Source organism: Diceros bicornis, chromosome 1, assembly GCF_020826845.1.
Source record: "Diceros bicornis minor isolate mBicDic1 chromosome 1, mDicBic1.mat.cur, whole genome shotgun sequence".
NCBI classification, from domain to species: Eukaryota; Metazoa; Chordata; class Mammalia; order Perissodactyla; family Rhinocerotidae; genus Diceros; species Diceros bicornis.
Window position 1 is genome coordinate 52128126 of NC_080740.1, and position 125956 is coordinate 52254081.

Consider the following 125956-nt stretch of genomic DNA (forward strand, 5'->3'; position numbering starts at 1 on the left):
GAATTCTTTGCAGGTCACAAAAGGGTTACAATTTGCTATAGACTTTTGTTATCCATTTTATCTAAGAAGAGGTTTGAACAAGGACTTTACATGGTGCTTAAAGAAGTACCTCTTTTTGACTTGGAGAACTGAACACATGCATTTATCTCTACTCCCTCCCACTAACATTAGAACAAGTGAATGTCAAATATACCCACATAATGGCAAATAATAGGTGAGGAGAGCACAGCACATGAGTGTGAACAAAGTTTTGGAAGCTGGAAATTGGAAGAGTGAGCAGAGCTAATTAAAAAGGAAACTTAAACCTGCTGGGGGTTGGGATGTCAATGAGAAGTTAGCTGAGTCATACCACAGAACCCTGGGAGAGCTCAGGAAATGAAAATGCCACGTACCCTGGAAGGCAGCAGTGCCAGCTATGACTGTGAGTATTGGCTGAGTCTGTAGATAGAACAATTGGACCCCAATGTATATTCCCCCATCCCAAGCAGCTAGGCAACCACTCTCCTCCAACCCAGCAGGAGACCGGGGGTTGATTCTGTGAAGAGTTGAATCAAAGAGGCTCCAGACAAGTGAACTCCAGGCGTGGTGGAAGTTGGGGGAAGAGGTGCTATATTGGGATAAAAAGGAATTAGGTGAAAGCTCATAGCCCCTTGCATTGCTGGGCTCTAAGACCACCAGCAGCTAAGTGTATATCTTTGCTCCATCTTCCTCCCACCAGAAGACTGCATAACTCTTTGGTGGAAAAACCAATAGAAACTGATAGGAGCCTCAAATCAAAGAGTCCATTAACTAACCATCCCACGCTCTCATGAAGAGCTTCCAACAGCTTTCTAGGGCCTTATAAGTGGAGAATAAAAGACATTTGAGAAAAGCCTCCAACATGAAAGGCAAAGACCAAAACAGAGAAACAAAATTTTTAAGAAATAATGGAAGAAAACAGAACAAATTATAATTAAGAAGCACCTCAGGGAATGGGATAAGTTTTTATCCTTTTATTTCACCATAGGACATAAGTTTCTTCTCTTACTAGAAGGTTACCATCCTACAACCTCAGAGCGATAGGCCAAATAACAGAGAGAAGCCACAAAAATAAATTCCAAGTCTTTTCACTTCTCTGCATCCCTGTCTCCACTGCCATAATCCAAGCCAGCATCATCTTTCACCTGGATCATGACGATAGCCCCCCAAATCCAAAAAGTCTCCCTGCTTCAGACTAGTCTCTGCCAAACAACTCTACAAAGAACACTTAGAATGATTTAAAAAAAAAGAGTCCAACAATTTCAGGCCCCTGATTAAATTTTGTCAATGGCTTCCTATCAAACTTGGCATAAAAATCCAATCCTCTTGCACTGGCCAACAAGGTCTTATATCATTTCATCTGTCTGCTTCTTCAACTTCATCTCCTCCCACTCCACTTCCCATTCTACCCATTCTTCTCCTTTCCCACCTGCCAGTCACACCCAGTTCTTTCTGCTCTTAGAACACAATTTTGCTCTTACCTCAGCTTGTCCTGCCTAGAGATTCCTGTATATGGCTGCTCAAGTTGTTTAACTGTTTATTGTCTCTCCCCATTGTTACATAAGCTCCATGAGAGCAAGTACCATGTCTATCTCATGTACCACTATCACACCAGCATCTAGAAGAGTACCTGGCAAGTAGTATGTGCCCAATAAATATTTATTGAATAAATAAAATTATAATTTAAAGAGCTCAAAGTTTCAAGGGTAAAGGTGAAGTGGTATAAGATGAAAAAATGTTGAACCATTCAGCAAATTCCATCAGGAGATATCAAAACTTTATTGATGTTAGGATCAACATTTCCCTTGACCCAAGTAGGTTTCAGTGTGAAAAATTCTAATCTATTGTCTCAGTGTCAATATCCTAGTTGTGATAGTATGCTATAGTTTTGCAAGATGTTATCACTGAGGGAACTGGATAAAGGATACACAAGATCTATTATTTCTTACAATTGCATGTGAATCTACAATTATCTTAAAATTAAAAGTTTAATTAAAAAAATTCTAATCTAGGGGCCGGCCCGGTGGCGCAGTGGTTAAGTGCTCACACTTCCCTGCGGTGGTCCGGAGTTCACAGGTTCGGATCCCAGGCGTGCACTGACGTACCGCTTGTCAGGCCATTCTGTGGCGGTGTCCCGTATAAAGTAGAGGAAGATGGGCACAGATGTTAGCTCAGGGCTAATCTTCCTCACAAAAAAAAAATAAAAAATTCTAATCTAGAGGTAAGAATTTAGTATTCATTCAGCTTGCTTATGATGTACCACCCCCAAAATGTATCCCTCCACAGAATGTTCTGTGATGGTGAACGTTCACTGATGGAACTTAGGGTAATAAAGGAAGTCTCCATTTCTGGTAGATGATATATTTTTCCTGGAGCTGAGAACATCCGACTCTGTTCTTAACCACACATAGCACCTGGCCCATAGTCAGTGTTCAATAAATATTTATTCAATGAGCTAAGTATTTCTGAGAAAGCCAAAATGGCATCCAGGCACAGGCTGTGAATTCATAACACTGCCCATCATGGCATTCCAATGTGGAAAGACACCAGCACCAAGACACGTCTATAAATGGCTTTGAATCATTCACAAAGCACTTATTCTTAAGCAATAAGATGCCCCAAATGTACAGTTGACCCTTATCCACATATCTCTAATCACTCAATTCTTCCACACAAATTGCATTACATGTAAGGTAGGATGAAGAAATACTCTCAGACCATCTATAGAATCTTGTGGGTTTTTTTTTTTAATTTTTTAACATTTTTTTTTAACTTTATTTTTCCCCCCAAAGCCCCAGTAGATAGTTGTATGTCATAGTTCCACATCCTTCTAGTTGCTGTATTTGGGACTTGGCCTCAGCATGGCGGGAGAAGCGGTGCATCGATGGGCGCCCGGGATCCGAACCCCGGGCCGCCAGCAGCGGAGCGCGCGCACTTAACTGCTAAGCCACGGGGCCGGCCCAGAATCTTGTTCTTTAAATGGACAGTGAAATAGTCCTGGTCTTACTAACAAATCAAAGCCCTTTCCAAAAATTGACTAGTCAATCTGGTTTGGGAAGGACGGCTGCATCAGGAAGTAATTAACCACATGAAGAGTACCTACTTGACTTGTCAATTCTGGTAAAGGATGAAGTGTCTGCATCTCCTGGTTGTGTTTATTTTTCCTTCTATTTAAAGAACAGTTAACGGATAAAACAGCATACTTTTCTATTGTATCAATCCATTCAGCCAATCTATATACTTAAGAAATGCTTTTGGGACTGACATCCTCTAAAAAAATATTTTAAACATTTTACTTTCACTTGATTTATCATTTTATAAAAGTTACAATCCCTTCAAAGTTACAAATTAAAATTGACTATTTGATATAAACCAAGTTCTTCTGAGCCTTTTTCTTCGATCACTTATATAACCGTGAATACTTCCTCCTTTACCCCACGAAAGAGCAACTTTATTTTTCCCACAAGCTGTCTAAACTGAGCTCTAAACCAAGTCGAGCAGCTGCTGCCCTTGAAGCTGATTAGTAAAACACAAAGTATTCAACGTAACACGGGAGTTGATTTAAACCTATAAAGAGCAGGAAACTCAGAGGTGAAGGTAAAACCAGCTCCTGACATGCCCCATTGTTCCCTAGCACACTAAGGCACTCATCACATTAGGTGACCTCATATCTCATCTGGACTAAATACCAAAGCTGAATGCATCTATTTAAGGCAGAGGTAGCCTCATCCTTGAATTTCCAGATTTAAATCACTGTTATCCTTTCTCATTTATTTTCTAAAGTGGCAGCTTTTATCTATAAGAGTAACTGAAGAAACACAGGCCTCGTATGGAGGAGGCAGCTGGGAGACTAGTAGATCCTCCTCAATTGTGTAGAAGAGAATCTTTGAAGTTTAAGTTTAGCAGATGTATCAACCCTGAATATTAACACTGTCCTATGAAAGAAACTAGCTTTACAAATAAAGCCTAAAAAAAGTAAGCCAAGCTTATAGTTCTTCAAGCTATCATTACTCAGCTGTAGCATCAAAACACTATGCAAAAGTTTGTCAGTCAATTTTAGAACTTACCTGTAAGAAGGAACTATTTTCTGCTCCTAGTTTTGGCATTGACCCTAATACCTAACTTCCATTGGAACTACCCCTTCATCTTCTTTCCAAAACCTTCAGATTGCACACCACATTCCATACTCAGCCACAGAACTAGGCCATGAAAAAAAAAACCAAACGAACAACAAAGCAAATTCTCGTTCCAGCAAAAAAAAAAAAAGTCAGTTTAGGGTAATTGGGGAATCCTTTCATTTGATATATATTCCATGTGGTCCATTTGTAAACAGCCATATATAAGGGAGATTTACCTTCAAACAAGTTCAATTGTATATTGCCACCATTACTCTAATGCCCTTTCCATTCTAGATATTTTTTACCTCCAGGAATGACAAAAGATACAGAACTCTTGAAACATGATTTCTCTTAGACTTGCAGCCTCATTTACAAAAGAATAGTGACTCCTTCAAGTTACACAACAACAAGATGGCAAAGTTATTTGGAAACTAGGCCACCTAAAACTTCTCCCTTTGTTTCAGTCCCATTTTTCCGAAAAATGTTTGAGAGGAAACAACCATGAGCAGATAACTGAGCATTCATGTCAGATGTGCAGGTTTGTAATGTGCATGTAAGATAGCACCAGGAAACAATCTCAAAATGAAATTAAGAAAACAATTCCATCCACAATAGCATCAAAAAGAAATAAATTTAACAATAAAAAGCATAAAACATACTCGAAAACTACAAAACATTGTGAAAAGAAATGAAAGATCTAAATAAATGCAAAAACATCCCATGTTCATGGATTGGAAGACTTAACACTGTTCAGATGACAATACTCCCCAAACTTATCTACAGATTCAACACAATCCCTATCAAAATCCCAGCCGGCTTCTTTAGACATTAAGCACTAACAAAAGATCATTTAAAGAATGAAAATTACTTCTTGCATCTAGGAGTTACTTTTGGCTTGTAGATTAGGGTTTTAGAAACTGAAGCAGAAATCACTGCATCAGCCCTAACTCTGTCTCCCTAAGGATCTCTCAAGGTAGATGTATTGAAAATCCACATAAAAGCCCTCATATCCCAACAAGGCCTGCTCTGTAATATAACCTCGCCACTGCCAGCTTGGTTTAATGGGAACAGTCCTAAATCCACTTGGAAAAAAAGTCTGTGGGAGTGGAGTGATGGGAGCTAATTGAGGGAAATCGACAAAAACAAATAAAAGAAAAACAAAGAAAAAAAAGTTCCTTGACTTCCTTCCATAGGGTCAGAGTTTTAAACATACAAAGGAGAAAATGCATTTTAAAAATCTTAAACATTGCATTTTCTTGGAAAAATCTGCAGGCAATTTCCTTTAAATAAATGGGACAAATGTTATATTGTTTGATGCGAATCAATTGATGTATACAAGCCATCTAACAAGCAGAGTTAGTATACTGTATACCAGTCACACTACCACAACAGAAATGCATTCTGTTGCAAACTCTCTAATCCTAGTGAATCTCACTTCATCAGAATTGAGGTCAAGAAGTTAGCCTCTCTTTCACTCTGGAAGAGATCAAAAGTTGAGCCAAGACTAGCTTTTAGACACACTTCCTCTCTCACCCAAATGACCATTTAAAAGTAATCTTTATTTAATAAAAAAAAAAAAAAACACACACACAGGGGAAATTTATACCACTGACAAGAATTTATTCTTCCATTAAATAAGACTACAGCACTCTGAATTGTCTACTTAGAGCTGCAATTCCATCCAAGATTCATACTAATGAAATTTTTATTTTCTTACATCACAAACAAGACTCCTACGAAAAGTAAAAAAAAAATCGCTCAGGGAAAAAAATTTAAAGCTTTCCAAAATAACTATGTTACATTTACACTGGAAATAAAAAAGGCAGATGTTACTGCTTTACGCTGATAGATGCCATAGAATGTGCTAATCTACACAGGCTCCTCCTTATACAACACACATTGCATTATATTTAGAGATGTGACACATGAAGCTTTCTCCTGAAGGCACAGATAGGCGAAGGGCACTTACTTGGCCAAAGAGGCTCAAGGAAAATATGTTAACGACAGGTGCACTTAGTGGCTATCATATCTTCATATTCTCTATAAGTGATTGAGCCATCGGGCTCAATGGTCAAGACACTCAAAGGGCTGTATTTGGCAGGTACACATGATGGTCTTGGCACTGAAGAGTCAAGCTTCTCATGGATGATGTTCTGCACCATGGTGTGAACTGGAGAGCCATACCGATGCCCAACTGCTCTGGGACAGTCCCCTTTACAGTACCGAGGGTTGTATCTTTGCGGGGCCACAATCCAGTTGTCCCACTTCAGCTGACTAAAACTAAGTCTAAAGTCATGGAGCTCACACTCATTTTGGGGAAAAATAAACTGTCTGAAGTACTCAGTCAGATTGAAAGAAGCTGGAACCAGAGTCTTCTTCAATTCAGAGCTGCCAGTTTCCTGACTTCTCCGGTGACGGGAAGATCTTACACCCTCAGCAGCCTCTTCTCCCATGGGACAGGCAGACAGATCTCTCTTCTGGTCACGACCCTGTGAAGGTCTCCTTTTATAGTGGAGGGAAAGCCACCTGTGATAAGCCTGAGCACTTGTGTCGTTCAGATATAAAAGCAGTGAGGGGAACAGCAGAAGAGTCATGTTAAGTGGACTGTCCTGTGCTGAAGGATGCTGCAGCTGGTCTTTCCCGCATGTAAAGTTTACAGACATGTGAATATTTCTCTTGTTGGAGGCCACTAGAGGCTGAAGGAGAGTGGTCACATCCATTTCAATCCATTTATATTTCTTTCTAAATTCAAACTGTGAGTTAAAGGTAAGTGAGTATGCAGCTCTAGGGAGAGTCTTGCTAGAAAACTCTGGCTCTTTTATCACCAAGTTGCACACACATTTAACAGCAGAGGGAAAAGAAACTGAGTTGTTGAACGTGTATAGCAAGACCGACTTGACCAAATGTTCAACAGCAGTAACACAATCCAGGTTAAACAGCAGGTCCACTGATGGAACGGTTCCTGAGAAGAAAAAACAACCCACCAGTAGTGCTTGATTACAAATTGAACATAATAGGAAGTCAAATCAAGACATTAGTACTTTGTAATGTGCTTTCTCCCTTCTCTTTTCCCACTTCCTCAAGCCTCAAAAGGGGGGCGGGGTGGGGCAGTTACACAGAAAATGCAGGTAATTGGTACCATAACTAATTCCCAGCAACTACAACTGGATATTTTATCACCGGAAAGTCAGAACAGCTTTTGTGGTGAATTAAAACAGGGAATCATTACATTCTCAAGTTCAGAGTCTTAATAATTTGCTCTAAACACAGAAGAAGCTAATAAGGAAAGTAGTATTTACCCTTGGAAAGTCTCTAGAGGGAAAACTATAATAAAAATATTAACATGCTTATTAAGAAGATATTCTAAGCCCTAATGGACAAAGTCAATAAAGAAAACTTAATTGTCTAAGTTAATCTGAAACACCTGAGGTTGATGACAAATAGAGGCTCTAAAACCACTGTAATAAAATAGGACGTCAAGCAAGGAGGAAGGGTTTTAAACAGCTGCAACTGACCTGTTGAGTTAGAACGATTTTAAGTCATGAGCTGGTGAATATAGATTTTTTTTTTTTTTTAAAGCACTGCTCCTTTCTCTCTCACACACAAGAGACCAAGGTGCCGAGTCAAATGGTTAATACAGTTCGTGTAAGGACCTACTGTTCCAATGGGACCTAAGCTTTCCTCTCACAGAAAGCAACACACAAAGGGAAAACATCCTGTGTTAACAAAGCATACCAGTAGCTATGAAACACTTCAGGCACGTTTCCAGGCCAGCACTGGTACAATGGGAAGAACACGCAACTGGAAGTCAAAATACCCGGTTTCTAGTCTTGCTTCTGTGACCTGGGACAAGATGCTAACCTTCTCCAGTAGCATTTTCCTGGGCCTTTAGGGCCACTAAGTCTTTTCTAGCTCTAAAATCCTATCGCATTAGCCCACCTTAACCCACAGGGCATTAGGAAGAAAGTAAGATCAAGTACCAGATTTGTTTGAATTTGGATACCGAGTACCACACAAAATGCAATTCAAGGAGCAAGGCCCAGCACGTTTCTGCAATTGAAAAGCAGAAGAGTCGATCATCTTCCCTCCACCCATTAACCAATCTGCTCCTACACACCTGTCACCTGGTCCCCAGGAGCCTGCCTGTGCTGGGCACAGGGGGTGAAGAGCCGGACAGTGTTGTAGAGGTGGCTTCTGTTGGATTTAGGGATCCCCTCCTTGGTAGCATATGCCTTATAGAGCCTCTTCATGTAGCGCAAAGCTCTGGAGTCTGGCTGTAGCCTAGGAGCCCCACCTTGCCCATCATACAGAGCCTTGAAGAGAGGGGGAAGGAGGCCAGATCTGTTTCCCCCATCTAGAGGCTGCAGCAAGGACCAAGGCCCAGCCTCAGATTCCAACTCAACACTAGCTGCAATCGGAGCTTCTTCCCTAGAAGCCTGAGTACCAAGGCTAACAGGAAAACACAGCCAAGCAGAGCAGCAAAACCAAAGGAAGAACTTGCTGGGAAGCGCCATGGCTTGGAAGCATTAGCAAGGAACACATTTCCCCATGCCAGTCTTCTTCCTAAAAGCCAGGAATAGCCTACGTTGGTCTCTTAAATAAAATTTAGGTGTGTGGGTGGGCTAGGGTCACTTCTGTAATCAGACTTCAAGGATGCCTAGCTGAAGATAATTTTTATCAGCTGTATATCAAACAGCTGATAACACCCTATTTACCCAATTTGTCCTCATTAGATATGGATTTATTTGGTTATTTAGATTTCCTCTCCCTTCTTCTTGGCATTTATTTAAAACTTCTTATCGTTATACTAATGGACTAGCTATGTAGCTGAAAGGCTAAGAGAAATTGAAAAATGATCTTAAAACAAATCCATTTTCTGAGAGAGATTAGGATTCTTAAAATATTCCTTACGTGCTTGCTGAAACTTCCAAGGCACGTGGAAAAGCCAACTAATTATTCATGATGATTCACAGATCTGTTGGTATGCAATTGATGGTATTGGGTTTCCTCTTCCTCTCCATCCTCACCACCTCTCCCACTTCCAGGTGCTTAGAATAATTATTTACTGCATTGTTGATTTGGAGGGTGAGAGAAAGTCACAGCTGGCATTGAAATTCCAGACAGCAGAGAATTGGTACTTTGCCTAGTTCACCCAGGTTGCTTAGTATAGGATATGTACTTGCAACACTGCAGTATGTTCAAAAAAGGAGGACATCACCTTTAACCTTGACTCATGTTTAAACATAGTATCTTGACTTTAAAACAAAAACTGTAAAAAGAGACAAGGGCATTACATAATGATCAAGGGAACAATCCAACAAGAGGATATAACACTTGTAAATATCTATGCACCCAATGTAGGTGCACCTAAATATATAATGCAATTATTAACAGACATAAAAACAGAAATAGACAGTAACACAATAATAGTAGGGGACTTGAACACTCCACTTACACCAACGGATAGATCATCCAAACAGAAGATCAATAAGGAAACATTGGCCTTAAACGACACACTAGAACAGATGGACCTAGTAGATATATACAGAGCATTCCATCCAAAAACCGAAGAATACACGTGCTTTTCAAATGCACATGGAACATTCTCCAGGATTGATCACATATTAGGCCACAAAACAAGTCTCCATAAATTTAAGAAGATTGAAATAATACCAAGCATCTTTTCTGACCACAACAGTATGAAACTAGAAATCAACTACAGGAAGAAAATCAGAAAAGCCACAAATACGTGGAGATTAAACAAAATGCTACTGAACAACGACTGGGTTAAGGAAGAAATCAAAGAAGAAATCAAAAAATACCTGGAGACAAATGAAAATGAAAATACGACATGCCAGAACTTATGGGATACAGCAAAAGCGGTTCTAAGAGGGAAGTTTATAGCAATACAGGCCTATGTCAACAAACAAGAAAAGTCTCAAATAAACAATCTAACAATACACCTAAAGGAATTGGAAAAAGAAGAACAAACAAAGCCCAAAATCAGTAGAAGAAGGGAAATAATAAAAATCAGAGCAGAAATAACTGAAATAGAGACCAAAAAAACAATAGAAAAAATTAATAAAACCAAGAGCTGGTTCTTTGAAAAGATCAACAAAATTGACAAACCTTTAGCTAGACTCACCAAGAAAAAAAGAGAGAAGGCACAAATAAGTAAAATCAGAAATGAAAGAGAAGAGGTTACAACAGACACCTCAGAAATACAAAAGATTATAAGAGAATACTATGAAAAGCTGTATGCCAATCAATTCGACAATCTGGAAGAAATGGATAAATTCTTAGAACCATACAACCTTCCAAAACTGGATCAAGAAGAAGTAGAGAATTTGAATAGACCAATCACCAGTAAGGAGATCGAAACAGTAATCACAAACCTCCCCAAAAATAAAAGTCCAGGACCAGACGGCTTCCCTGGTGAATTCTACCAAACATTCAAAGAAGACTTAATACCTATCCTTCTCAAACTCTTCCAAAAAATTGAGGAGGTGGGGAAGCTCCCTAACTCATTCTATGAAGCTGACATTACCCTGATACCAAAACCAGACAAGGACAACACAAAAAAAGAAAACTACAGGCCAATATCACTGATGAACATCGATGCAAAAATCCTCAACAAAATACTAGCAAATCGCATACAACAATACGTTAAAAAGATTATACACCATGATCAAGTGGGATTTATTCCAGGTATGCAGGGATGGTTTAACATTCGCAAATCAATCAACGTAATACACCACATTAATAAAATGAAGAATAAAAATCACATGATCATCTCAATAGACGCAGAGAAAGCATTTGACAAGATACAGCACCCATTTATGATAAAAACTCTGAATAAAATGGGTATAGAAGGAAAGTACCTCAACATAATAAAGACCATATATGAGAAACCCACAGCTAATATCATCCTCAATGGTGAAAAACTGAAAGCTATCCCTCTAAGAACAGGAACCAGACAAGGATGCCCACTGTCACCACTCCTATTTAACATAGTACTGGAAGTCCTAGCCAGAGCAATCAGGCAAGAGAAAGAAATAAAAGGGATCCAAATTGGAAAGGAAGAAGTGAAACTGTCACTATTTGCAGATGACATGATTTTATATATAGAAAACCCTAAAGAATCCACCAGAAAACTTTTAGAAGTAATAAACGAATATGGTAAAGTTGCAGGATACAAAATCAACATACAAAAATCAGTTGCATTTCTGTACACTAACAAGAAGTAGCAGAAAGAGAAATTAAGAATACCATCCCATTTACAATTGCAACAAAAAGAATAAAATACCTAGGAATAAACTTAACTAAAGAGGTGAAAGATCTGTACACCGAAAACTATAAAACATTTCTGAAAGAAATTGAAGAAGACACAAAGAAATGGAAAGATATTCTGTGCTCTTGGATTGGAAGAATTAACATAGTTAAGATGTCCATACTTCCTAAAGCCGTCTATAGATTCAATGCAATCCCTATCAAAGTTCCAACAACATTTTTCACAGAAATAGAACAAAGAATCCTAAAATTTATATGGAACAACAAAAGACCCTGAATAGCTAAAGGAATCCTGAGAAAAAAGAACAAAGCTGGAGGTATCACACTCCCTGATTTCAAAATATACTACAAAGCTATAGTAACCTAAACAGCATGGTACTGGCACAAAAACAGACACACAGATCAATGGAATAGAATCGAAAGCCCAGAAATAAACCCACACATCTATGGACAGCTAATCTTTGACAAAGGAGCCAAGAACATACAATGGGGAAAAGAAAGTCTCTTCAACAAATGGTGTTGGGAAAACTGGATAGCCATATGCAAAAAAATGAAAGTAGACCCTTACCTTACACCATACACAAGAATTAACTCCAAATGGATTAAAGACTTGAATGTAAGACCTGAAACTATGAAACTTCTAGAAGAAAACATAGGCAGTACACTCTTCAACATCGGTCTTAGCAACATATTTTCAAGCACTATGTCTGACGGGGCAAGAGAAACAATAGAAAAAATAAACAAATGGGACTACATCAAACTAAAATCTTCTGTACAGCAAAGGAAACCATCAACAAAACGAAAAGACAACCTAACAATTGGGAGAAAATATTTGCAAACCATACATCTGATAAGGGATTAATCTCCAAAATATATAAAGAACTCATGCATCTCAACAACAAAAAAACTAACAACCCAATTAAAAAATGGGCAAAAGACCTGAACAGACATTTCTCCAAAGAAGATATACAGATGGCCAACAGACACATGAAAAGATGTTCAAAATCACTATCAGGGAAATGCAAATCAAAACTACAATGAGATACCACCTCACACCCGTCAGAATGGCTATAATTAACAAGACAGGAAACAGCATGTGTTGGAGAGGATGTGGAGAGAAGGGAACTCTCATACACTGCTGGTGGGAGTGCAAACTGGTGCACCCACTATGGAAAACAGTATGTAAATTCCTCAAAAAATCAAGGATAGAACTACCATATGATCCAGCTATTCCACTGTTGGGTATTTATCCAAAGAACTTGAAAACACCAATTTGTAAAGGTACATGCACCCCTGTGTTCATTGCAGCGTTATTCACAATAGCCAAGACTTGGAAGCAACCTAAGTGCCCATCAAGGGACGAATGGATAAAGAAGATGTGGTATATATACACAATGGAATACTACTCAGCCATAAGAAACGATGAAATCCAGGCATTTGTGACAACATGGATGGACATTGAGGGTATAATGCAAAGTGAAATAAGTCAGAGGGAGAAGGTCAAATACCGTATGATTTCCTTCATTAAGTAGTAGATAATAACAACAATAAACAAACACATAGAGACAGAGATTGGATTGGTGGTTACCAGAGGGGAAGGGGGGAGGGAGGAGGGTGAAAGGGATAATTCGGTACATGTGTGTGGTGATGGGTTGTAATTAGTATTTTGGTGGTGAACATGATGTAATCTATGCAGAAATAGAAGTATAATGATGTACATCTGAAATTTTTACAATGTTATAAACCAATGTTTCTGCAATAAACAAAAATTTTAAAAAATAATAATAATAAATAAAAAATAAACATAGTATCTTGCTATCTTTACTTTGGTCTGGACATTCATCTACACATATTTTGTTTGACAGGTTTAGAGATGTTTGCAGGTACTAGAAGATGAAGTTTTATTATTTTTTTTATTAATCACTCACATGGTGGCAGAATTTGTTAGAGTATTTTTGTTCTTACCTGTTAAGTATTCACGTTTTTGCCTTGGAGCTGAGACCAGGCTAGAGATTGTTTCAGAAAAATGAGACAGAGGTGCACCATGAATAGTGGAAATGAAGGGATAGCCAGTGCCACCCCTAAGGAGGCTATTTCCTGGAAGAAAGTCAACCCACACGCATGGGACAAGATACAGAGAGCAAAAACTGAGGTATGTTTGCAGATTTTAAGCTCTTTGCCTGCCAAGCCTGCCTGGCCCGTGGCTAGTAAGCAGGATTATAAAACACACCCAAACTGCTGAATGAGACCTTAGTCCTGGATTATATATGGCCAGCAAGTCCATGAACAAAACATTCATAGACACTCTGCATCAAGTGGAAAAGTCAGTCAGCTGTACAGGACAGCAGCATCCTTAGGTGGAAAGCGCTTTCCGAAAACTCGGTAACGCCTCCCACACGACGTTCCTCGCCTCTCTCCCGGGAAGTGGAGTGGAGGATGGGGGGGCATCATGACATACCACCCCCAGGCCGAACCATCTCGGGGGAAGCTGGCTGCTGTGGAGGGAGCCTCTTCTTTCCCTCCAAGCACCACTAACAGCCATTTATCAATTGTCCTTGTTTGAGGACGCTTGTGGTTGAATTCGAGGAAACGCTTTTATTCCATCTCGGGCACGTCTACACCCTGCCCGGGATTGCAAGGCGGCCGTTGCCGTGGGAAGCCCCAGATCGGCGTCCCTGATTCTGCACCGGGCTCGCTGACGGTCTAAAGATAACCGAGCCCCGTTTCTGCTACTGGACAAGCCCGGACGAAACGTCGCGTTCGCGGCCGTCGGGCAGCCCCTCCTCAGGCCCGGAGACCTGCAGGCCCCAAGCGCCCGGCCAGCGCGACCCTCGAGGTCGGCCGGCCCCTTTCTCTTCACCTCTTTGTCCCCTCGACACCGGCCGCTACCTGCTGCTCCACGGAACGACAGAGAGAGCTGAAGAGTGTGAGGTCCTCGGGGGGCGCCCCGGACCCCAAAACCCGCTCAGCCCCCCCTCCGCCTCCCCGAGGCCCCACCCCCGGCCGAGGCCCGCCCACCCTCAGGGTCACCGGCCTGGGCACTTCTCTCCAGAACGGGGGGCAACGGCACCTTCCCCTGGAGACAGCAGGAAAATGGTATTCCCCGGAAGTGACCTCACGGGCCGCAGAGCGGCTTCCGACCCTGCCGGAAGTGGCGGCCCAAGGCTGGTGGATCCCGGGGCTTTGGAGGGCGAGGTGACCCCGGCGCGGGAGCGGGCCCGTTCGCGCGGTCTTGGTGGCCCCTGGGAGGGTGGGGGCGCCGCCTGGGCTGAGGAGCAAGAGGAGCGCCGGGAGGGCCTGGGGGGTTGGGGCGGCGTCCCGGGACTGAGCCGAGCGCTGACAACCCTTGGTCCTCCAGGCGCCACCGCCACCATGGGCCTCGAGTTCGGGAATCTGATACGGATGCGGCATGTGATCACCTACAGCTTGTCGCCCTTCGAGCAGCGCGCTTTCCCGCACTACTTCAGCAAGGGCATCCCCAACATGCTGCGCCGCACGCGGGCGTGCATCCTTCGCGTCGCGCCGCGTGAGTGCCCTGGCCGGGCGGGGGTCGGGGCTCCCCTCCACAGTAGGAACTGCGAGGCCCCTCAGTGAGCGCTCGCTGTCGGACAGGCACTCTGCAGCTTGCCGTAGCCCCTTTTTCTCATAGAATATTCCTGAAGACCCTTGATCTAGTCATATAATCCTCCCCATGTTAGAGATGAGGAAACGGAGTCACTGGGAACTTAAATAACTGCCCCAAGGTCAGTTGTGTGATTCCAGCGTCTCTCTCTGAGGTGATCTCTACCCACTTCTTTCTTGGCGATGAACTCTTTTGTGTTCAGTACAACAGATAGTGATGATAGTTGCATAACATTGTGAATTTGCTAAAAACTACAGAAGAGTATACCTCAGAATGGTTAAGTGGTGCTGTTTATGTTATGTGAATTTTATCTCCATTATCGCATTAAAATATTTTAAGATGTGCCACAGGGGAGAGATAGGGAAGGTTTGGTGACAAATTTTGTTGGTAGACCCCTTTCTTTTGGTCACTTGTAAAATGGGTGTGTAATGTAACCTTGATCATCTGATTTAAAAGTGGTTTCTTGAAAACTGGAGGCAGGAGGGCAGAATCTGCTGTGAGTCAGAAAAGAGGACTGGGACCCCTGTGTTTTATATGTGCTCAGTGCTTACTCTCACTTTTGATTTTTAAAGCATTTGTAGCGTTTTATCTTGTCTACACATGGGGGACCGAGGAGTTTGAGAAATCTAAGAGAAAGAATCCAGCTGCCTACGAAAATGACAAATGAACAGCTCATCTGGATAATGGTTCCCTGTCTCTGAAAGACCTTTCTTTGGGACTGGAGTCTGTATTGTAGTGTCTTGAAGATACAATAAACTTCTTATGGGCTGCAGTCTTATGATTTTGATTTTTGTGAGCAGAGTCCTTGGTGTGACTGCTAATTTTCAAGTTCATCAACTCCCCTCTCCAGCATGAGTCCTGAACAGTTTGGGCTAGTCTGGGAGTTTGGTGCAGGATCGGGGCTCACCCCTTGGTCTATAATCTGCAGGAAAGTAGCTGCATCTACTCCTGCAGCTGACCAGTTGTGGGTGGCATGGACTGTGGGGAGTGTTGGTTCCGGGCCCCCTGCTCCTAAAACAGTAGTCTAGTAACTATATTGTAGTTACTATATGTCAGGTACTCTTCTTAGCCCTTTACAGAACAAATAAGCTCTTTTAAACTTTACCTTTTAAGTATCATTATTACATTCATTTTGCAGATGAGGATACATGCACAGAGAGGGTAAGTTATTTGCCCAAAATTATACAGCTAGTGAATGATGGAGTCTGGCACTAAAGTTTATGTTCTTAAAGCTATGCTATAGTGCCTTTCCTCCTAAGGCAGGCCTTCCTTAGCCTGAGGGGAAGTCAACTATAAGAGGAGAGGGTGAGGTGACCTCTTGGCCTCTAGAGCTGGGGTCAACAAACTTGCTGTGTTTGTACCAGGTTGCTAACAGTGGTTTTTAACCATATATGGCCCACAGAGCCTACAATGTTTACTCTCTGGCTCTTTATGGAAAAAGTTTACCCCTGTTCTAGAGAACTTTGAATTATCTTTTTAGTAGAAAAGGTAACCCTTTTCCCTTCACCAGGAGATGGTAGGGGTAGGTGTTGGCAGTTTTAAGCTTCTGGTTCCTTGCTCCATTACTAGAAACTTCCTCTCTTCTAAGGACACTTCCTGCTGATCCAGAGCAGCAACTCACAGTGTAGCTCAGCTTCTGGCCCAGGCTATATCTTTCTTTCTTCTAATGATTGATGTTGCCTTTTAGGAACCAAAATTAAAATAACTTCAAGACAGGAAAAAAAATCAGCAAGATAAATTGCACTGATTGTGAGGCAGGATAAGGAGGAACAGCTCAGTTGGGCAGACTTGGGCCCATAGCCTTTAACTGTTGCTTCTTTAGTGTGTGATGCAGGCAAGAAACCTGCATTCCTGAGCTTTGAACTTCTCACCCGTAAAATAGATATGTTATTACAAAGCAGTTGCAGTGACAGTGAAATGAGTGATATGTAAGAGTCTGGCAGGGTGGTGCAGGCTTAACAAAGGACAGTTATATGATGAAAACCCTTGCCTCACCAAAGATGGTCCAATTTTCCTGTTTGGCTCTTTGTCCAAGTTTATTCCTGGGACTTGCTGCCTGATCTGCAACATGTTTGGTCACAGACTCCTTTGAGAATCTGATGAAAGCTGTAGACCTGAAGAAGGTGTAAATGCCATCCTTCATTTTGTGTAGTTTCAACAGGTTCACAAGCCAGGGGAGGACCACTACCTTGACAGGCCATTAATCTGTCTTTCTCCCTCTGATTTTAGCTCCAAGTTCCTAGGGGAGATGGCCACCCTCTCCTATCTTTTTGGCTTCATTTTACCCTTATGCTATTTCTTCCTGGTTCTTTGACTCCTTTGGAGATACCAGCTCAAAATCAAACCTACCCTTTCTCAGCCCAGACCAGGGACTGAGACTTGGTCTGAATCCTTTTTATCCCAGGAGTGCCCTACTGAGAAGACCCTGCTGTTAAGTCCTTCATGTGCTGAGCTTCTGCTTTTGGATAAAATTGTTAAAAGCTGCTTTTAAGCCTGTCTCACCAGAGAGCTTCCCTCTGTAAGCTTGGGGTCATGGACCTCTGTGTAGCAGGGCACTGAGGCAGCAGCGGGCATGGAATGTGGTGAGTTGTAATAGCTCAGTGCTCTTGTAAGTGATAGGGATCTGGGGTCATTTTAGGGATTATTCTATCTGTAGAAATCCAAAAAGAATATAAAGTCTCAAGGAAGAGGGACCGCTGCTGTAGGCCTCAATGCCTATAACCCATCCACCTGGAGCCGCCAGCCCTGGGTGTCGCTCCTTCACCTGCTGCCAGGGCGTAGCCACTCGTTCATTTAGCCCCTTGTCTCACCAGCAGTGCTCCTGCCCCCACAAGGGCTTTTATCTCTGGGCTGCAGAATGTGGCAAAGGGAACTCTCTTCAGTCTGTCAATGCAGTCCCCGAGATGCAGGCCTACCTAGTGCAGGCCCAGAAGTCTGAGCCAGTTCCAGCCAGCAAAAGAGCAAATGAATGCACTTTGACCCTTTATTGAAGTTTTACCGGGAAAAGTTTTTTCCATTTCAGAGTCTTTCATTTTTTATTAGGCACCTCCTGCTCAGGGACAGCAAAAAAGTTTCCAATTACTGCCAAGCCCTAATGATTGCCTCTCCACCTGGAATGTGTTTCAAACAGCTGCTCGTGCAGCTATACCCTCTTCCTCCCATTTCAGCCTAAGCACTTACCTCAGAAGCAGAAAATCCCTGGGAGCTGTATTCAGAGTTACCAATCTATAAGCTATCAAAGGTGCTTCAGCCTCATTTTCTTCTTGTAAATTAATCACCTGAACCCCTAAATGTCAGTGCCTGAGAGGTCTAGTCCCATCTCATTGGCAGAACAAAAGACTAACGTTCAAAGAGGGGAAGGGCTGGCCTGTGGTCAGTTACCCTACCTAGACCCTTGGCTCCTGCCTTCCAGCCAAGCACTCTTTCTCCTTATGGCTGAAGTTCTTAAAGGCTGCTTAGACCTTTCTGCTGGAGGAAGGAACATGTAGTTTTGTGTTTATTCATTCAGCAAAATACTTGATTGCAGAGAGCCCATGAAATTATTTAATTTCAGGAATAGGCCTTCACAACTAAAGTAGTGTGGGATGGCTGTGGACAACCGCCGTCACTTCAGCTTAATGCTATCCGGATGCCGCTTGCTTTTAAGTTTGATTTTTGCTCCATCTTTAATTAATTAATTAATTTGGGTTTAATTGGTGAGGAAGAGTGGCCCTGAGCTAACATCCGTTGCCAATCTGCCAGTCTTCCTCTCTGCTGGAGGAAGATTGCCCCTGAGCTAACACCTGTGCCAGTCTTCCTCTATTTTTGTACGTGGGATGCCACCACAGCATGGCTTGTGCGGTGTGTAGGTCCTCACCCAGGATCCAAAACCACAAACTCCGGGCTGCTGAAGCAGAGCACATGAACTTAACCACTATGCCACTGGGCCGGCCCCTCCATATTTAATTTAAATAAAACAACTACAGAGTTTGTGTAGATATATGTTGAAATACTTTCCCTAAAAGTGGTTCCTTCCACAGGTAGTAACTAATGGGTTTTTTCTTTTGGGAGGAGAGCTGGCATATGAGATAGAGGCTTGAGCCACAAATGCTTCTGTAGTGTTGTCATACTCATCATGATTAATGGTTCTTTTTTCCCCTATGCACAGGGGGCCAGGGGCCTCAGGCCCTTCGCTCGGCTGTGGTATTGGCATTATAAATTAACACAAAAGTCTAGATTGGGATTAGGAAAAAGTACCCTTCTTTGGAACAAGCAGTTTCCAAATCGCATTTGGCACATCACTCCAGGCTGGCTAAGGAGAGGGTGGCACCAAGTCCAGAGACCCAACTGGCTCTAGGACATCACGTTGTTCAGTCTTTTGCTTATCTAATCGGATTTGTGTTCTTACCCAATGTTCACTAGGTCACCACATAGCCTCTTCCCCACCTCACAAAAGTTCCTAGTTAAGCCCCCACCTGGGGTCATTCAGTATCCAAGCTCGGGTAAAGGGAAGGAGCAGCTAACTAGTCTCAAACTTGCAGGACTGGGTTTGGCATAGGTCTGCTTCTCAATGTTCCTCGAGTGCAAACAGTGCTATCTCCCTCCAGGCCTGGCTCCATGGTCCTGAGAGGACTGGAACCAGGACAGACAGATCTGTAGAGTCACACTCTGCCCAATCCCAACTCTGAGGTCCACCATACCACCCTCTTCTCCCTTGGTAAGAGGACTGGCAACCTTCCTGTTCCACCTTCAGCTGTGCTGCATCTCCTCCACTTTTCCTTGGGCAATAGGCAGGCTCTTACCAAATAGCCAACCTCTGAAGATGAGAAAGGCCTTGGGAAGGGGTATCAGCCACATTTTCAGGGAGACACCAGGCAGAAAAGGAATCTCGCTGCATTTGTCTTAATGGCTTATCCTTCCAGGTCATAGGAAGATCTAAAGTCTTATAAATCTCCTTACTCAGAATTCACACCCTTCCCCAAGGTTATTACAATGCCCATGTCATTTAATGAGTACTCATAACTACTCGTGGTTTAGGTACATGCCATTTCTTGGTCTAGAAACCTGCAGCAGTTCCTACTTAAGCTGATGGATATTTTGAGCTTTGAAGATGTCTCAGCTGTATGCCTACTTCCCTGAGGCTGCTAGAAGGATACGTGCTGTAGAAGACCCCACTCAGCTACTGGGAGGAAAGCCCATAGTTCAAGGCTTGTAATGTGATTTGTCGCCACCACCACTCTCTTCCACTGATTCAGGAGACCCTGCTACCTCTTCATTCACGCTTTTAAAAACAAAACAAAGAATCAACCTATACTTGTTCATTCAATTCACCCATAGTTCAATTAAGTCCCACATCAGTCCTGATTGCCCTTCCCCTAGGAGAGGACTTTGAACTCTTCACAGCTAGGTCTCCATTCTTCTAGGGAGATGACCTGGAGCAGATAATTAGAGTGACAGTCCATCTATACAAATGGGGTGTCTGGGACACTGTAGACCATGTTTGCTAAAACATCTTCCCACAGCAGGGAGATAAAGGCCTTATCCTATTTCCTGTAACACAATAGATCAGTGCTTCTTTCCTAGACAAGGCTGAAAGGGGTCAACACTTTCTGAAGACCTCATTATTAGGATTCTATTTTGATTAGAGTGATCTCACTGAGCTATTTTGGAATCAAAATATGGCTAGGTGCCTGGTCTCCCTCAATGGCTTCACGTGGCTTTTAAAGGGAAGGAGGCAGTAGTGCTGACTTTTGGTAAAATGGGTGAAAAGCATCCCAGCCAGCAACATAATCACTCATAGTCCAGATGAGGGATCAGTAAATACAACGTGCCTGAAAGACAGGCCTTGAGCACATTCCTCTGGTAGACATTAACTTATTAAATGGACCCTGACTGCAAATATAAACTTTGCCCCCATCTCACCCGGCAACCATAGAAGAGGCAGATCTCAGTCAATAAAAGGAAGTGAGAACTGTTCCTGGGTCTCCGGCTCCAACATCCGCCCTCTGTCAAGATGTGGCACCTCAAACTCTTTGCAGTGCTCATGATCTGTCTGCTGCTGTTGGGCCAGGTAAGGAAAGGATATATATGTGGATGTTGGGAGATGGTGGCGGTGGTGGAATTGTAGGCAGAACTTGAAAGCCAGACTCAGTCCTGAGGAATGGTTCCTCTGCTCTGAGTCTACAGCATGGTGGGGGTGATCATTCTTCCAAGGGTCTCACCTTTCCATACCTGAGGTGAATCTGTCTTTGCCTTACAGGTAGATGGCTCCCCAATAACAGAACTGAGTTCAGCAAAGAGAAGGCCACGGAGAATGACTCCATTTTGGAGAGGGGTTTCCCTCAGGCCCATTGGAGCCTCTTGCCGGGACGATTCTGAATGTATGACGAGGCTATGCAGGTACTCCACAAACCTGAGAGCAGGGCTGGGCAAAAGAGGCCTGGGAAGCTAGGCAGAGGAGAGATCAGTACACACACAGGCCTAAGAATAAAACTGGGATGGAGGACTGCCTGGGCTGAGGCTGGGAGCTCCCCGGAAGACAATCTCTCAGGAGTTAAGAGCCAAGAACAGCTCCACACAGGTACCATGAAAAAGTGGTGCCTTTCTTTTCTTTGGTCTACCCTGAGACTGGATAGATCAAGCAGAGGAAGGGAAATGCAGCAGAAGTGGCTCTGGACATGGCTAGACCTTTGTCTTAAAAACCACCTTTTCTTCTCCCTTAGAAAAAGACGCTGTTCCCTAAGTGTGGCCCAGGAATGATGTACATACCAGGGGAAAAGAAGACAGCACTCACCTATAACAATGCTCCATTCTATGGAATACTGATTAATTGCATTTTAGCTGGAGACACTTAAGTAAAGCAATCTTGTATTTTTAATATTTAAAGACAGATGCATGCTTTAAATTGGTGTCTGTTTCTTCTTAGAATGTTGATATCTAGATAAGCATAACTCAACTTGTCAATTTAGAGTTTATTTTTCTATGTGTACTATTAAAAGTCTGAAATTGAAATTTTGGCAGTCTGGAATTCAAGGTTTTGAGGGAAAGGAGGATTCATTTGTATACTATAGAATAAAACAGCATTGCCTAATCATGATGTGTTAACTTCTCAATCTGGAAAGTGTAGTGAGAGTTAACATTTTTTCAAGAAATAAAGAACACAATGGCAGGCTAAAGGCAAAAGTTTAGTAATAGTTATGTGATCAGCCTTGGCAAGTTCATAAGCTGTGACCCTGGGTCTTAGCCCTTCACTTTATGTAAAGACCTCTTCAGTGAGGTGTCAAAGAAGGGCACTGCTGGCACTCACTACCTGAGGATGTGCCCAACTTTGTCTATAACTGAACAGAATGCAGAACTGGAAGAAAAATCTAGTTTAATAAAAAAAAAATCCCAAGTCACCAAGAGCAGCAAAAAGGAGTTGTTTGAAATTTTTCTTGGAGCAGGGCAAATTCTGATCTATGCAAAAGGACCCATGGCCAGCAAGTTCAGAATGTCTGTAACCAGAAAACGAGACCCAGACTGGTGGGACCAGACTTTTAAAGAAGAGTAGCATTGGACCCTAAAATACAAAACAGAAATTACATGAAAAGGGCAAAGTCAGAGTTGAAGAAGTGTAAAGAGCACAGTGTTTATAAACTTTAATACAGAAAATCTATTTGATATTTATTAAACTTAGTTTCTCCAGCTATGGTTTGGCATTATACAAAGCATCTTAATGACACAGTAGAGTTAAAAAGATCTTTACAAATTGAAATGTGATACCCTTGTCTCCAAATATTTTAATTGCCATAAATTTGTTTAAAAATACACATTAAACGCATGTTTGACACTCTAAACTTTCTATAATCTCAATACCACAAAATACATATAATATACTATACAGATGTGGAAAAATCTAGTTAGTATATAATACTTTGCTCACCATTAACAGCTTTATTATGTGAAATGCACATACTGACTTAGAAATCCCAGCTTTTGAGCCCCAAAGTACCTCTGAAATTTTAATGTATTGCAACAAATAAAAATCACAGTATATAATTGAAATTTTGGTTGAAAATGTCAGATGCCTAAATATTTTGGATAAAAGAAATGCAAAACAAAGATCTGGATCATGTACAAAACAAAGGCATCCTATCAGACACTAACAGTACCTTTCTGTAGAATCAACAAGGCTTTTAACTGATCAGCGGCCTTACCTCCCCTCCAAAACCCTCCCCAAATATGAAACCATTATTCACCAAATAATTTTAATTTCAAATAAGATAAAAGGATTTTCAATAAATATATAAGCATTTCCATCCTCCATATACAAAATTTCTTAAAACCATTCAAAACGGAGGCTAGATAGAAATTTTCCTAACTGTGCTTACCAACCCCACATCTGGTCCTCAAGGTGGTGCCTTTTCAGGCACTGCCAATTGGGCCAGCTCTGTTGGTGAGCCCCACCCCGCCCCAACCCCAGTACTGTTGAATGCTCATGTCAGTGATGTGCCAGGTGTGTGCATAAAGTTGTAAAATGGGGACACTTCTTGAACAGCAACAACAAACTCAACAGTATGGATAATCATGGCATTGATTTGAAAGGCAGCATTTCCAAATAGATATTTTCCAAAGAGGAATATAGCAGGTAGAAAATTCCAGTGGTTAAAAGCTTAAAAGAAATCCCACATGGAAGCAGTAAGAGATCAAAACTGAGTATTACTAGAATTTCTGGGTGGGAGCTTTTTTTCCATGCTCATTTAGAGAGTTTTTTTGTTTGTTTCTTTTTAGAACGGCAATTTATGCTTAGCTGAGCAAAGGCGGCAAGGAGAGGTCAATACTGACATTCCTGAAAGTCAACTTTATCACATGATGATTACTTAGAGGCTGCTATTTTAGGATGCTTCAAGATCTATAAGACTTGGTTTAGAAGTAACCCTAATGCTTTATTCTGTGACCAAATTCCATCAAAGAGAAGAGATTTACATATTCTTTCCCTTTGCTTTTCTGGAGATGGTAAGTTCTTTTTAATTAATCATAGGGTTCAATTGAACAGAATCAGCATCTGCTTTACCACCTATTAATAACGTATTTCTTGTCACCTGCCAGCTTGGTTCTAGGGTCTAGGGGTCTAAACTGAATTTCTCCATTAGTGAGTATGTGAAATTTTGCTCACAAAAATTTGGCCTCTTGTCACTACATATGCCAAGTCATTCAATACTTATCACTTCTATTTATTTTACCGAATAGCAACCTTAGATACGCAATATTATTTATTATTGGAAAAAAGTCTGCCTCTCCAACACATTGATACATGAAATTAAAACGAAATCTGTTTCGCATAATTAGGGAATATGAGTTATAGGAGTCTATATGGATTTGAAATGCTCTGCTTCCCAATTTACTTAGGTTTAAAAAAAAATTATCATAATCTGCCTAAAAGAGTCATTCCCAGTAGATGTTCCTGGGGCCCAGAGGCAAACTCCTATAATTCAAAATACATAATGAGGCCATTTTATTCAATTAGCAACTGGAAAATTAAAATCGTTCCCACCCTGAAAGAGCCCTATTATATTACAGAAGGGCTCAAATATATTTTAAAAGTTAATTTACTACAAATTATAGTAATTAAGCTTTAACAATCTAAAAGGAATACACATTGCACCCTTGAACATTAATATTCAAGGTGTCAACAAGAAAGTGTCTTAGATCAATTTAATAAATAATGTGGAAATAGTTGCACTAAGCTAAAATACTAAACACACACATTTTTGAAAACTAATTTCATGTTTTCATACATACATACATATATATAAAGTGTGTATGTGTACATAATTTTAAAATCCAAAGTTGCATACCCTCACACCTAGAAGCGTGCACAGAGCACCTCTCCTCTACACAACTAGGCATCACTGACTGGAGCGACCATGGGCTGCTCTGAAACTCCACAGAGTGCTGCTGGCCTCCAGAGCCACAACTTTCACTTAGAACAGGTGTCTTTTGTAGGCGCTTGCTTCACAATGCAAGCTCAATCAATAAGGGTAATTTCCCAAAGTTTCTGTCATTAAATACAAAATGATGCTGTCTGATCTAGCTGATTAAACCTTTCTTTAATGAAAAGAAACAAACAACAATTAAAAAAACAACAACAGTGAATCTAATAAAGCCACAAGTGTGTCATTCAAAGTGCAGCCCAGATGCCTATGGATCCATCAATGTGAGAGCTCCCCAGAGCACAGGCATGTGTGGGCACATGCACACATTACTCTAGATTGCTTTTACATTGGAGAATTAAATTAGTGATGGTCAACGTTCTCCACTCTTCAGCAACTACAACTGTAAATTTATCTGAAGTACTCATTGCTTACAAAGTCAGTTCTTGTCTACTTGCCCAGAAAAAGGTGGCACTGAGGCAAGACATGGGCTGAATGCTCCCCAGCCAGACTGGACCTGGGCTAGATTATGGAAGCTTGAATCACTTGGAAGGGAGTGCTCCCCATAGCCCAGCCCAGGCTGGGCAAGACTACCATGTGACAACTTCATCCACCACATCTGTTGGTTGGTTGCCTGTAGAGTCCAATGGTGTAGCCTGCTGCCTCCTGGCATACAAGTGTGGTTTTAAAGAGCAGTCAACAGAGTAATTTTTTAAATAGTTGCTATATCTATAATTTCTATATATTAAGTACAAGTCTTAGACTAAGTAAGTTTTTAGCCACTTGTCAAATTTAGTTTTAAATGGTTAACAAACACTGAAGACACCTATTGAGGAAGGAGGAATGGTCACCTTTAAAGGAGTCCAAAACATGTGCTGGAGCAGATGAAGACACAGATAGAACTTCTGAGGAGACGGACACAGGGGAGAGGGAGTGATGTTTCCACAGACTATTACATTGAAAATTCAATTATTTAGGATAGGATTTTTTTTTTCCCTCCAAAGCCCCAGTAGATAGTTGTATGTCATAGCTGCACATCCTTCTAGTTGCTGTATGGGGGACGCGGCCTCAGCATGGCCCGGGAAGCGGTGCGTCGGTGCGCGCTCAGGATCTGAACCCAGGCCGCCAGCAGCGGAGCGCGCGCACTTAACCGCTAAGCCACGGGCCGGCCCCCAAGGATAGGATTTTGATCCATTGCCCATTACCACCTAGTGGGAAAAACCCTCCACAATGAAAAGCTTGAAAAATTCATTCTCCAACAATTAACACAGTTTTAGAGAGAGAGAATCTTAGAGCAGCACCATAAAACATGCAGAAAACTCTGCTTTAACACAATATCAGTGTGACCCCAGAAACGCTTCTGCTGCCTTTGAGGACACAAGAAAGACTAGAACACACTGGAACTCAAAGGTGCCCCACTGGCTGCTGTTGCTGGAAGTCTAAAAGCTCAGAGGATACTTTTTCCATTTCTAAGACATGACTGCAAATTAAGGAATCAGAATCAGAGAAAGCAGAGAAGGACAGGACATACATCTACGTGATTAACAGTGGCAAGTTTCTTACTGAATAACTACCATGATCACTGAGAAGTTGTCCTCTTAAGGAAAACTGTTCCTAAAACACACTAAGATTAAGTTAGCAAGATATCAGAGGCAATTTCTCCAAGGGAAAAAGGTTAAATTTAACATAATTTGTAGATTTCAATCTTCAATCATATGGAAAAACAACTTGAGGTATAAAACAGTTAAAAAACTCTGAATTTGAGGCCACAGGACAATGAAAGTTGACTAGCTTCAATAATAAGGGTAAAAGAAACTCAAACACAGAGGATTCACTGCACCATTGGGCTTGGAGATTTTCCATCCCTTTTTTCCCATTTCAAGCCTTAGAAATCATCTATAAATAGCAGGGCAATTCTTTTTTCTGACTGAATGCATTCATTTTGGGAATGGGGAGAAGGACAAACTATTTTTTGAAGCAGCATTACCCAATAAGTTAGACTAAGTCATGTACCAAAGCATTAGCTTTTCTGAAAGAATTAATCTTATGTGACCCTAAAAGAAGATTTAAAAGAAAAGAGAATTTAACATTATTACTTTAGAAGACCAACCGTATGGACGATCTGGTCCTAGTGTAAAACTTTATCTGTAAACAATCAATAGAGTCTTCATTTAAAGGTAAGATTTAAGGCACACCAGACATGATAGGGGCACTAAAAACAAAAGATAGAGGGTAAATTTCTCACCTTTGACTCCTATATGCACCTTACAGGGAAAGGTACTTTGATATACAACTCTTAAAGAGCTGGCTTCTTAAGCTCTACTCTACCTTCCAAAGAGAGCTCACACTGAACCAAGTTAGGTACTTTCCTAGTGTGAATTTTCTGATCCCATCAGAAACATACATCATTGATGAGGGCCTTCATAATACAAGAGGAGTAAATACAAGATAAGTTTAAAAGGAGAAATCCATCATCTCTACATCAGGCATTAGAACTGTAAGTTGTATAGCAAAAGCACACACACCAAAGCTCCAGCCCATTCCTACATCAATCCCTGCATGCTCCTGTCAGAACATCACAACCTAGTGTGGAAAAAACATTTTTAAAATAAGAATTCTGAAGAGAGATTTTACCCTTCAAACATCATCAATGAGAGATAGAGGCAGCAACCCTCAGGAGTTGGAGCATCCTTTGTTCAACTGTAACTTACTCTGTTTTCAATTAAGTGTCAAATTAATATTAGCAACAAAAAAAATATGGTTTTAATAAAATCCATAAAGTTTAAGATTGTCCTTGTATGAAACCCTTCACATGATATGCTTCTCCTAGACAGTTTGCCTGCTCCCTTTTGTAATGCATTAAATGCAAGTTATAGTCACCTTGTGATTGCTATAGTGTTATTAACACACATTCACAGTTCTTGAAATAATGCATACCAAATCAGACACATTTCATTTAACATCCACATAGAATGCCATCTTCTCACATTTAAGTGATTTTTCATGTGTAGAAGAATATCCTTAATACTTAGTATAAATTCTGAAATAATAAAATTGTAGTTAAGATTTGAAATAATATCAGGTAGTAGATGTAGAAAGAACATGTGCATATTTTAGATGAACCAACTCTTACTCTCAGAAGAGCTACCACAAAAAGACATTATTAGGTAACAAAGCTCCCAAAGCATATAAATAAAAATGCCTACATTAAATTTATGCTAAATATTCAACAGAGTAAATTTATAGGCAGAAATAACTAAAATTTAAACTAGCCCCAATCTGGGAACTTAAAAAACTTGAAATAAATAGAATTTCAATTGATTAGTTATGAATTGCATCTGGAATTTCAATCTTATTACAGATCACTGAAACCATCTTATCAGTGTGCTGCAGATTTAAAAGCATTTAAATAATTTTTCATGTTGGGAATATTGAAGGAGTCAAGTGACATGATGGCTGTGGGTTATAAAAAACAACAACACATGAACTAGGGAGGAGAAAACCATTCCTCATTCTTAGTGTCAACAAGGTGGTGCGTTATGGCAGTCTTCCTTCGTGATGTGACACAGTGTTGTGGAGAAAATCAGAGGCAACGAGAATGTGTTCAGTTCAAGATATCAACTTGGTATCTTGGCGAAGCCAGTGCAGTCCCTGCCGGGTATAACGAACTAGGTCTGTCATGATGCTTGCGTTAAAGATGAGAGGGCCCATTACTTTATCCAGTTCAGCAAAGAATTCTAGAAAACCAAAAACACTCATTAAATCATGCATACTCTTTTGAATCACTGCTTTAAAATTTTTAGTCTAGACTATAAAATAGTATTCATATGAAGTCAAAAAACACTCCCTCGAGTTATATTTTTCCCCTAAGTCATGAAACATTTTAAACAGACTGTATGGTCAGGAATTCAGTGTTATACATATAAGCAGAAATCCACTGATGGAAATTATAAACTGCTAGTGTGCAGTAAACATTATTAAAATGGACACCTAGTGCTACAATGTACTATTACACAAAACATTCCCTGTGTACTGTTTTTGTATAAGAAGCAAGTGGTACAAAAAAGGAGGATGTTCTTTGCATGATTCCCCATTAAGACCCCTGTGAGGTTAGACACTTACGACAGCCTGTATCCAACCTTTCTGCTGTAACCATATGCCATGCAACATTGATAATTTATTTTTATTTTTTAATTTTATTTTTTTTTTCCCCCAAAGCCCCAGTAGATAGTTGTATGTCATAGCTGCACATCCTTCGAGTTGCTGTATGTGGGATGCGGCCTCAGCATGGCCGGAGAAGCGGTGCGTCGGTGCGCGCCCAGGATCCGAACGCGGGCCGCCAGCAGTGGAGCGCGCACACTTAACCCCTAAGCCACGGGGCCAGCCCAACATTGATAATTTAAATCCTATGTTTTACACAGTTTAAAAATGTAAGGGATGGAAATGATTCTTCCTATGTAAGCAAATATAGGCTGAGGTGCATGTGAGGTGGGGTGTAAAGAGGAGGAGGAGACAACAGTACCCTAACATTTGATCCCAATGCAATTTTGGGAGAAGATGAAGGGATGCAGGACTCAGAAAGTAAGGAGAGCTTTCTACACATGCAGAGAAAAAGGGATCATTCTCATGATAAAGATCTCAGCTTACTCAAACAAGGCAAGAAGTAAACAGCTGATGAGAAAAGGCTCTTCTTTATAGAATTCCAGCTAACAAATGCAGAAGGAATATCAAAATAGAAAATTTGTGTTCCCTAATGGATGCAGGTAACGATCACCAACAGATGCTAAAAGCACAAGTTAAAGTTTAATAGGGAATCTTACAACAAACTGAGTCAGGATGACACCACCTGAATGAATCAATGGTCAAATCTTAATATCACTAAAAAAGGGATAACCATTCTATGACTCATAATGATATAATAATCTAGAAACCACCTACGAACTATTCTAAATATTTCTAATTATCTATTATATATCTAATTATCTAAAATAATGAACATGAATCTAATCAAGTCTCAAAATATAGCTATCAGTATGAAGGAAATAAGGGTGACAGAATAGCAAGCTAGATGATACCATAAGGAAGTAATCAGTAAAATTCAGAATATGACACATCTATGGCCCCGTTTCTCTTGGAGATCAGTGGCATGGCCAAAAAAAAAGTGGAGGAGGGGGAAATACTTAAGAGACTGATCAATGAATGTTTGGATCCTGTTTGAAACAAATTCAGCTGTTTTAAAAAAACGCATATTTGAGACAATAGGGAAATCTGATGGTAGACTAGGTATTAGGTGACATACAGGAGTTGTTAATTTAAGTGGCTGTGATAAAGGCATGGTGGTCATGTTTTTGAAAAGTCCTTATCACCTAAGGATGCATACTAAAGTATGCTCAGGTGAAACATCATATCTGGTGTTTGCTTTAAATACTTCAGGAGGAAAGAAAAGTATGATAGAGAAAGAGAGAGAAAGATGGAACAAGATTAGCAAAATGTTGTGTTGCTGAAGCTGAAATTGATTGAAAGGTACATGAGGTTCATTATACCATTCTCCTTCCTTTAGTCAATGTTTGAAAACTGCCATACAAAAAGTGAAAAAAAAAAGGAAATAGAAAGAGAAAAAAAGAGAGAAAGAAAAGGAAAAAAAAAAAAACAAAAGGAAAAATGAGGCTAGAAAACTGGCATCAAGGAGAAGAATGGAAAGTAAAGTAGGGTAACTTAAGAACAATTTCAGCTTTGCAACCTTTCCTGAGCAGTACTGACAATATTTAAAATTTTAGGAACAAATTAGGTTTTTAAAAACACAACTTTATGTTAGATGTTGGAGTTCTCCTCCTACCTTTCTCCTCACCATTACTCCTCTTTGGGGATAGGAATCTTTCATTTTCACCTGATTATCTGTTCACACTATAAGCATTTAAACGTAGTTTGTGATAAAAGCACATTTGGTTGATCGGCTACTTTAGTGTTTCTCTACAAAGGATCTACCTAAAGAGATGCCACACACGTATCTGTTAATAACATCTACTAAAATAAGATGGTGTTTATATAGTACTTTTCTCTAAGATCTTTAAATACTTTATAATTCTCAATGTTCTTAGTTTGGGAGACAACAACCAAAGTATAAAGCTTACAATGACCTAATATTAAAGAATGCTAGAAATCTACTCATTTTGTAGCCTCTTTTATCACATAAGTTTCTTCCAATACACCTAAAAATCCAGTATGAACGTGCTTTCTTATATATTAAACATCTCATATGTACAAGACGTCTGGATGTAATCCTATGACTATAGCCAAATTTATTGTTAACTATCCTAGAGTAGAACATATATTTTATTACTTTTATAGTATAAGCTGCATTTAATATGCCAGAACAAAGGCATATTTGTCTTAGACCAAAAACTATTTTTAGTTTATGTTACCAGCATAGTGAAAGGTATTTTTTGACCAAATTCAGTACATTCAGTACAATTGCTAAGCAATGGAGATTAGCAAACTGATTATCAACTCGAGACTACATAATAAAATAAATGCAGACAAGACACTTATTTAACTAGATCATAAAAGCTCCTTTCAACAATTCCATCTCTCAAAGTTTCTCCAGAGACCTCCCTACCTTTTTGCTCTTTGGAAAGCTGTTCAGCTTGGTCCCAAATTTCGGTGGCATAGAGGAAGTTGGATGTAACCTGAACATAGATGGCTGCCATCTGGTGGATCTTCTGTGGAATGGTCACTGAAGAACCACTTGCTGAAGCACTACTGGCCCCAGAAGAATAATTTCCTGAATTGCCTGGTGACAACTTTGGAGAAACAGGGGAAGGCATCCCAACAGCTTTGCTAGACAGAGAAAAACAGGAAGCTTATTCATATGGAGATGATGAAAGTGATGAAATCAATGTATTACTGGCTCTTCCCACACAAAGGCTCTTAAAATTTAGATTATTTTAAACTAGAAGGGTTCCCAGAGAAGGATAATTTCTTCTAAATAAATACTTAACTCACTAAAGACCATTGTGAATTACGTTATTATTTAGACTCTTTGTTTTAATGAATGACAACAGAACAAGAGACGGGAAAGAACTGAGGAAGTCATATATCTTATTAGTAGCAGTTCAAAGACTTAGAAGCTAGATTGCCTCACTCCCAGCTCAACACACTTTCCACCTATTCAGGCATATAATTAAGTACTTTTCAAACTGTTTTGTAGAAAGTTGGGTGGAATTAACAATTTAACACAAAAAATTGTGGTAGTAAATGGGAACATCTTATTTTGAACTCCATAATTTCTGGTACTTTCCTAGTTTAACCAAGTTAATCAGAGCTGACAAAGAGGTACAGCTTTCTCAATCAACTGCAATCATCTCAAGCTTCCTGTCAATTAAATATTTCTTTGAAAACACGCTGAGATCTGGCAGATTCATTTCAGCAATACTAAAATTTGTAGAAATGCCCAAGACAATAAAAAATGGAAAATCATACAAAAGTTGGGGGGAAAAACCTATCTGTTAAGAATATTTTTATCTGCACTTTTAGCACTATAAATTTGGTTAAGAAAATACATACAGGCAAAGACAGAATGCCAATTAATAAAAACATAATAATTGAACAGATAACTTATAAAAAAAGGTCTCCGGGTATTTTTCCTCCTTTTGGGGGGTAGCTGGGATGGGAATGATGTGGGGATGGAGAAGAAACCACAATCATGCCACTGTTATTAAACTGCTGTGGTGTTAAGGCCTGAGTAAAGGTAAGTCCACTATGATAAAAACCCAAGTAGCTACAGAAAACCTGTGAGAAGGGCTGAGGGGCTGTAAAAAACTCAGATTTCTACAGGTGAAATGCCCCCTCTCTAATCTTTCTAAGATTATGTTCATTACCATATTTTCAACTTATAAGAAAATACACAGGGAAAAAATGATAACTTTAAAAAATACTTATTAGAGACTTATTAGACAACTTTAAAAAGTTGTCATCTTTCTATTTTTGGAAGTTGGACTCTACCCATTCCACTTTTACATAAAAATAAATAAACCTGTCACAAATAATATTTTGTAGAACAAAATTTACCTACCTTCCCAAGCCAGGTGATGGTGCTTGAGAATTATTGTAAGAATTCTGTGGAGAAAATAAAATGTACTTAATAAAAAAAAAAACCACTACTTTTATTTTTTTTTTTGAGGAAGATTAGCCCTGAGCTAACATCTGATGCCAATCCTCCTCTTTTTGCTGAGGAAGACTGGCCCTGGGCTAACACCGTGCCCATCTTCCTCTATTTTATATGGGACGCCACCACAGCACGGCTTGACAAGTGGTGCGTCGGTGTGCGCCCAGGATCCGAACCTGTGAACCCTGGGCCGCAGAAGCAGAGTGTGTGCCCTTAACCGCTATGCCACCAGGCCCCCTCCCCAAAACACTACTTTTAAAGTACTAAATATATTCAAAAGCATTGGGCCAGAACTGAACTTAAGCTTTATAAACTTAGGAAACGAAAATGTGTGTGTGTGTGTGTAAATGGGCAACAGAAAGAATTACTTAGGTGAGAGCTGGGGTGTTATGGAAGAATTAAGGAAGAAACAAAGAATGAGTAGCACTCAGGTGGATAAAGAGGAGGGGAAAGGGCATAGGAAGGTGAGTCATATTAGGTACAAAGGCTGCAGAAAAGAGAATGTATGTGACCCACACGGTTTTCCTGGAGCAGAGGTTTAGATAAGGAAGAAGAAAGAGAGACCTTGAGGGCCTTACAGGTCAGGGTAAGTAGCTTGGACTTGATCCTGCAGGCCACGGTAAGCTACTAAAGGGTTCCAAGGTACAATCAGGGCAGAATTTTAGGATGATTAATGTGGTGCTGTCATGAAAAAACATAGGAAGACATTTCAGGAAACAAGATAGTCTAAGGAAGGATGGTAGTGAAAACAAAGACCATTTAAAAAATATAAATTAGGTTTCATGACAAAAACAGGCTACATCTACTGGAATGTTATTAAGAACTACTGCGTATGGCTACATAGGTTCTACAATCAGATTTAAGTGCATTTAAAACTTTCCCCAAAAACCTCAAACTTATTTGAAAGTTGCCAAATGGTAGCTGTGGCAGGTAAAACATGAGGGCACTTCTGGGGTGGGGATAGGAGACTTTACAAATTTTGTCTCCTAGGAAATGGACTCTCCTTTTTTGCACACTTACTTTCAGGTGCTCCGTCAGTGTCTTTGAGTACTTCAGAGCATTTTCCTTCTTCAGTTTGAATAGCCTCAGGTACAACAAAGACTGGCATCGCAGGCTAGACAATGGAAAAGGACAGCTTATCTACCAGGACAGCAGACTCTGGCCATATCTGTACAGACAACCTTTGCATCGTGCAAAAGTAGACGACTGCCTCATGTGAGCAGACCACAGCATAAGGTCAACAACACTAACCCTTAAGCAAAACCAAAAGATGTGTTTGTATTATGTTACACACCCTAGGGAGGGGAAGAAAGGGGAAGAGACCTAGGACTAGACGCCTATTTGTTGACGTTAAAAAATCAAAACTTCAGGGGCCGGCCCGGTGGCGCAAGCGGTTAAGTGCACACGTTCCGCTGTGGCGGCCCGGGGTTCGCCGGTTCGGATCCTGGGTGTGCACCGACGCACCGCTTGTTAAGCCATGCTGTGGCGGCGTCCCATATAAAGTGGAGGAAGATGGGCATGGATGTTAGCCCAGGGCCAGTCTTCCTCAGCAAAAAAAAGAGGAGGATTGGCATTGGATGTTAGCTCAGGGCTGGTCCTCCTCAAAAAAAAAAAAAAAAAAAAAAAAAATCAAAACTTCACCCAGAAGACACCAACATGTCATTGTAACATATGCATTAAAAAATTGCCAAGGGGCAGAATCTCTAGATCAAATTATAAATAATCTAAAATTAAACAACAAAAACTAGGAAATTTAACTATGAATATTATAACTCTGATGAAACATATAAAACCTTAACATGGCTTACAGAGGCCCTGCATGATTACCACTGCCTACCTCTCTAGTCACTTTCACTTCTCACTGGTCTTTTAGTTCCTTGATAGTTTCCAGTTTTTTTCAACTATCCAGCCCTTGTACATGTTCCCTCTACCTGAAGACTAGGTCTCCCTACACTCTACTCTTATAGTTACATATACTTTTCTTTCAAAGTACTTAATTCATACACTTGTGTGATTTTTGATTAATTTCTGTCTCCTTATACTAGACACTAGACTCCATGACAAATAGGACTGTGTCAGTTTTATCCACAGCTGCATTCCCAGTTGTTAAACATGTGCCAGGTAAAGTAAATACCTATAGCAAATGAACTGATAATATCTCCCTGGGACCAAGCAAACAAGACACATTCTTTATTCTGAGCAAGCTAAACATTTGCTCCCTAAGGAAAGGTGTATATGGGAATAGAGAGCGAGGATACCAAACGAAGAGCCTGGAAAAGTGACCGCTTAAGACAATGGAGAGTTCTAATATCAGTCTCATTCTACCAAAGCTTTTGTCAAGATGGCAACGGATAAGAGACTGACAACGACCAAAATCTTTCAGTAGGAATTTTGAGTTATTTTCTACTTTACCCATCAATAATAGATTTATGACTGGGTTATGGAAGGTTGCGTTAAGGATAACTTTCAGAAGAGCATAGACAGCACAATTTATTATGGAACTGCCTGTGATCTAGCAGAAGCTAGAACACACAACACTTACCAAAGTACTGTGAGTCTTTTATCTGCAGCTGTAGCATCTGGTGCTAAGTAATTCTTTAGCTTCATAGTGTATCTGTGAGTTAAAATAACAAACAATTGACACAAATGTAATACTTCACCTTGATCTTATGACTTCCTTAGTCCTCAAAACATTTGAATCAAACCTAAATGAAGGCAAAAACACCCACTGAGGTATCTAGTTCTCCTCATCCAAGGACAATAAAGGATTAAGCAAACTCTTTAGCTTTACTGTGCATTTACTGTCTTAGTTATATCAGCCCATTCCTAGATGGACCAGAGAAATAATACTGCCAACAATGTGACAAGTTTTCCTACTTACTTGATGAGCTCCACCGTCTCTGAATACATAGGGAATGGGGATTTGGATTCCTGAGCACTTTTCTCTAATGCATTCCCACATTCAATGAAAGATACCACAGCATCAAGATAGTATACAGCTTTCTCAAACCTATCAGACTGAAGAAAGGAGAATAAAGGTAATGAGAGCTGCACTGATGTACTATGGGAACAAACAACAAATGAAGATTTAAGTTATTTGATTAAATACATAAAAGTGAGGAGAATATTTACATACCAATGCATCTGCATTGTGCTTTAGCTTTTTTGCTTCTTGTAAATAATGATCTGCTGAATAATTTCTGCAATGTAAATTTTTATTGTAAATGAAATGGTAAATAAGATAATATGAGTTCATTTTAGTCTCTAGCATCCCTCAGTTTTCATGTTCTCAAGTAAAGAAAATGAGCTATTACTAAACATTTGATTCAGTTTTTTCGGACAAATGATTATATTGGGTTAAGAGTGTAAATTGTTTTGACCAACTCATAGCAAATTTTCTACTTAGGAAAACAGAAATCAAGTTCCCTAGTATTAAACACTAACTTACTCAAGTTGTTTGAAAGATCTAGAGTAAATAAAATGTGGGTAGGAGAAATAACCTTTTATTAAAATGGAGGAAAAAACCAACACTGCTCTTACTTATTTAAGAAAGCCCCTATTTTAAAGAGAGATATCAGCAGCAGTAAGGTTCTACCAGAAGGCAATCATTCACGACCACGATGAGAGTCATGGAGTTAAGTTTAAGGAGCAATACTTGGACTAGTGGGTGACTTTCAAATTAAAATCTGAATATTCTGTGGATAGCAACACAAGTATGAATTCTTCTGGTCACTGATAGAAATTAAAATGAGTTTCTTATATGCTAACTGAAATGACTTTTTGAATGCATCAAAAAATCATTTATCTCACCTGTCATCAAAGGCAAGCTTTGTTCTCCGAGGCTTAGAAGCATCAGGAGTTGGTGTAGATGGAGGACAGTTAGAAGAGCTATTTGGAGTCTTGTCCTGACCAAAAAAATATATAACTAGGTTGACAATTGTGAAGAGATTAAAATTAAACTAAAAGTATTTCTTGAGCCATGGGTAAAAAGGAAACAAAATTCCACTGCCTTGGGTAATTAATTTTCTTATTATAAAATTTTTCAACTTTAGAATGTAAACGCCCTTTTCACAGAACAGGTCCATTTTATACAACCAAAAATATTCATTCTAGTATCAGGGGTCTACTACGTGTCAGGCACTGACCTAGGCACTTGTTAAAGCATAAAGAATCACAAACCTAATATCAAAATACCAGTACTACTTAAAATAAAATTTATTGGTAATTACTGGTCAGTGAAAACAGCAACAATAATATCTAACATTTACTGTGTGCTTATTACTTACCAGGCACTAAAAGTTAACTAAGTACTTAGCAGTCACTAATGCTTCAACAACCCTATGAAATATGCACTATTAGGATAGAATAGAAAGCAGTTTCAAAGAGGCTGAGTAACTTGCCCAAGTTCAAAGAGCTTTCAAGTGGCATTCCTGGAATTTGGGTTTTAAATCCAGATCTGTCAGATTTCAAAAGCCTAGTCACTTTCTTAAACTTTATTCTGCCTCCTATCAACGTCTATTTTGCATCCTATCAACATAGCCCTTTATGTAAGGGCTAGATCCAATCTTACCAACTGCTTCCCCATCCAGCCCTATCTTTAATAAGATGAATACACGTTTTTCCATAATAAAAAACTATAAATAAGTAGAATTTATCCTATGAATGCATGAATGTTTCAACATTAGAAATCCCAATAATTCTAATTTTACTACTTGTGCTTAAAATCTATTTAAAAGGAACTATGTAACCATTGTTTTTTCTTTTCCTATATATTAGAGCTTTTTAGTTCCACCCGTTAACAGCCTACTTCAAGGAAGGAAAATAAAAGTCCTGAGATTTGAGAAAATATTAAACTTTTTATGGTAAAGTTTACATGTTTATGAAATGGTTTTCTGAATATTATGTTGCAATGTAACATTACTAGAACAGCTTTCCCTCTATATTTTATAAATAGATCTACAAGTACCTAAGTTTAGATTTATAAAAGGAAAAGTGAAGTTTCTGAAAAAAAAATTTTCCAGATATTTCAACACACTTTTCTCATATAAAAATTATATGTGTATGATACATAAAATCACTATGTGTGGTGATGGATGTTAACCACACTTACTGTGGTGATCATTTGACAATATTTACATATATCAAAACATTACGTTATACCTGAAACTAATATTATATATCAAGCATATCTCTGGGGCCTGCCCCGTGGCTTAGCGGTTAAGTGAGCGCGCTCCGCTACTGGCGGCCCAGGTTCGGATCCCGGGCGCGCACTGACGCACCGCTTCTCCGGCCATGCTGAGGCCGCGACCCACGTACAGCAACTAGAAGGATGTGCAGCTATGACATACAACTATCTACTGGGGCTTTGGGGGAAAATAAATAAATAAATAAAATTACAAAAAAAAAAAAAGCATATCTCAATTAAAAAACCTGGCAAAACTACAAGAAGAAAAAGACAAATCCTGTATATTTGTGGAAATAATGGGAGAGTGAAACACTTCTCTCAGTGAACAATAGGACAAACTGACAAAATATCTAGTCAGCACAGAGAAGGTTTGAAAACATGATTAATCTAATGGAATTATATAGATCCCTGTCCTAAATATATGCAGAATATACATTCTTTTCAAGAAAATACAGAACATTACAAAAATCTACCATACACCGTACTCTCTTATAAAGAAAACCTTAACAAATTTCAAAAGATTGCTATCATGCAGATCACTTTTCAGCCCCAATGCACTTAAGGTAGCAGCACTAACCAAAAAATAACTAGAAAATCTCCATATGTTTTTGAGTAACACATTTTTTTTTTTTTTTGGTCTCTGAATTCTTTTTTTTTTTTTATTGATGTTTTAATGGTTTCTAACATTGTGAAATTTTGGGTTGTACATTTTTTGAGTAACACATTTTTAAATAACTCTTGGGGGCCGGTCCCGTGGCTTAGTGGTTAAGTGCGTGCACTCCGCTGCTGGCGGCCCGAGTTCGGATCCCGGGCAAGCACCGACGCACCGCTTCTCCGGCCATGCTGAGGCCGCGTCCCACATACAGCAACTAGAAGGATGTGCAGCTATGACATACAACTATCTACTGGGGCTTTGGGGGAAAAAATAAATAAATAAAAATTTAAAATAAATAAATAAATAAATAACTCTTGGGTTAAAGATGAAATCACAGTGGAAATTAGAAAACATTTTAAACTGAGTTATAAAAATATTATATGCCAAATCTTATGGGATGCAGCTAAAGCAGTATCTAGAGGGGAATATATAATCTAACCACTAGAGAAAGACAAAAGGCTTAAAGTTAACTCAAAAGTTAAAGAGCTAAGTAGCCATCTTTAAAAGTTAGTAAACAGAACAGCAAAACAAACAAAAAAGAAAGGAAATTATAAAGAGTATAAATTAATGAAACAGAAAACAAAAATAAACTACAGAGAATCAACAAAAACAAAGGCTGTTTTTTTCTTTTTTTTTTTTTTGGTGAGGAAGATCAGCCCTGAGCTAACATCCATGCTAATCCTCCTCTTTTTGCTGAGGAAGACCGGCTCTGAGCTAACATCTATTGCCAATCCTCCTCCTTTTTTTCCCCCAAAGCCCCAGTAGACAGTTGTATGTCATAGTTGCACATCCTTCTAGTTGCTGTATGTGGGACGCGGCCTCAGCATGGCTGGAGAAGTGGTACATCGCTGCGTGCCCGGGATCCGAACCCGGGCCGCCAGTAGCAGAGCGCACGCACTTAACCGCTAAGCCATGGGGCCGGCCCCAAAGGCTGTTTTTCGAAAAGACAAGTAAAATAGTAAGCCTCTGGTTGAGACTGATCAAGGAAAAAGAGGGCACACAAAACTAATATTAAGAACAAAAGAGGAACATAAGTAGGGGCCGGCCCTGTGGCATAGCAGTTAAGTGCATGCGCTCCACTGCTGGCAGCCCGGGTTCAGATCCCGGGCACCACTGATGCACTGCTTGTCAGGCCATGCTGTGGCGGCGTCCCATATAAAGTGGAGGAAGATGGGCATGGATGTTAGCCCAGGGCCAGTCTTCCTCAGCAAAAAAAGAGGAGGACTGGCATGGATGTTAGCTCAGGGCTGATCTTCCTCACACACAAAAAATTAATTAATTAAAAAAAAAAAGAGGAACATAAGTAGAGATTTACAAATATTAAAAGCAAAATAAGAGACTATAATGAACAACTTTACGCCAATATATTTCAAAGATTTGATAATATGAGCAAATATCTAGAAAAACAAAACAAAAAATACATATAATTTTGGTTTCCCATATTATCTAATTTTTCTTTAGTTAATAAGAAATAGCATATTTTCTAAATAAATTATGGATTTTTCTTCAATAAACCCATATATAATTGCCTAAATTGGAAACTGCCAAGACCAACATTAACAATGTTTTTTAAAAAATTGATAGCAAGTATTCTTTTTTTTTTGCAGGGGAAGAGTCACCTTAAGCTAACATCTGTTGCCAATTTTCCTTTTTTTTTTTCTCTTCTTTCTCCCCGCCAAAGCCCCAATACACAGTTGTGTATAGTTGTAAGTTTTTCTGGTTTTCTATGTGAGCCACTGCCACAGCACGGCTACTGACAGACAAGTGGTGTGGTTCCATGCCTGGGAATCGAACCTGGGCCACTGAAGCAGAGTGCACCGAACTTGAAGCACTAGGCCATCAGGGCTGGCTCTAATATTAACATTTTAACAGCCATTAAGTGCTACAGGATCTTGAAATCAAAGTGGTCAGGGCCTATATTTTATATTTGGTTGATAACAACAGAGTACCAAATAACTACATTTGATCCAACAAATATTTTCTGGTTAACCGTAAGTTAAACACTAAATAAAACACAAAACAAGTGAGATACAAATCCCTGCTTTCAAGAAGCTGACAAAACAATAAGGAAGAGACATGGACAGTGAGTTTTACCTAGGAAATAACAGAAGCCAAATGAGCAGGTGAGCTCATTTAAAAAAAAAGAGAGAGATAACAGGTTTCAAGAAATAAGCATACAGGCCTCAAATCCTATAGTTAAAGGACGAGAAATGGAGAAAGAGCCAGTCAGCAGGTAGGTAGATAACTGGGACAGTGAAGGAGGCCAACAGGACAGTCAGGTTCCTGAAGGATACCAGGACTCTCTAAACTACTACAGAAGGGTGTCCCACTGGAGAAAAAGCCTTCTCTATATCTCAATTTGAGATGTTGTTCACAATTAAAATTACCTCAATTTAAAAGATTTAATTACCACATTTAATAAGCATGACTAAATGCCTTTAATAGTCTAATTTTTCAACTCTCAAACTTTTGCTTACTTAAGTCACAAATAATAATCCAGTGAGTTATATTCTTAAAAATCTGGGTATTTTTAAAATTTTGTCAGGGAGTTTGCTCTTGATCAGAACAGTTTAGACAGCACTGCAAAGAACCTGGTAAATAAATTGAGCACGACAGTCTAATAAAGTAAAGCCTTTAAAAAGCTTTATTGATCCAACTCCCCATCCATGAACTTTAACACTATTCTCCTATTATGATCATGCTCTAGGAATAATTCCAATATGAGATCAGCTAAAGGATTTTTTTCTTTTTCATGAATCAAAGCCAAATGGTTGCTTTGTCACTCTATGTAAAATAACTTGCTTGTAAAATCTAATTATAAAAAATCCAAAGCCAATTTCAAACCATAGACAAGAACTCAATCACAGCAACTGGAGCTATTTATAATTAGATCACAATCAGCTATTTTTCTATAACCAGCTTTTCCAATTATGGGTTTCGATCTTAATTAACATGTGTGTGGCCAGGTGAATTAACTGTTTTCATGGTCAGATCACTGCATACATTTATTATCAAGATTAAGACATTTTGAGAGTAAAAATGCACAGGCCTATAAATTTAATTGGATGTCTACAAATTTTCAAAGCACAGTGTCACCTTGGAGAAATCAAACAGCAATGACATTTATTTTCAAAAGGCTCAGGCCCCCAACTCCTTACCTTGACCTCCTTAGAACTACTGGAAGTCTTCCCTTCAGTCTTCTTCTGCTTTGATGTGGAGGAACTGTTTTTGCTGCTGCCACTATTCTCCTTGTTGCTGTTATTACTTGACTTTAAGGAAGAAGACTGACTAATAGTCCTCTTCCGAGAGCCATGCTCTGTTTTGGGATCTTTTGAAGGAACAGGCCCAGCAGGAGAAGGCAACAAATCCTTTTCTTTTGCAGCACTCTGCTTAGATGACCTGCCAAACCAAACAAATGCCCTCATTTCTCCATACAGTCATAGAGGGGTGACGGATTTTTTCCATATCTCTTTGCCTGCTTTCAAGACAAATTTGTTTTTCCCTATTTGATTACTATGACACATGATTTCTGCAAAACAAAATAAAACTGTAAATTTCATGAGGGCAGGCATCTTGTCTGTTTTTTTCCCCCACCATGATCATATACCCAGTGCCTAAACTGTAGCCTGCCTCACAAGTATTCAATAAATATTGGTTGAATAAATGGACAAAAAGATGAATGGTGAATGAAGATATTAACACTCATAAGTTAGCAGTCTCTTGCAAGTTATAGATAAACCTCTCATCTAGCCAGAAAGGGATAAAACTTTACTTTAATTCTTATCCAAACCTCACCCTGACTCCACTAAAAAAAGAAGAGAGAAAGAAGTGACTGAATCTTAAATCCTTTTCATCCCTATTGCTAAAAGCAAAAGCTCCCACTATTTGGTATATGTACGTGTGTACATGTATATGACATATATTTACTAAAAGAAACATTCTAAGAGCAGGTTAGAAACTACCCAACAGCAAATGACATACATATATTAACACATGTAACATGATTTGGGGACATACTCTCTGTTGCTCGATGGCTTGTGGCCTGCTGAATTCTTGTCCTCCGTTTTGGGTTTCTTGCTCTCATTGGCTCGGTTATCGTCTTCATTCTGGATAAAAAATAGAAAAAAGCAACTACTCGGTTTGAATTTTATTCATCTAATTTCAGTTTCCAGCACTAGTCACCCCCAAAGAGTTTGTCTCCGAGCAACTCCAGAAAGAAGATAAACGTGAAGTGAAAGAATTCATTTAAACAATGTTCAATAAATTAGGTTTTAAGGCTAAGAAAGTCTCCTATTTTAGATAAACAGAGCCCAAATATTGAAACACATTTCCTACAGTCTTTTTTTTTTTTTTTGTGAGGAAGATCAGCTCTGAGCTAACATCCGTGCTAATCCTCCTCTTTTTGCTGAGGAAGACCAGCTCTGAGCTAACATCTATTGCCAATCCTTCTCCTTTTTTCCCCCAAAGCCCCAGTAGATAGTTGTATGTCATAGTTGCACATCCTTCTAGTTGCTGCATGTGGGACGCGGCCTCAGCATGGTCGGAGAAGCGGTGCGTTGATGCGCACGCGGGATCCGAACCTGGGCCGCCAGTAGCGGAGCGCATGCACTTAACTGCTAAGCCACGAGGCCGGCCCTCCTACAGTCTTTTAGGTTGCATTTTTCAGTCTAATGATTTTTAGGGGGGTAATAAAATTATAATTAAGATATAATTCACATACCATAAAATTCACTCTTTAGAATTGCACAATTCAATGGTTTTCAGTATATTCACAGAGCTGTACAACCATCACCACAATCAATTTTATAACATTTTCATCATCTGAAAAAGACACCCTATGTGCATTAGCAGTCACTCCCCATCCCCTACCCCCAGACCCTAGCAATCACTCATCTAAACATTTTGTCTTTAGGGATTTGCCTATTCTAGACATTTCACATAAATGGAATCATAGAATACATATGGCCTTTTGTGTCTGGCTCCCTTCACTTAGCATAATATTTTTAAGGTTCATCCATGTTGTAGCACGTATCAGTACTTCATTCCTTTTTATGGCTGAATATATTCCATTGCATAGATATACCATATTTTATTTATCCATTCAACAGTGGATGGCCATTTGGGTTGTCTCCACTTTTTGGCTAATATGAACAATATTGCTATGAACATTTAAGTATGAGTTTTTATATGGACATTTTCACTTCTCTTGGATACCTAGGAGCAGAATTGCTGGGTCATAAGGTAATACTATGTTTAACTTTTTGAGGAACTGCCAAACTGTGTTCCAGAGCAGCTACATCATTTTACATTTCCACCAGCGCTGTATAAAAATTCCAATTTCTCCAGATCTTCGCCAACACTTGATACTGTCCGTCTTTTAATTATAGCCAGGCCTAATGATTTTTGAAAAATTTTTTTACTTAAACAAAAGCACATCTATAATTGCCAATACTACTTTCCTGGGTGAATCTAAGTTTTCCTATTATTTTAAATATCACGGCACAAGATTGCAATCATTATGCCATAACAAAAGAATCTGTTCCCTTACACAAATGATTAAAGATGGACATGTGAAAACATGAGAAAAAGGAATTTACATCTTTCATTACCCTTGGCTAGGTCTCTTCTCGGTACCAACTGCTTTATCTTCAGGAATTGCTCCTGACACCTAATTTTACCAAAGCCAAGAATCTCAAAAATCATCAGCAAGTTGCGTGGTGTTATACATTGTATAAAATCAAAATCTGGAGCCAGCCCAGTGGCGTAGCAGTTGAGTTCGTGTGCTCCGCTTCGGCAGCCCAGGATTTGCCGGTTCAGATCCTGGGCACAGACCTACGCACTGCTCATCAACCCATGCTGAGGCAGCTCTCCCATGCTGAGAGCAACTAGAAGGATGTACAACTATGACATACAACTATCTACTGGGGCTCTGTGGAGAAAAAAGGAAAAAAACGAGGAAGGTTGGCAACAGGTGTTAGCTTAGGGCCAATCTTCCTCAAAATAAATAAATAAAATCAAAATCTGACTTACAGGTATTGATATAAAAAACTTGCAAGGAATATATGCCAGTGAGATATGAGGGAGGGGAGGAGACATGGGGCACTTTTAAAGGAAGGAGATTTTTTTATTACAAGTTTTATACATTGTAAAATTTTAAACGAAAGAGTAAAAAGGATTTTCACTTTCTATATTATATTTTAAACTTTTGAAATCTTATAAAGAACATATAATACTTTTTAAGCACAAAAGGCCTATTTTTTAATTCCATAAGAAACACCTTAGTTTTCTAAAGAGCAGAGCCTATCACATACAAGCTCTTATTTCATGTAATTCTATGGATTAAATCCCACAATCAAGTCCAGCAATCTGAGGCTGTGGGCCATGGGGGCCAGCAGCCCTAAACAGCTTTCTTAGTCAAATAGAGCATCCCTATACTATAATAATGGAAACATTAGTTATAGCACTGAAAGTAGTAAGCTTCAGTTTTCTAGAAATTCAAATTTTAAAAAATCTTCGACTTTGGAAGATCAGGAAAAAAAATATTATTCTACTTTGTCCAAATATACATCATCATCTGCAGACAGTACTGTGGTTTTAAGAAAAAAAGAGGAAACACCTCTGGCTCATTTCATTTTAAGAAAACGCTGTATTCTTCCTCTTCTCCTATGTGAGATTCTCAAGGTCAGCAGGGATTGGGGTTTTGTTCTGAGTCTACCTGGCATAGCCATTCTGGTACCCATCTGTTCACCTGCTCACACTTTCAAGTCTTTTACAATCATATTCACACATATGTATCAGGAGAAATTATACTATTCTTCAATACAGATGATTAAAATTTACTTTCCTCTAAAAATTCCTCATGAGAGCTGAAAAGATCAAGCTGTTTTTTCCAAAGAACCTCTGTCTATATAGTGTAAGTTGTTCAGCTCTTTTCATTATATCTATTACCCTCCAATCATAGATATCTGTGAGTTTCCCAATTCCTGGGTCTAAAAAAAAACTGACCTTACATATATACCAAGCTTCATCTCTAAATCTGAATAATCTTGGAAGTATTTAGGGATGAGAGCTGGCTATGTGCCAGCAAATGTTTTTAGTTCTGAACTTGCAGACATGGGTGTTTAAAAAGGAAAAAAAGCTGGGGCATAGATATGTACAGTGGATTGGTAAAATTCTTAAGCAACTGTCAAAACTGGTGAGCCAATTTTTAGCTGGAATTAGTAATTTAAAACATATGCCTTGATCAGCTATAAGAGAGAAGAGAGTGTTAGGGATTGTGTCAACCTGGAGAGTATGTATCCCAACTAAAGACATTTAAAACCAAAATTTTAAGAATGTTGTGAAGGCCAGTTTGGAATCGCTGCTTCACTCTCACCCCTCCACTGGCCAGCAAACTCGGAACAGCGGCGCTGGCTCAGTTCTTACTTGATTAGAAACTGTGCTGCTTTACTGAAGGAGACAGGCAGAGGCACAGTGGTCCTCAAGGATCTGTTCTATATGTAGCCTCAGTTGGACCTTGGGCTCACCCTCTATTTTCCTTCATAGCTACGACTCAACTAGTTATTTTTTAGCTTACTGCGATTTCCATTGCATTTCAGATTCTGATGTTTAACAACAAAAACGCTTTACAAACCTTATGTTTCCTCTTGCCTTTGTTGGAAACTTTTTCTGAGGCTTGTTTCTGAGCCTCTTTTGTGTGCTTTTCTGGCACATTTTTCTTTTCCCCCTTGGGTGGCTCTGTTTCTTTGTAAGGCTTTCCTGGTATTCTAGTCAAGAGATTCAGGTCAATCTTCACAATAAGTGGATACCTGTCATCAGGCTCACTGAGGGGTGAAAGAAGTTCCTTCTCTTCCATAGGAGAGAACATTCGTTGCCGAAAAAAGCTATCTTCTTCCTCCACTGGGGAGGGTTTAACGGGAGTCCTATTACTCTCAGGGTACTTAGGAGTTTGTGAAGAAGGAGGAAGGCTCTCGCTTTCATCCGAATCTGAGGATGAGGTATCTGTTTCTATGATTTCCCTTGATTTCTGGGAAGATTTACTTGTGGACTTGTATTTCTTTTTCTCTGCTGAAGGTCGAGGGGAAGATTTGGACTCTTTTTTTATATTGGGTTTCCTTGAGCCTTTGGTAGCTGCTTTGTGTCTGCTGGAGGGCATGCTGGTAGCCATGTCTACGGGGGTTTCACTTTCTATCTTCAGGCCTCCACGGGGCTCTTCAGCAGCTGCCTTCTCAGCCTTTTTGGGTTGTTTTTTGCCTACAGTTCTCCTCTGTGTTGTGCTGTCACTCTGTGCAGGAGACTTCTGCCTCCCACGACCACTTTCTGATCCCTTTTGAACAGTTTTGGAGTCTCGTCCAGGAGTAGCAGAACTTGTTTCTTTAGGTCCTCCTGGATCAGTGTAGTTACTCCCAGTGCCCTGTTCTCGGCCTTCTTTTTTATAGCCTTGAGATGATGGGATGTTACTATCCACAGAAGAAGCTGGTGACACTTTATGTGGGTTCACTTTATTCAACCAATTATCAAGTTGCCATTTGTTTGTTGGTGGTGGTTCAGGCTGAAAAACAGAGAAATAAGTATATTTTCAATACTGAAGCTTTCTCCCTCCTTTACAATCTCAAGGAAGAGGCAAAAACACAATGCCTAATGCCACAGAGGCATTTGTTTTTCATAGTTCTGACTGAACCAAAGCAAACAGGTGAAAGAGCTGATTAGTTCTAATCACCAAAATCAGAAGATAAGCTTAATGTTATATATGGCCTTTAAATATTAAATATTCCTGAAATATTAAATATTCCTGTCAGGAATCCAACTTCACAGGCAAAATTACAAATGACAATACAGTATATTTAACTCCAGAAAGTAAACAAATGATGCATGTACCAATAGAGATTTTTAATCATATTTTATCAACCTAAGTAAAATTATACTATAGAAGACTCTTTTTATCCACAATAACTATATAACATGAATTACCATGTTGAGACACAAAAATAAAACCCAAACTAAGTAAATCCAATATTTTAGTGACCTGAAATACGACCACAAGGAGTTCCTAATCTAGACCAAATGTTTGTTCAAATAACAAGGAAACTGAAGCATCTAGGTTTCCTCCAAGATACAGTTTAACTGTTTTTTGCCAGAATATGTAACCCTCTTTCCTTTACCTTTTATATTTGAATCAAGTCTTAACTAGCCATCACCAGGAGGCTTGAAGGGCTATGGAAGGTACCCCCCGTCTCCTTCTCACCTCAGGAGATGCACTCTGCGATGGCTCATTTGCCTCACTGTCACTGGAACTACTTTCACTCTCTGAGTCAGAGCCAGAGCTGCTTTCAGATCCACTGTGGCTGCTAGAGTCATCCCTGGAGTTATCTGCTCCTTCACTATTATGGTGTGAAGGTTCAGAGTTACTAGAAGAGACAAAACATATAAATGACCAAAAGTTTTTTTCACAGTGCCAACAAGAAAATATCCAACTCTTGACAACCAACTTTATTTAAAATGTTTACTATTTGTTAAGCTGTTACAATTCTATGAATCCAGAACTTCAGTATAAATGAAATAAATACTTCCTTTAAAAGTTTCTGATATGCTGCTCAGCCATTAGGACTTACCTTTTAAAAACAGTTTTATTGAGGTATAATTTACATACCATAAAATTCACCCATTTTAAGTGTACAATTCAATGATTTTTAGTTAATTTAGAGTTGTACAACCACCACCACCATCGATAATATTTACTTTATAAGGTCAGTTTTTATATCACTACAATGTTATCAGGCTGACCCCATTTCTCCAAATAAAAGAAGAAATAAAAAGATGCCCACCTTCCTGGTGTACTCCTTGGCATTGTCTTATCACAATCCTAAAATTAAAACATGAGAGAAATCTGTGAATGAATAAATAGTACTCTATCTGCTTAATGTGAACAATATCTGAACTCTTAATAGAAAAACCATCTTCTCTAATGTATGCATCAATGTTTACTTAACACTTATGACATACTGTTTTTACCTAAAGAACTGCCAAGATAAGATGAAAAGCTTTGTTAATAGTTTTTCCTGTCAACAATCTCATGCTTCCTGAGTATGTTTTGATCGATAGTAAGTATTAAGGAAAAACCAATTTTTTTAAAATAAGAAAAAAATGGAGGTTTAAAGACAGAGCAGAAAACTACAACATTCCAGTGTCAGAAAGCAGGAAAGAACTTAAATAACTGAATCATATATGTATTATTCAATTATAATTCTTACAAAATACAATAAAAACAAACACTGTATGAGATTGGCAAAATCACGTAATAGTAGACACACCTGTTCCCCATCACTGTCTTCACTGCTGCTTAGTTTTAAGTCATCTTTTAACATACTAGAGGGAAAAGGCAGAAAGAATTATTATTTTTGGAACAGTTAATCATGGCACACCAGAGTAGTGAATATCTACCAATAATTCAAGAAATAATCACTGTGTTAGCCAAAGATTTAATTGAAAAACAAAGAAAAGAACCAGTAAGTCTCATTCTATCTGGTTTGGTTCACATCCAGAGTAAAAATGGAGAAAGGAACAATTTAACAATTTCACAAGCTCTAACTTTTCCATAAGTAAAATATTCATCTTTCTTTTCTAATAAAACAAAAGCCGCTTTCTATAAACTTTTATACTCACTTTTGTTATCTCTATTTTTCTCTAATTGCATACATGACACACTCATTCATTATTAAAACAAATTACCATACTCATACCCAACAGTCCACTAGAGAGATATAATTCCTAAAAAGAAGGAAGATAATATGAAAGCATCAGCAGTTCTCTTTCAGTGTCCCTACTGTTCCATGAAGAGATTTGTACAACTGGGTAACTGTGAAAACCACAACACAAAGTCAAAGTTCCGGTTCATAAATGCCTTGCTATGAAAGATGAGTGCCTTCTGCAGAAGAAACAATTTTGGGTAAGAATCTCAGCCATACAACAGAAATGACCATGCATGAATTAAAAATAAACTCCAGGTTCCAAATCTTTGTTGGTCAATATTCAAATCAATTTAAAAAACACAGATACTATAAGCTGACAGTTTCTGGAATTAAGTTTTTGAAGATCTAAATTTTCCTTAAGGTTATAAAATCTGAGAAATGAACCACAAAACACTCCTTGCCTTTTTACAGGAGAGGAGAAATTAATACAAAGCTTAGAGAGAACTACAAGTAGAAAAATGTTTAATTTCTCATTACCAATAGTTCCATTACCTTTCTTCTTAAAATTTCAGGACAGTCTCCAATCAGTGGGAAGGAAATCTTCTTTCACTCCAATAACTACTTATACTTTCCTCTGAAAGCTTAACCTGAGCTTCTAAATCTGACCCCAAATTCAGAGTATCACATAAAAGATCACCTTGAAACAAAGTAACCAGATGATTACAAATTATGAAAAGTGTTTTAAGGCTGGCCCAATTAACTGAGACAGAAAAAAAAGTTTTCTTTTGGACAAGGGCTTAGTGCATCTTTATGACTGATTTCCTGTAAGGAAATGTACTTACTCTGAATTCTCTCAGCCCTTATGATTTAATAATGGCAGCTCAACGAACCTGTTTACACATGTGAATATGTCAAAGCTTTTACCAGACAGCTCAAGGTACTGCATGCTTTTGTTCTCTCAGCAACCAAACTGACATGCACATATATCACAAGCTGGCATCAGTTCTTTGCATATGAATAACTATGATAAATAGGAATATAATTTGAATTCTTCACAGTGAGAGGGGACTTCTTGCATTCACATATTTTCATTCTCACTCAGTTCTCCCTACATTCAGCTGAAGAGGCTGAGGTTATCAGTATAGACTGCAGTTATGGTGCAGAGAGAGAGCACTGTGGCCAGTGTCTTTAGAACTTTGTTTTAATCACTGAGTTAACTTGCGGTCTCAGGAATTCAGGAGTTCATTCTTTAAGGTGGAATTTATAATCATCCAATATACTACCCTATTACATTTTGATATATATTCCTGATTCTACCTACAAAATATAAGTAGGAAAACTTAAAGGTAGTACAAACTATGTTGCTTTAGTATTGTACATTTAGTGGTTAAATGGAGGGCTTACTAAGAAGAATTCTGTCTTTTTTAAATTTATTTTTTATTTTTTAATTTTTTTTCCCCCAAAGTCCCAGTAGATAGTTGTATGTCATAGTTGCACATCCTTCCAGTTGCTGTATGTGGGACGTGGCCTCAGCATGGCTGGAGAAGCGGTACATTGGTGCGCACTTGGGATCCGAACCCAGGCCGCCAGCAGCAGAGCGTGCGCACTTAACCGCTAAGGCACAGGGCCTGACCTTTTTTTTAAATGTATTCTTTATAAAAAACAAACTATCCAAACACAAACACATATACTTCTGAGAAATGAAAAAACTGTAATCTTAGAGCAGTGGTAGGCAAACTATGGCCCACAAGCCAAATCCAGATGACCATTTGTTTTGTAAAAAAAGTTTTATTGAAACACAGCCACATCCATGATCTATGGCTGCTTTCCTGCTACAATGGCAGAGCTAAGGAGTTGGGACAGAGACCATCTGGCCCTAAAGGCTAAAATATTTCACTAACTGGTCCTTTACATAAAAGTTCGCCTCCTCCTGCCTTAAAAGATTAAGTACATGTATCTAAGTGTTGTTTTAAATATCTAGACACTATGGACAGACTTTTAGCAAAAAAGACAAATATTAAACTTCTTAAACAATAAACTTACGATTTAGACTGGTGTCCATTTGAAGTTTTAGAAGGATTATATCTTTCTAGAGCAAAAAGAAAGCAGAAATCAGCAACTGAAGTATGGTTATTTAGATTGTAAACTAACAATATACCCTCAAAGAAGTATAAATCGAAATGAGATATAATTCGTCATCCATCACATTGGTAACACTTTAAAGTCCGATAACATGAGATACTGGTGGAAACAGGCATGCTCATATGCTGCTGGTAGGACTATAAACTCATATAATCTTTTTGGAGGGCAATCTGGTAATATCATCTTATCAATACTGTAAATGCACATATCCACTGACCTAGCAATTATAATGAAAGGAATTTACCTTACAGGTATATCTGGAGGAATACCTAAACATAAATACACACACACACACACACGTTTATTACAGTATGGTTTGTAACAGCAAAAACTGGAAACAAATGTCAATCAAGAAGGGACCATTTAAATAAATTATGGTACTTTCATACAATATAGGCATACCTCAGAGATAATGCAGGTTCAATTCTAGACCACCACAATAAAGCAAATATCTCAATAAAGCCACACATATTTTTTTGTTTCCCAGTGCATATAAAAGTTATGTTTACACTATACTGCAGTCTATTGAGTGTGCGGTAGCGTTATGTCTAAAAAAATAATGTACATACCTTAATTAAAAAATACTTTATTGCTAAAAAATGCTAACTATCATCTGAGCCTTCAGCAAGTCATCATCTTTTTGCTGGTGGAGGATCTTGCCTCAGTGTTGATGTCTGCTGAATGATCAGGGTGGCGGTTGCTGAAGGCTGGGGTGACTGTGGCAATTTCTTAAAATAAGACAACAATGAAGTTTGCTGCATCGATTGACTCCTCCTTTCAAGAACAATTTCTCTGTAGCATGTGATGCTGTTTGATAGCATTTTACCCACAGTAAGACTTCTTTTATAATTGGAGTCAATCCTCTCAAACCCTGCCGCTGCTTTATCAACTAAGTTGGTGTAATATTCTAAATCCTCTGTTGTCATTTCAACAATCTTCACAGCATCTTCACCAGGAGTAGATTCCATCTCAAGAAACTACTTTCTGCTCATCCATAAGAAGCAACTCCTCATCCTCCTAATACTTTTTAAAGTTTTATCATGAGATTGCAACAATTCAGTCACATCTTCAGGATCTACTTCTAATTCTAGTTCTCTTGCTATTTGCACCACATCTGCAGTTACTTCCTCCACTCAAGTTTTGAACCCCTCAAAGTCATCCGTTGGAATCTTCTTCCAAACTCCTGTTAATGATGTTGATATTTTGACCTCTTCCAATGAATCGCGAATGTTCTTAATGGCATCTACAAAAGTGAATCCTTTCCAGAAGGTTTTTAATGGACTTTGCCCAGATCCACTGGAGGAATCACTATGGCAGCTACGGCCTTACAAAATCTATTTCTTCTCTGCTTCTTTGTTTTTTTTGTGTGAGGAAGATCAGCCCTGAACCAACATCCATGCCAATCCTCCTCTTTTTGCTGAGGAAGACCGGCCCTGAGCTAACATCTATTGCCAATCCTCCTCCTTTTTTTCCCTTTTTCTCCCCAAAGCCCCAGGGGATAGTTGTATGTCGTAGTTGCACATCCCTCTAGTTGCTGTATATGGGACGCCGCCTCAGCATGGCCGGACAAGCGGTGTGTCGGTGTGCGCCCAGATCCGAACCTGGGCCGCCAGTAGTGGAGCGCGTGCACTTAACTGCTAAGCCACGGGGCCAGCCCCCAAAATGTATTTCTTAAATAATAAGATTTGAAAGTCAAAATGACTCCTTGATCCACGGGCTGCAGAATGGATGTTGTGTTAGCAGGCATAAAAACAATGTTCATCTCGTTGTGCATCTCCACCAGAGCTCTTGGGTGACCACGTGCATTGTCAGTGAGAGTAATTTTGAAAGGAATGTTTTCTTCTGAGCAGTAGGTCTCAACAGTGGGCTTAAAGTATTCAGTAAACCATGTGGTAAACAGATGCGCTGTCATCTAGGCTTGTTGTTCCATTTATAAAGCACAGGCAGAGCAGATTTAGCATAATTCTTAAGTGCCCTAGGATTTTTGGAACGGTAAATGAGCATTGGTTTCAACTTAAAGTCACTAGCTGCATTAGCCCCTCACAAGAGAGTCAGCCTGTCCCTTGAAGCTTTGAAGCCAGGCATTAACTTCTCCTCTCCAGCTATGAAAGTCCTAGTAGATAGGATCTTCTTCCAATAGAAGGCTGTTTTGTCTACACTGAAAATCTGCTGTTTAGTGTAGCCACCTTCATTAATTATCTTAGCTAGATCTTCTGGATAACTTGTTGCAACTTCTACATTGGCACTTGCTGCTTCATCTTGCACTTTTACGTTATGGAGATGGCCTCTTTCCTTAAACCTCATGAACTAACCTCTGCTAGCTTCAAACTTTTCCTCTGCAGCTTCCTCACCTCTCTCAGCCTTCACAGAATTGATGAGAGTTAGGGCCTTGCTCTGGATTAGGCTTTGCCTTAAGTGAATGTTGTGGCTGGTTTGATCTTCTATCCAGACCACTAAAACTTTCTCCATACCAGCAATAAGGCTGTTTTGCTTACTCATCATTCGTGTGTTCACTGGAGTAGCACTTTTAATTTCCTTCAAGAGCTTTTCCCTTGCATTCACAACTTGGCTAACTGTTTAGTGCAAGAGGCCTAGCTTTTGGCCTATCTTGGCTTTTAACATGCCTTTTTCATTTCAACATGCCTTAATCATTTCTAGCTTTTGATTTAAAGTGAGAGATACGTGATTCTTGCTTTCACTTAGAGGCCACTGTAGGGTTATTAATTGGCCTAATTTCAATATTGTTGTGGCTCAGGGAATAGGGAGGCCCAAGGAGGACAGAGACAGGGAAATAACAGGTCAGTGGAGCAGTCAGAGCACATACAACTTTTATTGACTAAGCTGGCCGTCGTATATGCGTGCGGTTCGTGGTGCCCCAAAACAATTACAATAGCAACATCAAAGATCACTGATCACAGACCACCATAACAAACATAAAAATAATGAAAAAGTTTCAAATATTGTGAGAATTACCAAAATGTGACACAGAGACACAAAGTAAGCAAATGTTGTTGGAAAAATGGCACTGATAGACCCTCGACACAAGGTTGCCACAAACCTTTCATTTGTAAAAAGTGCACTATCTGTGAAGTGCAATAAAATGAGGTTAGCCTATATAACACAATTTTAATGTTAAAAAGAATGAGCTAGAGCTTTATACTGATATAAAAACAGCTCTAAAATAAATTAAGTGTAATAAAGAGTAGGTGCAGCTTATGATCCCATTTGCCAATAGTTAGCTTTGGGGAGAGAGAATGTGGAGAGAAGGGTAGAAGTGAGGATGAGACATTCTTAAAAGATTTTAAGAGAGAAAACGTAAACTTTCTGGCCTACAGCTAGCTATTTTCTGCATATCAACAATATCGGGTCCCTTTTTCCTCTAACTACAGCTTTAAGGCAGAACTAAGAAATGGATATATAGATAGATAAAGTTTGTTAACATTAAGAGGGATAGTCTCCTAGTTTTGTCTCTTTAAAATCACTAAAGACAACAAACTAAGGATCAAAAAGTTCCACATTTTTATCTCTCAAAATAGCTTATTGCTTATTATCAGTGTAAATCCAACATATTTAAGAATTTATTGCTCTTGACAAATAGAACATTTGTTTTGTTACAGAGCTATATGAGGAAGCCCAGATATTTGCAAAGGTTCCTGACCTTACCACTATCAATTTACACAGCCATCATCTCTTGGGACCACACTTGAATTCCCTAAGGCTATCTTGCCCTCACGTTCTTCTGAGAGGCCAACAGAGTACAGGTGGAGGGGAGTTGTGTAGCAGACAGCAGACTTTCTTCCCAGACCAGAAGACCCAGGAAGAATAAATAAATATCGATATAGGAAGAGAAGAGCCATAGTAAACTATAATGACCCCTTGGAGGGTCATTATAGTTTAAACTTTAAAACTTGCCTGGAGTTTTACCATCATAGAACCAAGTATCTTCATGAAGGAGATGGAAAGACAGAATGGCTCTTGGGTTTATGAGGTGCCCATCAAACTCAATTCATAAACTTTGAACTCTTAGTTCAAAAACTTAATAAAAAATAGTTAACTCTGATCTCCAATGATCTATAATTCTTCATTTTTAAGCACACCAAGATTCAGTTCAACCCATTACTAATCATCAGATCGTAAAAACTGGGACAAGACACGCCAAAGAATTATTAAAGCAATATATGATGTGACCATGAGAAATGTATGCTCAATAAACAGCTTAATTTGAAAACCAAGAAGAAAAGAAATACTCACTTTGTTCTCCAGGGCCAAAATTGGACTGCTGAGACTCCTAAGAAAAAGGGACATAAAATTATATAGTGACATTAAGAGAAAAAGGTTCATTAGTAAAAAATGCTTCAAATTAAACTATTCATTTCCAGCTAATTTAAGGAAAGATCCTGTTGAGTTCCTAAGAAGGCATAAAAGAAAAAACACTAAAAGAATTTAATGATCCCGTCTGATCAGCCTCAGCAATTTTGTGGTCGATAATAGACTTTCCCAGAGCTTTAAACAGAAAGCATCAAGCTATCTAGTAGTATTTCTTTATCATTCATTTCTTTTCAGCAGCATCCATGGTACTCACATCCTAAATTAGAGCCCTGGGAAAGCAAACGATTTCAATTTAAGATTCTTGGTCTTGGGGCCAGCCCGGTGGCTTAGCGGTTAAGTGCGCGCGCTCTGCTACCGGCAGCCCGGGTTCGAATCCCGGGCGCCCACCGACGCACCGCTTCTCCGGCCATGCTGAGGCTGTGTGCCACATACAGCAACTAGAAGGATGTGCAACTATGACATAACAACTATCTACTGGGGCTTTGGGGGAAAAAAAGGAGGAGGATTGGCAATAGATGTTAGCTCAGAGCCGTTCTTCCTCAGCAAAAAAGAGGAGGATTAGCACGGATGTTAGCTCAGGGCTGATCTTGCTCACAAAAAACAAAAAACAAAAAACAAAAAAAGATTCTTGGTCTTAAGAAAATGTTTAATTAAAGAAAAAAAAAGTAATACTAAAAACCATATACTAGGGTGAAAACAGCTGTACAACCTATATAGACCCCAAATATACTTTTATGTACTAAAAAAACCCTACGTGGTTATTCCCATGTTATTTTACTCCCTTCCTCTCTCTGCTCCCAATGTCTTACAATTAGCAACTTGAGAAAGAGATTGTCATATACTTCTTTGTAAGCCCTATACCAGCATAGTGCCTGGCACTCAGGAAGCACTAGCAAAAAGAAAGCCAAAATGTCACTGTCAGTAATAGAAACATGGTTTTCCAAAGTCAACTTTCATGATCAGAACAGCAGTTTCATGTGTGCAAATTGTGCATTTTTCTAGGTTAAGCCCGTGGTACACGAAGTAGTACTAAAATTACACAAACATCCCTAAAAGCCTACTTAAAAATAAGCACAATCCTCCTTTAATGATGGAACTATCTGTGAAAGAGAAATCCAAACAGTATGAAAGCTAAAATATAGTTACGCTATTAAAAAAACGTTTTAAACCTTCATCTATGGTCAACTGATTTTCAACAGGGCTGCCAAGACCATCCAACAGGGAAAGAACAGTCTTTTCAGCAAATGGTGCTGTGACAACTGCATAGCCATATGCAAAAGAACGAAGCTGGATGCTTATCTCAGACAATATAAAAAAAATAACTCAAAATGAATCAAAGACCTAAATTAAGAGCTAAAACTACAAAACTCTTAAAAGAAAACACAGAGCCAAATCTTAATGGCTTTGGATTTGGCAAAGAATTCTTACATACAACACTAAAAGCACAAGACACAAAAGAAACAGATAAAATTGGATTTCATCAAAATTAAGAACTTATGTGCTTCAAAGGACATCATCAAGAAAGTGAAAAAACCACCCACAGAATGGGGAGAAAATTTTCACAAATCACATATCTAATAAGAGACTGGTATCTATAATATATAAAGAGCTCTTACAACTTAATGATAAAAAGATAAATAACCCAATAAAAAAATGGGCAAAGGATCTGAACAGACATTTCTCCAAGGAAGATATACAAAGGGCCAATAAGCACATGAAAAGATGTTTGACATCATTTGTCATCAGGGGAAATGCAAATCAAACCCACAATGAGATACCACTTCACACCCACTAAGATGAGTAGCAGCAAAAAAACAGAAAACAACAAGTGTTGACAAGGATATGGGGGAAAATGGAAGCCTAATGAGAATGCAAAATGGTGCAGCCAGCTGCTTTGGAAAATATTCCGGCAATTCCTAAATGATTAAACATAGAATTACCATATGACCCAGCAATTCTACTCCCAAGTATATAATCAAGAGAAATGACAATATATGTCCACACAAAAACTTGTAAACAAAATGTTTACAGCAGTATTATTCATAACAGCAAAAGCTTGAAACAACCCAAATGTCCATCAGCTGATGAATATTATTTGGCCATAAAAAGGAACGAAGTACTGATACATGCTACAACTTGGAAGAAGCTTGAAAACATTATGCTAACTGAAAAAATCCATTTGCATATGGTATGATTCCATTTACATGAAATGTTGAGAAAAAGGAAACCTATAGAAACAGAGAGTAGATTAGTGGTTGCATAGGTCTGGGAGGGGGGACAACGGGAAAGGGGATGGTAATAGCTGAAGAGTAGGGAGTTTATTTTTGATGTGATGAAAATGTTCTAAATTGACTGTAGTGATGGTTGCAGATGTCTATATATATATATATATATATACACAAAACCATTTAATTGTACACTTTAAATGGGTAAATTGCATAGTATGTGAATTATATCTCAAGAAAGCTATTTTAAAAACCTGTAAATATAGCAGCGGCCAAGAGGTGAATTGTGTTAAAGATGAAAAGAATCCTTCACCCCCTTGAACTGCTAATTGTCTTATACACATTTACCTGGTAAATAGTCTAAAAGTTAACAGTCCAAGCTTTCAAGTAATACTGACTCCTTTCCCTCACCTCTGACAATAGTCAGCTGATCACCAAATGCTACTGGATTCTTTCTCCAAAACATCTACTAAATGCAATACCATCTCCTCTCCATCTACACTGCAAAGACTTCAGGTCCTTACCTTTCTTCATCTACAATGTCCATCTAATGGATCTTCCTGGCTCTAGTCTCTCTCCTTCACTCAATCTACAGCCTCTAGATGACTATTCTAAACCCAAGTCTTAGTATGTGTCATCATTACTCTCCTATGTTTCATAGAGCCTCCTGTAGGCTCTTTGTTTTCCCAAGGGATGAAACTCAAACTCTTTGACATGACATTCATTCACATATCTAAGTACTAGAAAAATAGAATGATAAGCAAAAACAGTCAAGAGCCTTGTCCTCATGGAGCTTAACACTATCTGAATAACGGCGATAACTACTCATGTAAATAAAAGTAAAATGGCAATTGTGATAAGTGCAATGAAGGGCAAATACATACACAGTATTATATAAGAGTTTATAATTGTGTGTGTGTGTGTGTGTGTGCATGAGAAAGAGAGAGAGAGAGAGAGAGAGAGAGAGAGAGACAGAGAGAGAGAGATGTGGCCAGGAAGATGAGTAAAGGCTTCCCTGAGTAAGCACCATTCAGGTTGAGATTTGAAGGATATGTAGGAAGTAAACTGAAAAGGAAGGGAAAGGTTAAGTGTTCAGGGTGGAGAGAACTGCATGTGTAAAGGTCAGAAAGGATAGGAACACAGCTAGTATAAATGACTTAAAGGCAGCCCATGGAAGGAAAAAGCAGAGAAGGAAGAGGGGTGAGAAATGAGACTCAAGACCTGAGAAGCTAGATCGTATAGCTTGCAGACTTATAAGACCATATTAAAGATTTGTATGTGTGTGCAGTTTACTAAGCAGAAGAATTATACAACCATATCTGCATATTGTGAAGATCACCCAGGCTGTTAAAGGAGAACAGCTTTGAGAAAACCAGGATGGAAGTAAAGATATCTGTTAGGAGATTATTGCAGTGGTCCAAGTAGGAGATGACTACAGTTTAAACAAACTGGTCCCCAAGCTGTTTTGGTCATGCACTCCCCATCACTAAGAAACTTTTGAATTTGTATCTCCAAAATATGTATATTGTACACACTATTATTTCACTAATATATATAAGATCCAAATATTGAAATTTTAAAGGGCTAAGGTAAAATTAAATAAATAATATTTTAAAGTAATTTTAAAATTATATTTATTAATGGCAACAACACTTTCCTTACACACAAAAAATTACATAGTGTTTCAAAGGTTTGACACTAAAACTGGCTTATTTTGATGTTTGGTTTCATTAGTTAACACAAAGACACAGCTATACAAAGAGAAGATGTGTTATACTTACTAAATCATGATACCAAATTTTCAATCCTATACCTTAGTTATGTAAAGGTTTCTACTGAAATTGAGCTAGTAGATTTCCAGTGTTCACTGATGTAAGTCATTTTTTCAGAAAAATAAGTTAAAAGGTTGCATTTTAATATTTTTAGCAAATAGGTTCAAAACCCACTGAATTTAGAAAATTCTGTTTCCCAATCTTCAAAGTTTGCACATATGACAGTCATCATAATTTTTGTCAACAACAATAAAAAATACATGATGATGACACTATTTTTAAAATGTTTTCCTAGCATGAAGCAGTTAGTTACTTTTTCATTCATTGTTAAAACATCATCTTTACCCTAAGAGGACAGGGGGTTTAATTCATTATGTTTTTAAAAATATGCTATGAAAAGATCTAGCATATTTGGGACTTGTGTATGCGAGAGAGAGGGGAGAGGAGAAGAGAGGGCAGCGAAGGGAGAGAGGAAGGGAGAGAGGGTGGAGGGGGGAGGGAGGGAGGGAGGGAGGGAGAAGTCCAACTCATTTTTAGGAGAGATAACTGTTATGTCATGAAACAAATAACCAGTGAACTTCTACGTTAGTATAAATGATATTAGGCAGTGCCACATAGGTTTTCCATGAAGGAATAAGGAAGGACGGAGGAAGAGAAATTATTTATACTTTAAGATTTATAGTTTCTCTGCTATATCTCCTTGAGTAGTGCACAAAAAAGTAGCTCTTCAAGAATTTTATAACTGAAAAAGAAGCTAACAAATATCATAAAGTGAGACTACCAGAAACACCTGTACTTTCATCCATCTACATATAGCTTTGTACACTGCATGATTTATTCTAATATTTGTTTCTTGAATCTTCAGCTTTGCTTTCTAAGCCTGCTTCAATAGTGTTTCCTGACAAAGGGATGCATTTTGGTATGTTCTCTCTGTACTGGATTCTAATTATTTTCACTGAAGCAGAAGACCAAGTTTTTGAACAAAGGTATAGAACACTGGGAGAAACCTCAAAAGAGGTTTTTAATAAAATTTTACTAAATTTGATATATGTTTAAGGACTGAATTGAATATCACATAACTCAAAATATCACTGAGTATGAATCATAATGCTTTCATAGTTTCATAGTTACTATCTGAAGGCACTTTTTGCATTAAAAGCAAAGTTAATGATATAAATGCATATTCAAACTGTTGTTGATAATCTGGATTTTTTTTTCTCTCTTCTGCTAATGGCATCCTGTTTGTACTTTGTACTATGGCAGATAAAGAGCTCATACTAGGAGAAAGAAAATCTGAGCTTGACAATTTTCTTGTTCGCTCAGAAATGCATTTTAGTGTTATTTTCATTCAGTAGTTTCACTGCAGGTATATCTTTTAAGCCACCTGTGCAACAGTGAAGATTAGCTGAATTAAAACCAGTTAATATAATCTGTAAATCATCTTAACCAAGCACACCTAAAACTGCAATACGCCAAAGCTAGAAAGAGTAAATGAATGAGAGCAATTCTATCAATTTCTCCATACTGAGAAGACCTAAACTTCTCTTGGGATACCTCACATGCCAGAAATAAAATGTGACCATCTGTCATTTAGATCAAGAGAAGCAACACTTATTTGATTTTTCTTTCTTTTAAGATTGAAAAGTAAATAAATTGAGATTTTTAGAACAAAAAATAAAAATAAAAGTTTTCACTTTTCCCCCTATTCTCCAATGCATATAACACTGGGATACATGCTTTCCACTTTGAAGACCACTAACTTACCACAGTGGTAACACTTAAGATGGAGAAAAATGAATGGAATTGAAACACAAGAAAGGAGGTAAAATCATTAGGATTTGGTGTAAAGGAGAGGAAAGTGCCAAACATAACTCCTATGAGGTTATTCTAGCTTCACTAAAAATGAAGCTAGAAGAGGAAGAAGAAGAGGACCATGCTTGCTTTCTCTTTGCTTTTTGGTTGGGAACTAACAGGGAGAATCATGAATTCTCCCCAGAAGACGTCTCAAAGGCACCTGAAACTCAACACCTAAGAAGTGACAAGTATATAAGTGGATATATGGATCTGGAATTCAAATATGGTCTGGAATTTAGATAAAAACTTTTATTAAGATAAAAATCTGTGTAACACCTAGGTAAAGAGGAATAGGGAGCAAAGAGATAACAACCTAGGTCTAAGCATGGTGCATACAACTGCGTGTCCAATTAAACATGAATATGTAATTCTTTTTTCTTTCTTTTGTACTATGTCATTTCCACAATCAAATGTTTAGTACACTGAGGTACACAATGCCTGGAAAACTTACTTTTAATGGTAGAGGCAGAGACAGAGGAGAAAAAGGAGCAGCCAGAGAAACAAAGTAAATCTGGATGAGCAAGATATAGTGGAAGACAAGGAAGAAATAGGTTAAAACAATTCAATACTCATGAGAAGCCCAATGAAGATAAAAAATGAAAAACATTAATAGGATTTGCCAAAATGGGCCATTGGTGATCTTGGTGCAAATAGTTTTGGTGAGATGTTAAGGGTGGAAGCATGATTAGATTGGACTAAGGAGTGAACAGAGTAAATAATATAGACAGCAAATATGAACCACTCTTTAATAAGGGGGAGTGACTGAAGAATAACATGGAATAGAGGGATGTTTTTGTTGTGTTGTTTTTAAATGGGACAGATCAAGGATGTTTAAGTAAATGACATAGATTCACTAAATTAGTTCTCCAAATATGTTCCTAAACTCAACTTCTCACTCACTACTAACCACCTGAGAACTGCTCTTTCAGATCTGTCAATGGGTGTTCAAGTCTTCTTCTTTTTTTTTTTTTTTGAGGAAGATCAGCCCTGAGCTAACATCCATGCCAATCCTCTTTTTTTGCTGAGGAAGACCGGCCCTGAGCTAACATCTATTGCCAATCTTCCTCCTTTTCTTTTTCCTTTTTCTCCCCAAAGCCCCAGTAGATAGCTGTATGTCATAGCTGCACATCCCTCTAGTTGCTGTATGTGGGACGTCACCCCAGCATGGCCTGACAAGTGGTGCATTTGTGCGCCCGGGATCCAAACCTGGGCTGCCAGTAGTGGAGTGTGCGCACTTAACCGCTAAGCCACGGGACCGGTCCCCTCAAGTCTTCTCTGTTGTGCTCCTTATCGTCCCGTGTGCTTCTGGCACTCCTTTACTTCTCTTTCTAACCCCTGTTGGCGTCATCTTCTCTAGGATGCCATCTCCAAATTCCCTAAGTATCAAAACTTTGTCCCTTCTCTGTCCTCTCATTGGACTTAGTCCATATAGTTAAGCGCACAAGGAGAATAAGTACCTTGAAGATACAGCAATAGAAACTACCCAAAATGAAACAACAAAAGATAAAAGCCTGAAAAAAATGAACAGTGCATTACTGAGTTGTGGAACAACTTCAAGAGGCCTAATATACATGTAATTGGAGTCCCTGAAGAAGAGGAGAAATAGGGAGGAGGAAGTACAGGAAAACAGTATGAGGAAATAACAGGAAATTTTTCCAAATGTGATGACAACTATAAACCCAAAATTCCAAAAAGCTCAAAAAATCCCCAAGCACAAGAAAGGTGAAGAAAACCACACCAAGAGACATCATAATTGAACAGCTTAAAATCAGTGATAAAGACAAAAAGAATCTTAAAAGCAGCCAGAAGAAAAAAGAGACCCATTACATACAGATGAAGAAAGAAAAAATGACAATCAATTACATATCAGAAACAATGCAAGCCAGAAGACAGTGAAGCAACATCTTCCACCTAGAATTCTATATCTGGAGAAAATACCTTAAAAAAAAGAAAAAAAGAAAAGGTGAAATAAAGATTTATTTCAGACATACAAAAGCTGAAAACATTCATCCCCAGCAGACAAGCACTAGAAGAAATGTTAAGCCAAGTCCTTCAGGTAGAAGGACAATGATATCAGACAGGAATCTAGGTGAACACAAAGAAATGATGAGCAAAGAAAATGGTAACTATATGGGGAAATACAAAAGTTTTTTTCCCCTATTATTTAAATCTCTTTAAAAGACGATAGACTATTTAAATGAAACATAGTAACAATATTTTGGGGTTTGTATCTTACATGGAAGTAAAATGTATGCAACAATAGAACAGATGCTGGGAAGGGAGAAATGCAAGCATAATGTTGAAAGGTTCTTATATAATAAAAAAGAATGGTATAATAGCACTTTAAGATAGACTTTGATAAGTTAAAGATATATTCTACAAACCCTGGAGCAAACATTAAATAACACAAAAAACAGTTATAGCTAATAAGCCAAAAATGCAATGTAATAATAAAAAATAATTAATCCAAAAGGTCAAAAAAAAGACCAGGTGGGATAAGTAGATATCAAAAAGCAAGAGGGTAGATTTAAACCAAGCCATATCAATAATCACATTAACTATAAATGGTCTACATATTCCAATAAAAGAGCAGAAAGTGTCGGACTGGATTTAAAAAAAAGGGAAGACAAAATCATATGCTACCTACAACAAATGCATTTTAGATATAAGAACACAGATAGGTTAAAAGTAAAGGATGGAGGGGCCAGCCCAGTGGCAGAGTAGTTGAGTTAGCGCACTCCGCTTCGGCAGCCCTGGGTTCGCAGGTTCACATCCCGGGTGCAGACCCACGCACTGCTTATCAAGCCATGCTGTGGCAGGCATCCCATATGCAAAACAGAGGAAGATGGGCACGGATGTTAGCTCAGGGACAATCTTCCTCAGGCAAAAGAGGAGGATCGGCAAGGGATGTTAGCTAGAGGCTAGTCTTCCTCACCAAAAAAAAACAAAAAAAAAAGTAAAGGATGGAGAAAAGTATACAGTACTTACACTAATCAAAAGAAAGCCAGAATGGTTATGTTAATATCAGACAAAATAAATTTTACAGCAAAGAATATTATCAAGATTAAAAGAGGTCATTTCATAATGATAAAGGGGTCAATTCATTTAGAGCTAATAACAAGTCCAAATGTTTATGAACCTAAAAACAGAGCTTGAAAAAGGATGAAGAAATGAACAAGCAAGGAGAAATTCAAAATTATTGTTGGAGATTAACTTTAACTCTCAATAATTGATAGAACAAGTAGAATTAAAATGAGTAAGAACATAGAAAACATGAACAATATTATCACCAACTTGATCTCATTGACATTTACAGGACACTTCACTCAACAACAGAGCAGAACATACACATTCTTTTCAAGTGTACATGAAACATTTACCAAAGAGACAATATTCTGGGCCATGAAATAAGTTTTAATAAATGTAAAAGGATTCAAGTCAAACAAAGTATGATCTCTAACCACAATGGAATTAAACCACGAATCAATAACAGAAAATGTGCGGAAAATCTCCAAATATTTGGAAACTAAATGTCACTTCAAAATAACCCACAGAAGAAGAAATCAAAAAAGAAATCAGAAGGTATTCTGAACTGAATAAAAATGAAAACACAAAACATATCAAAATTTGTGGAATGCAGATAAAACATTATTTAGAGGGAAACTTATAGCACTAAAAGTCTATATTAGAAGGTAAGAAAGATCTCAAATCAATGACCTTAGCTTCTACTTTAAGAACTTTTTTAAAAGACCAAATTAAACCCCCAAAAAAGCAGAATAAAAAAGTAATAACGATCAGAGTGGAAATCAATGCAATAAAAAAGAAAAATAATGGAGAGGAAAAAAAAGAGTTTTTTAAGAAGATCAATAAAACTGACAAACCTCTAGCCAGAGGAAAAAGAGAGAGAAGTAACCAATTACCAATAACAGGAATAAGAAAACTGGCATCATAACACACATAAAAAGCATAATAAGGGGATATTATCAAAAACTTTATACTAATAAAATTGACAACTTTCACAATCAGTAGACAAAATGGACAAATTCCTTGAAGGATACAAACTACCAAAGCACATTCAAGGAGAAATCAGATAATGAATTTGCCCTGTTATCTATTAAATAAATTTAATTTTTACTTAAAAACCACCCTACAAAGAAAGCTCAACACCCAAAGGGCTTCACTGGTGAATTCTAACAAACATTTAAGGAAGAAATAATACCAGTTCTACAGAAACTATTCCAGCAAATGGAGGAGAAGGGAGTTATGTCCCTACTCCTTCTATGAGGCCAGCATTACTCTGATACCAAAACCAGGCAGATATAACAAGAAAAAAAAAAATTATAGACCATTATCCCTCAAGAACATAGAAGTAAAAATTCTAAAAAAAGAAAATGTTTTTGAAAATAAAATTCAACACTATGTAAAGCAGATAATACATAATGATCAAGTGGCCAGGAATGTAATATTGATTAAAAATTAACCAATGTAATTCATCATATTACAGAGCAAAAAAGAGAAAATATTATGATTATGTCAACAAAGAAAACATTCAACAAAATCCAAAATTCATTCCTGATAAGAACTCTCAGGCAAACAGGAATAGAAGGGAACTTCCTCGACTTAATAAATGACCTCTACGAAAATCCCACAGCTAACATCATACTTAATGGTGAAGGACTGAATACTTTCCCCTCTATGATCCCAAATCAGGCAAGAATGTCTACTTTCACCCCTTCCACTCAACATTATATTAGAGGTTCTAGCCAGTGCAATAAAGCAAAAATAAGAAATAAAGCCTCCAGTTTGACACTGAAGTTGTAACACTCTTTATTCACACGATTGTCTAATTAAAAAATTCTATGGTATTACAAAAATGCTAATAAAACTAAGTAAATTTATCAAGGTCGTAAGATAAAAGGTAAAATCACAAATCAAATGTATCTCTATAAACTAGCAAGGAGGGCCAGCCAGTGGCGTAGCGGTTGAGTTCGCACGTTCTGCTTTGGCGGAGGCCCAGGGTTCACAGGTTCGGATCCTGGGTGCAGACCTACTCACCGCTCATCAAGCCATGCTGAAGCAGCGTCCCATACAGAAGATCTACAACTCTACAACTATGATACACAACTATGTACTGGGGCTTTGGGGAGAAAAAAGAAAAAAGAGGAAGATTGGCAAGAGATGTTAGTGCAGGGCCAATCTTCCTTAAAAATAAATAAATAAATAAACTAGCAAGGAAAAGTCAATTACTGAAATTTTTAAATAAAATATCACTTATATGGGCCGGCCCCGTGGCTTAGCGGTTAAGTGCGCGCGCTCTGCTGCTGGTGGCCCGGGTTCGGAACCCTGGGCGGGCACCGACGCACCGCTTCTCCGGCCATGCTGAGGCCGCGTCCCACATACATCAACTAGAAGGATGCGCAACTATGACATATGGCTATCTACTGGGGCTTTGGGGGGAAAAGAAATAAATAAATAAAATCTTTTAAAAAAATAAAATAAAATAAAATATCACTTATAATAGCATTAAAAAATGAAAACCTTACAGATATCTCTGACAAAAGATGTATAAGACCTAGACATTGAAAACTACGAAATAATGTAGAGAAATTAAATTATACCTAAATAAATAGAGAAGATAAGTGCTCATGGGTCAGAAGCCTCAATATTGTTAAGATGTTAATTCTTCCCAAACTGATCCATAGATTCAACACAATCTCTATCAAAATCCTAGAAAGCTTTTATGGTGAAACTGACAAGCTGATTGTAAAATTCATATGAAAATGCAAAGGACCTAGAAAAATCAAAACAATTTTGAAAAATGAGAATATAATTGGAGGATTTACATTACTGTAGCTTTATAATAAATCTTGATGTCAGATAATCAAGACAGGGTGGTACTGGCACCATGACAGAGATAGAGATTAATCAAACAACATAGTCAGAAATGCACCATACATATGGTAAACTGCAATTGCTAAGGCAATTCAGTGCAGAGAGAAGAGCTTTTTTAACAGTGATGCTGGAATTGGACGTCCACGTACCAAAAAATGAACTTTGATCCATTATCTTGTCACTATATAAAAAAAAATTAAAATGGATCACAGACCTAAATGTAAAACCTAAAACTATAAGAAGTCTAGGAAAAAACACAGGAGAATTTGGGTTAGGCGAAGATTTCCTCAAAACCAAAAACATGATCCGTAAAAGAAAAAACTGATGAATTAGACTTCATCAATACTAGCAACTTCTGCTCTTTGAAAGACACTGTTAAGAGAATGAAAAAAGGTAAACCACAGATTGGGGGAAAACTTGCAAATCACATATCTGATAATGAGCTTGCATCCGAAAAATATAAACAACTCTCAAAACTCAATAAGAAGGGGACAACAATCTAATAAAAGATAGGCAAAAGATTCAAACAGACATGGCATCAAAGTAGATACACAAATGGCAAATAAGTACATGAAAAGATGCTGAAGATCATTAGTCACCAGAGAAATGAAAATTAAAATCACACTGAGCCCCCTCACACAATTGCTAGAAGGCTAAAATTAAAAAAGACTGACCATACCAAATGTTGGTAAGGACATGGAACAACTAGAACTCTCATATACTGCTGGTAGGAATATAAAATGGTTCAACCACTTTGGAAAACAGTATGAGTTTTTTTAAAAAGTTAAATATACACCTACCATATACCCAACCACTTCACTCAAAGGTGTTTACCAAAGAGGAATAAAAGTATATGCCCATATAAACACTTGTACACAAATATTCACAGCAGCTTTTTTTTTTTTTTTTTAGTGAGGAAGATTAGCCCTGAGCTAACATCTGTTGCCAATCCTCCTCTTTTTGCTGAGGAAGATTGGCCCTGGGCTAACATCCGTGCCCATGTTCCTCCACTTTTATACATGAGACACCCGCCAGAGTATGGCTTGAGAAGCGGTGTGTAGGTCCGCACCTGGGATCCAAACCTGTGAACCCCGGGCTGCCACAGCACAGCACACAAACTTAACCACTAGGTCACTGGGCCTGCCCCAGCAGCTTTATTTTTAATAGGTAAAAATTGGAAACCATCCTTTGGGTCCATCAATTGGTGAATGGATAAACAAACTGTGGTATAATCATAAAACTGAATACTACTTAGCAATAAAAAAATGATTTATACATGCAAATGGAAGAATCTCAAAATAACTGTGTTGAGTGAAAGAAACCAGAATCAAAAAAAGAGTACATATAGTATCATTCTATTTATATAAAATTCTGAAAAATGCAAACTAACCTATAGTGACAGAAATCAGGTTAGTGGTTGCCTAGGGTTGGGAGAGGCAGAGAGTGGAAGGAAACCAGCATTACAAAGAAACATTTGGGGGTGATTGATATGTTAATTATATTGATTGTGGTGATGGTTTCACAGGTGTACACATGTCAAAACTTATCAAATTTTATATTTTAAATATGTGCAATTTATTGAATATCAATTAGTTCTCAATAAAGCTATTTAAAGGAAGATACTTGACTGTTTAAAATATAAAGAATAATAATGCATTGTGAGGTTTATAACACATACATAAGTAACATGTACGATAAAAGCACACGGAATAAAAGGAGGGAAATGAAGTTATACTGTTATAAGGCAATTAAGCTATATGTGAAACGTATTATTTTATTTTTTATTTTTTTTGTGAGGAGATCAGCCCTGTGCTAACATCTGCCTATCCTCCTCTTTTTTTTTTTTTTTTTTTTGCTGAGGAAGACTGGCCCTGGGCTAACTTCCGTGCCCATCTTCCTCCACTTTATATGGGACGCTGCCACAGCATGGCTTGCCACGCAGTGCATTGGTGCGCGCCCGGGATCTGAACCGGCGAACCCCGGGCCACTGCAGCAGAGCGCGCGCACTTAACCGCTTGTGCCACCAGCCGGCCCCTGAAATGTATTATTTTAAAGTAATTGTGATATGTAATATTGTAAACCCTAGAGTAACCTCACACACACACAAAAAACAGGTCTGGAAGACTCAGACGGATCAGTAAAACAGAATTGAAAGCCCACAAAACACACATTCACATTTATGGTCAACTGATTTTCCACAAGGGTGCCAAGATACAACATATTCAATGGCGAAAGAATAGTGTTTTCAACAGACGGTGCAGGGACAACTGGATATGCACATGCAAAAGAATGAAGTTGGACCCCTATCTCACACCAGATACAAAAACTAACTCAAAATGGATCAGAGATCTAAATATTAGAGTTAAAACCATAAAACTCTTAGAAGAAAACATAGGTGTAAATCTTTGTTACCTTGGATTGTGTAATGATTTCTTAGATATAACACCAGAAGCACAAACAACAAAAAAATAGATAAATTAGACTTCATCAAAATTAAAATTTTTGTGCTTTAAAGAATATGATCAAGAAAGCACAAAGACACTCCACAGAATGGGAGAAAATTTTTGCAAATCATACATCTGATAAAAGACTGTACTATAAAAAAATATAAAGAACTCCTATAATTTAATGATAAAAAGACAAATAATCCAATTTAAAAATCAGCAAACTATCTGAATAGATATTTCTCCAAATAAGATATACAAAGGCCAATAAGCTCATGAAAAGATTCTTAGCATCATCAGCCATCAAGGAAGGGAATACCAAAACCACAATGACATACCACCTCACACCCATTAAAATAAATATAATCAGAAAGAAAGATAATAACAAGTTGGCCAGGATGTGGAGAAACTGGAACTCTAATACACTGCTGGTACGAATGTAAAAGGAGCAGCCACTTCGAAAAATCATCAGGCAGTTCCTCAAAAGATTAAACATGGAGTTACCATATGACTCAGCAATTCCACTACTGGGTATATAACCAAGAGAACTGAAAACATGTCTACACAAATACTTCTACACTAATGTTTACAGCAGCATTCTTCACAATAGCCAAAAACTGAAAACAACCCAAATATCAATCACCTGACGAACAGATAAACAAAATGTGATATATCCATACAATGGAATATATTCAGCCATAAAAAGGGATAAAGTACTGATACATGCTATAACATAGATGAACCTTGAAAACATCATGCCAAGTGAAAGATCCAGCCACAAAAGACTACATATTGTACAATTCTATTTATATGAAATTTCCAGAATAGGCAAATCTATAAAGATACAACGTAGATTGTGGTTGCCTAAGGGCTAAGGGAAGGGAGTGGGGGAGGGGGTTGGAGGATATAGAATGGTGACTGCTAAAAGGTACAGGGTTTCTTTTAGGGGTGATGAAAATGTTCTAAAATAATTGTGCTGATGGTTGCACAACTCTGAATATACTGAAAACCAGTGAATTGTACATTTTAAATGGATGAACTGTATGGTATGTATACCATATCTCAATAAAACTGTTACCAAAAAAAAGTAGGTATTAGCCAGAATTATGAATTTATGTTCAGTCTTCTGATAAACTCAAGCCTTAATTTTACAATTAGAAAAAGAGGTATAGCTATTACATAATACAAGAGATAAAATATTAAAAAATATTTAATCCAAAAGAATCTCAAGAAAGAAGACCAAGAAAGAAAGAACTAATGGGAGAAATAGGAAACAAACAGCAAAATGGCACATTTAAACCCTACAGTATCAATGATTACATTAAAAGGAAATGGTTTAAACACTCCAAGATTAAATGCTACAGATTGGCAGACTAAATAAAAAAGCAAGACCCAATCACATGCTGCCTATGAGAAAGCCACTTTAAATATAATGGCACAGATAGATTAAAAATAAAAGAATAGACAATGTTTAACCATGCTAAGAATAAATTAAAAGAAAGCTGAAGTGGCTACATGAATTTCAAAGTAGACTTGAATATGTGACAAAGTAGACTTCAGAACAAGCATTAATACCAGATATAAAGAGGGACATCTCACAATGAAAAAAAGAGACCAATTCATCAGAAAGATATAACAATCCTAAATATGTATGTACCTAATGACAAAGCTCCAAAATACATGAACCAAAAACAGACAAAACTGAAAGATACAGACAAATCCACAAATCCACAAATCCAGATGTAGATGTCAATACTCTCCTTTCAGTAATTGAACAAGTAGACAGAAAGTCAGTAAAAATATAGATGATTTAACTACTCTCAACCAACTTGATCTACTTGATATATATAGAACATACAGGGTCTAGTGTACATGAAACAGTCACCAAGAGAGATCATATTCCAGGCCACAAAACATTTAAATAAATTTAAAAGGACTGCAATTATACAGCACATATTCTCTGACAAGAACATAAATACATTAGTAATCAATAACAAAATGGCACCTGGAAAATCCTCAAATATTTGAAAATAAAACCACATACCTCTAAATAACCCATGGATCAAACAAGAGGTACGTAGAAAATTAGGAAATATTTTGCACTGAATGATAATAAAAACACAATATATCACAATTTGTGAGATACACCTAAAGCAGGGCTTAGAGGGAAATTGATAGTTTTAAATACTTGAAGTAAGAAATGTTTATAATCTATGAACTAAGCTTCCATCTTAAGAAGAAGAAAAGCAAATGAAATTCAAAGTTAAGTAGAAAGAAGGAAATAATCACAATGAAGCAAAAATCAAAGAAATAGAAAACAGAAAAGAATTAAAACATGGTTCTTGGAAATGATCAATAAAACAATAAACTTCTAGGGGCCAACCTGGTGGCGTAGCCGTTAAGATTGCGCACTCCACTTCAGCAGCCCAGGGTTCGCAGGTTCGGATCCTGGGCAAGGACCTACGCATTGCTCATCAAGCCATGCTGTGGCAGGCATCCCACATATAAAGTAGAGGAAGATGGGCACAGATGTTAGCCCAGGGCCAATCTTCATCAAGCAAAAAGAGGACTGGCAACAGATGTTAGCTCAGGGCTAATCTTCCTCACACACACACACAAAAAAAACACACAAAAAAACAATAAACTTCTAGCTAGAATGATCAAGAAAAACAAAAAGAGAGAAAAAATATAAATCACCAATATCAGGGGAAAAAAGGCTTCACTATAGACCCTACAGACATTAAAAGAATAAGTATATATTATAAATAACTCTATGCCAATAAATTTGACTACTTAGATGACATGAACAAATTATCAAAACCGAGACAAGAAGGAATACAAATCTGAGTAGCTATGTATCTAATAAAGAAACTGAATTTGTCATTTAAAACCTTCCAATAAAGAAGAGGCCCTGATAGTTTCACTGCTGTATTATATTAAACATTCAAGGAGGAATTAACACTAGTATTTCACAAACTATTCCAGAAAATAGAGATGAAGGGAATACTTCCTTGTTCCTTTTAAGAAGCCAGCACTACTGTGATACCAAAACCAAAGATATTATAAGAAAAGAAAACTACAAACAACACCCCCCAACACTACTCCCCTTCCGCCCAGTCCCTCCCCCTACCACGCCCCCACACAAAAGGCAACAGATTTGAACTGACACTTCAAAAAAGAAGAATGGCCAATAAGCTCATGAAAAGAGGCTCAATATATTAGTCACCAGAGAAACACAAATCAAAACCAAAATGAGATAGATACCTCTACATGCCCAGTAAAATGGCCAAAACTAAATAGACTGACAATACCAAATGTAGGCAAAGATGAAGAACAAATGAAACTATCATACACTGCTGGTGGATGGGAATGGGGTGAGGTAGGAGTGTGATACAATCACTTTGGAAAATAGTTTTCAGTTTAGTATCAATTTAATATGCACTCAACATATGATCCAGGAATTCTATGTTTTACCATGTGACCCAGTATTTACCCACCAGAAAAGAAAACATAAGTTCAGACAAAGACTTATAAATGAATGTTTATAGATACTTTATTCTTAATAGCCCAAATGTGGAAAAAACCCAAATGTTTATGAATAGATAAACAAATTTTGGTATTTTCATACAACAGAAATAAAAAGGAACTCAGGAATAAAAAGGAACAAATTACTGATACAGTCAAGAACACGGAAGAATTCCAAAAGTATATACTGAGCAAAAGAAGGCAAATATATATACAAAAGAAGTACACATTGTATGGATTCTATTTATATGAAATTCTAGAAAAAGCAAAACTAATCTATAGTGACATAAAACAGATCAGTAATTGTATGGTGCCAGTGGTGGGGGTGAGGTGGACTGCAAAGGATCATGAGGGAACTTGCGGGGGTGATGGAAATGTTCTAATTCTTGAATAGGGTGGTGGTTACACAGGTGCAGACATCTATCAAAACTCAAACTGTACATTAAATATGTGTGCTTTTTTTACATGTAAATAAAGTTGATTTAAAAAGTAAAAGAGTGGGGTCTTCCCGGTGGTGTAGCTGTTAAGTTCGCGTGCTTCACTTTGGCGGCCCAGGGTTCGCAGGTTAGGATCCCGGGTGTGAACCTACACACTGCTCATCAGGCCATGCTGTGGCAGGCATCCCACATACAAAATAGAGGAAGACTGGCACAGATGTTAGCTCAGAGACAATCTTCCTCAAGCAAAAAGAGGAAGATTGGCAACAGATGTTAGCTGAGAGCCAATCTTTCTCACCAAAAAAAAAGAAAGATATAAAAAAAAAAGTAAAAGAGTAGTAAAGCACACATACAGGCAGAAAGTCACATCTCTCTACTCTAACTAGGAGATATATTTGCAGCATGTAGAAGAAATTACTAGAATCCAGAATTCAAACACACCACCACCAAATAAAAAAAGAAATCCTCCTAAAACTCATGAGGTGAAGATGCAACCCAAAGGGCAGAGGAAATAGGCAAACTCATCCACATAGAAATCAAATGGATGACAAATGTGTAAAGATGATGAACTTCACTAGCAACCTAGGAAATGGAATGCCATTTTTCACTCACAAGACTGGTGCTTAAAACAACAAATGGTGGTGTGGTGGTGTGCACGTGAGAAATAACAGGGAATACAAGTGGAAGTACTGACTGGTACCACCACTATGGCGGGAACGGGAGAGTATATGTTAAGTATATACTCTCCATGTTCAGCAATTCTACTTCTTGATTTTACCCAAAAGAAACTCATATGCACACAAGAAGGCATGAACAAAGATATCCACTGAAGCCATATTTATAGAAATGAAAACTTGGCAACAACTTAAATACCAAAGAGAAACGGCTAAATAAGATACATTTATGCTATAGATGCAATTAAAAGAAATGAAATACCTCTATATGTAATATATTATCTATATATAATCTATATATACAATTAATAACATGGAAAGGTCTCTAAGATCTATTGCTGAGTGATTAAAAATACAGAACAATATATCTGTGCAGAAATAAATGAGAAAATGCTTATATGTAATGATTACATACATATATAGGTAAATGCATATGAAAAGACTTGTAAAGGTATGTACAAAAGTAGCTCTGGTGAGATGGAGGAGGCAGAATTGGGAAAGGCTATTATCAGGGGTCCTGGTGAAACTTTCACAAGAAGAATATGTTCTTGTATTATTTATGTAAGTATAAATTAATGTAAAAAAAAAAAAAAAGACAAATCTGCTGATTTTAGAGGAGCTTGGAACTACTGTCTGAGGAAGCTCTTTCCACAGCATATAAGTATGGTTGCTATGTCCTAGGGAAAGGAGTTCCTCAGACAAAAGCTGGAGAAGTGCTTACCACCTATGGCCTAGAATACCATAATAGTTTGCAACAAACTTAAAAGTCTCTTCCCCATACTGCCTGCAAAGCTTTTTCAGAGTACCTCTCAATCCAAGTTGCTCTGAATTCCATTATCTTGTTTTATTTTCTTCATAGCAATCATCACTATCTGAACTTATCTATTTATTCACTCATTTATTGTCTGTCTTCCACTAGAACGGGAATGGCAAGACAATTTTGAATTCATATGATTTTAGTCAAGCCATTTAGAGTTTTCTTACAGTATCAAAGATATTTTATTTACTTACCTTAGTTGGAAAAGGAAATTTGGAAGGTTCTGTTTTGCATGGTGTATGAATAGCCGTTAGAGGGGGAGGCCATGAATGCGTCATCTCCTGAAATGTAATTATTACAGTTTGTTTTCAACCAGGTCAAGGATAAAAATTATACAGCTAAAAACCAGATTTGTATTATAAATGCTGGTTTCATTATTGCTCCTCCAAAAGCATACATATTTAATAAAAAAAAATTAATTAAGCACAATTGTGTGCAATGAATGCACTATGGGGTAGGTAATAGGAAGATAAATAACATATACTCCCTGGCTTCAAGGAGCTTAGAGTTAAGATAACGAGACCTGTGAATAGTAACAGAAATTAGCCTGTAATCCAATACAAGGCATATAGTAAAATGCTACTGAGGAAGAGTGTGCTGTGGGAGTGGGAGGAGGGGGATAATAAGAAAAGCAGCTAACATTTATGGTGTACCTTTAATGGGCCAGATACTGTGCTAAGTGTTTTACATGTTTGTTACTCATCTAGTACTCACAATGGCATTATGAGGTAGACACCATTATTATCCTAACTCTGTGCAGGATAAAATTGAAGCACAGAGGTTAAGTTATTTATTCAAAGTCACACACTTGGTAAGTAATGGACAGAGAATTTCATCCTAGGACGTCTGGCTACAGAGCCCATTCGCTGATAGGAAATTTTGGTCAGGTGGAGGAAATCAGAAGAAAGATATCAAAAGCAAATGAGGAGGAAGACAGACAAGTAAGGCCATAAGTCTGATTTCATTCAATGCCTTCTGTCCAGTCATATGCCAAGTACGTCCAAGTGGAGGTTTGAATAGGATCACAATGTGTATGTCAGAGAAGCAGGGGAGAGGGAGGTATGAGACTTAGAATAAGAAGGGAGTATTTTATTTCTGGCATTTAGTTCAAAGTAAGCCATCAGGTAGACTGAGAAAATACAATAAATTAAGGGTGGTATAACTTTCGGGAATTTACCCTGTAACTATACCCACACAGTTATGTAAAGATACATGTTAAGGGGCTCACACTTAAAAAAACGGAAACAGCCTAAATGTCCAACAACACGGGAATAACTAAATAAATTACCAGACATCCATAAAATAGAACACCAAGCAGACATTAAAATGAGAAATTTAACTACTGATATGAAACGATGTCCACAGCATGTTGTTAAGTGACACAGTCTATGTCCTAGTAAATGTTTATACACGAAAAAATCTCTGACAGTTAACAGTGGCTACCTTCGGGCAACAGAATGACAGAAGGGAGAAGACACAAGGGCCCTTGATACAGTCTCTACTACTTGAACCTCTTATAACAGCCACCTGCACTGTAACTGCTCTTTATCCTTTTACAATGCTTTATTTTTAAACAGCATTTCACTTCCTGAAATAATATTATATAGTTGATTATTCCTACATCCTGCTCTAGAATGTCAGCTCAAAGGGTGCGACACTATCATTACTACCACTGTATCCCCAGTGCCTGACACAAGTAGGTGCTCAATTAGTAGGGCTTGCATTAATAAATCATTTTTTTAACAAGAAGCATATATTACTTTTAGATTAAAATTTTTTTAAGTTCGTGATGAGGATCCTAGAAACAATATGACTATAAATATCAAGAAAACATGAAGGAAATGCAGACCTGAAGTGCCTTCACACTGTACATGGGGAAAAGGATATAGAAACCCATATACCCCAGGTTTTCAGTGTTGGCATTTTACACCTCAAATACCAAAATACTCTCAATAGAAAATCTATTTAACTCTCCATCATCAAATGACTGAGCACCTATTACACCCAAAGCCACGTGCCAAGCCCTGTATATTTAAAATGTAGAATAAATGGTCAGTAACATCAAAGAGATAATTAAATACGAGAAAATCTAAGATTTCTTCCAGGGATTAAAATGCCATGCATTTTTGAGGATTCAAGGGAAAAGATATATGCTCCCATAGACTTTTCATATACATGGCAACTAAAATGAATGCTATATGAGATTCAAAGGAATGTCATATGAGATTCAAAGGAAAAAGCTATCACGGTGGTCTGACGGTCTGATACAAGAGGAAGAAGGATTTCACTAGGATTCTAAGAAAAAAAAACTATATACAGTCATGCCCCGAATAACGACATTTCAGTCAATGACAGACCGCATATATGACAGTGGTCCCATAAGATTAGTACTATACAGCCTAGGTGTGCAGTAGGCTATACTATCTAGGTTCGTTTAAGTATACTCTAGATGTTTGCATGATGACAAAATCGCCTAACGATGCATTTCTCAGAACATATCCTCAGAACTGTATAAGTGAAGAAGAAGGAGAAAAACATTCCATGAAAGTTTACTATAAACAGGTAAAAGAGCAAGAAAGTGTATGACTTAGGGAAACGAGTTTGGCAAAAGTGGTCAATCAGTAGTGAGAGAGGTTAGGACTGGCCTGTGGAAGGTCTAGAATGTTAAATTTGGACATTATTCTTTCTATGGGCCTTCGAGAGCCACTGAAAATTTCTAAAAGGATATTAATTTATGAAGACAAGGGATTGAAACAAAGAATCTGGCAACAATACAGAAGACAGATGAGCAGGGAGACTCCAGAGGCAGAAAGGCAGAGTGAGAACTATATATTGCAATTACTGAAGCTCAAGGCAGCAGAAATGGAAATAAAGGAATGCATATTTTCAAGGAATTTTCAAAGTCTACATGTAGTTTTGCGATTAAACAGAACATGAGAGAAAGAAGTGAGAGGTAATTAGGACTACATTTATAAGCACAGGCAAATGGTGGTACTACTAATAGAAGGAAGTCTGAAAAATACAGCTTTAGACATGTTGAGTCTAAAGAAGCAGGGAGAAATTCAAGTGGAGACCCAGCTAAGAAGCAATTAAGAGACATAAACCAAAAACCCAAAAAATGCCAAGGCAGAAGAGAAAGACTGAATAGCTGTCTAATAGATAAAGCAATAAGAATGGAGGAAAAGGCAAGTCAAAGAGCAGAAAGAAAAGAGGAGGGGCTAGAAAATGCATCCATATTTAAGAGAGAAGAGAAGACACAAGCATTCCCAAATGGCAGAGAATGAGAGACAAGAAAGGTGATGGGAAATAAAAACAATGAAGTAAGGCCGGCCCCGTGGCTTAGCGGTTAAGTGCGCGTGCTCTGCTGCTGGCGGCCCGGGTTCAGATCCCGGGCGCGCACCGATGCACCGCTTCTCTGGCCATGCTGAGGCTGCGTCCCACATACAGCAACTAGAAGGATGTGCAACTATGACACAGCTACCTACTGGAGCTTTGGGGGAAAAAAGAAAAAAGGAGGAGGATTGGCAATAGATGTTAGCTCAGAGCCGGTCTTCCTCCGCAAAAAGAGAGGAGGATTAGCACGGATGTTAGCTCAGGGCTGATCTTCCTCACAAAAAAAAAAACAACAAAAAAACAATGAAGTATAACAACGGTCAAAGAAGTAAGAGTTATGTTTTCAGAAGGGAAAAATAAAAATTCTTTAAAAGAGCAGAAAGAGTAGAGAACTCAAATGATGCCTCCAACGAAGGGGAAGATGATGACCTTAGAGAAACAGGTTAAGCAGAATGGTAGAGGTAAAAGAGATGTTATAGCAGATTTAAGAAGGAGAGAATAAAGTGGAAGCAGCCAATGCAAGCAGTCTTTCAAAAGTATCCACAGTGAAATACAAGTAATAACACAAAAATTCAGGAGCTTTCGCAGAAAGTACAAATAACATGTGACTGACAGTTTTTCTCTATTGAGTCAAAAGCAGTCGTTGTCACTCATTAATTCACTGGACTTTTTCTACTTTTTCTATTTTTCCAGCAGATAACTTTTTCTTTTCCCAACAGAGGAATGTACTTTTTGGTGATGTGTCAATTTTAAACATATTTCATTAAACACTCAAAACATGCAGTATTCAGAGGAGGTCTTTCATTGGTAGGATTTGACCAGCACAGATGAATTACAAAGCCAAGCTATTTTCAATGTGATGTTTTGACCAATAACTACTGAGTTTTTTAGCACTTGAAATTATTAACTGATAAACCTGAGAAAGTACAGTTATATTTGGTTTCTTCCTCTTTTCAAGGCAAACTATTAAGATCAGAATTTGTTTTACTTAAAAACAAAAAAGCAGCTCTTTGTGGGAAAACAGTAAAGTAAACAAACCAAGCGATTCAGAATCCAAGTGTAAATATAAACAGAATAGAGTCAATTATTTTTGACGGACATAATCAAGTTACACACGTAGGCAATCTGCTGCTTCAGATCTTTTGTGAAATATAGGGGGTAAGAGGGCAGCAGAGCATCATAATTAAATAAGAGACTGAAACTATTTAAAAAAAACTTACTTTAAGAATTTCATCCACACAGCTCACATCACCAGAAGCAGATGCCTTAAGAAAGAGGAAAAGAAACACACGTTAGATTTGGAGTCATGCATTATTAGATATTTTATCATTTGTTGCACAGATTGAACCACATTATTAGAAATGAAATTAAATTTAAAGAAGTATTTATGATCCTACTACTCTAAATCAGAACACTAATTAGAATCTTTGGACTAATTTCCTTAAGTACAAATTTTCCAAGCACTAAAAAATTTTAATCACCAAACTGTACATGACTTGAAGAACTTTATATTTTTCAGAAGTTCTTAAAAATCTTATCTTTCTTATACTTAGATTAGAAATAATTTTTTAAATGTAATTTTCAGGTGAGCTGCTTATCAAAAATTTAAGTTTATACACAAAATATACCATAATACTGAGATACATCATTTCACATAAACACACAGAATAAAACCAACATTATTGAAAGATACTTGTCTGGAACATGATGTACATTTTACACAGCGTTTCTTAAATCACAGAAGTGAAGCTGTTTAGTCTAAAGAACAAACAGGAGTTAGAGAGCTGGAGTTTGAACTCAAGTCTAATTCTAAGGATCATGTTGTTTGAAGAAAGAACAAATTACCACTTTACTGTTCTCTTGCGAGGAGTAATTAGATGACAAATGCCATGAACAATGAGTTTCCCAAGGCCACAGGAAAGATTTTTAAATAGCATTTTACCTATTCCTGACCCCTCCCCCACCGTTTTAAGCTATGATCTATTTTCAACTCTGAGTTTTGGCTACTGACATGACTTTAAAAAATTTTTTATTGCAAAAACTACATAAAAAGATAAAATTTCAGCTATTTCACAATGAATGTTCACTTATTTGGTTATTCCGAATATCATACTTTGGCATGCAGTTACAAATACCGTAAATTTCAAACCACCACTATGAATCTGGAGCAGCTATCTCCAACCTTTAAGTGTAACCAGAGAAAAGGATCAAGGCATCCAAACCATACAATATTATCATCTCCATGGACTCGAAAAAGTCCTAATATTTACCACAATGAACCACGGCCAACATCTTATTCATGACTATCACTATGAGAACAGAATTTTTTTTTTTTTTTTTTTTTTTACAAAAGAACACAAGATGTATTATTCTATAAAAAGCAAAAGGAGGAAATCTAAGGTATTGATAGATCATGTTTTTATTCTAAAACTGACTTGTCATTTTAATATTTGCAAACAGTGAATGACGTTTTCTGTACTGCCCAAGAGGGAAAGCTAACAGATCTATGGATCCATGTGGGAGTCAATCACAAGTCTTTCTCTACTCTTTTACATTCCTTACTATTAAGACAAAGAGACAGTTCAAGTTCAACCACAATTTCATGGTAAATTGCTTTACATAGTCACAACGTTAAACACTCTACAGTGGACTTACATCCAATGGTTGGGAAGGTATTTTCAACTTGGTGAGATGTGCTTTGCTGCTGGGCTTCAGTTCAGTCATGCTGTTACCATGGGATTGGCTGCTGTAGTGCTCAGAGGACAGTTTTGGTTCCATGGACTCCTGTCCATCCATGGGCCGCACATAGGCAGTGGGTTTCTGTAACATTGAACTGGACTTTGACATCAATGAAGGTGGGAAAGACTGATTTGAGTGCTGTCCACTTGAAAAAGGTACACGGGAAGGAGAATCCCAATTTGCATCAGGGTCCCGAGGTGATTTGGAACGCTGATGTTCCTTGCTATGGTGATCATTCCCATGAGACCTGGAATGACTGGAGCTTAACGAAGAAACAGCCTGGGGTTTTCCAGGGCTGGAAGAGCGTGATTTGGAGTGTTCTGATCCATGCTGGCCTTTTTTCCGGCTACTGCTCCCACTACTACTATATGAGTCACGGTCATGCCTCTGGCCACTACTATTAGTGCCACTACTGCTGCCTGCACTGGTCCGCTGGCTACTGTGTCCACTCTGTAAGCCTGAGGACCGTTTCTGAGACTGAGAAGTACCGGGTGCAGGTCCTACTGGAGTCCATTTGCTACTCTGATGAGAGCTACCACGTCTCTGTTCAAAGAAATTTGGATTAGATTTTTCATCTGCTGTCGGTGGTACTGTAGGCTTAGGAATTGCAACAAGCTTTGGTATAGATCTGTCTCCTATGAAATCCTTCATTTCATCGTAGTTTCCAAGCATACTCTGAATACGACTTGATAGCTTATCTTCTTTGCTAGTCTACAAAAAAAAGTAAAATAAAATTATACAATTAGCATAAGCAGAAACAAAAGATGCTTCTAAATTGACTTTCCAAACTTCAAATGGAAAGTGGCTTTCCAAAGGGAGGCCTCATCTCATATCTTAAGGTTAACATTTCAAAGCAAACTCCAAATATATAACTTTTAAGAGTGAAAAAAATGTACTGAAAGTGAAAACCATTCATGCTAAAACACAAATATTCTATAGGACACTAAGAAATACATACAATAGACTCCAGAAGGGAAAAAAAAAATCCAAATTTCACCAATAAATATACTGAAACAGTAGTAAAAATCTTTTGAAGAACAGGAAAAGTAATCTGCCTTTATGTAATTAAGTTCCAGGTCAGTAGATTAGCCACCATTCATATTTTGGCAGTCTAGGAAAACATTATATTCCTTATAATTCAATATTACAGTTGGAAACAGAAACAAAAATTCAGTGAAACAAATTATACCCAACTGAGTGTTTGTTTATTTTAATTCCTTCTGTTACTTTGACTCATCAAGTTAATAGAAGTCCTAACAACAAATTAAGCATGGAAAAATCCATTGATAAAGTTTTAAATCTTGGCTATTAATTCTGACCAATAAATGCTCCAACTTTTGAAGTCAACAGTACATACTTTAAGTTTCAAGAATTATTCTTGGGTAATAAGAAGGTCCAAGATGTCTACAAGCTTTAGGATCCTTCCATATTCACATACATGGGAGAAAGAAAAGTTTACTGATTACATTAAAATGGAAATCAAGACTGAACTATCCTGATTTATTTTTGAGGTTGGCATGAATCAACGATGACTTTAGATTATCTGAAAATCAGTCTTATCCCTTTTAAACAAGACAGGTAAATATATAGCAATTTACAGACAATATCAAGATCAGAAATAAAATCCAATTCACTATAATGTAATTACACAATAAATGGTAGTATGATTCAAAGATTCTGGACCAAACTCCTGTTTTTTTTCAATATGCTTTTAATCCCTAATCCCAAACCCCAGGTTTTGTGTTATACTCATATAAATGATGTCAGTATAACTGGCTTTAGTTGGAAAATCCTTAAAAGCTCTGAATAAATGACTTTTATAGATCTAATAAATGGTTTCTACAAACACCAAATGTTATAAGGGTAAACATAGGATATGTTGTTACATTTATATTTCATCAGAAAAAAGTCTAACACATTCTCAGTCTCATACTCTAAGACAATGATGGTCATTACTGCTACAACACATAGTACCCCTACTATTATACACAGTATAAGCCTTTAAAAACGTAAAAACAGTTCAAATGAAACCAAGAGCCAAATCAAATATTAGAGAGACATTTGTGGCCACTATAGCTACATTATGGTCATCTGAAGGGGTACCATTCAGTGTTTTATGTAATCCCAAATCAAGCATAACAGTAGTTAAAAAAACAGCAATTGGTTCAATTTACTGAACGCCTCTGACAATAGGCTTTAATCTAAATCTGATATTGTTGTCTTAAATACATTAAAAAATCAGAGAATTTAGTATAACAGAAAAAGAATCAGATAGATATTGAAGATACATTTATTCAAACATACTAATAGTCACTGAAACTTAGTAAACTAAGCAAGCAAATGGCAAGAAATAGGGAAAAACAAAACAATCTATGAAATATTCATCTTTGATTAATGTTATACCCAAAGAACCTATGAAACAGCAGGCGATGCATACAGAGTCACAAAATTTTAATTTAATTCAAGGCTCAGAAAGGTGAAATGCTTGCCCAGAGTTAGTGGTAGAGCCAGGAATACAGAGATGAATGTTTGAGCTAATCCAAAACACATTTTCAAGAGTACAGGATAACAAGGAGGGGCGGTGGTGAGGATAACTTTAGGGCACTAGTAATGCTCCACTTCTTGATCTAGGTACTGATTATATGAAGCTGTTCATGTTGTGAAAATTCTTTCAGCTGTAACACTTATTTTGTGTACTTTTCCGTATGCATGTTATACTCCAATGAAAAGTTTACTTGCCAAAATTATATTCTATTTAGAGGAAAGGAAAAAATGTTAAACGGTATAAATAATAATAACTCTAAGTTTAAACATTTTAAAAGCAAAAATGTCATGTTATTGGGGGAAAAACATTCAAAGAAGGATAACTTACAACTTTGTATGGCTCAGCAAAGAGAGGAGAGCTAGGTGGGAAGGCGTCTTCGCCCTGCTGAATTTCCTGATTCCGCCTTTCCCGTTCTTTCATACGCAGCACATTCCGGTCTTCACGGTTCATGTTGCTATGAAGAGAACACAATCTTTACATCACAAAAAGAAAAAGAAAAATTAAATGTTCTGTATTGATTTTGTCAGTTTAATGATTCAATCAGAAATTCCCTTTCAACTTCCAAGTAATAACAGGCATTAGTGCTGAAGTTGGGTTTTGGCAATGGTTTTATCAACTAATACCAATGGTGTCTTCCTCAACTATCAGGACAGGAAATATTAGCCCAGAATATTAGGATCCACCCCATTGAAACACTTAACCTTATCAATTTTTAAAGTATTCTGCTAGCTAAAAATCAGCTAAAACTTATACATTCAGAGGGAAGGCAGTACTTAAACCCAAATCCTTAATATTTCCTATAAGCATTTCATGGCTTCCTCTTCAGAAATCTAACTATTCTTTGCCATTAGAGGCATACAACCCACTCCCACCTACCACCCCTCCCCCCAGGGTCCAGTGCTTTTCTCTACTTTGCATCTACCTTATCTTGATTTCTTTTTGTCCCAAACACAGCTTCCTTGGTGTCCATCCTTATGGCAGTTTGACCTCAGCTTTGCTGTTGCTCTAGATTCCCTAAAAAACGACATTTCTGCTCTAAATACATTAATATTTCAATTAACACCTCAATAAATGGCAAAACTGAGGCTTTCAGCAATAGAATCTAAAATTAACTTGGGTTAGTAACAGTAGTCAAAATTGTGTTGAAAAAGAAAGTCTTTTGGTGGGGAGGGAAAAATGAGGGTGTCATTTCTATAATCATGACAGACAGTTTGTTGCATTTTCACTAAGAACAAACCAAGGAAAATAGTTTATTTATAGAAGCAGGGATTTTGGTTAAATAGATAAAAATGAAAAAGGTTGTAAAACCCTGGGACCAGGGATTACCAGGGACTCTGCAACACTCTTCTCTAGACATAGATTTAACCACCTGTCCTGCTTTTGTTTTGTTTTGTTTTTTTAAAAAAAGTTCTGTTGGAGGCCAAAGGGAAAAATCAGGTTCTACTTGTAGAGCACTTCTAGCTTTATGATTCATAAGTCAAATCTAACCAGAAAATTAAAGTCAATCAAGATTTGGGGAAACTATAATTGTAAAATTAGAATGGACAGCAGAACCAATATATTCTTGAGGATTTTTTTTTCCTCCCCCAAGCCCCAGTACATAGTTGTATATTCTAGTTGTAAGCCCTTCTAGTTCTTCTATGTGAGCCACCGCCACAGCATGGCTACTAACAGACAGGTGATGTGGTTCCACACCCAGGAACTGAACCTGGGCCGCCAAAGCAGTGAGAGCATGAACCTTAACCACTAAGGCTGGCTCACTGAGGACTTTTATCAGTGGTTAGAACAGTGCAAGTAAACAATCAAAGATAAAACTTCCTGATTTGCACAATTTACTATCACGGAAATAAAGTGATTTAAATATTTTAAAAAGTGTTCTAAGTGTTCCAAATGTATATTCAAGTTTTTTCTTTTTTGTACAATTTTCTAATAAACTTAGACAAGAATATAAGCTATGTTGAGGCATGGAAATAACGTGTGCTTTCTTTGGTCTCCCTAGTACTTAGCACCATATGAAACCACAAGAGTGTTTGAATCTTTCTTTAAAAAGTACCATAAAACATCTACACTTTAGTATTCAGAGAATAAAATAAAAAAACATATATTATCTTCCAGTTCACTTGAACCAACTAATAATTGTATATCACTAACAAGTGAGTTTCAGATAGACCTCTTGAGCCATCGTGCTGCAACATACAAAGTTATTTGTATCTGACATAGTCTAAGCGCCATGTTAACTATCAATTTCCTTAACATTTCCTCAATTCAATTCCTGACAGATCTGAAAACAACAGAAATGCCTCCTTTAAACTATGATTTAATTTTATATATTCAACAGCACTACAATAATCACATAAGAAACACCTGCACACTTATTGCAAAAATAGATATGATTCTCACAATAAAATTACTCCTATAATCCAATAACAAAAACCTTTTTCTTTTCTTAAACAATGACAGTCATCCAACTGAATATTTCCTCTTTTAACAAGGCTGCCAAGAAGCTCAGAACTAAATTAACTGATTGCTTATAAGAACTAATATTCCACTTGTAGCTCTTATTCTCTAATTTTTTTCTGATCTGACTTATTTTCACATCTAATTTATCAGTTCCATTTTTTTCTCCTGTGTTTTTGCACATCAACATTTCTGCCTAAGATAAAGTTTCCCCAAACGCAGTAATTCCACTAATCTGAGCTCCCCTAAGATTAACATGAAATTCAAACATGAGTCAATCTGAAGTACATCTTTGCTATACAGGCAAAATTATTTTATAGCACATCCCTCAGGATATTTGCAACTACTGTACTGAAATAGGATTCAGTTAAAATTAGCAAATTACTACATCACAACATAATCTGTGGGACTACTAGATAAAATAATTTTTAAAAGAAAATAAGTAGAAAGGAGGGTTCTCCATCTAAAATTTTTAATTACTTAAGGTAAATTATTTTAAGTACCCATCGAGTACTTCTATTAAGTTGATACATTAATGACAAACAATTATAAACAACATTCTGTGGACAAAAAGAAATGCAAAGAAATCTTCAACTTTACTTAGGTTTGTTGCTGGTAGTAACAATGGTGTAGCAGTTTCACTGCTACAAGACTAAGCAAATGAGTAAATATATTGAGACTTTTGGAGAACCAGGGATCTTACTATAAGAGAAGAGAGATACAAATATAGAACGGAATAAGGAGAAAAAGAACCTTTGTGGATTAGGAATTAGAAGTAGTACTATGAATTCATATATACATAGAACTCATATATATACATATACATAATATATATATATGGTCTCTAGCTCTATCCACTGAAAGAGTCCAGGAGCAGTGACACCCCAGTAGAAAAAAGCATCTTCAGCACCCAGATTTTGATTTCCAATATCATTCCCCACTAAAATGGAACAGGACTTCCTGGAGAAATAGCTAATTCCAAGGCTGCAGCAGGGAAAGCACAAAGTGCGCCTAAAACATCTTGTTGTAACAGCAAGAAAATGCTCAAAAACAGATGGAGACATATCAAAAGGGCATGGGAACCAGCCCTTTTGAAGGAGCTCTCACCAGTCAGATTTAGAAACATGAGCATCGAAGCGAACAAAGACTTCAGAAGGGAATATAACCAACTCAAGTAAAAAGAACCCCTGAATCCACAGCAATAATAGCCAAGAATAAAATGAAAAGAGAAATAAAGCAGGGAGAGAATAACCTTCTTTACAGAAGAATGCCAACTAATAAATGTAGAAGAAATAAAAGAATTAGAAAATCACCTTTTTGCAGCCACTACAGCAGTAATTGAGGCAAGACTCATCAATGGATGCTAAAATCATTGGGTAAAAATTTTAAGGGGAATGGGATATTCAAGTATCGCCCTCACAAGCTACTAATTACAAAGAAAAAATCTTTAAAATAAAGAAGTACAATAAACACTACCCTTAATCAAGTGATCAGACTTAACATCATCAATAATGAGACAAACTGACATGTGCCTTCCAATGTGATATACTGAAGACATAGCACCACCTAGGTATTCTTCCTGCTAAAAATATTTAACCTGAATCTAATCATAAGTAAGCCAACAAACCTAAATTGAGAAAAGTTCTGCAAAATTGGTCTGGATTCTTCAAAAATGTTAATACCCTGAGACCAAAAAAAAAAAAAAAAAAAACCAAAAAACCCTGGAGATTATGTCTGCATTCTTCTACATTCAAAGAGACACACCAACTAAATGCAATGCACAATCCTTCATTTTCCAGATCCTAGATCTGGGGAGAAAAAAAATGGTTGTGAAGGACATTATTGGGAAACTTGGGGAAATTTGAATATGGACAGTATTTCAGATAACTGGATCAATGCTAAGTTTCTCTACTGTGATAACCGTATTTGGTTACGTAGAAGAATGTCTTTGATTCTTATGACATACACACCATACACGGGTGAAATGTCATCATGTCTGCAACTATCAAATGGTTCAGCACCCATCTGAATATATATCTAATATGCACAGATATATTTGTGTGTGTGTGTGTGTGTGTGTGTGGAGGGGGGGGAACACAGAAGGACAAGAGGAGGAGGAAGAGTAGCAGCAGCAATTACAGTAAAAATGTTAACAAGTGGTATATCTAGGTGAAGGGTATATGGATGTACATTATACTTTTCTTATAGGTTTGAAATTTTTCAAAATAAAAGATGGAAGGACAAGAGTCATAAAGTTTACATGCACTATGGGTGCTCTCCAGCATTTTTCAGCCTTGAGATTTACTATCAAACTATCTATTCTCTAGGGCTTAAAGTATTTCTCTCATGCATAAGGTGTGCCCCCTTGCACCTCTAAGTTCACACTGATCATCCAATTCTCCTCAACTCCTCCTCTGTATCACTGTCTATTATACTTGAGAAAGTGTAATACCATTCTTGGCTAGGAGGGGACACCATCAACATGCCAAGCTTCCATTTCCCTAAAGTAAATGGGCACCCCAAATTTATCTAAAGCAAGATTTAATATTTATTATTTACTAAGTATACTTATTAACTTAATAAGTATGTTGGGCCGGCCCCGTAGCTTAGCGGTTAAGTGCGCGTGCTCCGCTGCTGGCGGCCCGGGTTCGGATCCCGGGCGCGCACCGACGCACCGCTTGTCCAGCCACGCTGAGGCCGCGTCCCACATGCAGCAACTAGAAGGATGTGCAGCTATGACATACAACTATCTACTGGGGCTTTGGGGGAAAAATGAATAAATAAATAAAATTATATTAAAAAAAACTTAATAAGTATGCAACAAGCATTATATACTTAGCACTGGGCAAAGAACAAGAAGAATTTGCCACACTAGATATTAAAACTTACTATATGGCCATCACTGTTAACAAAATAGCATGGTAGTGCACAGAAATGAAAAAAACCAATGAGTAAAACAGAGACCAGAAGTAAACCCAAAGATAAATGGGATTTAAATAATTAACAAATCTAATTCAATGAGAAAAGAATGTTTTATTTAAAACGTTCTATTTAATAACAATAATTAAGAGCCAAGTACTTTTCTAAGATGACATAGTTATTAAAATGGTGAAGCCATGTTTCCAACTCAGACAGAAAAAACAGACAAATCCTTCAGCCCAGCAGCCTTACTCATGGGACTGTATCCCAAGAACTAAAAGCATATAAAGATGTTTACTGCAGTACAGTTTTTAGTGGTAAAACAACTGAAAATAAATGAATGCCCAAGAACAGAGATATGGTTAAATAAACCATAGTTTACTAAGATAAATGAGGTAGATCTATTAACTTGGAACAATTTCCAAAATTGCTGTTATGTGAGAAAAAGTAGATTCAACACAATGTATGTAATATGACTGATCACCTCATTACTTCTTTAGGGTAAACTCAGAAGAAGAATGGTTAGGTGTTGAGTACTGTATAGATAAGAATTAGATATAACTAACTCAACTAACATCAGAAAGTGTCCACTAATATTCTCACAAGCTAAACATAAAAAACTGAAATCTGAATATCCAGTTTTCATACAGAAGATGTAGGATGTCACCCTATTTAGCGAAATCTTTCTCGGCCCTCTGTAAATGTTTTGGCTGTTCCTGTCAATGTGAATAAAGAGTATTCTTCCACCTATGTATTTTTCAGAGAGATAAACCTTGATGGGTTTGTTTCTCCAATTATAAAAGTAATACTTGCTCTTTGCTCAAAAACTCTAATATGGTTAATATAAAGTAGAAAGTAAAAGTCACCAATAATTTCACTCCCCTAAACAAACGGTATTGTGAGGAGTCACATATAGTCCTATACATGTAGAATTATACTTTAACAAACAATGAACATAGTTCCACATCAATGCATATGAATTTTCATTCTTTTACTGGCTGCATAGTATTAACCAGAAAGCCCCTAATAGATAATTGGGTTGGATGCAGAATTTAGTATTACAAACATTACAATGTATGTGTGTGTGCACACTCTAGTTTAGCTTCAGACAGTTTTATAGATGTGGAATTGCTGAGTCAAAGGGTATATGCTATACAATTTTAATATCACTGAACTGCTTTCCAAAAAGACTGTGTCAATTGACAGCCTCAGCAACAAAGTATGAGACTGCCCTTTAACCATGCCATTTTCAATCCTAGGCATGATGAGTCTTTTTGAATTGTGCCACCAATCTAAGAGGTAAAAGAACGTTATTCCAATGTCATGTTTACTTCGTTTATTCAACAACAAATATATAAGCCTATCTACTATTGCTAGGCATGGAGAATGATGCACAGATGGTCCTTGACCTTAGAGAGCTCACAGTCAACTGTGAGCATTCTACTGAATTTCTCTGACAGTTACACTGCACATCTTTTTCATGTTTTACTTAGCCATTCATATTTCTTCTTTTGTGAACTGCCTATTCACGTCTTTTGTCCATTTTTCTAGTAAAGTGATAGTCTCTTGATTACGTAATAACTATGCTTTCCCAATTTGTCATATATCTTAACTGAAGAATATAAAGTTAGGATTAAATCTTAGATTAAACTGTGCATCCTAACTCTACTGACCACCTCTTCAAGTCGTCTGCCTCCTTCTCCAGGCCCACTCCCAAACTCCACCGGCAGGCCATGCCTAAACTCTCCTCAATCCCTTCACAGTAAGACACAAATCTCACTACAGTTGTCAAAATCTGTCAATACTCTTTCCAAGTCTCTTGATTTGTTACTGTCTGTTTTCTTTCATTTCACCTTGATTTGCACCTGCTCAGCCTCTCTGGAGTTTTCCATTCTTTATTTCTGTGGGGTAACTATAATAAATCTAAATAAATAATTTTACATTTCTATGCTACAGACACTGTACTGTCCATATTTTTATTTCTCAGTTATCTAGTATCCAAAAAGAGCAAAGTGAATTCTACTATGGACAACATGGAACTGCAGTACTAGGAAAGAAAGGGCTGGATTTGACAGGCAGCATCTGCCACCCATTGCAGTTATTGTTAAGTCTCATCCACCCACTACTAGCAGCTCCAACCAAGCAAAACTGCATTTATAGAGAAACTAAACAAATTAGAAAGAGGTCACTTCTCAGCCATTATATTTCTCTCAAGATCCTTAAGACCTCTTGGGAAAAAAGGAAGAAAATAAGAGAGGGGTTAAGAATAGCAATCTCAGAAGAACATCAGGAATAACTCAGAACATACAATACATGTGCAATAACTATCTACTGGATGAACATTTTGGAGAAAAGGAAAGGTCCTCCTCCCTTATTTCTCCATAATTAATATCAGAGAGGCTAAGGTATTAATTCTCAAGATGACCTTTATCTCCCAACACACAGTTCCTCAAATCATAAGTGATCCAGGTGGTTTAGTTATCAGCAAAGATTATTTGATAATCTAGATATAGAGTGGTATCCTTGCTAAAAAAAAATTCTCAAACATAAAATGTCTAGTAACCGAAAACCAACACAGGCAATTACCTCTTAATTAACTTGTTAAATACCTTAACAAAGTAATGCAACGTTCAAAGTTCACCTGAATTATAAACAGTTGAGGCATAGTAATTTAGTAAACGGGATGATTAAAAATACCTGATTTTTACTTCTGGTTGTATAACATACTAGATCTATGACTTAGGTAGGTAACCTCCCTAAACCTCAGTTTTGTCTTTTATAAAATGTCCATACTAATCTGATGGTAAGGATTAGATGAGACGTATTTGAATGTATTTGAGTATTTAACACTATACAAGAATAAAGGGTAAAACAAAGAATGAAGGGTGACTGCAAATGGGCACAACAGAGCTTTTTGGAATGATGGAAATGTTCTACAATTACATTGTGGTGGTAGTTGCACACTATAAACTGATTAAAAATCACTGAATATTACACTTAAAAATCAGTGAATTTTATGCGATGCAAATTATACTTGAGTAAAGCTGTTTTTTAAAAAAGAATAAAGGAATATTATCAGCTTGAAAAGGATCCTTGAATGCTATCATTTGTTGACTATTCCTCTATCTTCATGATCTTTTGATGGGCTTCAGACCAGTGCATTCCCTTAAATAATTCAAGATCCCAACCTTTTGCTTAAACTGCCTATTTCTCTATAACAAACAACTGAGTCTCATATCACTAAAATAATCTGGTATTATTCAAGGGATAAAAGGATATGAATGGAACAAATATTATAGGCTCCCAGGATTTGATACATTGAACTTGAACAACAATATAATAAACCAACTAGACCTAACGAATACACACAGAATACTCTACTCAACAACAGCAGAATACACATTCTTCAAGTGTACATGAAACATTCTCCAGGATAGATTATCTGTTAGGCCATAAAACAAGTCTAAATAAATTTAAAAGGACTGAAATCATACAAAGTATGTTCTCAGATCACAATGAGATAAAATTAGAAATCAAGAACAGAAAGAAAATTGGGAAATTCACAAATATGTGGAAAGTAAACAATACACTCCTAAATAACCAAATAGTCAAAGAAGAAATCACAAGGGAAATTAAGAAATCCTTTGAGATAATGAAAACAAAACCCCATATCAAAACTTATAAGCTGCAGCTAAAGCAGTGCTTAAAGGGAAATTTATAATTTAAACACTGATATTAAACAAAGATCTCAAATCAATAACCTAACCTTAAGAAACTATAAAAAGAAGAGCCAACTAAATCCAAAGAAAGCAGAAGGGAGGAAATAATAAAAATTAGATTAGAAATAAATAAAATAGATAATAGGAAAATAACAGAGAAAATAAACAAAACCAAAAATTGGTTTTTTGAAAAGATCAAGAAAATTGACAAATCTTTAGCTACAATGACCAAGAACAAAGAGAGAGAGAACTCAAATTATTAAAATCAGGTATGAAGAGGGGATGATATTACCAACCTTACAGAAATAAAAAGGATTATAAGGGAATACAACTAAAAAATCCACATGCCAACAAATTACATAACCTCGATGAAATGGACAAAATTCCTAAAAAGACACAAAATTATGTAATTCAAGAAGTAAGAGAAGTAATAGAAAGCCTGAATAGACCTACAACAAGTAAAGAGACTGAATTAGTAATCAAAAAACTGCCTACAAAGCAAAGTCCAAAACTGAATGGCTTCATTGGTGATTTCTAACAAATGTTTAAAGAAAAATTAACACTAATCCTTCACAAACTCTTCCCAAAAAAATAGAGGAGGAGGAAACACTTCCCAACTCATTCTGAGGCCAACATTGCCCTGACACCAAAACCAGACAAAGACATCATGAGAAGAAAAAAGAACAACACGCTACAGATGAATAAAAACCTTATACACAAAAAAATCTTCAACAAAATACTCACAAACCAATCCAACAATATACACAAAGGATTATATACCATGACCAAGTGACATTTAATCCCAGGAATGCAAGGTTGGCTTAACATCCAAAGATCAATTAACGTAATACACCATATCAATAGAAGAAAGGATAAAAACTGTATGATCATCTCAATAGATGCAGAAAAAGCATTTGACAAGCTGTAATGTCCTTCCTTGATAAAAACACTCAACAAACTAGGAACAGAAGGGAACTTCCCCAATCTAATAAAGTGCATCTATGAAAAACCCATAGCTAACATCATATTTAATGGTGAAAGACTGAATGCTTTCCCCCTAAGATCAGGAACAAGGCAAGGATGTCCTTTTACTGCTTCTATTCAATACTGTACTGGAGGTTCTAGCCAGGGCAATTAGGCAAGAAAAAGAAATATAAGGCATTTATATTGGAAAGGAAGATGTAAAATGAAGATATTGTATACAGAAAACCCTAAAGAATCCACTAAAAAACTATTAGAGCTAATAAATGAGTTTAGCAAGGTTGTTAATAAACTTCAACAAGATCAATATAGAAAAAAAATCAATTGTATTTCTATATAGTAGCAAAAGAAAACCAAAAGTGAAATTAAGAAAATAATTCCATTTACAATATCGTCAAAAGGAATAAAATACTTAGAAATAAATTTAACAACAGAACAGCAAACCTTATACTCTGAAAGCTATAAAATATCATTGAAAGAAATTAAAGAATATCTAAATAAATGGAAAGGCACCCCATATTCAGAGATCGGAAGATTTGATATTGTTAAGCGGGAAATATTCCCTAAATTGATCTACAGATTCAACACAATCCCTATCAATATCCCAGATGACTTCTTGGCAGAAACCAAAACACTGATCCTAAAATCCATATGGAAATTCAAATGAATTGGAAATGAACTGGAAATTCATATTCCATTCATATGGAATAGCCAAAACAATCTTGTAAAAGAACAAAATTGAAAGACACATACTTCCCAATTTCAAAACTTACTATAAACATATAGATAAATAAAATAAAATTGAAGAGTCCAGAAATATACCTCTCATTTATAAATGATTTTCCACAAGAGTGCCAAGACAAACAACTCAATCAAAAAATGGGCAAAGAACTTGAATAAACGTTTCTCCAAAGATATACAAATGGCTAATAAGCACATGAAAGGCTGCTCAACATCATTAGGGAAATGCAAATCAAAACCACAATGAGATACCACTTCACACCCATTAAGATGGCTATTATCAAAAAATGTTTTAAAAATAAATGTTGGCAAGAACGTGGAGAAATTTGAATGCTTGTGCAGTGCTGGTGGGAATGTAAAATAGTGCAGCCGCTGTAGAAAACAATTTGGTGGTCACTCAAAAAGTATCACATAGAATTATCAAATGTTCCAGCAATTACACTCCTATATATACACCCAAAAGAACTGAAAGCAGGGACTCAGATATTTGTACACCAACGTTCAAAGCAGCATTATTTACAACAGTCAAAAGGTGGAAGCAATGGAAGTGTCCATCAACCAATGAACGGATAAACAAAATGTGGTATATATATACAATGGAATATTATTCAGCCTTAAAAAGGAATGAGGGCCGGCCCCGTGGCTTGGCGGTTAGGTGTGCGCGCTCCACTGCTGGTGGCCCGGCTTTGGATCCCGGGGGCGCACCGACACGCCGCTTCTCTGGCCATGCTGAGGCCGCGTCCCACGCACAGCAACTGGAAGGATGTGCAACTATGACATACAACTATCTACTGGGGCTTTGGGGGAAAAAAAGGAGGAGGATTGGCAATGGATGTTAGCTCAGAGCCGGTCTTCCTCAGCAAAAAGAGGAGGATTAGCACGGATGTTAGCTTAGGGCTGATCTTCCTCACAAAAAAAAAAAAAAAAAGGAATGAAATTCTGACACATGCTACAACATGCATGAACCTTGAGGACATTATGCTGAGTGAAATAAGCCAGTCACAAAAAGACAAATACTGTACGACTCCAATTATATGAGGTATGTAGAAAAGGCAAATTCATGGAAACAGAAAGCAGGAATGGTGGTTGCAAGCAGCTAAAAGGTAATGGAGAATTATTGTTTAATGGGTCCAGAATTTCTGTTTGGGATGAGGAAAAAGTTCTGGAAATGGACAGTGGTGACAGTTGCACAACACGGTGAATGTACTTAATGCCACTGAATTGTACACTTAAAATGATAAATTTTATGTTATGTATATTTTACAATAAAAAATTACAGCAAGTACACAGTAAAAAAATTTTTAATGTGCATTCCCAATGAACCAGAAATTCATTTTCTATAATCCTTTTAATAAACACATGTATTAGTTTTAAAAACTTTCAAATTTGTTAATTTTAAAAATAGTTTAGGGCCGGCCCCGTGTTTTGGCGGTTAAGTACACACGCTCCGCTACTGGCGGCCTGGGTTCAGATCCCGGGCGCATACCAATGCACCGCTTCTCTGGCCATGCTGAGGCCGCGTCCCACATGCAGCAACTAGAAGGATGTGCAGCTATGACATACGACTATCTACTGGGGCTCTGGGAAGAGAAAAAAAAAAAAAAGGAGGAGGATTGGCAATAGATGTTAGCTCAGAGTCGGTCTTGCTCAGCAAAGAGAGGAGGATTAACATGGATGTTAGCTCAGGGCTGATCTTCCTCACAAAAAAAATAAAAAATAAAAATAGTTTAAAGAGTAAAATGTGACCTTTAACTTACCTCTTTCAGAATGTTAACAATTTTTTTTTCAATTAACATCTTAGAACAACTTTTCTACTGAAAAATCAAGTCATTCAACTACTAGATTATTAAACGATTTAAACTCCAGAAGTCAAAGTGACTTGAGCTAAGATTTCAACTGTTTAAGAATACAGTTTATTACAACTGCTATTAAACCGTAACTTTAGCCAAGAACATACAATGGAGAAAGGAAAGTCTCTTCAATAAATGGTGTTGAGAAAACCAGTCAGCTACAGGCAAAAAAATGAAAGTAAGGCCGGCCCAGTGGCTTAGCGGTTAAGTGTGCGCACTCCGCTACTGGCGGCCCAGGTTCGGATCCCGGGCGCGCACCGACGTACCACTTCTCCGGCCATGCTGAGGCCGCGTCCCACATATAGCAACTAAAAAGATGTGCAACTGTGACATAGAACTATCTACTGGGGCTTTGGGGGAAAAAAAATAAATAAATAAAATTAAAAAAAAAAAATGAAAGTAGACCATTATCTTATACCATACACAACAATTAACTAAAAATGGATTAAAGACTTGAATGTAAGACCTGAAACCATAAAACTTCTAGAAGAAAACATAGGTAGCATGCTCTTCAACATAAGTCTTAGCAGCATATTTTCAAATACCATGTCTGACCAGGCAAGGGAAACAAAAGAAAAAATAAACAAATGAGACTGCATCAAACTAAAAAGGTTCTGCATGGCAATGGAAATCATCAACAAAATGAAAAGACAACCTAAAAACTGGGAAAAGATATTTGCAAACCATATATCTGATAATGGGTTAATATCCAAAATACACAAAGAACTCACACAACTCAACAACAAAAAAACAAACAACTCAATTAAAAATGAGCAAAAGATCTGAACAGACGTTTTTCTAAGGAAGATATACAGATGGCCAACAGGCACATGAAAAAATGTTCAACATCACTAATTATTAAGGAAATGCAAATCAAAACTACAATGAGATATCACCTCATGCCCGTCAGAATGGCTATAATTAACAAGAGAAGAAATAACAAGTGTTGGAGAGGTTGTGGAGAAAAGGGAACTTTATACACTGCTGGTGGGAACGCAAACTGGTGCAGCCACTGTGGAAAACAGTATGGAGATTCCTCAAAAAATTAAGAATAGGGGCTGGCCCTGGGGCCTAATGGTTAAGTTTGGGTGCGGACCTACACCACTTGTCAACGGCCATGCTGTGGCGGCAACCCAAATACAAAACCGAGGAAGACTGGCACAGATGTTAGCTCAGGGCGAATCTTCCCCAAGCAAAAAGAGGAAGATTGGCAACAGACATTAGCTCAGGGAAAATTTTCCACAGCAAAAAATAAATAAATAAATAAATAAGAATAGAACTACCATACAATCCAGCTATTCCACTGCTGGGTATTTATCTAAAGAACATGAAAACACAAATGCGTAAAGATATATGCACCCCTATGTTCACTGAGGCATTATTCACAATAGCCAAGACTTGGAAACAATCTAAGTACCCATCAAGAGACGAATGGACAAAGATGATGTGGTATATATACACACTGGAATACTACTCAGTTATTAAAAAAAAAGATGAAATCTTGGAGCCGGCCTGGTGGCGAACTGGTTAAGTCTGCATGCTCAGCTTCGGAGGCCCGGGGTTAACGGGTTCAGATTCTGGGCGCAGACCTACATACCACCCGTCAAGCCATGCTGTGGTGGCATCCCACATACAAAATAGAAGATTAGCACAGATGTTAGCTCAGGGACAATCTTCCTCAAGCAAAAAGAGGAAGATTGGCAACAGATGTTAGTTCAGGGCCAATCTTTCTCAGCAAAAAAAAAAAGATGAAATCTTGCCATTTGTGACAACATGGATGGACCCTGAGGTTATTATGCTAAATGAAATAAGTCAGATGAAGAAAGTCAAATACCATATGATCTCACTCATAAACAGAAGATAAAAACAACAATAAACAAACACATAGATACAGAGATTAGATTGGTGGTTACCAGTGGGGAAAAGAGGAGGGAGGGCGAAAGGAGTGACTTCGGCACACGTGTACAGTGATGGACGGTAATTAGTCTTTGGGTGGTGAACATGATGTAATCTACACAGAAATAGAAATATAATGATGTACACCTGAAATTTATATAATGTTAGAAAACAATGTTACCTCAATTAAAAAAAAAGAAAATAGCATCAGTATGAGAAACTCAAATCATGGTATAAAATAATGATAATTATAATAATTTAAGCAAAATTTTTAAATAGTTAATTATGTAGAAGAAATTATTAAAAGTGGTAACAGCTTGGGAGTAGACCACAGGATAAGACAGAAGAGAAGGGAAGTTTCACTTTAAATATATGCTCTTAACTAACAAAAACAAATTTTAAACACTAAAAATAAATTAATAAACAAAAATAAATCGTTAACTTTATCACAGCGCATTATGTTAAAGCAAAAAGCCTCACGAGTAGAGAAACCCCTCTTGGCCTCATTTGGCAGGATTTCTCTACCCATGAGAGAGTCTGAAGAGGTCAGTTCCTATAAGGCAGGGAAACAAAGGCTGTACACCTGGAGATCAAAGCCAGTACTAACAAAACATCAGGTCCCAAGATAGTACTTTGCATATAAGGACCTTTGCCCCAAAGTTAGTCATGAGACTTCTAGAGCCTTCAGGTTTAGAATAATGTAGTGAAAAACATGGAAGCAAAGATAATTCCAAACCATTTTTGCTTTCTTCATCATATCTTTATATACTATCTGAATTTCTCATAATCATGTTTCATAAATCACCCTCAACAAGGCCCTCAAAGCTTCCCAGAAATTTTAGTATCTTTCTCTGATGAATGCTCTTTCCTATTCCTCACAAGTATTTTCATCAAGTCCTACGACTCTCCCTCTTAACTTCCACCATTCCACAAAAGACCCTTGTCTTACCGGACAAAGATTAAAAACAGAAGATTAGAAATCAGAGAGAAATCTTCTCATCAATCAACCATCAACTTTCAAACCACCAGCATCTGTATCCATTCTCTTCTTTCCTCTGGATAAAAAAGAAAAAGTATCCTTCTTTCTATCAAAGGACAATTGTGCCCATTTTGCTATCTTCTCCTACACCTTTATCGGTGACTGACTTCTCTCCAGCAACTTCAACTTCTCCCTCTCTAATGAATCCCCTCTATCAGCATTCAAATACATTCTTCTAAAAAAAAGAATGTCTTCCTTGACCCCCTATCTCTCTCCAGCTACCACTCTATCTCTTCTCTATTCTTGTTCATGGCCAAGCTTCTCAAAAGGACTGTTGGTGATTCTCCACTTCCTCTGCAACCATTCGTTTTAGAAAAAGTTACCCAAAAAGGTGTAAGGAGCCACACAGTGAACACCTGAACCACCTTAGGAAATACAGCATTCCTGGATCACATCTCCTGTGCTCTCTCCCCCTACAAGAGGTAGCCACTATTCTGATTTTGGTGTTAATCATTCTAATAAATTTCTTTATACTTTTACTATATATGTATGTATCCCTAAATAAGACACTGAGTTGTTTTGCATAGTTTTCAACTTTTAAAGAGGGTATATACGCTAAAGACTCCGAGCCCTTTTAATTTTCAGCATTATGTTATGAGGTTAATCCATGTTGATACATGTTGCTATAGTTCATTTCTCTTCACTGCTGTGTATCCACACAATTTACTTATCCATTCTCCAGCTGATGGATATTTAAGTAATTTCCCCTTTTTCTTCCATTGCAAACAATGCTGTAATGATCATTTTTATGCATTTCTCTTTGTACCAAAAAGTAAAAAGTTTTTCTAGAATAGACACCTACAAGTGGAATTGCTGGCTTGCAGGGTATGAGCATCTCTAATTTTAGTAGCTATAGACAAACTGCTTTCCAAAATGTATCTTATTCAACATTCTAATGTTTCCAACTTCATAACATTGTTTCCAATTTCCCACACTCCACTCCTATGCCAAGATCACCAGTGAGGTGCATGTTGCTAAATCCAGAGACTTTATCATTTTAGTTGACCTATCATTCAACACACTCAGCCACTAATGGCTCCTTAATATACTTTTGGCTTCCATAGCCCCAGCCCTTTCAGTTACCCCAGCACATCTAGCTCCTCCCATTATACCTACCGGAAGCTGGTGTTCCTCTCTGCTCAATCATGGGTCTTATTTTGATTCAGTCTACCTTCTCTCCCTACATTATCATGGTGTAAAATACCATTTATATGCCTACAATCCAAATACCCAAATATGCTCCACATCACACATTTTTCTCTTCTGAAATACAGAACCACATATCCAGGGACCTTTTTGATGATGTCCTGAGGAATCGCAATCGTAATACACCCAGAATTCGTTGTTTTTCCCTACTTCCAACAACTGCTCCAGTGATCCTCAACCTACCAACCAACTGCTCTTGCTGAATCCTCCCTTCACCCTCTCTCCACATCCAATCCATAACCAGAGCCTCCAAAATATATTCTGAATTTATCTGCTCCCTTTTTTCTCCACTGCCACTGTTCAAACAAGCTATCATTTTATCTCCAACTTGGACAAATGCTACAGCCTTCTAATTGGACTCCTGGTTCCTTGGTCTCTCTTTAATCCATATTTCATACAGCAGCTAAAGTGATCTTTTTAAATTTTTTATTTATTTATTTTTTCCCCCAAAGCCCCAGTAGATAGTTGTATGTCATAGCTGCACATCCTTCTAGTTGCTGTATGTGGGACACGGCCTCAGCATGGCCGAAGAAGCGGTGCATCGGTGTGCACCTGGGATGCGAACCCGGGCCACCAGGAGCAGAGCGCATGCACTTAACCACTAAGCCATGGGGCCAGCCCTAAAGCGATCTTTTTAAAACACAAACTAGATCACGTCACCCAATCCATGCCTAAAATTTTTAATAAGCTTTCCATTTACCTTAGGATAAACTTTAAGGTCCTTAACATGACCTACAAAGCCATGATCTGACTTCTGCCTATCTCATCAGATTCATTTTTTATCTTACTACCTTCCCCTTCCAGTTCCCACCAAGGGCCTTTGTAGGGCTTCTTGAACTTGTGGCGCTCTTTCCAGCTTCAGGAAATTCATGTAGACAATTCCCTTTTCCTTCAGAATACTTGATCACCATTAAGTATATACTTATTTTGATGTTCATTAATATTTCCTCTCCCATTAGACAATAATCAGGGAATGTGTTTGTTTTGTTCAGCACTGCATACCTAGAACATAACCTAGTAGACAATCACTTAAATGAGTCAACTAACCAACTTCACAGCCTAGTTAAAAAGGAGTGATTCTCTCCCTTACTAAGAAATAATACCTAGAGGGCCGGCCCCGTGGCTTGGCAGTTAAGCGTGCGCGCTCCGCTGCCGGCGGCCCGGGTTCGGATCCCGGGTGCGCACTGACGCACCACTTCTCTGGCCATGCTGAGGCCGCGTCCCACATACAGCAACTAGAAGGCTGTGCAGCTATGACATACAACTATCTACTGGGGCTTTGGGGGAAAAATAAATAAATTAAATTATTAAAAAAAAAAAAAGAAATAATACCTAGAGATCATGATATTCTTTACCTAATATCACAAAATACTAATATTTCAAAATTGAAATAATTAGTACTTCATATTACACTAAAATCAGACACCATTCTGCAAAAAATTTTAATTTAGCAGACTCAACATTTGCATTTAATTATTTCAGATAGATTAGAACTGAAACGTATTTCTTTACTCATCTGTCAAGCTATACAACTCTTATCCTTTATCTATAACTCAATTCACTTCCTCCATGAAGGATAAAGCAAAACTTTATTTCCTCCTCTTAGAGGCCAAATAGTATCACATCAATGTTTATTACGTCATTAAGCAGATATTCAGTTGTTCAATAACTACTTTGAAACAGTATTTGCCAAACTGACTACTGATAAACTGACAATTTAAAAAGATTCAAGATTCAACTCAAGAGAAGAAATGTTTATTACATACACAAGTATGCTCACACTTAACAGTGAGCATAAGAATACAAGTATTCATATTACTGGTAACCAGCTGCCTCCCTTTAGATAGTTTCTCACAGTAATAATACTAAATGCTCCTTTCCCCTGTAGTCCTGCACGGCTACATGTCATATAGCTGTTTCCAAACCAAAACCAAATTAAATTATATTTCTTGGGGCTTTATTAATATTTGAGAAATGTGTAAACCAAATTTAATTGGTTTAAACTTATCTCGAAAATTGTTGCTTCCAAACCCTAAAAGCATATGGACCAATAAATCAAACTGAGAAGTCTATTTTCATCTTTAAAGATAAATAAATTGGTGGAGAGAATGGTTAAAAGTCTAATTTTACAGTTCCTTTTATGAGGAAGAAAACAATCTCCTGAGTCAGTTTCTTACTTTAAAAGCATACAAATATCTAAAGCCCACAAAGGTATCTTACTGGAAACTTCTGTGATGTATGCATTGATAATTACTTTTATATCTTTATAAAACAAATCTAATTAAGAAGTCTTCTGCTTAAAAGTCATCAATAATTACAAGCCGTATGGAAAACCTAAGTTCGAAATTCTCATCCCAGGATTTAAAGTTGTCCACAGTTCAATTCTTAGCTATGTCTACAAAGCCCTCAGCATTTATCTGACCCTGAAAATAACCTAGAGACATTTAGATCCAGGTCTTTACTCAAACTAGTCCCTCTACTTATAATGTCCTTCCTTCTCATTTCTAAATACATGTGTTTCAAAATTTACCACATATCCCACTTCCTCCAAGAAGCCCTTCAGGATTCCTCTGCCACTAAAATCACTTACTTCCCAAAGCATTTCTTTGTATCTCATTTGGCGCTTAACACTTGCCTTAAATTAGGATTATTTATTGTTCTTCTTCTTCTATCTGCCCTCCCTACTCACCTTCAAATTATAAGTCTCTAGAGAATAAGAACTATAGATATCATTTAACCTCCCCTCTCTCCCCTCCAGTGCTTAACACAATGGCTGGCATACAACAGATACTCAAAACACTTGGTGAATTTTATAAAGGTCACAACTGTAGTGTTACTGCCTCAAGAGCCAAACAGTCAGTGTGAGTGCTCACTAAAAGCTGAGTTTCAGAATATGATGCCACCCATCTTTTTCTATCTAAAGACAGTCTCCCATGTCCTCCCTAAGACTTTTGGTTATATTTGATAACAGTAAGAGAGTAGGTCTTATTTTTTCTGCATTCAATATATTATCAATCTAATAAAAGCATTAATATTGATACTAAATGAATTGTTTTTTTTGGGGTTGGGGGGGAGATTAGCCCTGAGCTAACATCTGTTGCCAATCCTCCTCTTTTTGCTGAGGAAGACTGGCCCTAGGCTAACATCTGTGCCCATCTTGCTCTACTTTATTTTTTGTTAATTTATTTATTTTTTGTGAGGAAGATCGGCCCTGAGCTAACATCCACGCCAATCCTCCTCTTTTTGCTGAGGAAGACTGGCCCTGGGCTAACATCTGTGCCCATCTTCCTCCACTTTATATGGGACGCTGCCACAGCATGGCTTGGTAAGTGGTGCACAGGCCTACGCCCAGGATCCGAACCTGCGAACCCCGGGCTGCCAAAGCAGAGCACATTAATTTAACCACTACTGCACCAGGCCAGCCCCATGAATTCTGTTCTTTTAAAGCAATTTTTCTAAAAGTTTATCTAAAAGAAAAACAACATTTGTACAAGAAAAAAAACACATACAGAAATGATCAATTTCTATTTTTACTTAAACCCTGTATTCTCAAATGTTCACCAAATATAAGCGCTAGACTACAAAATCTACCGACAAGGTGTAAAAACTGAATGTTTCAGTCCACAGCATCCAGAAAGAAATGACCTACTCAACAGAGCACTACAAGACTGCTTTCATCTGTAATACCTGAGGAAGCCAAGAGAAAATAATACAAGTCCAAATGGCAGAATAAAAGCAATGTTATTATTTAAAAATGCTTATAGCAAATTCAACAAAAGTTAAAAAGCATTACACAGCAAAGGCTCCTTAGAGTTTACACCAAAAAGGAATTATTTCTCATTAATTTCATATTCATTTGCATACATGGAAGGCAGGTGGTAATAAAGTACGTGGATTTCTTGAACTTTATTTAGTGCCTTAGAATTCTATAAAAAAAGATTAGAGGGAAAATGTTAATGTACTGAATGAAGAAAGCATATACATAAGGCTTGTGAACTTAAATCAGGCCCTGTCCTAATTACTCTAAATTCTGTTAATAAGGTTCTACTAAAATGTAAACAAGAATATTGCTTTAAGAGGGTTAAGGCCATTTAAGGCTACTGGTCCTTAATCAATGGAATACAAACTAATAAATTACAGATGAGTTAATAATTATGGCACAAAGTATATTTACTTTGAAAGATCAGTTTGTGAGTGATAATATTGTGAGTGATAATAAACCTACTTTCAAAATATTTTCTAAATCTGACCTGTAATATATTTAAACAATTCAGAAGGAATTTTGAAGGCTTTATAACTCTGGTTTTAAAATCTGTCTCTTCAGTATAGACCTATTATATATAAAGTACAATGTTAACACTGTAGTTCATTCAACAACTATTTAACCAGCGCATATATTGTGCCAGACACTGCACTAGGGGTAAGGATATAAAAAATAAAAGTAACCTCATTGCCAAGATTTGGTTGCAGCTAGCCTGACTAGAGAAAGGTGGCAGGAGGGAAGGGGGAAGGAAGGGAAGGATGGAGAGGGGGAGAGGGGGAGAGGGGGAGAGGGGGAGGGAGGGAGGGAGGGAGGGAAGTTGGTTGGTTGGTTGGTTCTAAGCAGAGAGAACAACATGTGCAACAGCCCAGAAGAGAGATAACAGAACCTCCAGGGAATAAGGTGGCTCAAGTGTAGTTGGAAAATAGAGTTGGGGGAGTGCAAAATAAAAGATAAGACTGGAGAGAGACATGGGATGAGACTAGACCTGTGGGTTTGTGGGTTTGTTTCTCAAATCTCAAAGATATAAGGATACCTTTTCAAATAAAATGAAATCTCCCCGATCTTGAGTGGTGACTTTTTTTTTATTATGTTGATAAAAATAGTATAAATATAAAATTAGGTATGAACTCATTATGTTCATGGGGCTTATGTAACTATAAAACTAAAACAACTTTAAAAGTCAAACACAAAACAAAGTTTAAAATAACATTAATGTAACAGATTATGTTGTTTTGCAGAAACTAGACCAATGACGTATTCAATACTGGAAATATGTAGTCTCAGGTCTGGATCTATATTTTTAAAATTACAGAAGTAATTTGACTTCAGTAATACTCATGCAGAAAATGCTTATAAATGTTATACTAAATGGATTTAATAACTACGAGTGTTTATTTGCTAGTTTAGGGAAATACAATTTTATACCACCATACCAGCTAGTAGTCCTTAAAGGTCAATTTTAAAGAAGACTCACTTGTTAATTCTGGCAATCTATCTTGTTCATTTGTGGTTCAGTACCTTACTGAAATCTACATTAAATGTGTATCTAGTATAACCACTGCTGAAGTCCAGAACAAAACACTCATACGCAAAGAAAGTGTTTCATGTTGATTAATTACAAAGATGGGATCCACCAGATTCACCTAACAGTGAACATATGATACTAACTACTATGCCAGGGTTCTTTTTGGTTTGGCCTGCCTATAGTAACACATATCATGAGATGATACAAGTTTACTTACCATCTTTCCCTGCTGCTGCAAAATCATCATTAGTATAATGCATGATAAGTTGGCACAAACACAATAATAAACAAAATCTAAACACAGCAACCAACACCCAAGGGAGTATGCGGCTATAAAGCAGTTCTTCAGAAATTATATAAAACTCATCAATGTCCAAGAATTCCCAATTAGAAGAATACTACAGAAAATGGAACATTACTAAGGAGTTTTAAGAAGAGAAGTGACAAAATCAGACTTGTAGTTTAGAGGGAAAAATCACTCTGGTACAGGGTGGAGTAGATTAGACTGGCAATAAGGAAACAAATGACAAGACTATTGTAATAGGGCCGGCCCCGTGCCTTAGCGGTTAAATGCGTGCACTCCGCTGTTGGCGGCCCGGGTTCGGATCCCGGGCGCGCACCGACGCACCGCTTCTCTGGCCATGCTGAGGCCGACTCCCACATACAGCAACTAGAAGGATGTGCAGCTATGACACACAACTACCTACTGGGCTTTTGGGGGAGGAAATAAATAAACAAAGTTAAAAAAAAAAAAAAGACTTGTAATAATTCAAGTGAGAAATGAAAGCCTAAATTAAGGCAGTAATAGTAAGAATGCAGCTAATGTAGAGAAAAAGTTTGGATTCAAAGATTTTAAGGAAGCAGAATCTTGGGGCCAGCCAGATGTGAGAATTAAAACAGAGGAATCAAGGACAACCTGCAGGTTTCTGGAAAAAACAACGATAGTGGTGCGTTCTCCAAGGCAAGGAAAAGAGTAGGATTTGGGGGTAAGGGGATTGAGAAGTAGAATAGTTAATTTGTACATGATGAACACTTATACAGACTATCTGATCAGTTTCTAACCTCACCTCACCCCCAGCTTTTCTGGAAATTCTCTCTCCCATTCACATAGCTGTACTAAGAGCAACCACGTTACAATGTAACCTACAGTGTGATCCTACTTTGGGGTACAGTTGACCTGTGAAGTCTCAATCCCTAACTAAAGCTAGACAATGCCCAGAACCCACTTGTTTTATACACATACACACATACACACACACACACACATCTATTCTACAATCAAACAAAAAACCCTAACAACCACCACAGTAAATAGGGACCTTGTAAACAACTGCTCAACCCTAAGGCGATCCTCAGACCCAAGTACCCACTAAGGCCCATTTGATCTGCTAAGACAGGAGCTGACAAACTTTTAAAGCCACACACGTAAATATTTTGGGCTTTGTAGGCCACAGAGTCACGGTTACTCAAGTCTGCCATTGTAGCAGCAAAAGCAGCTACAGACAATACATAAACAAATGGGTGTGTTGTCTGTGTTCTGATAAAACTTTATTTACAAACACTGAAATGTGAGTTTCCTATAATATTCACCTGCCACAAAATATTCTTCTGATTTTTTCCCACCATTTAAAAACGTAAAAACCTTTCTTAGCTCACAGGCCATACAAAAGCAGGCAGCACTGGGCCTATTAACCATAGTTTGCCAACCCTTGTGCTAAGGCAACATAGAACCGCCCTCTCCCTAAAACTCCTGCCAAATGTTCTCATAGCATTAACCTTAACCTAACACAACAGACAAGGAAAATCTTCCTAGTGGACAGAACTGAAAACCTTCACTTGGCTGACCAAAGAACTTACTCCATTTGCAAGGAAGTAAGTCAACAAATGAAGGCCCCTGCAATTTGCTGATTCTGTCATTTACCTTGTACTGTACCTGTCCAGCAACATATGGCAGAAGTTTTGGAACAATGATACTTTCCTCTCCCCTCTCCTCATAAGAATTTTAGGGTTTTTTTCCCACCACTGTTAGGGATGATTAAATTTAGTATTTAGTCCACAATTTTCAGACATGTAACAAAGCATATCTAGGCCTGATTAACAAAGGCTATCACCTTTATAGAATCTGGACTCAGAGGGCCGGCCCTGTGGCTTAGCGGTTAAGTGTGCACACTCCGCTGCTGGCGGCCTGGGTTCGGATCCCGGGTGCGCACCGACGCACCACTTCTCCGGCCATGCTGAGGCCGCGTCCCACATACAGCAACTAGAAGGATGTGCAACTATGACATACAACAGTCTACTGGGGCTTTGGGGGGAAAAAAATAAATAAACAAAAAATCTTTAAAAAAAAAAAAAAAGAATCTGGACTCAGAGAACAATGACCTCTGGATGTGTTAGCTAGATATGAATTTGGGTTGCATCCCTAGAACAGATGAGGATGTCTCCTAGTATACATAGTTAGATTATGTTTAAAAATATATTTAGGCCCGGTGGCGCAAGCGGTTAGGTGCGCTCACTCCGCTGCAGTGGCCTGGGGTTCGCCGGTTCAGATCCCGGGCATGCACCAACGCACTGCTTGGCAGGCGTCCCATATAAGGTGGAGGAAGATGGGCACGGATGTTACCCCAGGGCCAGTCTTCCTCAGCAAAAAAAAGAAGAGGACTGGCAGATGTTAGCACAGGGCTGATCTCCTCACAAAAAATAATAATTAAAAAAAGAAAAAAGAAAAATATATTTAGAGGCCGGCCCCATGACATAGCGGTTAAGTGCATGCGCTCTGCTGCTGGCCGCCCGGGTTCGGATCCCGGGTGCGCACCGATGCACCGCTTGTCAGGCCACGCTGTGGCAGCATCCCATATAAAGTGGAGGAAGATAGGCACAGATGTTAGCCCAGGGCCAAAGTTGTGTTCCAGAGGTGGACATATAACCTAATGAGTTCCTTTCCTGGGATCTGAGATTGAGAGTCAGGTCAGTCTCTCTCTTAAGGCAGAAGATTTAAGATTTAAAACTCAGAAGATATTAGTAAGTGTTAAAGTTGGTCTGCAGCAAGACAGAACTAACTGAAGACACAAAGACCATCTCATGATAAAAAAGATACCCCTAACTATATTTGGAGTCCCTGGATCCAGCTGTTCCTGAGTTCTAGCTGTCTTCCTATAGCTTGATTGCCTTTCTTAGAATTCATTCAGTATGTTCCCAATAAATTCCTCTTTTTGCTTAAGATAGGTATGTGTCACTCTCCTAACTAAAACAAAGTGCCTACTGGATAATCTAAAGCAGGGTATTCAGTTGGATGAAAGAGTTCTGGTGCCCAGAAAACACTTAGAGATGATAGCTAAAGCAATACAAAACGACAGGATCACCCAGAAGAGTGAAAAGAGAACGCTAAGGCTAAAATTCAGAACTATCAATATCAAGGGATTAGCAGAGAATTAAGAGTCTGCAAAGAAGCAGCTAGTAGAAAGAAAGGCAGGAAGAGGACAGAGTCATAAAAGTCAAGGAAGATGGGCCGGCCCTGTGGCTTAGCAGTTAAGTGCACGCGCTCCACTACTGGCAGCCCGGGTTTGGATCCCAGGCGTGCACCGACCTACCACTTGTCCGGCCATGCTGAGGCAATGTCCCACATACAGCAACTAGAAGGATGTGCAACTATGACATACAGCTATCTACTAGGGCTTTGGGGAGAAAAAGGGAAAAAAAAAAAGAGAAGGATTGGCAATAGATGTTAGCTCAGGGCCGGTCTCCTCAGCAAAAAAAGAGGAGGATTGGCATGGATGTTAGCTCGGGGCTGATCTTCCTCACCAAAAAAAAAAAAAGTCAAGGAAGAAAAGAGTATCAAGGAGAAAATGGTTAACAATATCAAGTATAGAAAGAACTAAAGAACTAAGCAATGACTATACAATTTGGCAACATGAAAGTCACAGGTGGCCTTGCTAAGAGCAATTTCACCAGCAGGATAGCATGAGAAGCCAGGCTGAAGATTTAAGAGTGGGTAGAAGGGGTACAACACTACCTATCAAGTATTCTTGCCGTTAAAAAAAAAATTCAAGCCTAGACTGGATCAAGCTTCTAGATGTAACTACTAATTTACAGGAAAAACAGGCAACAGAGGAACATATTACATGAAACCAAAAGGATGCACTTAACACAATTCAGACTGTGAGAAATCTCACAGGGCAAAGACCTGGTTTCTTTAATAAACCAATTGTATGGGAACAAGAACAAAAAGATAGGAGGAAAAGTTGAGGAAAAAGGGGGGGAGGGGTGGTGAGATACATATGTATGTACCTTATTTGGATCCAAATTCAAACAAACTGTTAAAACAAAACAAAAACTACTGTTTTTTGAACAGACTTGATATATGATGATATTAAGGAATTAGTGTTAATTTTTTTAGTGAAGTCTTAGGTTGGATTTTTGTCTTAATTCTTACTTTTTAGAGACATATAATGAAACAGTATATAGTCATGCACCACATAACAACGTTTCAGTCAACAAGAGACCACAATACAAAAGTGGGTCTCATAAGATTCGTACCACAGAGCCTAGGTACGTAGTGGGCTATACCATCTAGGTTTGCCTAAATATACTCTATGATGTTCGCACAACAACCAAATTGTCTAATGACACATTTCTCAGAAGAGATCCCCATCGTTAAGCGACACATAACTGTAACATAGTCTTTAGTGTGTCTTCCCTGATACTTGTGCTCCATGTCACCCAGCAGCCTACAGTCTCATAACAAATAATTAAGAGACATAAAAATTGATGCAGGGAATCAAAGGAGGTAGGTCACAACCAGACTAGGGTGAGGAATCAAGCAAAACTTGAGGAAGGCAATGGTACCTGCACTGGGCCTTAAAAGATGATGAAATTTTAACAAGTAGGGAACAAGAGAGGAAAAGTGAAATTCCAGATGGAAGAAATGGAACCAAGTGCAAAGAGGTAGGAAGGCCTATCTATGCAGACTATTGGCTTCTACTTACCTCTCCATAAAACTGTCACTACCCTAATGATGACATGAAAAGGAAAAGTCAAAGTGAAAAGTCATAACACACTAAGCAGCTCCAAATTGACAAAATAATGGGAGACCCACTCAGGTCCAAAACAGCCCCAGGAAGCCCAGTCCCAGGACAGCTCATGACAACACCTGGGCAGCCAAACCATACTGGCTTTCCAGGGCAATCGATTCATGTCAGTCCCTGATTTCTGCCTCCACACACACAACACCTTTGGGAAAAGAATGCTTGAGGTACTTTTACCTATTCTGGGAAATGATGATCAAAATAATTCGTTTAAAACAGTACCCACTAATAAGTTTTGTCTACCTACCTAAAAAGCCACCACTATAGTTTATTAGACACTCAAAGAGAGATAAAGTCACATGAAATGCCTTCCCTTAGAACATTCCACAGGTTACAGATTTTTTAATAAAGTATAGCTGACAAAGCAGATAAATTTTAAATAAGATTTTTTCCTTCAAAAATAGAATCAATAAGGGGGCTGGCCCGGTGGCGCAAGCGGTTAAGTGCGCGCGCTTCGCTGCAGCGGCCCGGGGTTCGCTGGTTCGGATCCCGGGCGCGCACCGAAGTACTGCTTGGTAAGCCATGCTGTGGCGGCGTCCCATATAAAGTGGAGGAAGATAGGCACCGATGTTAGCCCAGGGCCGTCTTCCTCAGCAAAAAAAAAAAAAGAGGAGGATTGGCAGATGTTAGCTCAGGTCTGATCTCCTCACAAAAAAAAAAAAAAAAAAAAAAAAAAAATCACACACACACAAAAAAAATAGAATCAATAGGGCCCATGGTGTAGCGGTTAAGTGTATGCGCTCCGCTGCTGGCGGCCTGGGTTCAGATCCTGGGCGCACACTGATGCACCGCTTGTCAGGCCATGCTGTGGCGGCGTCCCATATAAAGTAGAGGAAGATGCGCACAGACGTTAGCCCAGGGACAGTCTTCCTTAGCAAAAAAAAAGAGGAGGACTGGCATGGATGTTAGCTCAGGGCTGATCTTCCTCACCAAAAAAAAAAAAAAAAAATAGAATCAATAAGTAGTCCCAATATTAAAATGTTTTTGGAATATTTTGGAAATGAATTCGGTGATTCTAATATTTTCTATGTGCCAACACCATTAAAATTCTCAGGATAGGATGCCAGTGAAAATGAATATCAAGACAAAGAAGAATGCAGATAATCAGCCAAAACTCAATAACTGGAATGTTTATTACTGACCTCTTCCATGTATCAGAGTATCACTTCAAATAACCAAAATGAGTGAGTTTAGGGAGTTACTAGAAGAAGGGGTGCTTTTCTTAAACCAAAGGAAAAAGAAGCAAGGTAACACGTCAGGTTAGCTTTAAGCAGTCTTTAGTCACTGACTACACCTTATTTCACAATAACTGAGACTGGCAAAAACCCTCCCAGAAATCAAATATAATTGTTCCAACTTATCAGAGGAAATACAAAAGGAAATAGGTAAAACATAATGAGGATTGGGGGTTCAAAGTTGAGAATTTTACATCATATAGGAAAGTTTTTATAGTAAGATATCTGTAGAATAGAGCTAAAACAAAAAATAAAATCTGAGTCATCAATTTTTATAATACACACTGCACTTCTAGGTCACTGTCCAGGCGTGCTTTCAATACTTAAGAACACCTCTTTGATTTTATGAAAAATACTACAAAGAGAAGGCCTCATACATTTTGGACTCCATTCTGGACTCCGTTTAGACTCCAGTAGATGGCCACAAAAGAAGAAATACCTGTTTTCTTTGTTCCTCTGAGATACATATAAAACCATGACATCTACCCTAACTCTTCAAAAAACATAAGATACATAACTTTTAGAAGGCTTCATCTTCTGTCATCTTCTGTAGCTGACAGTCACTTTTTCTCCTTCAAATACTGATCACTTGCTCACACAGCTTTCTTTAGATTACACTTTTGTAAAATCTTAGGTTGGATACCACATTCAAATTCAGTCTAATAATTGTACAAAATACTGGGGAGGATACAGAGAGGTATAAATCTAGTTCTTGCTCTAAAGACACTACAACAGACCTATAAGAAAATTACAATACAAAGCAGAATGTATCAACTGTTACGAAAGGATTACAATAATTTAAGAGCACAGAGAAGAGAATGTATGTCACCGGACAAGTACAAAGTGGATCTGAATGAAAATATTCTATCTTTAAGAATTCTTAATTACACAGCTTCACCAAAGCACTGTACAATCACCTTTACACCCCAAAATTGTAGACTACTTTCCAAATAACACAGCTAAGCTCGTTTTTTTTTCAATCAAACAGTAAAGGTTGGATCATTCACAGCCATTCCATCTTGTCCCCACTTGATGCACAATTTTATTTAAAGTAAAATTTGCCTACTGTTCCTGTAGAGCTAACAAAAACCAAACTCATGAGCCTGCAAGCCACCACAAACTGATGGTTTTAAAAGCTGCTGGTATTAAAACAAAAAAATTGACGGGGTCGGCCTGGTGGCGCAAGCGGTAAAGTGCGAGTGCTCCCCTGCAGCTGCCCAGGGTTCGCCGGTTCAGACCTGGGGCGCGCACGGATGCTCCGCTTGGCAAGCCATGCTGTGGTGGCGTCCCATATAAAGTGGAGGAAGATGGGCACGGATGTTAGCCCAGGGCCAGTCTTCCTCAGCAAAAAAAGAGGAGGACTGGCAGATGTTAGCACAGGGCTGATCTTCCCCACAAAAAAAAATTAAAAGAAAAATTGATTGCTTTCAGGTAAATTAACCCTAAAAGATAATTAAAAATAACTTCTTGAGAGTTTTTTTATGTTTAGACCCGAAAGACACAGTGATGAATAACGAAAATAAACCTGAGAAATTTAAAGAAGCCAGCTTTGTTAAAAACCAAGTGGCCACTTGCCAACACTTCTTTATGCACATATGACCAAAGATGATTCTAGGCAGATTCACAGGCCACAAAGGTTCTTTATCAAACACCAAATTAAAAAAGTTCTCATAAATATTTCAATTTTGATAAGTTAAAGGACAGTTAAATAAAAGAAGCACTTTACAAAGCTTTGCAAAATCAATATAAAAACCAAACTTTGAGCTTGTAACATCTGAGCCCTAAAAAACAACACACATTTTAAACGTCACATTTACAAACATCCTATTCACAGGCACCTACAGTTTAGACCCCGTCAAAAAAAGTACCGGTCACTGGAAAAGGGACTGGCCTTAGTTTAAAATCTCCATATGGCCAGCAGGAAAGAAACTGCACAATTCTGACTTGCAACTGACTACTAGAACCCTAAATCGAACTCTTCGTCTTAGTTTGAACTCCACACACAAGCATTCAGATTTGTACTTTCAACTTCCTATAAATGATATCGTTTGTGAAAGAAAAGGCAATAGGATACTCCTCAAACTCCTATACCCCATGATCCATCCTCAAAGAGTGGAAGGAACAGCAAAGTGGAAGGAACAAAGCACTGACGTCAATTACGAGATTAACCCCGGGCACAAGCAGCTGGATGAAAGGCCTAAACATCGATATCCAAATACAAGCTATCGGGATAACCAGCTAACAGACCGATTCGGAAGTTGGGGGGGGGGGGTCATTCAAGTATTACACCCCCACATTCCCATTTTTAGTCAACCCCCTTTGCTAGTCGAAGGCGGAAATTTTTTTCCTTTTTTTTTTTTTGCAGAGGAGGGGGGGGAACATGCGCAGGATCGCGAGAAGCGAGAACTAGTTGGGTAATGATACCCAGAATCTAGGCCCATTTTCTCTTTACCTAGAAATAACTTGAAATTGAAGAAGGTACTAAAAAGTAACAAATCAGTCGATGGGATTTTATGAGAGATGGACTAGATTAAGGAACGAAAGGGGAAAGGAGAAACGGTGAAAAGATGTATTTCTGGGAATTTTTGTTAGGATTGGGTTAGCCTTATTTATTTATTTATTGGGGGGGGAGCGAAGATGAGGGGCGAAGCGGTTGAGAAGCCCGGCCGGGAAGGTCTCCCGAGCCCCCGGGCGGACCCTGTTCTCCCCGCCCCGCCCCCTACCCCTCCCCCCGCCGCGGCCCGGCCCGGCCCGGCCCTCCGTCCGTCCGTCCGTCCATCGGCCCTCCTCACCTCCAGTCCCGGCTCCGCTAGGCCCAAACCATCTCCCGGCTGCGGCAGCGGAGGCGCCGGGCCTGCACCTTCACCCGACGCGCATTCGAGCCGCCGGGGGGCGGCGACAGGCTGCCAAGGGCGGGGGGCTCCGGGCGGCGGCGGGGGTTCGAGAGGCTCAAAAGGCGCAGGCGGCCCGGCGGCGGCGACGCACCTCACACGACACCGGCCGAGGTCCCGCCCCGCTCCATGACGGGGGGTCCAGCCCCGGACGACCGAGCGAGCAGGCAGGGGCGGGCTGACGAGGACCTGGCACCGGGATCCCCGCCCCGTCCGCTGGCGGCGGCGGCGGCGGCGACGGCTCGACTCCCGCAGCCAGGACTGTGACTGACGCAGCGGCTGCGCCACCCATGTGACCAGGGCCGGGCGGGGACTAGGCGTCACGTGGCGACGCGGCGCCCCTCCCGCCAGAGGAGCGCCGGCCTGCGGGGCCGCGGGCCTGAGGGACCGGGAGGCGGCGCCGGGGGTGGTGACGCGCGCGGTTGTGGGGTCTGACGACCCCCGGCGTGTCGAGCGCCGGTCCCAGTGGCCTAGGCCCGATCTCCCAGCTCCCGGGCGTGGCGGCCGCGTCGGGCAGGGGCGGCGGGGCAGAACCAGGCCTGCACGTCCCGGCGCGCACACCCTCCTGCGCGTAGCCGCTGGCGAGGTTCGGGAGGGCGGGGCTGGGCTGAGCCGGATCTGCCGGTTCTGCGGCTCAGGTGGAGGGGAGCAGGCCGGCCGCCCCTCCTGGGGCGTCTGGCCGGAGTCGAAGTCCCCTGGACTTGCCTCCCGGGGCTGATATTCAGGCCCCGAGTCCAGCGGCCCTCAACAGGTCTGGCCGAAAAGGAAGTCTGCGAGGAATTTCGGCAGGAGGATGCTCAGAACCTCGCTTGAACTTCTCCCATGAAGCCAAGCCAGCGCTTCGTCATCTAAATATTTTCTGCCATTAATATTTTTTTCAGGATATCATTTTGAACATTTTCCTTCACCTGTTAACATCCTGCCAGTCAGGGCAAGCTATAATTTAATTGAGAGTAAAATAATAGCTGTAGATTAGACCGGATTTTCAAAGGGTCCCATAGACCCCATTACGGTAACTGTCCAGAGAAACTACCTATGGTTCATCATTTGAAAAATGCTATAATTTCCTGCCTCTTACCTGTTTTCTTTCTATGAAGGAGCCTCATGAAGCTGTTTTTTTGCTTTCTGCTAGTTTTGAAGAAAACATTTTGAAGATTTTTTTTTTTGAGGAAGATGGGCCCTGAGCTAACATCTGCCAATCCTCCTCATTTTGCTGAGGAAGACTGGCCCTGGGCTAACATCCATGCCCATCTTCCTCCACTTTATATGGGACATGGGCCACAGCATGGCCTGACAAGCGGTGCGTTGGTGTGCCCTGGGATCCAAACCGGGGAACCCCTGGGTGGCCGCTGCAGCAGAGCATGCGCACTAAACCACTTGCGCCACCAGGCCAGCCCCTGAAGATTGTTTTAATAAAATTTGAGAGTTTTGAGGAGCTTTATATACACTGTTATTATAAGGAATGCATATATGAAAATGTTTTTATCAACCCTAAAAGTTGGTAATTCCCTAGGACCAATAGAAGTATAATATTTTTCCTTTTTAAAGTTCTTAACTGGGGGGCCAGCCCCATGGCTTAGTGGTTGCGTGTGCGCTCCACTACTGGCAGCTCTACTACTGGCAGCCAGGTTGGGATCCCAGGCGCGCACCAAAGCACCGCTTGTCCAGCCTGCTGTGGGGCGTCCCACATACAGCAACCAGAAGGATGTGCAACTATGATGTGCAACTATCTATTGGGGCTTTGGGGAGAAAAAAATAAAATAAAAAATAAAATTCTTAACTGACCAATTATTTCTTCTAAGCCTCACTCAAAAATTTTTATCTATATATAGAGTTTTTGTTGTTTTTTTTTTTTTTTTTTTTTTTTGCTGAGGAAGATTTGCCCTGAGGTAACATCTGTGCCAATCCTCCTCTACTTTGTATGTGGGTCCCTGCCACAGCATGGCTAACAAGTGGTGTAGGTCCACCCCAGGGATCTGAACCTTCAAACCTGGGCCTCTGAAGTGGAGCACACTGAACTTAACCACTACACCACAGTCTGGCCCCTATATATATATATATATATATATATATATATATATGTTTTATCTGTATGTCTATATAAATTAGGAAATGTATTAATGCAAAACTCAAAATGAATTATGAAAAAATACAGTGAAAAATAATTGTCGCTTCCATCACTGCCCTTCAACTACTCCAGTCCTAGAGGGAATCACTTAGCATTTTCTAATGTATCCTTCCCAAGATATGTTATAAATATACATTGAAATATAGTTATACTTCTTTTTACACAAAAGATAACACACTATATACACTGTTAAGTTCTTTACTTTTCTCATTGAAAATATCCTGGATATCCTTCCACATCACTACATAAAGAAATGCCTCTTCCTTCCTAGGGGTAGTATAATATTCCACTGTATGCAAATATCATAATTTATTTAACCAATCCCCTATAGGTGAACATTTAGGTTGTTGCCAAACCATTACTATTACAAACTAAGCTGCAACTAATAACCCCATACAGTGGGCAACTTTACCAATAAATTCTTAGACTGAAATCTTGAGATCAAAGTATTTTAAATTTTGATAGATATTGCCAAATTGTTTTACATAGAAGTTGTGCTTTCTTTCAAATTCTGCCTAGGAAGATTTACAATATTGGGAGGGAGTGGTGATGGATAGTGGCATCAAGAAAGATTATTTGTCATTTTACACAATAATTAAAGAAATATTAAAATGCAAATTAAAGACATTTAATAAACTTTACAAGAAAGCTCCTTTAGAATAAATGTTATTTGGCTAACTGAATGATAATATGTTTTTTGTTCCATAAAAAAGTCATGATAATTTTTCTTTTTTTTTTTTATAATTTTTATTTATTTTCCCCCAAAGCCCCAGTAGGTAGTTGTACATCATAGTTTCACATACTTCTAGTTGCTGTATGTGGGACGCAGCCTCAGCATGGCCGGAGAAGCGGTGAGTCGGTGCGCGCCGGGGATCCGAACCCGGGCGCCATCAGCAGAGTGCGCGCACTTAACGGCTAAGCCACGGGGCTGGCCGTAATTTTTCAATATGAAATGAGACCTTACTTAAAAACCAAAAAGGGGAGATGGGACATGGAAAATGTAGACTTTTCTTTGGCATTATTCTGCAAATAAGAATTTCCTTCCCTTTCAGCAATGAGAGAAAAAAATCCTAAAATTATTTCTCAGTTGGTGACATTTTAATACTCTATCATTTATTTTAATCAGATGCATCTGTTTTAACAAAGTGAATTTTCTGTCTCTAATTTTATGTTCCAGAACAATGTAAGTCAACTGCACAGAATGGAGAAATAGCAGAAAATACCAACCATAAAACTATAAGAGAAAAAAATCTCAAAGAAAATATAATTGTTTTATTAACATGAAAGATTTTGACAAAGTATTCAATATATGTTGTTAGAGCAGAAATTCTTAGTAGCGTTCTGGGGGTTTTTTTAAGTCAGATTTTTGGAGGTATAATTTACGTAGAGTAAAATTCATCCTTTTTAATGTACAGTTCTGTGAGTTCTGACAAATGCACAAAGTTGTGTAATCACCACCACAATCAAGATATAGAATGTTTCCATTACCCCAAAACATTTCCTCATGCCCCTTTGTAGTGAAGCCCTCTCCTCAAGCCCAGTTCCTGGCAACCACTGATGTACTCTCTGTCCCTATACTTTTATCTTTTCCAGAATGTCACATAAATGAAATCATTCGGTATGTAGCCTTTTAAGTCCAGCTTTTTTCACTTAGCAGAATGCCTTTGAGATTCATCCATTGTTGTTGCATGTAGCAGTAACTTATTCCTTTTTATTGCTAAGTAGTGTTCTCTTATATGGATATAACAGCTTGTTTAGCAATTTGCCAGTTGAAGGACATTTGGGTTGTTTCTAGTTTTCAGTGATTAGGAATAAAGCTGTTATAAACATCCATGTACAGGGTTTCATTCAGTCTTTAAAATAATTTTTCAAAAAACACCACCAAAACGAAAAATACCATCAAAACAGTGTGTTAATAAGGCAAAGCTGAGTTTATTACTTACTGATAAGAGAGACCGGTATCTAGGCATTCTCAGTAGCAATTCCAAGGGGGAAGTTGGAATATTTATAAGGTTTTAGGGTCTGGTTTAAGAGGGCTTTTCAATTCAAGGGGCCTGATTAGGATTGGGTAAGAATCATGATATAATAGGATTAGTGGACACAGCAAGGTAAAGGTTTTAAAGAGTCTTGGAGAGTGTATTAGTTTTTATTGCTGCTGTATCATTACCACAAACTTGGAGGCTTGAAACAATAGAAATTTATCATCTTACAATTTTATGTCTGAAGTCTGACACAGGTCTCCCTGGGTTAAGAGCAAGGTGTTGACAAGACTGCTCCTTTCTGAAGGCTCTAGGGGAGAATACATTTCCTTGCCTTTTCCAGCTTCTAGAGGCTGCCCACATTCCTTGGCTTGTGCCCCTTTCCTCCATCCTCCAAGTCAGCAACGGCTGGTTGAGTCCTTCTTAAATCATATCACTCTAACCTTCTATTCTGCCTCCCCCTTCTACTTTTGAGGACTCTTGTGATTACTGTGGACCAACTCAGATAATCCAGGATAATCTCCCTATTTTAAGGTCAAGTGAATTAGCAACCTTAATTCCACCTGCCACCTTAACTCCCCTTTGCTACGTAACAGCATATTCAAAGGTTCCAGGGATTAGCAGATGGACATTTTTGGGGGCCATTGTTCTGCCCACCACACAGTATAAGCAGTCATTTAAAGTCATCTATTGAAAAGTTGAGCAGTTTGATGTTTATTTAAATGGGATTTTAAAAGTTCCTGTAACGAAGAATAAAACTACTTGCGGAGCCTGCCCTGTGGTGTAGTGGTTAAGTGTGTGCGCTCTGCTGCTGGCGGCCCAGGTTCGGATCCCGGGCGCGCACCAAGGCACTGCTTGTCAGGCCATGCTGTGGCGGTGTCCCATATAAAGTGCAGGAAGATGGGCACGGATGTTAGCCCAGGGCCAGTCTTCCTCAGCAAAAAAAGAGGAGGATTGGCATGGATGTTAGTTCAGGGCTGATCTTCCTAAAAAAAAAAAAAAAACTACTTGCAATTTTTCTCTTCCTGGTCAAAATGTTCCTGAGATAGTAGTTATGTTGAAGATGACAATGAAACAGTAAAATTATGTTAATGTTGACAGCAATCTGTGTGGATGTAGATGGTTTCAATTCTCAATGTCCCACTTGGTAGTCATTCTTTAGCCTAATCTGGAGACCATTAACATCTGGGGCCATGATCAATCCAAATCTTCACTGTTACTTGGGATGTCATAATTACAAATCAAATTTCTGGGGGCAGTTGTTTCAAATCGCCTAAGTGACGGGTTTTTCTATTCTTAATCCTGCTGAGGAACTCTGGGGAAAACTGGAGAACACGTACCTCAGAGTTACCCCATCTGAGGGGCAAGGGAACTGGAGTATTTATACAACTACTCCTTTTGATCATGGTTGAGGATTGCTCCGGGGGGTGTTAATTCCCCAGAAGCTCCAGCCTGTTGCATGTGAGCAGAGCAGACTTTAGCAGTCAGAGAACGTTTTCAGGCAAATAAAATCAGGAACATCTGCACAGTTGAAAGTCAGACTGATATTCCTGAAATGGTAGAGGTGAAGAGATATGGGCAGGGCACCAACAATCTCTGCGCCAGTGAAAATTACTATACATACTATGTGCCAGGCACAATGCTAAACACTTTAGACGTGTTACTTAATCTTCTCAACCTTTTCCTCTCTGTCTTCTCCACTACCACCATGCCACTGAAACCACTCACCAAGATCAGCGATTCCCACACTGCCAAATCCAAAAGTTGAATCTTTGTCTTTACCTTAGTGGCATTTAACTTAACCATTCTTTCTTGTTTGAAACGCTTTCTTCTCTTGGTTTTTGAGACTTCACACTCTGCGAGTTTCCTTCCTACCTGCTTGGCTGCTGCTTTTCAGTCTCATTTGCAGGATATCCTTTATCTTTTCCTGACTTCTGAATAGAGATGTCCTAAGACTTGGTCTTTAGCTCTTTTCTCTTCCTGAGCTCTTTTCTTCCTCTCTGGGGTTGGCAAACTTTTCTGTAAAGGCAAGATAGTAAATATTCTAGGCTTTGCAGGCTAAGTGGCAAAATCAAAGATTTTAATGTAGTTATATAATAATAGATTTAAATTTTTTGATGAAATTCAAAATATATTGAGTAAATTTTGTAATTCAAGTCTACTAATGAGAATAATAATTTTTCTCTTTTGGTGGGGAATGGGGATAATAGTTCACTTAATTGGGATTCAAAGTTAGTGTTACCTATCATCAAAAGTGACTTCAGGGGCTGGCCCCATGGCATAGCGGTTAAGTGCGCATGCTCTGCTGCTGGCGGTCCTGGTTCGGATCCCGGGCGCACACTGTCGCACCGCTTGTCTAGGCCATGCTGTGGTGGCATCCCACATAAAGTTGAGGAAGATTGGCCTGTATGTTAGCTCAGGGCCAGTCTTCCTCAGCAAAAAGAGGAGGATTGGCATGGATGTTAGCTCAGGGCTGATCTTCCTCACCAAAAAAAAAAAAAGAGACTTCAAATATTCTTCTGTTAATGCTGATCTGTGATGAAATTTTATGTATTTCATTTTTGAAAATATCTTTTCATATAGATAGGTACTGCCAAATACTGATATCAGTCCACTGGCATGTGATATTAATTAAGAATATTCATTGCTTGGTAGAAATTTATAGAATTGTATTAGATTCTTCTCTTGATATATGCCTTAGAATATATCATTACATTAAAGATTAATCACCTCCAATTGAAGATTGAAGGGAGGATCCTCAATTGTACAGTTAAATGGATTTTGAAATATGAAAATTTCCTTTACATCTGAAGTGAAGTCCAAAAAACACTGTAGACACTATAGTTTGAGCTCAGAAAAGATATATGCTGCAAATTTGTGTGGTAATGGACGTTTTACTTTTTGTTGTAACTTTTGACAGCGCAGGAAGTATAGAAAGCAACTTGATTACTTGTGATTCAAAAAAAGTTATTGTTGCTGAAATGACTTTACTGCAGTAAAAGTTTCACATATAAACAGTTTGCCTTGTAATTTTAGGCTGAACTCATTAAGAAGCATTAGTGAGTCTTCAGTAAAAGCTAATTTCCAGGGCCGGCCCCAGTGGCTTAGTGGTTGAGTGCGCGCGCTCCACTGCTGGAGGCCCGGTTTCGGATCCTGGGAGCACGTCGACGCACCGCTTCTCTGGCCATGCTGAGGCCGCATCCCACATGCAGCGGCTGGAGGAATGTGCAACTATGACATGCAGCTATCTGCTGGGGCTTTGGGGGAAAAATAAATAAAATTATTAAAAAAAAAAAAAAGCTAATTTCCAAACCATTTAGTGTTCAATAGTGGTTGAGGGCACTTCTCATTCAAAAAACTTCCATCTCACAACATTATTCACAATAGCCAAAAGGTGGAAGCAACCCAAGTGTCCATTGATGGATGAATGGATGACCAAAATGTGGTATATTCATACAATGGAATACTATTTAAGCTTAGGAAGAAAATTTTGACACATGCTACAACATAGATGAACCTTGAGGATATTATGCTAAGTGAAATAAGCCAGTCACGAAAAAGACAAATACCGTACAATTCCACTAATATGAGGTACCAAATGTCAAATTCATGGAGACAGAAAGTAGAATGGTGGTTGCCACGGGCAGGGGAAGGAGGCAATGGGGAATTATTATTTAATGGGTATAGATTTCAGTTTTGCAAGATGACTTGAATTTTGGAGACAGATAGTGGTAATGGTGGTGATGGTTGCACAACAATGTGAATGTACTTAATACTGCTGAATTGTACACTTAAAAATAGTTAAGATGCTAAATTTTATGTTATATGTATTTTACAACAGATAAAAAATTTCTGGGGCCGGCCCGGTGGCGCAAGCGGTTAAGTGCGCGCGCTCCGCTGCGGCGGCCCGGGGTTCGCTGGTTCGGATCCCGGGCGCGCACCGACGCACTGCTTGGTAAGCCATGCTGTGGCAGCGTCCCATATAAAGTGGAGGAAGATAGGCACCGATGTTAGCCCAGGGCCGTCTTCCTCAGCAAAAAAAGAGGAGGATTGGCGGATGTTAGCTCAGGGCTGATCTCCTCACAAAAAAAAAAAAAAAAAAAAAAATTTCTTTCTCAGTCCTGAGCTCAAACACAAACAATCACAATAATACTTTACCACTACTAACCCATCAAACTGCTGTGTGGTAGAGTAAGTCAAGATACTCAGATTTGTTTCTGAAAAAAATTCCTGTAACTCAGAATGGTTAAATCCAAAAAAGCAAATAAGTTCACTGTTGACACTGTTGGTTCAATAACACATGATAAATTCAAATATTTTCCACAGGCTTTAAACACCTTACATTGTCAAAAGCTTTGTAAATCTGTCCAACTAATCTTTTTCTGCTCCACACATGTTGGTACCACCATCAATTGTAACACATCTTATCCCACTCAACTTTAGGTTGTACTGAATTAGTGTCTTCTCAACTTCTTTGAAAATATTCTCACATGTAGTTGTCCTATACAGACTACTCTGAGAGGTTAATTCTTTTTTTTTTTATTTTGTGAGGAATTTTGGCCCTGAGCTAACATCTTTGCCCATCTTCCTCTGTTTTGTATGTGAGACACTGCCTCAGCACAGCCCCATGAGCGGTGCGTAGGTCCGAGCCCGGCATCTGAACCCGTGAACCCCAGGCCACTGAAGTGGAGCACGTGAACTTAACTGCTGTGCCACCAAGCCGGCCCTCGAGGTTAATTCTTTAGTCACTTCAAACTCAACATTGATTCCTTGCATAAACAACTGAACAGTAACAGTAGCATCCGTTCACTCATCAAGAGTCAAGGACATGTAGATTAATGGAATAGAATTGAGAGTCTAGAATTAAATCCTCGTGTTTATGGTCAGTTGATTTTCAACAAAGGTTCCAAGACAATTCAATGAGCAAACAATAGTCTTTTCAACAAATGGTGCTGGGACAACTGGATATCCATGCAAAAGAATGAATTTGGACCCCTACTTCATACCATATCCAAAAACTAGCTCAAAATGAATCCAAGGCCTAATTGTAAGAGCTAAAACTATAAAACTCCTAAGAGAAAACATAGGCATAAATCTTAAAGACCTGAATTAGGCAATGGTTTATTAGATATGACACCAAAAGTACAAGAAACAAAAGAAAAAAACTGGACTTCATCAAAATTAATTTTTGTGCTTCACAAGACATCATCAAGAAAGTGAAAAGACAAAAGACAAATACCCAGTTTTGAAAAAACAGACAGAGAATCTGAATAGATATTTCTCTAAAGAAGATATAGAAATGGCCAATAAGCACATGAGAAGATGCTCAATATCATTAGCCATCAGGGAAATGAAAATAAAAACAACAAAGAAATTGCTTTACACCCACTAGGATGGCTATAATCAAAATGACAGATAATTACAAGCGTTGAGAAGATATGAAGAAATTGGAATACTTATAGATTGCTGGTGAGATTGTAAAATGGTACTGCTGCTTTGGAAAACAGTCTGTCAGTTCCTCAAAATGTTAAACATAATGTTACCACATGACCCAGAAATTTCATTCCGAGGTATATACCCAAGAGAATTCAAAACGTTTGTCCACACAAAAATTTGTACATAAATGTTCATAGCAACATTATTCATAATAGCCAAAAGATGGAAAACAACCCAGCGTCCAGCTGATGAATGGATAAACAATATGGTATGTCCATACAGTAGAATATTGGTTGGCAATAAAAAGAAATGAAATACTGATATTACATGCTACACCCTAGATAAACCTTGAAAACATTATGCTGAGTGAAAGAAGTCAGTCACAAAGGACAATATATTATATGATTCCATTTATACAAAATGTCCACAAATGTCCACAAATCTGTAGAAACAGAAAGAGATTAGTGGTTACCTATGGCTGGGTGGTTCGGGGGGAAATGGGTAATGATTGCTAATGGTTACAGGGTTTTGAGGTTGATGAAAATGTTCTAAAATTGATTTAGGTGATGGTTGCACAACTCTGAATTGTACACTTTAAATGGGTGAATTGCATGGTATGTTAATAAAAGAGTCAAGGGAAACCAGTCAATGTTTCCTAATTGACTATTGATGTTGCTCTCAATGTCTTCAACTCTGAGCAACTGCTCTCACGGAAAGACTAACAATCTTCAACAAGTTTATTTTCTCTGGAT

At 38.3% G+C, this 125956-nt stretch overlaps 4 protein-coding genes across 9 annotated transcripts; 2 read left to right on the plus strand and 2 right to left on the minus strand.

The window, feature by feature from the left end:
• Positions 1-5735: 5735 nt before the first annotated feature.
• Positions 5736-14367, minus strand: GDF9 (growth differentiation factor 9). Of its 2 annotated transcripts, XM_058540325.1 has the most exons (3): positions 13392-14367; positions 8254-8699; positions 5736-7098 (listed from the first exon to the last, which is right to left on the minus strand). In XM_058540325.1, exons 2-3 carry the CDS (start codon positions 8648-8650, stop codon positions 6134-6136), a joined length of 1362 nt encoding a protein of 453 aa, XP_058396308.1. In that variant the 5' UTR covers positions 8651-8699; positions 13392-14367; the 3' UTR covers positions 5736-6133. The 2 variants fall into 2 exon arrangements, 1 of the variants encoding a protein (XP_058396308.1); XR_009219949.1 differs by lacking the exon at positions 8254-8699 and having other exon boundaries at positions 7049-7098.
• Positions 14368-14555: 188 nt separating this feature from the next.
• Positions 14556-15835, plus strand: LOC131405189 (cytochrome b-c1 complex subunit 8). Of its 2 annotated transcripts, none has more exons than XM_058540335.1 (3): positions 14556-14630; positions 14785-14952; positions 15621-15835. In XM_058540335.1, exons 2-3 carry the CDS (start codon positions 14799-14801, stop codon positions 15713-15715), a joined length of 249 nt encoding a protein of 82 aa, XP_058396318.1. In that variant the 5' UTR covers positions 14556-14630; positions 14785-14798; the 3' UTR covers positions 15716-15835. The 2 variants fall into 2 exon arrangements, with proteins under 2 accessions (XP_058396318.1, XP_058396319.1); XM_058540336.1 differs by having other exon boundaries at positions 14562-14621.
• Positions 15836-20417: 4582 nt separating this feature from the next.
• LEAP2 (liver enriched antimicrobial peptide 2) lies at positions 20418-22316 on the plus strand. Its single transcript, XM_058540337.1, has 3 exons — positions 20418-21097; positions 21287-21426; positions 21750-22316. The coding sequence occupies exons 1-3, from the start codon at positions 21041-21043 to the stop codon at positions 21784-21786; spliced, it is 234 nt and encodes a 77-aa protein (XP_058396320.1). The 5' UTR covers positions 20418-21040; the 3' UTR covers positions 21787-22316.
• Positions 22317-22676: 360 nt separating this feature from the next.
• On the minus strand, positions 22677-115920 carry AFF4 (ALF transcription elongation factor 4). Of its 4 annotated transcripts, none has more exons than XM_058540317.1 (22): positions 115563-115920; positions 85281-85372; positions 84686-84830; positions 81730-82524; positions 80295-80339; positions 75936-76022; positions 56024-56060; positions 51674-51719; positions 49253-49307; positions 48767-48804; positions 48187-48349; positions 46576-47493; positions 42960-43048; positions 42101-42341; positions 36913-37007; positions 36239-36302; positions 35984-36120; positions 35645-35716; positions 34123-34216; positions 33010-33053; positions 31555-31775; positions 22677-28675 (listed from the first exon to the last, which is right to left on the minus strand). In XM_058540317.1, the coding sequence occupies exons 3-22, from the start codon at positions 84806-84808 to the stop codon at positions 28548-28550; spliced, it is 3492 nt and encodes a 1163-aa protein (XP_058396300.1). In that variant the 5' UTR covers positions 84809-84830; positions 85281-85372; positions 115563-115920; the 3' UTR covers positions 22677-28547. The 4 variants fall into 4 exon arrangements, with proteins under 4 accessions (XP_058396300.1, XP_058396297.1, XP_058396299.1 ...); XM_058540314.1 differs by having other exon boundaries at positions 84686-84812; positions 115563-115919; XM_058540316.1 differs by lacking the exon at positions 85281-85372 and having other exon boundaries at positions 84686-84812; positions 115563-115919.
• Positions 115921-125956: the final 10036 nt, after the last annotated feature.

Bases quoted from the DNA above. Each gene is read 5' to 3' on its own strand.
- LEAP2 (XM_058540337.1), top strand. From the start codon at position 21,041: ATGTGGCACCTCAAACTCTTTGCAGTGCTCATGATCTGTCTGCTGCTG. The intron at 21,098-21,286 runs GTAAGGAAAGGA...TTTGCCTTACAG, and splicing joins GTCTGCTGCTGTTGGGCCAG to GTAGATGGCTCCCCAATAAC. The intron at 21,427-21,749 runs GTACTCCACAAA...CTTCTCCCTTAG, and splicing joins TGTATGACGAGGCTATGCAG to AAAAAGACGCTGTTCCCTAA.
- LOC131405189 (XM_058540335.1), top strand. From the start codon at position 14,799: ATGGGCCTCGAGTTCGGGAATCTGATACGGATGCGGCATGTGATCACC. The intron at 14,953-15,620 runs GTGAGTGCCCTG...TGATTTTTAAAG, and splicing joins CATCCTTCGCGTCGCGCCGC to CATTTGTAGCGTTTTATCTT.
- GDF9 (XM_058540325.1), bottom strand. From the start codon at position 8,650: ATGGCGCTTCCCAGCAAGTTCTTCCTTTGGTTTTGCTGCTCTGCTTGG. The intron at 7,099-8,253 runs GTGTGTAGGAGC...TTTTCTTCTCAG, and splicing joins TCCTGGGGACCAGGTGACAG to GAACCGTTCCATCAGTGGAC.
- AFF4 (XM_058540317.1), bottom strand. From the start codon at position 84,808: ATGAACCGTGAAGACCGGAATGTGCTGCGTATGAAAGAACGGGAAAGG. The intron at 51,720-56,023 runs GTGAGTATTTCT...TTTTTGCTCTAG, and splicing joins TTTTGGCCCTGGAGAACAAA to AAAGATATAATCCTTCTAAA. The intron at 48,350-48,766 runs GTGGGCATCTTT...TGTCTCTTCTAG, and splicing joins CCAAGGAGTACACCAGGAAG to TAACTCTGAACCTTCACACC.